A 144,179-nucleotide genomic window follows, 5' to 3' on the forward strand; every position below is an offset into this window, starting at 1 on the left:
AAAGGCTTATAGAATTGTTCTCTAGCTTCTCGAGCGTTCTGCTCAATTTCTTGGTCCCAATCGCGAAACCTCTGCTTTGTTTTTGCGATCAAACTGGCCATGTCCCTGGCTCGCTTTTCTTTATGCCTCTCGACGTTGGCCATGATGATCGCCAGCTGTTCCTCAATGCTTGCCCCCTCTGGGATGGGAATAGGCATAAACTCATCATTAATGGCAGTATCGCCAGTGGTGGCAACATTGACCATCTATTTACTTTAGGAATTTCTTTTGGTAAAGATTTTCCTCTGGCATCCCAATGATGGCGAACAAATGCAAAAAGACTCTAGTGTAGTCCCACTGGGCGTGCCAAAATGTTTGTTTTGAATTTTGCTGCAGCTGGTCAACAGTCTCTTTTCTGCGCGGGCGTGCCAGCACCGTTCGGGTGCGGTCGTCGGGGGTGTCCCTTGACCTGACTTCTTTCAAGCAATTGTGGACGAGGAGAGCACCAACCTCGTCGTGGGATTCTTTGTGCCTCATGGCGAGGACTTTTACTGAGCTTCTTGAAAATCACAATCGATACTCGATGTTGTAGATCGAGCAGAGCGAGAACCACTGGGAAGTGAGGAGAACTTGCTAAAGCGTGACTTTAGCTTGGCTGGGTTGCTAGGGCGTTACCCTTGCTTGGCTGGTTCTGTAACCGTTGTGGTCGCGGCACTACCGTCGGCTTCCGAGGAGACTAGGATCGAAGCACGTTGACAGAGGGTTTGGTGGCACTGAAAGTCGGCTTCTGAGAAGACTAGGACTAGGAGTGTGATCACCGGTAAGAGAAAGAGAAAGAGAGGGAGAGGAGTTGCTCTTAGAGAGGTTTGCTCTAGAGAGAACTTAGATCATCTTAGAGATGTTGTTGTTGAATGTGAATGTGTGTCTTAGAATGAGAGAAGAAGGTGTTTATATAGGGAAGAAAAAGAAGAGTGAAATGATGAGTGGAAGAAAAATAATGAAAGTAGATCTAAGTTCACTTGTAAAATATGGAAAAGATAGAGAAAAGATAAAATGAAAGCAAAGCATGAAGGTGCAGCAACATGGAAGTGGTGATGATCTATTAAAGATATTGTAGAAGAAAAATATATCCAAGGAAAAAGAGAAAAGCATCTAGCTTTCTTCATGTGGGTAGGAAACATGAACATGTGAATATTGAGCTGGTTTTAGGTCAGTTTTTGCCCCTTTATTCCTTCAATTATTTCTCTAACAAGAATTCATTATATGCCTTCGACTTTTTCATATGAAATGTTCCACTATGAGTGTAGATCATCCTGACAAATTTTCAGATTTTTATTCCATGTGGTTGGGCCGAAAATGCTGCTGGACCTCTTACAGGTCCAGTTTTCCAGTTTTGCTTCTGTAGAAAATTGGGCTGATTGTTTGAAGGCCTTCCACTCAAAAAAAGCTCTTTCACTCTTCATAAGAAATGATCCTTGGGCTGTCTATAATTGATCTGGAAAGTTTCAGCACATTTCGATTTCATTTGGTTAGTCTGCCGCCCCTCCTTCCTTGTTTAGCTCGGTTTCTCCTAGCCGAAGTAGGAAAATGTGCTAAAGTTAACTTTTCATGCTTCCATGCTTCCATAGTAGGCTTTATTTAGCCTCTAAATATATATTTCGAGCTTGTCGACAATATATAGCTTGAGCCACTGACATTGGCTCAATTTCTCCAACACATGCCTTGTCAGGCCAAAATGTTCATTTTGGGTCCAAACACTAGGTATCATCAAAAGCCCTCAATGAAGTGCTCAAACTCTTTCAATTCCGATTCTGACCCATATAACTACGACGCACTATTCCTCCAATTCAACTGCTTCGGCGACACCATCACCAGCAACAACGAAGGCTCAGAAAGCCAATTTGAAGATCAACAGCAAGATCAAAGAGCTATATATGCCAAAGTTCACGGGGAAGTTTCGTCGAATATGTGGTGTGGTAGACTTGCAACTCTCATCAATATAGTCCTGGTTCTATTATATAAACCCACCTCACATTTCCCCAATTTGTAGCTTCCTAAGTTTGTTGGTGTTCTTGTTTTACTGGATGGGGGCATTAAAGAAGCAAAGACGTCCATCTCAAAGAAGAGTCTTTCCTACTGAGGAAGAAGAGGCATAAAGACACCAACAACAAACAGGGCCCGACCCTGACTTTTGAGAGGCCTGAGGCGAACAATTGAAATGAGGCCTGCACATGAAACTTGAAATACAATTTTATATTCTTCTTCAAATATAACTACTTAAAAGTAAAACCAAAAATAAAAAAAAAATCATATAAAATAAAATTTAAAAAAGAAATTGGGAGTCAAATACCCAAAAATTAGGTAAAAAAGCATATCAATTAAAAGTATAAACAACTCCAAATACAAAAATTAAAAAATTAAATAAAAAACTCAAAAGAAAAAGTAAAAAGTGTTAAAAATTTATATGAATGACCAAATAAAAGAATAAAACTAAAAATCAAAAATCAAAAACGAAACAGGCCTAGGTGGGAATCGAACCTTGGTATTTTCTGGGCCACATTAGCCACTTACCACTACATCAAAATCATTCAAGACGTATATGTTGACACAAAATATTATATATACCTTTTTAAAAATATGAGGCGTCCTGAATTGGAGGCCCTAGGCCTAAGGCCGGCCCTAACAATGAATACCTTTTGCCTCTTCCCCTCATTATTGTCTCTTCAAAGATGCTTCCCCGCCACTACCTGCATTCTCTTAATATGCATGTTGAGCTCGAGTTTTCTCAAATCGCTATTTGGGTTTTGCATATTAATTTTTAATGCCACAGGCCACTATGTTTCTAAAGCAGTAAATGAAAATATCTTCAAAGCTATGATCTTTTAGTCCATGGTCCAAGCATTTCAATCTTTAACCACAAGAAACTTCATCTGGGGGTACCTCTAATCTCATCTAGGTTCTTATTTTCTGAATTACGAAGTCGATCCTCATTTTCTGTGGTATTCAAAGTGTTATTCGTTCAAGCAACTGACATCGGTATAACTTTGAGCATTTCAATTTTGAGATTCCACAATTTGTATTTGGTCACACATTTTCTTCTTCAGTAGTTAAAGAAGTTAAGTAGCAATTAGAAGTAAATCTACCTCTTTGGGCAATCAATTTCAGCGGGAAAGCTGTGGGAATTGATCAAATTCCAGAGGCTGACTAAGTTTCAGCTTCAGGACCATTCTTCCCAAGTGTTAGTCTTTCAGACTTTGTTGACCAACTTTTGATTCGGCCTTAATAGACGTGCACTTCTGTTCTGTGCACTATCGACATCATCACTTTCATATGATCGGCTTGATACCTTCCCCGCGAACATTGTACTTCGGATTGTTGTCTTTATTCTTCTTTAAAATCAAATTTTTTTTAATCCGATGTTAAAAAATTAACAACATCGGTTTTTAACATATCCGATACCTATGAAGTGGGGTGGTTGTTAATCCGATGTCTATCTATAGATTTGTACTAGTGATGAAATTTTTATAAGTGGGGTGGTTGTTACACCCTGTACTTCAATTTACCAGTTTACTAGTCATTTGGATGGTAAACGACAACTGTCGTTACTTTTTAACTTAGTTTCGAGCTTTCAATTCTAAAAGTTGACTTTTATTTCATTCACTTTTTTTTAGAAATATTTTTTCATGAAAGTTGTAGAGGACGTTAAACAGATTTTGTGGATACATGGCACGCTTAAATAAGAGTTCCTATGAAGAAGTTATAGTCTAAAAAATAAAAATTACTGTTTTGGGAAACTGACTATAAATAGCCAGTTACCGTTGGTATTTTTCCATTTCCGGAAAAATTACCCAAACCTTAGGTTAGTTTCTCTCTACGCCGACCCAGGCATGACTCGACCTGAGGGGGCCGATCTGACGGGTTCTCCGTCGTCAGACCGACCTAGGCCAATGGACCAGTAGCGTTGGAACCATCGTTCTATGCTGCACCATCCTAGCCCTTGGTTTACGCCAAATCGCACCTGGGAGGAAGAATCGAAGCGTTGAAGACATTTCGAGTCCACAAGCTCGACCGATCTAGAACTCTTAACTCCATCCATCTCCAGTGACGAAACAAGTTAGGTCTTGAAGCTCTTCCAACGTCTAGCAATCCTTCAAGTGGCATAGCACGAATCACAACGAGGAAGGAGAATCGAGTTTAGAAAGATTTCTGCAATTTTTCTTTTTCGAGGAAAATTTTGGCCAATCCATTTGTTATTTCGATTTGTGATAGTTAAAAAAGTTGTTTGGGTTGTAGAGAGGAAGATTTTGATATAAGTTTCATGGTCCAAATTGGTGGTCAGATTGGTGGTGTGTGCCACCTCTTCTGGCTTTCTTATTTAGCCCATTGGATAGGGCTTGAGATACGGACCTTGTGAATATAGTTTTGGTGAAGGTTTGTTATCGATAGGAGATTTCCAAAGTTTGGAGTTTCGGGTGTTAATTTATGGGAATCCGATCATTGGATTTCCTTCGTTATTCTAACTGATGAAACGATGATGTTGGTAAAATTTGGTTTGACTCTGAGGAGTTTTGGAACTTTTAGGTTCCGAGGGTCGATGAAATCTAAGTTTCCGGTGTAATTAACGTAATTTATTTCAGAATTCCATTCAATTATTTATGATGCACTGTTGTGTACAGGAAGACATACCGAGCCACTGTTCGACGAAGGAATCCTTATGCGTGATCGCGTAAGTTGTACTGTGAGTGGACTTTTGCTTTAAATAATATGCATGCAATTAATTTTCTAAATGAATGATTTTATTTGTCATTTTGAGCATTTTGGTTTGACTTTCAGAATAAAGAATTACCTTGATGAATTTCCTATGCTCGGATTTAAAAATGGCAACTTTAGTCATGACTTAAGGTTTTCGTTTTATATTTGGGATTTGGGCTCAGCCGTGACATGCATTTTATGAAAATATTTTTTGAGGAATATTTCTGGAATTAAGTACGATTTTTTATTTATGATAGTTTTCGGGAAATTGTTTTCCGAGGCTATTTCCGGAAATGAAATATATTTTTTTATTCGTTGATAATGAGCTTTTTGAAAGAATTTCGAAAATGATAGATTTTCGATGGAAACTATAATTGTCTAATATTTATTACCAGCTTTTGGTTTTGGCATTGGGAATGCTTTAGCGATGATATCCTTGAGTTCTGTCAGCAGTGGGATTTGGATATTGTTTATGACATATTTTTTATAATTTAAGCTCACAAGTTATTTTTGATTATGATTTTTCTTTAAGAGATTTAGTTAATCACATTTGCTTGATATACTTCTTGAGTGTGATTGAATTTTGAGATTTTTCAAGTGTGACGGGGAATCATACTTGCATTTATTTACCTTTGCAATTATGGATTTATGTGATATTTTTGGGGAAGAGTTTTATCTTAGTTTTTGAATTGCTTTCTGCACCATATTGGGGTTGTATTTATACTACAGGCTAGCTTATTGCTCCTCTTCACAATACCTTGCTTGTGGGTTACAGTCAAGCTATTAGTCTGGGAGGATATTACAAGAGTCTGGGAGGCTCCGACATGATCCTGGGAGGTTATCTTTATCATATGGTGACTTTTCCTTCCCCATGTTTTACGTTTATGCTTAACCAACAGGGCTGGTGTTATTTTTACGAGATTTCCTTTAAGAAATGCTTTATAAAAGTTTACATGCATAAATGATTTTAAAATATCAAAGCGGGAAAGTATTAAAGTTTCTTTAATTTCAGTTCATACGAATATTTATTTTTGTCTACTCACGCTGACGTGTTTTTGAAATACTTTCCCTACTTTTATATTCTTGCACCTTATTAATTAGATTGCTCTGATAGCCAACCTTTTTGTATAAATTTTGGAATTTGAGTAGATGTAGACTTATTGTACTGTTGTGGAGTTTCTTGTGGAATGGGGGAGGTATGCTCCAGGAGTTTAGGTTGGTTGTGAAATCTCTAGAAGTATGATTTTATTATTCACAGGTTTTTGGTAGTCCATTTTTAAGAGTAATTCTGCCAAATTTCGTTAGAGTTATTCCTAAAGTAGGCCCCGCAGGGCGACCTAGGATTTCATGGTGAAATCCGGGGCGGATCCTTTCAATTTTTTTGGCCGAACTTTAAAATTTTGAAAAGCTAAGATTTGCTAATATGTTTGTATGACTATTTTGGCAGTTTTAATTGCATTTAAACAAAGAAATGAGAAGTATGTGTTAGAAAGAAACTAATAATATAAAGGATTAAATACTGTTTACTCCCTATACTTATAGGGTTTCATCGTTTCAGTCCCTGACCTTCGAATTTCACCTAAAAAGTCCATGAACTCTCAATTTCTCCCAATTGGTCCCTGCCGTCAAAATTTTCTGCTAAAGTTGCCAAAAATGTCTATTATGCCCTCACTTACTTTGTTTTTTTTTTAAATTTATTTTCTCTCTCTCTTTTATTTCTTTTTTTCATTTCACCTCTAAAAGGTCTGTGGATTGGAACCATCTTGATGAAGAGATGAAACAGAAGGAGGCGAGAGAGCCGGAAGAAGAAGAAGAGGTAAAAAGAAAAAAAGAAAAAAAAGAGGAAGAGAAATATATATATATTTTTTAAGTAAATGAGGGTATAATAGACTTTTTAGGGGAAGATAACAGAGTTTTTGACGGATGCTTGACTGCAGGGACCAATTGGGAGGAAATTGGGAGTTCAGGGACTTTTTAGGTGAAATTCAAAGGTCAGGGACTGAAACGATGAAACCCTATAAGTATAGGGAGTAAGCAGTATTTAACCCTATAAACTAAAGTCAACATATTAAATTCATCTGGATTAGATCAAGAAACTAATAATATAAATTAAAGTCAACATATTAAATTTGCTAATTTTTCATTAACAAGTTTGCAATAATTTAGGATTACAATTAATATATTGATTTTTACTGTTTATTGTGTAAAATATACTAAATAAGGGTATGTTAGGTATGAAAAATTTAGGTGTTGAGTCAACAAGATAGAAAATGAAATAAATTCAATGTAGCAGCTGAGTCATAGGACCGCAATTAACAAAAAAAAATTCATCTGGATTAGATCCAATACAGGGTGTGAGTTTTGGACTTAGATCAAATTAACTTATATTATATTTATATATTGATGATGAAAAACTTGCATGCTGTTAATGGATACATACAGATTTTGAAAGAAGATCTCGAAAAGAAAAGGAAAAGGATCTGTGACCATATTAATTTTGCATCTCATATGTGTGTGTGTATAATTTTTTTTGGACGAATTATACATATACATTTAAAAAAAAAAAAAAAAAAACCTATGCCTCTCTCTCTCGAGAGAGAGAGTTTTCTCGCTGGCGGCGATGTACATTCGATCAGAAAAGAAGGGATCGCCCTTCTCTATGGTCCAAATCTTGGTGGTGATGGTGGGCTTCTCCTTGAATGCTCCATGCTTTCAGGCGTTTGTCTACCTTCTCCCCTTTGCGGTGATGGTCAATCTTGGTGGCGGTGTGAGTGATCTAAGATGTGACCGGATCTGGTTTTGTGGAGATGTAAAGGATCTTACTCTTGGTGGCGGCGTTGGGGTCAAGACTTTGGGATGGGCAGAGACGACAGCCAAGGCTTGGGACGAGGAAGGTTTTCATCTTCCCTGCAGATACGGTGGTGCCTTGTCTTACTGGATGGCCGCTAGCAGAGTCCATTCAATTTCGTGGTTTGGCGGGGAAGCTTCTCTGTTCAAAATCAGGCTGGATGGCGAGCGTCGGCGTCTGACATGGCAGGGAAGAAGACGTTGACCCGTCCGTGTTGGGCAGTAAAGACGTCGGCGGCGGCTGCGGGGTGTTCCCGTCGACTGCTAGGGTTTCAGGAAAGTTGCAATGTTGGGCTCCACTTCGGGCTTTGGGCTTAGGCTGGACTGGGTTGTTTTGGGCTTTGTTTATTTTATTTTACATTTTAATTTTAGTCTCTCATCTTTCTTTTTTGAAAGAAGTTATGACTACTTTTTTCTTCCTTTGAGTGAAGAGAGATCGCAAAAACCAGATACTCGGTTGGTCTCTTTATTTCATTTCATTACTTCTGAGTATCTAAGTTTTTGTTAGAATAATGATGCGTGGAATTCCTAAAAGTTGGGTGTACTCAGGATTGCGGAGTTCTATTTGTCAAAAATATGATTTTTGTAAGTCTTAAATGACATCTCTTTAAAGGTGTGGTTCGAGTTCGAATCTACTACAATTCAATCTATGTTGATGTTAATTAATTGTAATTGTAAACAAAAACTTCCTTTTCTGATATAATAGCGAGTACAAACCCTAAGCACAACCATAGAGTGCAGAGAATTAATTAATTTGTCTATAATTCAGATACTGCACGTAAAAACCGGAGAAACTTTTAAAGTTGAACTGAGGAACAAATTCGAGTTTGATAATGATTTACATACAATTTAGAAGTAGGGAACCTTGAGATGATTCGTAGGTTATTACTTAATTAAAAAGCACGTACTCAAAAACTGATGGAGGCAATAATTAATTAACTACGTACGTACAGAAAACTGAAAGATCAATCAAGCAACCCTACATACAGATATCCTCATACAACATGTCTTTTGACCTGGGTTCGTTTTCCTCATTATCTTGATAGTCTTCTTGAAAACATCCCGATCATCTCTACTGGTCTTAGCCTGTGGGCAAGCCCTCTTGCGAGTGTTCTTGACCTTAGACCCTTGAAACTGCCCAGTACTTAACAACTTGTCGTAAGCCTTCTTTTTGGCAGAGTCAGAGAGAAAGTCCAATGCCGCTTTGACATGCTTGAAAGCCCCTTCTGCAGCAGCAGAGCTATTCTTGTCTGGGTGCACAAAGCGCGCCAATTCTTTGTATTGTTTCTTGATGGTTACATAGTCAGTAACCTGTTGGAAGCCAAGAACATGATACCAATCTTTCTTCTCTGACACAGCTTTATGAATCTGGTATGCTAGGATGAAGTGATCGACGTCTTGCAAATCCGGGTCGAATTGTTTGGCTACCATAGCCTGCTTGATCGCCAACTCGAAGTATTGAAGCTTGAAAAACGCTTCTGCAGTATCTCGTGCCTTCACAGCAGCCATATTGGCGAGGTTAACGAGGGGATCATGAGGAAACGGGTAAGTGCTACTGCTGGCCATGATAGTACTACTCTTGATCGATGAATTTGGAAGAAGAGGATGGTAATGAAAATTAGTAACCGACAAGAAATTGGGGATTTGACGCTAGATATTGTGGACCACTAACCCTATTTATACTAACCCTTGACTGAAACTTGAGCAATACGTTACACATCTAATGAAGAAAAGAAAATGAAAACTTGCCCAAAACGTAATTGGATCAAGGACACATCTTTAATTTCTTTCTTCTTTTTTTTTAACCCAATTATTTTCCGCTGGTTAGAAATTTGAGTTGTGGAAGCTAAATTATTTTACTGTCCTGGAGCATAAACATGTGGTGGTCTCAATTAATCCCGGGTGAGTAAGTGTATAATATTTTGTACATTTAGCGAAAAAAATGAATAACTTAAATATTCTAGCTTCATATCCTTGCGATGCACGCATTATTATTCCTGAAATAACGTGGGAGTTTTCTTCTCATCTAATTCTTTTTATGTCTTTTATGTTTTTGAATTTTTGAATTTACCATAATAACTCTTTTAGATAATTTTATAATGAACTTTTATTTTTATTCTAAAGGTTATTATAAATATTTCAAAATTTGGTGAAGCATTTTACACAAAACTTTGGCTTCCCTTTATATTAGTAGAGATGTGGCACAATGAAAGTAAAATTGTAGACAAATGAGCCAATAAGATTGATCCGAACCACCACGTGTCTATTGTCTGGATGCATATAATAATATTTTAATTAAGAGAAAATATAAAACAGATCACCTTACAACATCGGCTTAGTAACAGTGCCGGCTCGAGCCAAGTCGGTGTTGAAAAGACGTTTTTGTCCTCCTTTCTTCTTTTAATTACTGCCTGTCATTCACTCTAGACATAAAAACCCATCATCAGCATGTGCTCGAATTTTTTCCTTTCCCTCGCTCTCAACTGCATGTAGCTCTGCCTCTGAGTCTACTCACTTCTAGGTATGATATACATGATCTATATCTTTTTGGATCTTTAATTTTGTTATGTTATTTGTTATTTGATTGCTAATTTGTTATGGTTAGGGCTTGATTCATTGTTGCATGCGCTTGGATTTTTTTGTAAATTGAGGGAGATAATCGATCTTCAGGGTGTTCTTTTGACAGAGAATGGTAGTCTAGTATTCGTGTAGATTTGGATTTGTTCAACTTTGTTGATTGAAATTCTTGCTAGGTTTTCTTTTGCATAGCTAATTCAAGGTCCAATGTTTCTAAGTAGTTGATTGAAATTAGGGTTAAATACTGTTTACTCCATGAACTTTTACTCAAAAAACACTTCAGTCCCTGTCCTTCTAATTTCACATGTTTACTCCCTGTACTCTCAATTTTGGACCAATAGGTCCATTCCGTTAGTCTCCGTCCAAAAATTCCGTTAAATTGCTGACGTGGCAATTCTTTTTCTTCAAAAAGTCTATTATACCCTCAGTTCATCTTTTTTCTTTTTCTTAATTAATTTTTTTTTTAATCTCTTCTTCTTCCACCTCTTCGGGCCACATTCCCACCTCCTCCAAGTTCGTCGGCCGCAGCTGATCTCCTTCACTATCTCATCCCACACGCTACCTTTATCCTTCATCATCTCCACCAAGCTGAAATCCTGATCAAAACCATACTCCTCAATCTCATACTGCTCCGCCAGCACCTTCCACATATGTTTCCACTTGAACACGTCCCTATTGTTGATGCTAAATGCTTCGTTCCACGCATACGGGTCAACCGCCGCCCAGATTTGCTGCTCTTCTATCAGATCCGTATCCGAAACGAATAAGATTCCCAACCCTCTCTCCTCCCTGAAAATCTCAATGGCAACCCCTCGGCGCCGTTGACCGAGCAACTCTCGGCCTTAGGGGATCGGCTGGTCTAGGTGACGTAGAAGATGTGGGTGACGTCAGTCAAAGAAGAAATCTTGGTCTTGACGTCTTCGGCGTCGGAGATGTCGCACCAGACGCACTAGACTGGGTGGTCGACGTCCTAGTTTGGACGGCGACGGCACGCGACGCCGTAGACCTTCCATGGACCGCCGAGTGTGTCTGAGACTGATAGGATTTCGGCGAGGCTATTGCCCACTTGGCCTATCACACCGGTCACTAACCCAACGCTCTTTGGTGTTTGTGGCACTTCAACTTCTTCGTACTTTTTCTGTAAATTTTTGAGTTAAAATTTGGTTAATTGGGTGTCTTGAGAGAATAGCTATAAGTAAATATAAATGAAAATTAATGTGACCTTACCAGCGCCAATAGCTCCAGCCCACCACCAGCTCATGATTTTTGGGTCTTCGCTGTTTTGCTGCTTCCTTTTTAACTTGCAGGTTTACGCCGCTGCGCGTCAGCCATGCTATTGTTGAAGAGAATATAAAATTGTTCATCGTTTTCATTTTATCTGGCAAAGTTATCTTTGTCTTCTTAATTAAGATGAAGCGGAAGTGATGAAGATTGAGCAGGTTAAGGAGAGTGATGAGGGATAAACTTGTATTCGAGAGAGAGAGAGATAGCTGGAAGAAGAGATTAAAAAATAATAATAATAATTAAGAAAACAAAAAAAGATGAACCGAGGGTATAATAGACTTTTTGAAGTGAAAGAATTGCCACGTCAACAATTTAACAGAGTTTTTGGACGAAGAGTAACAGAATGGTCCTATTGGTCTAAAATTGAGAGTACAATGAGTAAACATTATGTGAAATTAGAAGGACAGTGACGGAAGTGTTTTTTGGATAAAAGTTCAGGGAGTAAATAGTATTTAACCCTTGAAATTATTTCAGCTATGTATTGATCTGCATTTGATTTCAATTAGGCTAAAAGTTTTGTTTTGCAATCTGATGTTTTATTTGTTAAAATCATTTCATGTCAAAAATCATAGTCTTTCCATTTAACATTTTTTTAAAAGCCATTGACAATGCCACTCCAAGCACTGTCTTGAACTTTGTTCTACTGATCTTAAGGATCTGCTTTTTAGCAATAGTACATATGATTTTTAGAAATAATACAATTGCTAGGAACTCATTACCTTTTTGTTGCCATTATTACCAAGTAGTATCATTGGTCCAGATGAGATTGTTGAAAATTCAGGATAATAGCATTGAGAAACCTAAAACTGATGCTCTTTTTTCTTTTTCTATACTAAATTAGTGGCATTAAATCAGGGTAATGGCATTAAAAAATAAAAATAAAATCCCATAAGAAAGTAAACTATAGTCCTTTTTTTTCTCCAACGCGGTTCTTCTTTTTCTTCTTTAGAGTAGACGGTTGTCGACCTATTTCTTTTTGGGTTAATTACATATAAGTGCATATTTGAATGTTTTTTTAGCCATAAGGCCACCAACTAGTTTTTTTTCCCTCATAAGGCCACTAGATTAAAAAATGTGTTATATTTTGGATGTTAAAAACTAATATATTTACATAAATACCACTAGAGTACAAAATCAACAGTCATTCTCTCTCTCCTCTCCGGCGAGGTCTCCGGTCAACTCCGGTGGGTCTCCGGCCAACTTCCGGTCAACTCCGGCGACTACAAAAGCTACTGTCACTAACAGCAAAAGCTACTGTAGCTTGCAACAAAAGCTACTCTGATAAAATTTCCGGCAACCTCCGGCGAGGTCACAAAAGCTACTATCACTAGAAACAAAAGCTACTGTCACTAGCAACAAAAGCTACTCTGGTGAGATTTCCGGCAATCTCCGGCGAGGTCACAAAAGCTACTGTCACCAATAACAAAAGCTAATCCAGTGAGATTTCCGCAGCCTCCAGCATGGTAACAAAAACTACTGCCACAAGCACTAAAAGCTACTCTCATCAACAACAAAAACTACTCCTATAAGATTTCCAGTAGTCTTCGATGAGGTCACAAAAACTATTGTCATCAAAACTAAAAGTTACTATCACCAACAACAAAAGCTACTCCTACTAACACCAATAACTAATGTCACCAACAATGAAAGCTAATCCGGTGAGATATCAGCAGCCTCCAGCAAGGTCACAAAAACTACAATCACTAACAACAAAAGCTACTACCACCAACACTAAAAACTATTCACTAACAACAAAAGCTACTCCTGTAAGATTTCCGACAGCCTTCGGTGAGGTCACAAAAGCTACTGTTACCTACATTAAAAGCTACTGTCACCTACAACAACAGCTACTCCTACTAACACTTATAGCTACTCTCATCACCAACAACAAATGCTACTCTCACTAACAACAAATGCTTCTGTCATCAACACCGAAAATCTACTGTCACTAACACCAAAAGCTACTATCACCAAAACTAAAAGTTACTCATCAAAATGCCAAAAGTTGCTTTAACCAACACCGAAAACTACTCTCACCAACATTAAAAAGCTACTGTCACTAACAACGAAATCTACTCTCACTAACTAGACCTGTAAATGGACCGGATTTTGATCCGGACCCGCTCCATATCCGTGACTATTGGACGGGTTTGGATCGAAAGTTTTGATCCGTTGATCCGTTAATGATCCGAATCCGTTAACCCGTTTATTTAACAGATCAAATACGGATCTAGGTCGATCCGATCCGTTAATGATCTGGCCCGTTTTTGTAATAACAAAATATTATTTTTTTTATTAATATATTATTATTTTTTAAAAATATAAAATATAAAATGTGAAGAATTTCTAATACAATTTTTTTTTGCAGGAATCTAAGGGACAGTCTATCACCCAAGATTCCAAGAAGCATTTAGAATTTTGATAATGTAATTCTACTTTTGGTGATACTTTTCATGTTGTTTTAATATTTTATTAATATCTTATGAGGTATCATGATATAAATTTAATATTACTATTTAAAATTTTAAAATATTTGAAATTATAACGGGTCAGATTAGCGGATCGGGTATCCGTTAACCCGGCGGATACGGATTTGGATCGAGCTATCAACGATCCGCCGGGTTAACGGAGCGGGTTTGGATTGAATTTTTTTTTAAGTAAACGGATTTGGATTTAGGTCGATCCGATCCAAATCCGGTCCATTTACAGGTCTATCACTAACACTAAAACCTACTCTCAATGTACTAGCCTTTCTTCTTTCAAACCATCATTTATCAACCCAATAATGCTACTGATAAGATAATAATGATTTGGAAATGCTAATCAAAGCGAATGCATGCCTAATCTAATACTATGTCCTTTTCCTTTCCAAATCTACATTGAGAATCAATATAAATCAACCAAGTCAGAGAAAAGCTACTTAAGTAACACACAGGAAGCTGCTCCGTTTAAGTTGATACACATTTAGACATGGATAACTTGAATAGAATATAAACTATAAATGTCCATGAATAGCAAACAGTAAACACTAAAACAAAAAGAAAGGCAAATCATGAATAAAATGTAAACTACAAATGTTCAGTGGAAGAAGATAAGGCACATATAATATCTAAATGATTTCAAGGTCTATACAAAACAAAGCTCTGTAATTGCAATGCACCAAAAATCAAAGACAAAATCAGATTGGTGGCCATTTCACTCCGCCCGACTCCGATAATCAAATCAACCACATTTCGAACACTAATTCACTAATAAAATATTAAGAACAATTGAAATCGAAGATCGGTCCGTGGCCACATACATCAGGCTTCATTCGTTATCTCGTCGATTCAATTCCTTTGCTCTCCATTGGATCAATTAGGTTTTCAACTACTCAAACAGAGCAATCAGTCAATCAAATCCTTACAACAGTAGCAGTCTTGACCTAATTTAACTTATCGGTACATTAGCTAAGCGTAAAATGAAAACGTACCTTGAATCTCAGATAGGGCTCGTGAGGCCAAGCTTAACAGCCGACTCGAGGAGATGAAACACCCATGAACCTATCTTCGGCGACGAACTCCGGGAGCAACGAGAATACGTGTCTCGCCTCTTCTCCGTCTAATCACCGGGGCAAAGCATACTTGCAATCTGCAATTACAGCAATCACTTAGGAGTATGAAGACGACGGAGCCAAGCCTTGGAGATGACACTCAAGGCTTAGAGACGACGAAGCTGAGGCGAGCCGAGGAGGAGCGCGAGGCAGATAGTGTGGCTTCAAACCAGAACGACGGCCATCGTAATTTGACGGGCGAGGTCAATTCCATGGCTCAATTTTGGAATTGAACAAAGAGAGAGAGAGAGAGAGTGTGTGTGTGTGTGTGTGTGTGTGAGAGAGAGAGTGATTGATCTGTATTTGGCTCTGATGCGGTTAGTTTTCTTGGATAGAAGGGCAAAATCGTCAGTAATGGAAAATTTGTGGATGAAAGTGGCCTTATGTGTACAAGAAAAATTAGGTAGCTTTATGACTAATTAAATTTTCAAAGTGACACTTGTATGTAATTTTTTATTTCTTTTTCTTCATCTGTATTGTACTATCAACTCTCATACAGGTTTCTTCAAGAGGTACATTTTCTTTCTCTTTATACATCTAAGTTTAAAATTTTAATTGTAGAGTTTTAATTTGAATGTTTCTGAATTTGGGGTTGAGTCTTCGAAATTAGGGCTTACAAATACCAATTTCATTCATAGAAGCTAGGGAAATTTATAGAGATGGAAGTGTTTAATATTCTTAGTACGATCAGTGAATGCATACTAACTTATACTTTTTTTTTTGTTGGAAATATTGAATGCATTCTAAAATAATTGTAGAGTACAGCTTAAGATTAGGTAGTCAGATTGCATCTTAACTTAATCTATTTTGCATATTTAACTTTAGAGAGCTTCTATTCATACCTCCAAAATTAGCATTTGGACCTTCATCTTTTTCCAAGTTATAGTTGACTTTGTCAACTAATGTCAAATTACGAACAAGAACACAAAAGAGACCAAAAAAAAAAAAACCCTCTTCTTACCTCAACGAACAATATATAGTCTTCCTTTAGCGCAGGATGCTCTAGAGGAGCCTCCCTTTAGCTTGTTTTGTTAGTCTTTTCGTATCAAAAAAAAAAAAAAAAAACAATATATAGTCCTCAACTTGGAGAAAACATTATCCTCCAACATAAACCCGCAAATATACATCAAACTCTATGAAAGAAAGTGATGATTCAGTAATTGAGCAAAGCATCATTTTGGAGTCTTCGCACAAGTCATGGGTTTAGAAGTAAATGACTGTTATCTAGGGCAACAGTGTAGATGACTATTAGTTTTGAGTTGCCACGAATTGATTCCCGAAATAAATGTGTTAAGCAAGAAGACTAGTATGACACATGCATCTTCAGATTTTCCAAAATGATGTGCTTTTGCCAGAGTATTTACCAAAAGTCTGCACCAAATTAACATCAACCATTAAAAAGTCACATCAATGGCCCAAGGCAAAGTCTATATATACTTTGATATATGATGATACTTCGATATATCAGAATGCACATGTCAATTGATCAAAGAAATTGTTTCTCTTGTATCTTCTTTAGAAATGCATCTATCTGATCATAACAATACCACCAAGTTGTCTACGATCTAGCATTTGATGGAACCAGTATCAAATAAAATGGATATGGAATCTTACCCAACAAGGACTTCTTTACATATTTGCCTTTCCTTGCATAATGTCTACCCGTGTCCTTGTCTATATTCATATCCAAACCAGCAAGATCAACAAATCTCATTCTGCTTGTTTTTGAACAACCAAAACACTTGGGATGAGGTCTCCTGTGGAATCAAGTAATAAATCACTGAATGAAGCGACAGGCAAAAAAATTATATAACTATTAAACCACCTTCTATCCTAGAAAAATTAATATTCATGGAAAACATAACTATTTAAGACAACAATAAAAAAAAAAGAAAAAAAAGAGGAGGTCCAACGATCGATTTTGGAGGTATGAATGAAACTTAAAAAAAAAAAAGAAAAAAAAAAAAGAGGCTTTTATTGATTTGATTAAACTATGGGTATTGTGGGAAAATTAGGGAGGTGTAAATAGCAAATTGGTTATTCGTGAAAGTAAGTTGGAGGTCTATTAAGTGGGGAGGTTCAAATGCCAATTTTGAAGGTATGAATAGAAGCTCCCTTAACTTTATCAGTTTTATATGTAGCAGTGAAATCTACTTGTTCTAATTAATGAGTTGATTTTGTATTGTGAAAAACTTAATTTATGGCATAATTGCTAAAATACACCCTAGATTTGGCAATAATGATCAATTTACACTCCGAACTTGCAATTGCGAAAATTAATCCCTTAAACTTGGCGAAAACTGTTGATTTGCATGCCTCCGTCAAATTCAACGTTTTCCATCCAGATATGAGGGGTAATATGATCATTTTATATTTAATTCTTTGAATAATAAAAATAAATGAAAAAAAATCTTTAGAGGGAGATTCATGTCTTTCCATCTACTTATTTATTTATTTTGTTCAATTCCATCTTCTTATTTACTCATTCACTTCACGAATTTTTTTTTTTTTTTTTGCAAAATTATACCTACACTATCTCTATTATTTCAATAAGAAAAATTAAGTGGAGAAATAAAAATTTAGCTTGGTTATCTTTGCTTTGCTATTCTTAGCATATATAAGATAAATCCTCAATTTCTCAAGGTTTGGTAAGATAGGCTTATCTCTTGCGTCCAAAACTGCAGTATTGATTTTATTTCTCCAAGAAAGGGCATGAATCTTCCTCTAAGATTTATTTATTTATTTTTATTATTAAAAAAAAAGTATAAAATGATCATATTGCCCCTCATATTTGGATGGAAAACGTTGAATTTGACGGAGGGGATGCAAACCAGTAGTTTTCGCTAGGCCTAGGCAAATGTCGGGCTGGTTCAGTCCCAGGCCCAAACCGAATTTGAATCGCATAAAGCAGTTGGGCCAGATTTGAGACCCACAACCAAATTGAAATGGGCTGGGCTGAAATAATCGGTTAAACCGAAGTACCGGGTTGGGTCGGTTCAGTTTCGGTTATTGTTTGGGCCCAATTTTTTTATTTTTTGGCCCAAATTTTAATTCATTTTAAAGCCCAAATCTTCATTTACACTTTTCAGCCCAAAATGGCTGTTTTTTCAACCCAAAATTGTTGTTTTCAACTTTTCAACACCCTGCAAAGTGCAAACTGAATAAGGAACACAACTACCAGTTCAACACCCTCCAACTTGCAAACTGAAAATGGAACAAAACTACCAATTGTCCAGTTCAACACAACTATTAATCAAACTTTCAACAACCTGCAAAGTGCAAAGTGCAAATCTACGGTAATATTCAAACCTTCAAACATAACTATTAACCAAGTTCATGTCGTCATAATTCATCAACTACTACGAACTGCAACTTAAACATACAATGAAATACATCCAACTCAACACAGAAACATAACCACTGGTTCATCCTAGATTCCTATCACAGTTCAAATTCCATAACCATAACATCCAATCCAACAGTTGGTTCAAATTCGAAATTACCAAATTACAAACTAGCAGTTCAACTAAAAATAAAAATGATAAACATAAATGAAAAGTTGCAAACCCTTTTCACTCTTCGTCAACATCAGATCACAAACAGATCAGCAACATCTTCAGTTCTTCATAATTCCATCCTCAGAAAAAGAGACTGAAGTAACTCCAGACTCTAGTAAAAAAAAACATTGAAACAAGTATTAGAAAAAATTCATAAAGTTAATCATTCAAACCTGAAATAATTTAAAAAAAAAAAAAACAAAAAACAAAAAACAGAAATGCAAAATTCCAAAACCCGCTTCAAAGTTCAGCATATAGATCAAGCTCAGTTTTTATGAGCTTTTTGTACAAGGTAGACACACTGTTTGCTCTGAGCCAATCTGTGATGCCCCAGAAATTCGTATTTATTTTTCAAGGATTTTTCAGAAATTAATTAATGGTTATTGGACGATTACGTGGCTCGTTGATGGAGCGGAAGCGTTTCGGACGAATTGTTATTCGAAAAGTATGGTTTTAGGGGGGGCGCGAAAGTTGACTTTTTACACGTTGGGATTCTTCAAAAACTTCCTTCACAAAAGTTGTAGAGCGCGTCGATACGAGTTCGTGGACATGCGGTACGCGTCAATCGGAGTTCGTATGAGAAAGTTATGGTCTGCGGAAGTTTTGGGAAAGTTCTATAAATAGGAGTTTCCATTTTCGGAAACTTACTATTTTTATTTTTCACTTTTCCTTTTCCGGAAACCAGACGCTCTGTTCTCTCTCTTCCTTGCGACAGACCCGACCCGAACCTGGAAATCCGATCCGACTTTTCCGGCGATCTCCGACGTTGAAACTTTCCAGATCGACTCTCCTCCTTGCTCCGGTCGTCTCTGCGGCATCCTCTATCGGCGATATTCACCGTGTGCGGCACAGCAAAGCGGTGAAGTTTGGTGTTTTCTGACCCGGTCTGAAAACGCAGTTTTGGCGACGGCGTGGCTTCATGCTTTCTGTTGTGAGTTCGTAGGAGCCTCCCTGATCGATCTATGGTGGTTGTTTGGATCGATTCACGTGGAAATTGGTTCAACTCGGATTGAACATTGATTCACGGTTTGTGAGGTAGTTTTCGACCCTTTTTGCTTAGATTCTGACTTGAGGCTAGTTATGAAAGTTGATAAGCATACTGAGATGAAGATCTTTGATGTTGGGAGTTTTGTGAAATAGTGAGTTTTGGCCGGCGGCGGTGCGCCACCGCCTGTGGTGGCATTCTAGCGGCGTTCTGGCCATGTAAGGGATTGTTTCTGGTATTATATATCTTCTACTCGTCGATACGAGCATTTCGATATATAATACGCAATTTTTGGAGTTCGTATGAGTTTGTTATGATTTTTACAGTTTCAGACCGTTTGATTTATTCGATCCGTGAGGATTCGAGTGTCCGACCGACTTGTGGTTTGGTCATATCGATTGTGGAAGTATTCCGGAGACTTTGCAATTGGGAGGTCTCAGATGTGGTTTTGCCTCAATTGGCGTTACTTTGGGATTGTGGTTCGATTTGGGGATTCGAACTTTAATTATTTGTGATTTGTTGACTGAATCAAGGCTGTGATTTCCTTAGATGCTTGACAGAGTGCGTTCTGTAAGTAGTCTAGTGGTGCAAAGACGCAGCGGGAGTTTCGAGGTGAGTAAATCTCACGATATTTGTTATGAGCATAATTACCATATGGTCTTGGAGTCATTAGGTTAACTATGACAATAGTTGGTATTAGTGGCATTCCTGAGTGGATGACTACGTATATATATATATACGTGAAATATATATGTATTGGTGGCTTCGTGGTGATGGGAACAATATATGAAAATGAGTTCATTATTGCTCGAGAATGGTGAAATTGTGTATTGATCGAGTTGTGATTGTAGAATTTCATGTGTTGAGACACCATGAGTCTAGTATGACCATCTTAATTGAGATTTAAGATATGGTAGCTTGTGTAGGAATATCTGTGTGATGATTCGATGAATCTTTGTGATGATTGTAATGTAAAGCTTGTGTAGGAATATGTGTGATGATTTGATGACATCAGTGTGATGAATCTTTGTGATGATTTCTATCTGTGTGATGACCGGCGAAATCTGTGTGATGATCAGTTGGATGATTGCTATCTGTGTGATGACCGGTGAAATCTGTGTGATGATCGCTATCTGTGTGATGACTGCTCGGTAGCGAAGTTGAATTGTTATTAAGTTAACAAAAATCGAGAGGACTGCTGTAATGGTCGGAGCTACCTACGGATGTCAGAGTGTGAGGTTATGATGATTACTATGACTTGAATTGTTTGTCTTAATGTGACCTCCTGAACTAAAACTGTACGCAGGGGTTACTATGAATTGTTTTGCTTGTGTTTGAATTGTGATTGCCTTGTTTTCTTCTTGATTTTATTGATTTATGGTTTGATTGGTCTTAAAGGCCATAGTGGTGACGATTGTGCTCTGTGTGAGGATAAGAAGGTGATTCATTGTTTTTACCTTTGATGTCATGTTGATGACAAAGGCTTCCGGTGGGAAGGAAATGAGTGTGATCTTTGTGACTCGCCGTTGTGCGTCAAAGGATTTCCAAACATTACTTGAGGAGGTTTTGTTTGACTGGAATTTGTGTAATTAGATGCTAGGTTGAGAATCTGAGCATGTGGTTTTAGTCACGAGTTGACCTACGTAAGCATGTTATGGAAGGTTATGAAACAGATGGTTGTAGTTGTGAGTAATGTGTTTATCGTTGTTTAGGTTGAGGTGACTTAAGAATGTGTTTCTGCTATGTGGTTTTGAGTTTACTCATACGAGCTTTCATAAGCTTACCGGGTTTGTTGTGTGGCAACCCAGTGCACTATTCAATGGTGTAGGGGTTAACCCTACAAGTCAGGACAATCGTGGCTGAAGCTGAGATCGCGTGCTTACAGCTATACGGGAGGAAGCCAATTTTGTGACTTTACCGTTGGAAAGACTTCCGTTGTAGTAGCTCTGAGGAGAATTTACATTTTATTTTGTTGTGACAATTTAATTCGTAAGCTTATGTAATATATGACTCTGTGGAACGGGTCTGTATTGACATAGTGGGTTCAGGGCATCAGTATGTACTTGGTTTAAAAGGAAAAAGTTTTCCAGGTATTTTGTATTGATGGCTGAACTATCACACTTGTATAATTATGAGATTATATATCGATTTTTATTTGTGTTAAAAATCAGGAGAGTGACACAATCACTGCAGCAAACTAGGCATTCCACCATTTTTGGAGTTAAACTAGCTCTAAAAGGATCAATGACCCTTTTTCCAAGAGAGAATGCACTTTCAGATGCAATTGTGGATGCAGGAACAACAAACACGTCTCTAGCAATCTGCGATAAGATGGGGTACCTAGCTATATTTTGTTTCCCCTAGCCCAAAAGGTTGAAGTTCTGATTTTTAGGGTCTTTGACAGCTTCTAGAAGATACTTATCCACCTCTGATTTTATCTCCACCACATTCTTCTCTTGTCTCAGCTTCATGAAACTAGAAAGATTTTGAGCATGGTTGTCTTCCTCAACACTTAAAGCATTTGCAGAGTCCATTTTAGGCATTGTGGCCTCAATTGAAGCTCGACCACCTACAACATCAGCCTTAGAATACTCCATGTACAGCTACAAAAATACTACCTTGATCTCATCAACCATCGATTGCACTATTTACTTATCTTGCTGCAACTTGGGGAATAAGCATTGCAGATACAACAATTTGTATCTCGGATCCATCACAACAGCAATTAGGCAGATTTTGTTCATGTCTTCAAGCTTTCTCCAATACTTATCAAACTACTTCTTCATCGATGTCCCAGTGCCCACCAAGAGAGGGTCATCACTTGGGATACATTTCTTTAACTCCCCAACAATGGTGCATATCCAAAGAAGTGGCTGATTTGTTGTCACAACCTTGCTGCCACTAAACTGAATTGTTGCATCGTAAAAAATCTTCAAAAACTTCACTAATCTTGTTGCCTTATCCCAACCAACAGAATTAGGAGGCTCGTCCCCTTTCTTCCCACCAACTCTATCTTGAAAATAACCCTTAAACTAAGTGTCTTCATCCTCTAATCTCATAAAAGATTTCTTAAACTTCATGGCAATGTCAAGCTTGAAGTAAGTCGAGATCCAGTTGGTGCAGACATCCAAGGGAACAATCCCACCCTTATGCCCTATCTTTTCCTGAGCTGCACACTTTCTAAATTTCTCCAATCTTGAAAGAGAGGATCTGATGTATTTAACACAGTTTCTAATTGAGTCGATGGAACTGTCCAACTCCTCCATGCCATCCTTAACAATCAAGTTAAGGATATGGTAGCAGCACCTCATGTGCCAAAATGTGTTGTTTAACAGAAGCTCCTTCCAATTCCCTATATTTTCCAGCATATAATCAAGTGTAACTTGATTCGGGCTAGCATTGTCCACAACAATTGTAAACACCTTTTCTATTCCGCATCCTATCAAGCACGATTTTACAAGCTTCCCAATTGACTTTCCTTGATGATTAAGGATGACAACAAAATTAAGGATACGCTTATGCAAAACCCAGTTGTCATCAATAAAGTAGGCAGTTAAGACCATATAATTGATATTTTGGATCAAAGTCCAAGTGTCAGTGGTCAAGCTCACTCTCTGAGAATAGGTGGCTAAGATATTCTTAATCCTAGTTTTCTCACATTGAAATAGATCCTAGATATCTCTCCCTATACCCCTACGGGAAGGAGGCTTGAATAGCAGCTAAGTTACCTTAATGAAGTCTATAAACCCTTGTTCCTCCACAAAACTAAAAGAAAGTTAATCTCTAATAACTACGCCTCATCATTTGGCTCGCGAATCAAATAGACCGATGGAGTCCTGCAAGGCCCGACTGGTAAAAGTCAGGCCGAACCGGCATAAAAGCCCGAAAAATGCCCGGCCTGGTGGGTAGAGGTCTGAGCTTGGTTTAGGGGTTTGAAGCCCTGCACTACTAGAATTATGGCCCCAGACATCGGCAAAAAACCGATGAGAAACAAAAACCCGACCGATGTCTTTGTGGGTGATGAGAAAGATCCGGAAAATGCAGACATCGGTTTTTAGCCGATGTCTAGTATTCGTGTAGACATCGGTTTCTAATTATAAATCGATGTAAATAGGTTTAAATGATAACAAACTTACATGTTTTACTATTGTTAAACCCACATTTTATTGTATTTAATGCTTAAAGAAATATAGATTACATAACACAAGTTTGCGTTTTAACATCGTTATTGATTTAAGAACCGATGACTGATACTGTTACAGACATCAGTTCCCATTTTGGAACTGATGTCTGGTACTCAGTAACATATCGTTTTCGACAAACAATCGATGTCTGTATATTTTAGTAACATCGATTTCCATTTTGGAACTGATGTCTGGTACTCAGTAACATATCGTTTTCGACAAAAAATCGATGTATGTATATTTCAGTAACATCGATTTCCATTTTGGAACTGATGTCTGGTACTCAGTAACATATCGTTTTCGACAAAAAATCGATGTATGTATATTTCAGTAACATCGATTTCCATTTTGGAACTGATGTCTGGTACTCAGTAACATATCGTTTTCGACAAAAAATCGATGTCTGTATATTTCAGTATCGATTTTCATTTTGGAACTGATGTATCTGTATTACTAGACATCAGTTTTTATGGTTAAAACTGATTTCAACTTTATATCTAGACATCATCTTCTATAAAAAGGATGATGTCCACAAAATATGTAGCTGCTGTTATAAATTGCAATTTCAATAGTTGACAAGAGTGATTTGAATATTGGAGTATTATATCTGAAATCATCATCCTTAACAGTTTACAAAATGGGCAAAATAAAACCCCAATTCACCTATTGCAAGGCTAGCCTAGCAATTAGTATTCATGTTTGTTCATAATTGCTACAAAAAAGTTAATTAAAAGCTAGCCTAACTCAAAATCAAGAAACTGGTCAGAACCTACAGCAGAGTCTGTAAGTAGTCGGCTACTTCAATGCGGACCTCGTCAAGTTGTTGTTGGGTATACCCTTTCCGATCCTTCATCCACATTGGAACGACCCAGAACAAGATAAAACCCAGGTTTGTTATGAACCCAAGGTAGAAGTGATACAAACATAAAAGCCAGCACCATTCGGATTCGTGCTTGAATGTTTTGCAAACCTAAGTTCTCAGCATTAGATCCTCCATCTATCTGTCAACCAAAAACCACATTGATGAATCATGTATAGCATTATTGCTTGTGGTCAAATCCTGATCCCAATAGAGCCACACAAGGAGGAAAAGAGGTTGAAGGTAGATAACTTTTACCTTATATCGTGGTCGTTTTCCTGTCACTGCTTGAAACAGCATCAGAAGTGCAGAAATAACACCATCTATACTGATATCAAGATGCCATGCGGGAATTTCATCTGCTAGAACCTTTGCCCGTGATTTTGTCGAGTCAGAGCTGCAGTAAAACCAAGTTACTGAGTTACTTTATATCATATTATGAGAATTAATCTGCAGGATAATCCTTGTTAACTTTCCCAATACCTCTATGTTCACTATCCTAAACGTGAGACGCTTGTTTTAGACTATATGCAAAAAGCTTGCTCAGGTTTACTTGAAAATGGTATGGTTCTAATATGGAATATGTAAACCAAGAACCTGAGGAAAAGATAATTACTATTAGTCATGATTCTGCATCCTAAATCCTGATACATTTATCAATAGATTTCTGTGTACCTTGAAAAATAACATTGAAAAGAACTATAGCCATTCTCATCTCACTGCAGAAAAACACTATATTCCATAAAATTTGGCTAGTGCACCTTACCATGCCAAAGCAGCATTCTGTTTTTAAGATTTTTCCGGTAATATCCTCATAAAATATGAAGCAAGCAACTTCCAGGAGCACTAAAAAGGTGAAGACCAAGAACTTACAAGGCAGTGATGCGTGAATTGGTGCACTTAATACCTTCCCAGCCGTCACAAGGATCGGCACTCACCCAACTAGGAGGTTTTATATTCCACTCATCCATAAGAATCTGCATATAACCATCTGCATCCAAAATTCAAATCATGTTAAAGCTTCAATCCACAGTCAGTGACTTACAAGAAGCTTGTAAAGCAGAAACAGTTACATAAAGCTCTTTGTACAACTAGGGGATGCAAAAAGGTGCTTATTAACAAAGCTAAAGAAGAAAAACCAATGTTTGCTGCCATACCATCAAGGAAAACTGATTAGCTTCACTTTGAGAAAGAACATAACAATTGAAGAGAACTTACATTCCTGAGTGTTTGCCTCTGCTGCAATAACAAAGAACTGGACTAACACAAGCACCGGAAACGCACTAATGGCTCGAGCATTACCCATCACAGAAAACTGGAACCAAAGCCCTGCAAGTCCTTCGATGTGTAGTCCCCAGCCACCATCGTCATTCTGAAGTACCCGAAATATACACTAAAGATTAGATTCTTTAATCTTTATACAGTTGCAGATCGAAATGGAAAGAGGCAAACAGATGCCAGAAAACAAGAAAGCATATTAAAATAGGTAAAATCAAACCAAACTATCAATCATCACTCCTCATTCAACATAAGATGCCAGTTAGCCTCTCTTTCCTTTAATTTGTTTTAAAATTTCTGTTATCTCTTATCCACAATTTCTTTCTTTAAATCCCCAGGAAACTTATCCTATTAAACTTGTCTTGGTATTAGATGGATTAATTTCTCTTCTGAACAAAATCAACAGAAAACCCCCAAATTCTTATGCATACTTACACATCCACCTACTTTACTCTCACTTGTTCATATCAAGTAGTCAAATTTCGTGAAAGATTGAAACTGTAACAATGAACTCTTGCTTTCAACAATTCCTAAACGCTTGATTGAATGAGTTCACGATTCAGTCAAAAGAAACCACAAAATTAAATTTCCAGAACCTAATAAGCACAACCTAACTAATTTTCTGCTCTCAAACAAAGACACAGATACAGAGCAAGCATCCACATACAAATCGCAGTTGTAAATTTCAAGAAACAGTGCGAATCAGAGAAAACTAGATTGCAGACAAAGCAATTGAAACCCTAACAACTCCAATAGAGGTAATCGAACTAAAAGAAGAAAACCTAAATCCCTAATTTGGAAAGAAAATGGAATCCAGTACATAAACAGATCTGAGAAAAAGCGATAGAGAGAAGAGAAGAGGTATAGGGATAGGGAATCATACAGGGGCGTAGGCTGTGGCGGAGTCGAACCAGAGCTCGGCCTTGATCTTGTCATCGTTGGTCTCGTCCTTGATGAAATCGAAGAAGCGCGGGGCCGAGAACTCATAAATCTCGTCGATCATCATCGTCGTCGTCGTCGTCGAGGACGCCGTCGTGTTAGGTTCCTCCGTTGCCGGCGGCATTTGGTGTCTCAAAAATACTTCCGGTCTTAATGAGAGAGAGAGAGAGAAAAGCAGAGAGAAAGAGGCAAACAGATCGATCGATCGGACTGGGAGTGCAGATGATGATAGATCAAGCTCGAGGTCTAGAGGTCTGGAGAACGAGATCGGGGACTCGGGGTCAGAGAGCGAGGCAGGGGAACACGGGGTCAGAGACTGACGTCGGGGACTCGGGGTCAGGTCAGAGGCGGCTTGGAGAATGGTGAGGTCGACAAGGTGAGGTCGACGAGGTGAGCTGCTGAAGAAGGAGGTAGGGTTCGAAAGTTTTAGAGAATGACGAGGTCGACAAGGTGAGCTGCGGAGGTAGGGTTCGAAAGTTTTAGAGAAAGCGGAAAAAAATAGTAAGTGTGGGGGGAAATGAAATTATTAGTCCCCGCGTTCTCAAACTTTAAAACTTAGTCCCTCCGCGTTTTTTAAAATTTTTCGAACAAAACTTTTCTCATCGTTTTATTTGGTGACTGATGTCTATAATAACCATAGAAATCGGTTTCTTCACAAACTGATGTTAACATGTTTTTTAACATCAGGTGCAATCCTGACCGATTTAATAGTGGTGATGTCTAATGACATTATTCTAGTAGTGCTGCCTGACCCATAGACCCAGCCCGCCAAAGGCCCATAAATTAAATATTATACTATGTAGTTAATTATATATATATATATATATATATGTACAGATCCTATCCAGAGTGAGGCCTCACTCTGAAATTAACGTGTGAGGTTGGAGTTTAGGGTCACTTTTTTTTCTCATATCTACATCTCGACCGTTCAGTTTTTAGGTACTAATGTATAGATCATCTCTGCAAAGTTTCAGCCAAATTGATGATCTTTAAGGTATCTAACTCACTTAAATCAATGGACGAACTGAATTTGTCCACCCTGAACCGTACCAGCTTTAAGGCAGTTAACAATGCGTTAACGACCATCAATTTGGCTGAAATTTTGTAAAGATGATCTATACAGTAGTACCTAAAAACTGAACGGTCAAAATGTGGATATGAGACCGAAAAGTGACCCTAAACCCTAACCTCGCTCTGGATAGGATATGTATATATATATGCGCGCGCACACACACATACAAACATATATCTACACACACACATATAGCAATGCACACACTGACACACACACATACATGTGCATGTTCTTTCCCAAAATTAAATACTGTAGGTTATACTTTAAGAACTCTCATTGACTTACTTAGTTAAAAAGTTAAATGTAGATTAAGTTATTTATTATTTGGAACTAGAGAATATGGGCCCGTTCCGGATAAACGAGGGCTACCTGACTCGAAAAAAAACCCGCAAGGCCCGGTTTATATGGACGGGCTTGGATCTTGAAATTTATAATAAAGCCTAGCCCGTCATTATGTAAAAGAATTGTAAGGGCTATGAACCAGCCCAGCTCGGCCTGTTGACGACCCATACTAATAACCATCTTAGCACGTGCAATCCTAGCTACATCTTCATTATAACTAAAAGCTTTCATAGTTTCACCATTTTCAACGGAATCAAATGCTAGATGTCTCTGTTTTTTTGCCGGGATGTAGAGGGGACACTTCTTGCATTGATAGAGCATGTGATTCTTCATGCTTGTAGTCCCATTCGACTTCGAGTGCACAAAGTATGTCTGGGGACAGTAATTACACTTGGCTCGAGGCTTCTCCATCTTTAAACCATCAGGATTCAATAGATTGGTGAAGTGATCCCATGCTATGCTCTTGTTCTTTTTCTTGCTTTCAGTATCAGCAAGAGGAAGTTGACTGCTTGCTGCATCAGTAGGTTGAACCTGAGCAGAAACTTGGGTAGATTGAACTTGAGCAAACGGAGGTTTATCAGATGAAACAAGAGCCGATGATGTGCTTGTTGGTGTTGTTTCGATGCTGCTTCCAGTTGCAGCAGCCTCAGTGTTGACTTCCATCCTAAGATCAGTGAAATGGATAACATAAGTCAACTTGATTCTAACTATAATTGTAACAAAACACTAAACATAATAAACAATCTGATTTGAGTGATTTCAATGTTACAATCCGTATTTCTAATTAACAGAACACTAATTTTCACACAGTTCAATGAAGCATGTTCTAATAGAATTGCTTTGATTTTTACAGATTTTGCAAAAGCATTAACAGACCAAGCATGTTCTAATAAACTTATAAACCCATGAAGCATTTTTACACAATCTATAGTATAAACACAGTTATGCAAGAAGAACATGAACAAGCAATAACAGAAGAAGGCATCATGTAGTTCTTTTGGATACATGAACAAGCAAATCATAACACTAAGTCACTAAAATTGAAACCCTAAACTCGAAAGTTCAAAAAATCAGAAGAAAGAGACCATATTTCTCTATTAGACTAACAAACAAACCCAAATAACAAGAACATCATACCAAAACCCAGATTCAAGAATGAACAATTGAACATTACGGTGAGAGATCTTAACATTACGGTGAAAAATGAAACATACCTAAAACTGAGAGAGTGACAGAGAAAGATTGATGAGCGCGATTGATTGAGAAAGTGAGAGATTGAGAGGTGTGGGTTTTTCGTTTCAAAGAGAATGAGAGTTGAGAGAGAACTCTCGTTTTCATTTTTGTGAAAGAGAAAGAAATGAAATCAGCTGTGGGAATTAGGGTTTCGTGGTCATTCGCTCCGGTAGGGTGCACCAGATAGAAAATTTTAGCCTATCAATATTTGACACATATTAAATATATATATATATATATTTTATAAATATATTTGAAAATTGGTCAGGTCAATTTTTAATCGGTCAAAAATAAGCGCATGGAAGCGGTTTCGGTTCTAGTTTTTTTTGTTTTCTTCCTTCTCACTTTCGATTCGGTAACTAACCCGCATATTTCAGGGCTGTTCAGTCAGAAAATCGGATTAAATTCGGTTATGCCCAACCCTAGTTTTCGCTAAGTTCAAAGGGTTAATTTTCGCAATTGCAAGTTAGGGGTGTAACTTGACAATTATTTCCAAGTTTATGGTGTATTTTGACAATTAGCTTTAATTTATTTATATTCAAATATTTCAAAACTTTTGTATTTACCCCAGCCTACTTCGAAATCCTGGCTCCAGCCCTAACAGTTTGGGCCTCAAACAGTATCGAACCACGCCGTGCTTAGCCTAGCCCTATAGGCTCACTTGGAGGTTAATATAAAATGAGCTTTATTAAATGATTCTATGAATCTAGCACAAACTAGGCTTGGGCTCGGGTCGGGCCGAGCCCGGATTTTGCCAGAACCGAGACCGAGCCCGAAGTAATCGGTCTGGGCCAGTTCAGTCTATTTAAGATGTGAGAACCGACAGAAGCCCGACCCGTTATGTTTAGTGTCGGGTTTTCGGGCTTTTCGGTCCGAAACTACGGTGGGTGAGGTTGAAGACGACAGCAGTCCCAACAGCCAAGCCACTGCTTCAGCTTCTTCGTTCGAGCGAAAGGTCTCCAGATCCAGATTTGTTAGCTACGACAGCCGGAGCTTCTCCGATGACTTTCGACTGGTTTTGGCAATTGCAATCTCAGAAAGGTAGAGTCTCAAAGAGAAGGCAAGCCCAAACACTCGTCATCATCAGCAGCTCGTAACAACGTCGAGCGTGTCAAATGTGGTGGGATTTTCAGTGGTTTCATGATGACTTTATCTTCTTTATCCTTGTCTTCCTCGTATTGGGTCTCATCCTCGAATTGGAATGAATGGAATCGGAATCCGATTAAGAACTTGAACTTTGGGAAGAAATTTGTGTTGATGCCATTAAATTTGGGAAGAAATGAACTGGGTTTTAGGTTTTCAAATTGAATAATCGGGGATTTGGAGAAGAACTAGGGCCTGAGATGGTTGAGAGAGAGAGAGAGAGAGAGAGAGAGAGAGAGAGAGAGAGAGAGAGAGAGAGAGAGAGAGAGAGAGAGAGAGGCTGAGAACCTGAGAATCTGAGATGGTTTGATCGTGAAATGAAGCCCCTTCTTTAAGCCAATACTATAATAAGCCCTTTTTTTAAGCCAATACTATAATAAGCCTAGTGGGAAATAAGCCAATATTATAATAAGTCTATTCTTTAATATATTATATAATATATAATAAGGTACTGACATGTAGCATATCATGTCACATGTAACTTAAAAATCGGGTCAGTTCGGTGGACCGAACGCGGGAAATCCTAAGATCGAGACCGAACCGAGAGTTTGTGATCGGATCGGGCTTTGCACCGAACTGAAATATTTCTCATTAAAACCGAACTGATTCGGGCTTTTTGGGTCGGTCCGAGTTGGGTTCTCGGTCCTTCGGGTCCTGACGCCCAGGCCTAGCACAAACCTCCGGACCCCTTCCCCTTGGTGTAGTTCAATCAATGACAATTGTAATCTTGCGTTGTTTTTGAGTTTAATTCCATATTGCCCACAGAGTGATGGAGAAAATTTTTACCTCAATCTTCATAACCATTGCCCACAGAATCCGCGGACTCCTTCCATCACACAGTTTGGCGTGCGAGGAGTTGCGTTTAGTATAGGAGCGCCTTATACACAAAGCAAAAAAAAAATCTACAAAAAGTAGGGCCCGCATTTTGACCAATCAACCACGTGACTTTGACCACCATCACCGTCCGATCCGTTCTTAACGCTTTCTCTTTCTTTTGTGTTTTCTCTGTTCTCCCTTCTCTCTCTCTCTCTCCCGAACCCCTCATTTCTCCCTCTCTCTCTCTCTCTCTCTCTCTGTGCAAACCAAACCCTAATTTCGAACCGCACCCATTGGATAATGCGAGAGAACGCCGGTCGCCGCCGTGGAAGCCCAGAGAACCAGGGGTGGGCGAGTTATCCCGTGCGGGCGTGAGCATTGTGCGGTCAATGGCCCAGGAGAAGAAGGAGGAGAGGAATCTTTGAAAACATTATCGAAAAAAAAAGGAAGGAAGGAAGGAAGGAAGGGGGGTTTGTTGATCGGTTGGGGGCTTAGTATGTGTGATATAGTGGCCCGTACGGGTCGACATCAGCAACGCTACGAGGCCGGGTGTCGCCTTGTTGCCGGGTTCGTGAGTTTCTTTGTATCACTATATCTCTGTATCTATTTGATTATTGGTTAATGAAATTTATATTAATTAGATGATTGTTCTTGTGTCTTATTTGATTTTGATTGATGTTGATGTTGATGTTGATGTTGATGTGTATGGTGTTTGTTTATGTGGTGGTTAAGGGGGACCTATGTGTTTCCCATGCTTGCATGATTTTTGGTTACTTTTAGTTTGGATTTTTTTTTTTTTTTTGGGGACAATGGAGGCAAACTTTTAATTTGGATTTTGATTTTTTTTTTTTTTTTGAAGTAGTGGGGATTAATCTGTTTCTGTTGCATTATTGTGCTTGGACATATGTACAGATGTGTGTTTATGGCATGGTAGGTCGGGAATGATAGCTTATTAGGACAAACAACGACCTCTATATGTACTTGTGTGAGCTCTGTCTGTGATTTTTTTTTTTAAGAGAGGTTGGGTCGATCACATATGAGGGGGGGGGGGGGGGGGGGGGTTCTGTGGTGAGGTTGTGTTTTGTTTCATTTTGAGAGCTTTCCAACTTTTATGAAACTGTGTCATTACTTTTGTGTTGTTGGGGGAGCTAGAAATTTGGTAAAATATAATCTTTTAATGAATATGATTATGATAGGTTAGGTGATATGATTTGGGAGAATTTTAATTGGGGCAACTATTTTGGACGAGTTGTAGCTTTGCATGAAAAAGTGGTTTGTGTAAGGTGAATTCCTTAGGAGGGAAAGTTGAAGTCCTTATTTCCAAGCCAGCCAGTTTGGCTCTCCTTTGAGTATAATATTCTATTCGGGTATATCAGTAATGTGCGAAAAGTGGTCACTCCCTTGCTTTTTGGCGATCTCTCCAATTAGATGAATTGGAATCTCTTGTTTGTTTCCGTGTTGGAAATGAGATGCTTAGTTAATGATCATGTCATGCATAATCTTGCAGTAGTACAGAAGTTATGGGTAAGCATATGAGTAGCTTTATGTTTGATAGCTATATTCTTTGTGGGGCATGATGCTTTGTGGCTTTGAGAAAATGAATATTGTAATTATTCAAGCCTCCATCAGTGTGTGGCCCTCTTTGTTACGCTGTGCTTACAGAAAAGCCATGTCACACGGGGTTGTTGCTTTTGAAATTGATTCCTTTTTCTTGAAGGTGGTGGGGTGTTGCTTTTGAAATTGATTCCTTTTTCTTGAAGGTGGTTCAATATACATATGTAAATTTTTATTGGATGTCAAACCAGCATTTCAAATGGTTCACACAACTCTTTGTTGGGCATTTTGTTATAAATAAGTGTGGTGATTCTAGTTAGAACCAAATGGAAAGGGAGATGAAAAAGGTTCACTGAGGATACCGAGAAGCTATAGAAATTGGTTTCTTTAGGCTTCTTTGTTTCAAGAGTGAGTCTACTGGTGCTTTCTAAGAAGTAATTATTTGTAATCTGCTCTAACTTCGGAAGTAAGCTCTAAGGAATATGGACAAGTTGTGAATGCACAATACACCTTGTAATTTCCAATTTTTTGCTAAAGATCGATGAGAGAAGCTTTATTTTTATTATCAAGCTAGTGATTGAAATATTGGTTGTTGTAACTTATCTTAAAATAACTTCTTTCTTGTACATGGATTCTTTATATTCTGTGTTCCTGATATGAAGAAACTAACTCAGGTGATCTTTAACAGGTGTATTCCATTCAGGTACAGAAATTCTGATGAGAGTGGCGATGCTGATTCTGAGAAGATTGTTGAGGTCCTTATGATTAACTCATCCAGTGGACCAGGTCTTTTATTTCCTAAGGTAGTCATTGCAGTTTTAAAATGTTACATTCTTTTATTCCAAAATTTTATTATGTCTTTTATTCCAAAATTTTATTCAGTGTCTGCCTTTATTTTTTTATTTGTTTTTTTTTTTCTTTCTATTACCTTAACTGACAAATACAATGATAACAGAAGCTTAAAGTTGTGACATCTGTTATGCTTCAAAAAAAATTGGGTTAGAGGTAGGTCGCGGACCAGTAGTTGATATCAAGTTGGAGGTTCATAGGACTGCTATTTGGGAACACTTGGGTTATTAGAGTGATATTAATGCCTGTGCCATAATTGCCTATATTTAAGTGCCAATATCATGATCCTGGGGTTTGAAGACCTAAAAGCAGAAAATATTAGCAATTTTCTAGTGGTTATAAATGGCATATCCGCTGAGCTACTGATCAACAAATCAAATTATGGGTAACCTATGGTGTTGCTCAATACAATGCTTTTGGTTCCTTTTGTTGTTTACTCTTTTTTTGGAAGCTTGTCCCAATAATTATCAAAATTTCACTAGGGGTGGGCAATTTGATTAAGTTAAATTAGTATGGGATGACTATAGCATGGTATGATCAGAGGCAAACATAGGATAGGTGGTTCAAAGACAGTGAGTGATTAGGGGTTAAAGTTGTAGCCCATGGAAAGACATGTTAGGAGTGATTTCTGATGAAACAAATGCTTTTGAACTGGGTAAATTGTCCTCACTAGTTATAAAATTTTATACCAGTAAGACAGATTGAATGCAATGTAAGTGGAAGTCATCGGACGTTCTCTTTCAATTTCTGTGTTACATGGTCGTGTGATAATCCATTTCTTTCTTTGCTTCATCCCTATTCTTTATGGAGTATCAAACATGTTGCCCAAGGAAATACATGTTAGGAGTGGATTCTGATGAAACAAATGTTTATGAACTGGGTAAATTTTCCTCACTAGTTATAAGATGTTATATCAATAAGACAGATTGAATGCAGTGGAAGTGGAATCATCGGACGGTCACTTTCAATTCCCGTGTCACAGGGTTTTGTGATAATCCATTTCTTTGTTTGCTTCATTCCTATTCTTTATGGAGTTGTTTTCTATATCGGACCATCTTGAACATTGATAAAAACTTTATATAAGAAAATTGATAAATGGGTATTAGAATTTTATGTTTTGGAAGGAGGGTGGATTGAGAAAATGTCATAGAAGAGCCTCTTAACATATGTAGGAGCAAAGCAGTTTAGTGCTTACATTAGGAAGGTTGGAGATACTCTATTAGCAATCGCAGTATGTTGAAGACTTGTGTTAGGATTGGAATTCTATGCATCTGAAGTTTGATAAAAAGATAACCTTGGATTATGGGGGGATATGTTTTTTCTGGTGCTAATGTTGTACCCGTTTTTGTCCAATAGCTGCTTCATTAGCATTTTGCATTTCTAGTTGGTAAGAGTTATGACAAGTATTATGTGCTTTCTTTGCCATTTAGGAAATAGAGCGCTTATAATAAGTTGCTATTTGGATTTATGAATACATTACTCACTTACAGGGAGGCTGGGAGAATGATGAAACTGTGCAGGAAGCTGCCGTAAGAGAAGCTATTGAAGAAGCTGGGGTTCGAGGAGAACTAATGGTGAAATACATCTTCATAATTTTTTTGCTTTCCTAAACTTTTGCCCTTTGTACATTGGAGAGGTCCGATAGAGTGAAAGTATTTGTGTTTCAAACTGGGTTAGTGGCATGGAATATGCTTTTGGGTATCCATTAGTGCTACTTTTATGAAATCACCCTCTCCATGCAATTAGCTCATTTGTTGTTTTGTCTCATTAGATGGACTAAACTAGCACCTGTTGATATTTTTGACTTTCAGGATTTAGTGGGGTATTACCAATTTAAGAGTAAAACTCACCAGGATGAGTTGAACCCAGAAGGTATATGTAGAGCTGCTATGTTTGCATTGTTCGTCAAGGAGGAGCTTGAGTCATGGCCAGAACAGAGCACTCGAAACAGAACTTGGCTGACTGTTCAAGAGGCTACTGGTAGATGCCGGCATGCATGGATGAGTGAGGCCCTGGTGGAGGGCTTCTCAAAGTGGCATGCAGAAAAGATGATAGGTGCAGGGTAGGATTGGATGTGCCTGAAATGAACAAAGGCTTTTTTAGGTGCATTCTCAGAACATAAACACATATTTGCTGGAATTTTGTTGGAATTGTTTTCGGGGGGCACTTTTCTACTTCCAGTCGATGATCAACTGACGGTATATAACTACAAACTTGCATAGTTGCTGCCCCTCATGTTTCAGAGGGTTATTTTTCAGCTTTCTGTTACATGTGCCCTTATGTAGAACATTTTCTGTTCTAATATCCAAACATTTACTTACTTTCCAATTCTACAATAGTTACTGTAAAGTTGCGCACAATTTTCTGATCTTACATAATTTAATCATTAACATTTTCCTCAAAAAAAAAAATTTCGTATTATGCCTCTCAAGAAACGAGGGCTTTTTTGGCCCAAGGTAATTTGACCTGGTCTGGTAAAAGTGTAAAACTGAAAAGCATGCGCATTCCCATTAGACCTAGTCAAAGATTTTTGAGTCATGGGCCTAGTCAAAAATCAATGTGGCAATTTTGTTAGGAGGGTAAATTCTAGTATGCAGCTCTGCATACCATCCAGATCAACCATGTGTCTGCCACGTGCTGTCCTCTATCAGTTTATGTTTGTTAATCTGGAAAAATTTATCAAGTGGTAACTGGTTAACCTTCTCTTACTATTATCCTTTCATTACTCCAATTTTGATTTACTTTCAACAAAAATTTGACGGAGCATAGTGAGTCCATTCATATTCTTGAATTTGTTTATTTGACATATTGCAGTTATAGATCTATCCACTATACTCGAAGGTAAACAGTTAACTTTTATTATCCATAATTTGAATCCTTACTAAAACAGAATTGCTTACTATTTGCAAAGAAACTAGTCAAGAATTACTAGAAGAACAAAAAAAGTTGAAAAAAAAAAACTGAAGGATTTTAGATCAAGGCTTAGCAGAGACACTCCCGATTATTAGAAGATTATTTTTTGAGTTCAACAAAGAATATAGATTTGAAGAAGAAATTAAAATTATCAAAGAACCCTTGAAGAGGAACAAAAACCTCTTGATTATTTAAGCATCGGTTAGATCTACCCAAGTTGATGCTTTAAAGCTCAAAAGGAATCCCCCTATGAGAAAAAAGTCTGAAATAATAATAGAGAAATTGACTTCTCTATTAAAATTTTCTAATGAAAAAAATCACAACTTATTGAAAGAATTATCTAGATGTCAAGATCATCTAGAAAAACTACCATAAGAATTATCCCAACTAGAAAAATTGGAAAATAAACTAGATTATATCAAAAATCTTCCTTAAAAAAAGAAAGAAGAACAGCTAACAAGTGTTAGTAGAAAAATTGATGATCAAAATGAAATACTGGATTTTGTCAAAAAAATATTGAAAGAAAGAAAAAGCATTCCAGTACCGATCAGATCTAAAAGATCTAATGCCTTTAAACCATTAGAAAAACCTATGAAGAATCTTGTTCCAAAAATGATTTTTCCAGAGCAAACAACGAATTTGACTAGCATCAAATTTGAAAAACCTCCACCTAGTAGCCAGAGAAATTAAAATGATAAGTATCTTTGAAAAAAAGAAAGGAGTTCCGCTTTTAAATGCTGAAGAGTTCGAATTCAATGAAATTGAAAATGTGGTAAAAAGCTCTTCAATCCAAAGATTAGAATTCTAGAATTCAGAGGAAGTTTTGAAATGTTGGATTGTCACAATTTCAAATTAGTGGAGTTTACAACTTCCTGTACAACATGAGAAACAGATCTCCTGATGATAACTCCTCAAGAAGTTGCTAAAGCAAGAGCAAAAAATTACCAATTTCATGCATATTAGAGCAGTCCAAGTAGGAATAAAACTTCTAGCCAAAAAAGGCATAAACTATTTAGTCTTATTTGCATCTTTGTTATAAACAACAAATTAATCCCTACATTTTGCAAGCTTTATCAGAAGAAAGATCTTTGGATCTAAATGATGATTGTAAGGGTTATATATTAAATAAAAGGACTAAATACTGTTTAGTCCTTGAACTTTTGCCCTAAAAACACTTCAGTCCCTGGCCTTTTAATTTCACACGTTTAGTCCTTGTACTTCAAAATTTCAAACCAATAGGTCCTTGCCGTGACTTTCCCGCCAAAAATTCCGTTAAAGCGCTGACGTGGCAGTCTCTCCGCGATATAATGACTATTATACCCTCACATCATTTTTTTTAATTAATTAATTATTTATTTTCTCTCTTTTTTCTGTTTTTGTTTTTTTTTTATTTAAATTTATTCTTTCTTTATTTTTTTAATTTTTACGGTCGACATTATAGCACCCTCTTCCTTCTCTTCCTCCTCTCTCTCTTCCTCCATCACTCGTCACCATGCTGCCGCGCCGGAATCACTTACCAAACCCTTCTCTCCTCTACTCAATCACCACAGTCCCCTGACCTACCTAGAGACCCAGAGCCACCAAACCAACCCGACCCGCGGGACTCACCCACTGGTGCACCCATCACAACCAATCGTCGATCCCATCGATTCGCGCAGCTCCGACGGCGACTTCTTCTCAGATGCCGCCTCCGATTCCGACGATGACGTCAGCTGATTCGATTTGTAGATCGAGATGGAGAGGCTGGGGCGCTTGGAGGCTAGGGTTTCTAATTTGGTGGTGAGGTTGAAGCAGGAGTTGAGGGAGTGGGAGCGGGCGGCGTCGTGGGTTGTGCTGGTCTGAGCGGCGGCGGCAGCGTCGTGGTCGATGATGAGAGGGACGGCGGAGAACTGGTGGGGGAAGTTGGTGAGCTTGATTTTCCAGAAGCAAGGTGAGGGGGTTTTGAGTTTTCCAAATTTGGGGATTTGGAGAGAGAGAGAGAGAGAAACAGAGAGATAGAGAGAGAGAGCTGGCCACGAGGCTCGGGCCAAGGGAGGGCGAGCACTGCCGAGGGCTGAGCGAAGGTGATGGCGCCGCAGAAGAGGAACCCAACTTGGGGTAATTTTGGTTGTAGAGAACAGTGTGTGTGAGAGAGAGAGGCCCTTGGTGAAGATCAGGAAGAAGAGAGAGAAATTTGCCAATTTCCCTGAAAAAAAAAAAAAGAAAAAAAGAAGAAGAGATAAACAAAAGGAAAAAAAAATTAAATTAAAAAAATGTGAGGGTATGATAGTCATTTTATAGCGGAGAGACTGCCACGTCAGCATTTCAACGGAATTTTTAGACCGAGAGTAACGGCAAGGACCTATTGGTTCGAAATTTTGAAGTACAAGGACTAAACATGTGAAATTAGAAGGCCATGGACTGAAGTGTTTTTAAGGCAAAAGTTCAAGGACTAAACAGTATTTAATCCTAAATAAAACTACTGTAAATATTAAATAAGACTTGTCATTAAATAGAAATAGCACAAATCCAATGACTATTCTGACCTGGCTAAAGTCCTGTCAGAGTAACCTACGGTTCCAGCAATACTTCCAATGAGGATCATGCCTAGACGCGCCCTCATGCAAACACACAACATCCTTTCAAAAGGTGGTCTCTAGAACCAATCTAAGCACAACAAGTCGCATCGAATAACACCAATAAGGAATAGCCCCAGTGTCTCTATAGAAAGCATCTTCTTTCCTCATTAAGGATAGGCATTCATTACTCAAATACCATTCATCTGTCAACACTAATACAATGACTGACTCAAGCATCGAAGGAGTGAAGACATTTGACAGATGATCGTCATTTACCTCACCTAAGAGCATCTCCTATAGTCGGCCAAAAGCCAAATAGTTTTAGCCTACCAAAAACAGAATATTCTCTCCAATATGCCTATTTGGCCATCCATATCAACAAAAAACAGTGCTGCTACCGTATGTCAAATTCCATAAGCTAAAAATCAAACATCATCATGTCCCAAGGCTATAATTTGAAAACTATATCTCGGAATATATCTCCCAGCTCGGAATATATCTCTGAGTATTGTTTTGATGAGGCTATCAATAAAACTAGTCAATTTACTTAAATAGAAATAAGTATATCATAAAAATTAATGATTACACATTTATTTTAAAAATTCTAAACATATCAAATATTAGGCTCGAAGATCTCAACAAGATATATTTAGTAACATTATAAATAACACATGTATATAGGAAAATTGATTTTCTTAAATGTATAATACATATTCTTAAAGAAACAGGAAAACACGGAAACAAAAAATTCAGTGTGACCCACCAAATGGCTACCAAAACCAAGCCCAAATCTGACTTACAATATTTGAGGCCAAATGTTTTTCTTGATCCTTGGGAAATTGCTTACCTTGGGAGAGAGTGATAAGCTAAAAATCATAGGAAATGCTCTAAGTAACGGCAAACCTGACCCCGGCAACAGATTTAACGAAAATGACTAAAATGAAATGCAAAATTAAGTTTGAGTGACTAATGATATTTTTAAAAAATCAGTGATCAAAATGTCAAATGGATTATAATTTAATGACCATTTGTATAGTTCTCTTTTAGTAGAAATACATGAAAACAACAAAATCGAGACTCTCCGTAACAAATGCAACCTAATAAATATTAATAGAAAGTGTCCCCTTTTTACTTTGGAAGACCTAAGAAAAAATGTATTAACAATATCAAAGGTTCGATTTGTACAGCAATATAAATAACCATATATTTATATATACCTCTAAAGCTTGTCAACTGCACAACAACCTATGAAACACAAATGGCAAAATGCCACTTTTCTCTTCGCCTCCTGTAATTAATCTCTCATGACTCCTATCTATCCATCTCTTGTACTCTCCTGTATTAACAACAAATAAATCGTCCCTCAGAGCCTCATTACAACAAAGGTATAGTTTCCAAGCCAGATCGGATTACACGGTGGAGCAACAATGGCTCTCACTTGTCTGCACATGCCGCGAGGGTCAAAAGCCAAGAATGCAGAGAAGCCGGTTAAAAGGAACACGAGTTGGAGAAGTTGGGTCATGAGTTTTCATCAAGAGTGACATCAGCAGGATCTCCAATCCATGGTCTCCCTTCTCTCCACCGGAACTTAATTCTTAACTTTCCATTTGCATCCACCCCAACCACCTCTCCTTTGCTGGCATGCGTCTCCATTCCCCAACCCCACCGTGGGGACACCAACCCTTCTCTAATCCTCACTTTGTTCCCCACTCTAAAGGGCCTGACCCGTTCCATTTCCGATGCCTTGCAAAGCCACAACCTCTCTGTGAAGCAAAAAGCCACCCAAAGCTCCTCATTTTCCATCCGATGCACCACCCCAACGCTCGAACGATTCACCTCTCCCCATTGGTGGGTTGGGGTTGATATTGATGTTTTAACCCTAACCCAGTCTCCAATATGAAGCTCCTCTTCCTCCACAAGTTGCACTTCTGATGGATCCAACATCCACGCTTTTGAACCAGTTGGAGTGTATATTCTCAGCTTTCCATCAGCATCAATCCCGGCTATAGTTCCAACACTTGCATGGCTGTGGCCTGACCATCCAAATCGGGGCTGCTTGACAGATAATTTAACCATAACCTTCTGGCCAACCAAGAGCCTGTTTGCCCTTGCAAGATCAGAAGTAGGCCCAATCCATCTCTCTTGCTCCCCGCAGAATCCTACAAAAGTGGTTCCATCCCATTTATCTCCCTCATATCCTAATCCTTGCACCACGCCAACACTCCCTGGCCCAACAGATTTCCACATATTTGCATGATCTTCTAATCTCACCCACTCTCCAACTTCATAAATCTGCTCTATCTCAAAATCAGCAGGATCTCCTCTCCACAACCCTGGCAAACCAGGGAAAGCCACTCTCACTTCCCCATCAGCATGAATACTAGTTATAATACCTCGAGAATCAGGTTGAGCCCCTCTCCATCCCCATCTTGGTTCAACTAAACCAGTACGAAACCGAACATATTGGCCAACTTTGAAGCATGGAACCTTTTCAACGTCTGTGTAATGAGTTATCCACCTGCCTTTACGGAAACAGCAAGCCAACTCAAGATAACCTGTGTCTTGTACACTGTGAACAACAGCTAAACTTTCTTTTCCAATACTGTTCCAATCATAACTTGGTCGAGTTCCCAGGCTTGGTTTTGATCGTACCCAGTCACCAACTTCAAATCCAGAGAGTCGTTCAGCATCTCCTGGAGAAACTTTCCACAAGCTCTGTCTGCCAGGCACCCTTACCTACATCAAATAACCAAGATCTGTTGTCATCTACAGTAATATATAATTGGGGCAAAAAAGTTCAGTTGACATATTCTTAGAGGGTGAGGACTCCATGAAGACTTTTAAATCACTGGTTTGATGACTTGTGTGTTGAAAAAAATAATATTTCAACTAAAAACTTGGACCATTCATCTTACCGTTGATTTGAAAGTCCTCACAAGAGACTTTCCCTATTATTAGATATGAGCACCAAAATTTATGCTTTTAGCCATGACAGAAGTGGTCAATCATATGCCCCAACAGAAAAAAAAAAAAAACAAATAGTTTCATAATCAGTTTGACAAAAAAGATAAAGCACTAGTTAAAGAGAGAAGGGGAAACAGGTGAGGAAGAGATGAGAGAAAACAGAGAGTTCCAAAATTAAAAATTAAAAGTACTTAAATTTCTTTTTAGGTTCACTTTGAATTCATACACATCACATAGGCCTAAAGCAAATGAGTGTTAAATAATATTAGTGAAATTGTCCCAGCCGGTACAATAATCTGAACATTATATGTTGGAAAGCAGTAGTGCAAAATATTGTGTGTGTGTGTTTATGTGTGTGTGTGTGTGTGTAAGATAAGCCTTCTTACATTTAAAGCTCCATCCATGTCAATTCTATCTATTTTTCCAACAGTCGCGGGACTTTCATTTGACCATCCAAGTCGTGGCAGACTGACAGATGACAGAATATGAATTTCTTGTCCCACCTCAAAAGGAGGTAGCTTTTCCACATCTGTGACAGAACAAGAAAAAGGCTTGCTCCTGAAGCAAAAAGCAACACCCATATCACCATCTTCCTCTAAGCTATGGATTATCCCAATACTATTCCTTGAGATATCCTCCCATCCGTATTTGGGCGAGGGTACTGAAGCTTTGACTCTAACCCAATCTCCTACCTGCTCATCATGGAAATTATAATATGTAGATACAAAAAAGATTATCAACAAGCCACCCTCAATATTCTAAGATCATCAATATAGTAAGAATGAACAGTCAAATATTACCTTGAAATCTTCCAACTTCTCCATGTCAGAAGGATCAGCCTGCCATGATATTGGTCGGTTTGGAATTTCAATAACCAGGAGGCCATCATTCTCTATCTCACTTATTCTTCCAACACTATGGTGGGTCTCACCACCCCATGCATACCTAGGTTCTGCAACTGATCGCTTCACACATACCCTGTCACCAATCTATAAAGCCAACAATGTATTAGGGTTTAGGGAAAACAAAAGGCAAGCAAAATTATCAGTTATATCTATAGAACATAATAACCAACACAATTCACTTACCCTGAAGGGAATTACAGGCTCAACCTCCTCTGGTTCACAATGCCATGGATTTGGAAGATAACTTAATTCTAACAACAGACTACTATCTGGTCGTATACAATACACAATACCAATGCTCCCAGGTGTAACAGATCCTAATCCATGCTTTGCTGTTGTAAGAGTCGGGCGAATACGAACCCAGTCCCCAACCTTGAATTCTTCAACTCTCTCCATTTCTGCAGGATCAGCTTTCCATCCTCTGGAGGCTCCAGGAAACCCAACACGTAGGATACCATCATCATCAACACATAATACAGTACCAATGCTATCACGTGATTGCCCACGCCACCCAAACCTGATAACAAAGCAAGGTCAGTCATCAAATTTGCCGCCACAAAACCAATGTTTGTTTTATGTTTCTCCACTGTTGCTTTTGCATGTTCTTGTACTTAAACCCTTTTTTGGCCCTCAAATCTAACCGTGTCTATTTCTAAAATGCTTGGTATATTCAGACTGAATTTATATCAATGACTAATCATTTGGCCTTATATATGAATACAAATCTACATTTAGGTCACTTTCTCTTTTCACGTTTCAGAAAATGTAGATTGATGAGCTCTGAATGAGATAACATTTTGGCAGATTATATTCAGGAACGAGTTAGATAGATGATTTAGGAATAGGCAAAATTTAGGACAATCTTTGAATATGTTTGGTACCTACAAATAGTGAATCCAACTATTTAGAAATGAATCAGTATTACTCTGCTATTAAGAGAAATTACAGTGTCTTGTAAACGGTCAGGTAGTACTCTTTATTGGGTATACAGTATGAAGCAAGTCTGGTCTCTTGAATGCATAAATACAGACTACACTCAGACCAGCATATTATCTGGGATGCCTAAATACAGACTGCAACAATAGAAATTTATCATAAACAACGAAGTTGGTACCACTAATGAATATTATCTATAGTAAAGCTTTCATAGAGGTGATCTGCTTGGTAAGTAATATATGCATCAGCATGTACAGCAATTGCGTTAAAAAAATCCAAATTAAATAACTAAGGGTTCATTTAGGATTGCTTCTAAAATTGGCAAAGGCGCACACTATCAAAGGCCCTTTTGGGCAGTGTCTGGCAAAAAGATTTAAAAGTGTTTGCTCTATTATAGGGCATTTTGGTGGTTTTTGGAGAAGCACTTGCCATGTGGTTCCTAAAAGCAGCTTTTGGGCGCTTTTACAAAACACACTTAAAAAATTTGCATAGAAAACCCTGTGCTTCTAATGAAACTGCTTCTACTGGAAGTGCTACGTAACAAAAACACTCTTACAGAAGCAATCCCAAACAAGCCCTAATAAGCATGTCAAAAAGCACACGATATACTTAACCAAAAGGGAAAAATGACACCACTACATTAGTACAATAATTCTAATTGTGTCTGTATATATTGGAAACTGGTTAGAATTAAACCTTGGCTCTTTAACATCGGGTTTAAGCTGGACATGCTGCCCCCTGTCTAACGGAATAACTTTTATAACTTCATTTGCTAAGACACGAGCCTCATGAGCCTCTCCAGAACAAAATGATACTATCAAATTGTCCTTATCTGGGACACTTTGCACGAAGCCTACACTTCTATGCTTTGCACCTTGCCATCCATATGTCGGATTTGTGATACTTCTTTTAAATTTGATCCAATCCCCCACTTCAAATCTAGACCAAAGAGAAAGCAATAACTATGAAATCCACCAGACATATGCTAGTGTAAAAGTCAAGACATGGCAAAAATATCAAAACAGCAAATGATAAATGATATAATCTCACATTGTAGGAGACAGATAAACTCCCCTATTAATAAGTGCCTCCATCAGGTCTTCAGATACCCATTCCCGGGGAAGGGCTTCCAGAAAGTCACGCAATGTCTTGCCACTATCATCAAAGTAAAATGTATAAATTAGTAATGTATACTTGACCCTGTGCCTCGACACATTTTTGGAATTCACACCAACAGGTTAGAGGTGAACATTCAAGACCGAATATTCATTAATAACCTGTCCATAACTTTGCACAAATCATTAACAGATTTGTTTTTAACCAAAAACAAACAAACAAACAAACAAAAAATCTGTGGAACTTCAAAGATATAGTAGTAGGTAAAGTTGAATATAATCTATCATCAATGATGATCAAGCCACATAAAAGCGCAGTTCCTTAACTGCTACTTGCCTGTGATTTCTGGCTTCAACAGAAGCATCAGGATTTCTAAGCATGACAATAAGCCATTCAAGATTTTCACGTATCATTTTTGCTGCATCTGCTGCTATATGGAAAGCATTGTCACCTTCATCATCCTGATAACCATGACCAGAAGATAAATAGATAGTCGCTAAAGCAGTGAAAAGATCAGAACAAAGGCCCAAGCATCATCAAGACATAAAAGTGCACCCATACACGTGTGCGAACGTGTTTGCGTGCGTGCGTGTGTGTGCTTGCAGACCTAATTGAGCACTTGAACATCAGCCATTTGCTCAGATATTGACACTTAAATTTCACAGTAAGAGAAACCTCAATCATCCACATATGCTAATATATGAATCCTTGTAAGATACTACATAAAATGGCTGGATATGATGACATATAAATGGTGCAATAGAAATGATGAAAAAACCTGCAAATTATAATTTGCTCCAGCAGATAGAAGCAGCCCAACACATGACTTCGCCCCTCTGGCCAGTGCTACATGAAGTGGAATTGTATTTTGTGCATTTCGGATGTCCACATCAACTCCCGCATCAAGTATAATCTAGTCAATAATTACAAGAACAAAAATTTTAAATAACAATATTATTTAAATAAAACCAAACGTTTCTAAATGTTAATAAAGAATACTGCATAAACAACCAAAAATTTAACAATGGGGTTCATTTTCTGATAGCATGTAGTAGGAAGCGATCCTGAATACCTTCACCAACTCAACATCATTGGCCATTGAAGCTGTATGCAAAGCTGTACGTCCATGCTGGGCATCTTGAGCGGTTGGATCTGCTCCAGAAGCAAGCAAAATACGCACCAACTCTCTTCCTTCTACAACCAGTGCCAAGTCCAAAAAACAAAAAAAAAAACAAATTAATACTAGTAGTATCAAACTAAGGATGGAAATAATATTGAAATCATATTGGAAAAAGATACTACACGTGTTTATCAAACAGAGGAAAAATCAAGAAAAGATGACGGAATTGAAAGAATACAAAATTAAAGAGCATAGACCGACAGAGGTTTAAATACGCCAGCATTTATTTGCTGACAACACATTTAGGATTGAGGTTTTAAGTTCCAATCCATACTTCAGCATGATCTTATACAACTTTGCCCTAAGGGAAAGCTCTAAAATAGACACAGCTAAGGATTAGAAGGTTGTTATCTCCACCTATAGGTGAGTTATTCAGCATTTTATATACGATGCCATACCCTAACAGACAAATAAAACTAAATTATGGACTTTGAGTAGATATTTTATCCATCAATTATATTTTATGCCATACTTACAGATTAACCGAAATCCCAGACTAATCAATATTTAAACAAGTGATTATGTAATTTGGAACCAACTACGTATCCACTATTTCATACCCAGAACACCTCCAACCCCGCATTAAGGACCCATGCTCAAATCTAGGGACTCCTGCCAAACCACACAAATCTATAGGAGACAGGGAAGATCTAGCAAGTAGCTAGGTAGGTACAGTATCCAAGCCCCAGACCACACAGGAACAAACCATGGGCTTGACCATTCCTACTCTCCTCTTTTTGGTCAAAGTTTGTTTTTTTTTTTTTCTTTTTCTTTTTTTCCTTTTAACTAACAAAATTCTGTTTCTCTTGAGAAAGAAAAAACAAATTAAGCAGAGCTAAACTTGGCTGTCAACAAAGAATAACTAAGCAACTACATTGTTTCAGCTAAAGGAATTTTAAGGACCTAAGATTACCAATTTCATGATCTTTCTTTAGAGCAGCGGCCATACACAGTGCAGTGCCAACTGGACTTGGTATATCAATTGCATCGGCAATCTCTTCTGGTGTGGCAACTTCCACCCATCTTCTCACAACAGCAACATTCCATGTTTGCACACACAAGTGCAATGGCCTACGATACCATAAGAGTAACAGGCCAATTAAAAATTGAGGCCAAAATGTACTGTAGTTTAATCAAAAACCCACTACTTTCAATAACTAAAATTTTTACAGATTTCCCAAGCAAATACTATTGGACTGTAAGTAACTGAGAAACAGATCAGGTCTGCCAAGCATGTACTCTGAATCAAGGAAAGTAATGGGACTCCAAACAAGCTGTTTGAAACAAAAATTAGAAGACTTAACCAGCAATATGCCACATATAGAATTCAAACAATTTAACACATGACCAGCCTCGCAATTCATGTAAACCCTAACTATCACGTAAGGAAAGCAAAATATATAATTAGTTCATTAGCCTTTGATACCTATTCAGAATTTGCTTCTTTCCGTTTTTATTGGCTGACAGATTTTGTTGCTTTCTGACATTGTCACTGTAAGTGTTGAAGTATAAATATTCTTAATCCTACATTCTTTGAACTTTAAAATTCAATTAACTTTTATAATACCCGTCTGTTTTCAGAACTGTTCCACCCATGATAATTATACAATTATTTAACAAACAAGTGAGACTAATGTATATGTAAACAGATACATACAGCTGAAGCTTAGCATCCCCCCTTAGGTTACCAGCTTTCTAGTGTGCCTCCTAAACTAAACATTTATCTTGGATACCCCATTAAATTTCAATTATTTCCAATGTCCCTGCTACTGTTGTTCCAAGCACATTGCCTGTCTAAATAAATTAAAGACTATTTATTAAAATCTGAATACAACTTGGTGGATTGTGTGCATTTTACAAAAGCACAAGCAGTAGATATAACACCACACATCATCGATGAACTTCAGCATCCGAGTTCCAAATGTATGCCCATTATTGTTTAAAGAAAAAAAAAAGACAGAGAGACCCAGAAAATAAGCAAAGAAGAAATAAATTATGTACTTACGTCATTTTTTCCGAATTTAGAACAGTCATTGACCTACAGCCCCCATTTTCCAAAACCACAAGTGCACAATCTGTATACTTCTTGGTAATAGCTCTATGTAGTACAGATTCCCCTTCCTCATCCACCGCATTAGGATCAGCTCCAGCCATTAGTAACTCCTGATATTTTGCAAGTATTATATGAGTACAGCTTTCAACAGCGATATGAAGCAAAACATAGGTAACTGAGACCTACACGCATACAATCAGGCTGGCCGTGATAAGCACAAACATGAGCAACAGAGGGACCAAAGCCCTCCCGCAACCGAGATCTCACATTAGCACCTCTTTTAATGAGAACATGAACACACTCTGGGGATCCAGCTACTAGAGCAAAAACAAGTGGAGGATCCCCATCTTTGTCCAACACATCTACATTTGCCTCTCTATACTCCAAAATAGCATCGACAAGTTCTGCACTACCACGTCTACAGGCCAAATGAAGAGCAGTTTGGCCATCAGCATTTTGAGCTTCTAATAAAGACGATATTACACTGTTGTCACTTCCCGCTGCAGCCTTTCCAAGCAGATCTCTGTATAATCTCAGAAGTGCAACATAAGGAGAATCAGACAAAATCTAGGTTCTAAAAACTAGCTCAAATAATTTTGTGCTAAACTGCACTGACCTAACACCATATACATCCCCTTCGGACACAAGTCTATGCAGAAGGGCGGGATTACCCTGAAACACTTTTGAATAGGATACTGGCGATGGTTCCTTCACATTGGATCCCAAGCTTTTAGCTACGTCACTGAAAATTAAATGCAAGTTATTAGCAATTATAACTTCCAATACAATGATTTTGGTCTCAGTGAAGTGGGGCCCCAAGCATCCATAGTGCCCAGTATCACTGGATTATACACGCACACACACACATATATATATATATATGCGTGTGATTTATTCTTCAGCATAAGCGAGAACTTAATCAGATGCCACTAACAAAAAATCAAACACTTCACTTACTTATCAGGACTAGCAGGAGGGCTCCGCGGTATCTCCTGCAAATGGCGGAGGAAAGTTGCTAGCATTAAATTAAAGGATGGTCTTTTTGATGCCTTGTACAGCAGGCACTCCCCAATCATTTTCCACAATTCCCTAGGTATTCCAACACCTACTACACTTGCATATTGTGGAGGCAGTTTTCGAGCCTTGACCACCGCCTTGTAAATTTCCTCTGTGCTCAAACCAGCCCATCTGCAGATTGAATTTCACCATGTACTAAAAATCAATCCATACAGGGAAAAAGAATGAAAACTTTCAAATATGGAGTGTTGCTCAACATACGGGATGGAACCGGTGCACATTTCTACCAATGTACAACCAAAACTCCATGCATCTGACTCTGCAGAGATACCAATAGCTTCATCCCAGAATGGATTCAGTGACTTCTTCACCGGCTCCCATGCCTCTGGTGCTGCATAGTGAGGACTTAGCATTGTACACTCCATACACGAATGGATCCTTGAGGTGTCACATTCTGATCGAGTTTTGCGACAGGAAGGTTTCTTAAGAATAGCAGCAACTCCATAATCAGAAACCACGGCATGACCATTTGCATCCAAAAGTAAATTGGATGGTTTTAGATTCATACAAACAACACCTGCGGCATGGAGTTCAGCTACTCCTCGTGCAATGTCAGCACCATATCTACAATTTGCAAGGACTCAAATGTCAAGAAAGAGCTAATGCCAGCCAATACTAACAAGCTTGGAATTGTAAATGTCTAACTCATTTATAAATTTAAGTATTAACCCTCAACCAAATGAATTCAACATGTATAAAATGAAAGTACAAACTTGTTTTTCTTAATCTTTTTGTAAAGAGAGAAGTACAAACTTGTTTCAACAAGTAATTTTAATAATCTATCCTTGGCGCTGATAGGAAAGGCAATGGATATTTTGTATTTTTCCACTAAATACATAACTCTGCGTTCTATATTTGTTCAGCTTCAGACTCGAGAATGAATTTCAACAATCAGAATACAAATTCATGATCACTTTTTATTGGTGATAGTATTCTCCACTTTTACCTCCTAAATATCAAATTAAAGTCCACGGAAAGAAACACATTTCTACAAATACATTTAAATTGTGCAAATGAAAGAAACAAATTTCCGCCATCATGAAGACTGAAGATTTTTCACAACAAATGACAATTCCCATCATCAGTTGGGATGTTTCAACAGTTTGTTTTCTACTTCTTTGCAATCAAATTAATCAAAATGCAGTAACAGAAAATAAATTAATTAATTAAAACTTGAGCCTATTCAGACAACAAAAAATGGAGCCTTAGCATCCTCATCAAATATTTATGGCACAATTGGTGGTTAGGAAAAGAAACAGTATAACTAAAAGCAGATGTTTATTGACTTCCTATTGAAGGGGAAAATAATATAAGATCAATTTATTACCAAGTCCCTTCGACTTGAACATTAAAAAGGCTATTTATAATTTTAAATCTAATTGACGGTAGTTATTTCCAGCTTCTTCTAGGTAAGGCTGTAAAGCTCTTACAAGCCTAATCTTAAGCATGACATAGATCAATCCAACTACAAAAATGTAATGGATTCACGAAAGTCTAGGACCATTAATTTCTTCTTCTTTTTTGTTACTTTGAACTGGACTGATATCCACATTGGCAGCAGTCTTGTTATACCAAAAGGATATCAATAAACCTCCATTCAACAAAGGGTTCCCACCTAGCATTTATACCTGTTACATAATGCCCATCCATTACTATCAACTTAAAATACTAAATTCTCTTAATTCCACATTGTCCCTTGTGAGTGTATCAACACTCTCAGAAAATTATAAAGTAACATTGCAAGTCCAACAACTGGGAGGTAAATATTGGAGCAAAGTAAAATTGACTCGGTAAGAAAGGTAATAACTTGTTTTTTCTTAATGCTTTTAAGTGAGGACAACTTTTCTGGAAACCATCCGAATTCGGTGATAGCATTCAAACGTGTATCTTCACTAGCTTTAACAGTAGCGTTGAAACACCAACAACATTGAGAAAAACGGGTTTTTGTAGTGTGTTTTTTTTTTTTTTTTTTTGGTCTGAAGGGTTTTTGTAGTGTTAGAATCTCACAGAACAATATTTTATATATACTAAACAAAATATCACCCACTTGCATAGTAAAACACTGATAACAGGACTTACTGTATTTTATTTGTAACATTTCTTCAAAACACTCAACACAATGTACTTTTAACTAGTTCTTAATTCAGATCATCTTCAAAAGTCATGGTAACATGATTACAAACAATGCACATTCTGAATCACATACCACCAAAATCACCAGGATAGATATTTGCAATCAGGAAGCCGATAAAAAAGAATGAAAGTTGGAGGAACATAAGGCAAGAAGCGGACAAAGTTTTCCATATGACAAAATACTCCCCTTAAGTGACTCGGTCGCACCCTACTTACACAGCATTATGCAAGGAAACTTTACCACAAAGCTATTAGTTAGAAGACCTAAAATGAAATTTATTTGTGAAACAGATTAGGATCACTGTTTGTTTCCAATCATGGAACTGTTATACCTTAAATCTGAAAACTCAACCATCCACAATTGACCATGTGCTACCCTAATTTAATCAGAAGCATGAAACACAAGAAAGAAAAATTGATAACAGCAGGAAAAGACGAAGTTACAAAACCTTAAGATTTGCTCCAGAGTGAGTCTGCCCTCATTGCGCTCCATCTCGGATTGAACAGACCCATAACACTTATCCATAACAAGACACAAAGTCCCTTCATTCTTCATCGCCCCATGAAATGTGCACACATTCCTACACCACATGGACGCCCGCCGCAAGTTCTCTAGCTGCCCCATCACCCAATCCATACTCGTCTCCTCCGCCACCACTGCCACCTTCTTCACCGCCACACGGTGCCGGCACCGCCACCCACTCCCGCCGATCACTGCCGTCCACATTTGAACCCCAGCCTGCCCGCCCTCCCCTATCCGCCTCACAAACCTCAACTCGGGGTGCACCGCCACCTCAATGACCGGCCCACACCCGCCGGAGCTGGACGCGTTTGATCCGCGGCTACATCGGCGCCGCGACAGCGAGGCCTCGTCGTTATCATCATCCTCATCCTCATCGCCGCCCTCGTCGTCCGTATAATCGCAATCGAAATTTGCGGCGGCGGCGGCGGCGGAGGATACGCCATTGGAGGCGGTGCTGGAGTGAATCAGCGCCAGAACGGCGTAGTTTTTCCGGAGGGCTTGGACGGAGTTGCCGACGACGGAGACGTGGCGGCACCTAGGGCAGACGAGCGTGGTGTCGGGACAGGCGGAGAACATTTTGGACAAGCAGTCCTTGCAGAAGCCATGGCCGCACTGCAGCAACAGCGGCACTCTCTCTTCCTCATCGTAGCGCGTCTGGCACACCGAACAGCACGGCACCTTCATCTTCTTCTTCTTCTTCTTCTTCGTCTTCAGCTCTCAAATCTCGATTCGAATTCCGGCGATTTAGCAAAGCTTCGGAGCCATGGGAAATGGTAGATCCATAAAGGAGAGAGATGATAGAGTTTGGCAAACAAGGAAAGAAAATCTAGCAGAGACGAAGAAAAAGGGTTTTAGTCTTTTTAGAGAGAGAAAGTTAGAGAGAGAGAGAAGGGTAACTATTTGGTTATTTCTTGCTGCTTTTTTTTTTTTTTTTCACCGAGTCATCAACCCGGTTCTTCCGCCTTTACAGATATACGCTGTTTTCTTTACTCGTCGTCTTCCTGGTAGCGAGGGTAGAAATGGGAATTCAAGATTGAGTTCCGACTGTGGGAAAGGATTTTTGGGAAAGCAAAGTCAAAGACTCAAAAGTGTTCTGCATTTGGTCTCACCTTCCGACGTCGACTAATGTTCCACGCGCCATAGTCCATCGCCATCCAGGGTCGTACGAAATAAAGGGTGGAATGAATGATTGCTCATTTACATAGTGGGTTTTGGAAGCGAGACTTTTTGGGTTAATGTGGATAGGGTTATGAATTATACATTAGTGTCTCGAGCATGATTTGATATCCTCTTACTGATATTCTGAATTTTGAAGATTTATGTTTGTATTCTTGTCTGCTAATATTGGGAAAGTATCACAAATGGTCACCCAACTTTTACCTGTTTGATACTTTGGTCACTCACTTTTTAAATATATCACTTTGGTCACTCAACTTTAACTCTACTATTCACTTCGTTAATTATTTTTTTTCATTAAAAAAAAAATATTTGCCACAATATCAATGATATTTTCAATCAACCAATTATGAAAAATTGAGAAATCTGAATTGAAATGAGTGGTAGAAGTTATTAAAGTGAGACAAAATGTCTCTTCGATGACTAAAGTGATTGACAGAATAATAGTTGAGTGACCAAAGTGATATATTTGAAAATTGAGTGACCAAAGTGTCGAATGAGTCATAGTATGTTTTTTTTTTTTTTTTGGTCTGAAGGGTTTTTGTAGTGTTAGAATCTCACGAACAATATTTTATATATACTAAACAAAATATCACCCACTTGCATAGTAAAACACTGATAATAGGACTTACTGTATTTTATTTGTAACATTTCTTCAAAACACTCAACACAATGTACTTTTAACTAGTTCTTAATTCAGATCATCTTCAAAATTCATGGTAACATGATTACAAACAATGCACATTCTGAATCACATACCACCAAAATCACCAGGATAGATATTTGCGATCAGGAAGCCGATAAAAAAGAATGAAAGTTGGAGGAACATAAGGCAAGAAGCGGACAAAGTTTTCCATATGACAAAATACTCCCCTTAAGTGACAAAGTTTTCCATATTTGAAAATTGAGTGACCAAAATGTCGAATGAGTCATAGTTGAGTGACCATTTGTGAAATTCTCCCTTCTGATAAATTGTTTGAGTAGTGATTTACGCGGTTCTTTCTGAAAATACTGAATTTACGAGATTTATCTTTTCTTTTTGCGAGATCAAAATTGATGGTTAAGTTCTTATTAAGATGTTTGATATATGATTTTTAGGAAGAATATATTTTCATACTGTTTATGGTTTATAGTTCCACAAATCAGTGTATAGAACATGCATGCGTTACTTCGTTGGCAATTGCCTCTCGGTTATATTATCCAATCGGTAATACCCTATAATGAGTTATATGGTCGGCAGTCTACTTTATGCATCCCCTACTCTTGTTACTAATCACCTAGGTAATGCCCTTTAAGTGATATGAGATGTCTGTTGTCAAACCCCTCAAGGCATCGTAGTCTCGCCTATGGGCGAGAAGATATGTGTTTATGGCAAGATGATATGTCTTTGTGGTAATAAGATAATATGGTGTGATTCCTCCCAGATATTTCAAATGATTACTTAATTGTTATATTTCTAATTAATGCTCATTTTATTTGAGATTATTATCAGTAGGCATGTATGTTTGAACCTAAGAGACTAACTTGAACCAGACGGGGACGAACGATGCTGTCTGAATTTTATACTTAAATAATGTGGTTTAGTTTTAAACCTGAATCGATATATAATACAAATTAATAAAAGGATTACTTTTAGTTTACCCCCCAAAGGTTTGGTGCTACATCATGTTAGTCCTTGTCGTTTCAATTTAATCAGTAACACCCTCATACTTTTCAATTTCATCAGCCGTGTCTAATTTCTTGAGCTTCGTCCAAATTGGACGTTAAATCCTACGTTGGGGGCCCACTGTAAGGGCTAAAATTGTCATTTCAAGCCAAAAAAATATATAACAAAAAAATACCCACTTTAAGGGTTTATCTGACGTCGTTTGGCCTCTTGGCCTCTGCTCCACCATCCCCATCCTCCTTTTCTTAGCCCCTGATCCACAAGAAATGGAAATTACACAAACGCAGTCCGAAACGCAATAAGAAGTTCCAATTCTAAAGCAAATTCACATAAACAAACATAAAATCGAAGCATTCAACTCAAGAATTACATCTATGGTGGCTCAAACTCCAGTTTCCAGACCATAAATACACATACAAACATACATATCCAACCATTTTAATACACACAAGGAGCAGAAGACGAGATTAATTACCTGAAGAATGAGAAAGAACACCAGCGACAAGACTAACGGTAGGACCAACTTGAAATTTTCACTGTTTCAAATCCAACACCAGCACATTTAATTACTCAGCAATTAGATCAAAGAACATCACAATATCTGAAAAATTCTAGAGTAACTCCACAATAGCTATGGCCTCTCATCCCCAACCTTTCCTTCCTCCCAACGTCTCTATCTTGAAATTCCTATTGTTCACACAAAAAATGAACCCAGAAAAATGCAAGTGAACATGAAGATTTCATTTATCTATTCCTTCACTTAGCCACCAATCAAACAGAGCTCCTGACCAACTCCTACTCTGCGAACCACGACCGGCATTCCCATTGCAATCTTGCGGTTCTTGGCCACGAAACCCGGTGGCACCGGTGAAAGCATCATGTCGTCATCTTCGAGCGATCTGAGGGAAAAGGCCAAGATCTGAGCAGTCTGAGAACCGAATCGAAAATCAGGTTTATTTCACAGGGAAGAAGATTGGAACTAGGATTTTGGTGAATCAGTGACTATGTCAACGATGAAGACTAATTTATAGGCGGAGGGATTTGACCGGAGTACCGTGTGGGAATTGGCGATCTGTGATTTTAGGTTTTGTGACTGGGACGTGCTTTGAGAGAGAGAGAGAGAGAGAGAGAGAGAGAGAGAGAGAGAGAGAGAGAGAGAGAGAGAGAGAGAGAGAGGAAATGACCACTTTAGCCCTTAAAGTGGGGCCGGTGGTCGGATTCAACGTCCAAATTAGACGGAGCTCACAAAATTGGACAAGGTTGATGAAATCAAAAAGTATAAAGGTGTTACTGATTAAATTGAAACCACATGGACTAACATGATGTCGACCCCAAACCTCAGGGAGGTAAACTGAAATTAATTCTTAATAAAAAAAATACACATGACATTGTATTATTGGTTGTCTATACCAATATAGAGTTGACCACATCCAACCTAACTTTAAATTCTCATTCTTGACTTCCCCAATTCAATCAAAGACATCATATCCAAATCTACTTGTTTTTCCCAAATTTTCGATTTCAGTTTCACCATATTCTCTCGACACTAACCCGCGGAGCGACCCGACCCGAATCAGTTACCGTCGGGTTATCTGTTGTCCGGCCACCAAACGCGCGCCACCAGTCTCGTTTGAACCGTATCTTCTTCCCCTTGAGCTCTGTCGAGATGATTTGGATCAACTTACACTGAGGAAGGAGAATCGAAGTGAAAACCTTCTAGGCGGGCCGCACGACAAGACCTCGTCAGAACTCTATTTTCCGGCCACCATTTGCAACTAGACCGGTTAGGATTTGGAGCTCTCCCGACGTACATCAAACCCTACAAAAACGGCATAGCTAGATTCGATTAGAGACGGGGAATCGAGGGTTCAAAGATTTCGGTTCCCCAAGCTTTGAGGTAAAATTCTGGCTTATCCACTCGTTTTTTATCACTGTTGTAGTTGAAGGAAGTGTTGAACTTGTTGTGAAGAACATTTTGGCATAAATTTTGCTATCCGAATCGAGGGTTGAGATGGGGGCGCGTGGGGGAGCTTAGTGTTCAGGACACATTGATATAACTTTTGTTACACTTGGTGAATGTTTGATTGATAGGACTCGCCCCAAATTTCACCCTGAAATCCTCGGTGGCCCTGTGGGGCCCACCTTAGGAATAACTCTACCGAAAATTCAGCAGAGTCACCCCTAAAAATGGACTACCCAAAACCTATAGAAACACATTCACACTTCTAACAAACCAATCTTATATCCCTGGAGCCACCCTGCTCCCAAAACTATATCATCTCTAATTTCACAAATACAAGTCTCAACTCAACACCAATAATTCTGTAGGTTATCAGAGCAATTCTAATCCAAGGAAAACATAAATAAAAAGAAAACGCGGAAGCTATGCTGATGACTATGCCTCGATTCCATGTACGTCCGACCTCAACTAATCTAACCTACACACTGGGCAAAAGAAACTGAAGGGCCCAAGGGGAAAGTACATAAAAACGTTAGCGTGAGTGGACAAAAATAAATAAACAAGATAATTTAAATAAAGCAAAGCTTTAATACTTTCCCACAATTTGATGTAGTCAAAAACCTCGATACATGCAACGTTTATAAAACATATTTCTTTAAACTCTGAACTCTCGTGAAAACATATCAGCCTCGCTGGTTAAGAGAAATCGGACTAGCCCCGCTAGTCAAGTAACAACAGAGTATGGGGAAGAAGTCATCACCATACGAGTAAGGGAGCCTCCCAGGCTCGGGTCGGAGTGTCCCACACTCTTGAGCATTCCATGCTCTGCTCAACTCACCCACGAACACAGAGTAAGCGGGGAGGAGTACTAATAGGCTAGCTAGCAATAAAATAATACGACCCAGGTATGGTGGGTTAAAATCATATGAAAACCGAAAAACCAATAAGGCTTCTCCAATATGTCACGAGAAAAAAATACATATTCCAACGACGTGGCCCCGCATGCCAAAATATTCTCGAATTCATAAACCAATATGCGAGGTTAAAAGTAGGATTAAATTTAGTTTACCCTCCTGAGGTTTGGGGGAAATTTCATGTTAGTCCCTGTCCTTTCAATTTAATCAGTTTACCCCCCAAGCTTGTCAATTCTCCTTAACCGTGTCCATTCCATCCAATTTAGACGTCAAGTCTGATTTTTTAGGGCTAAAATGGTCATTTCAAGACAAAAAAAAAAGGAATTTTTATTTATTTTTATTTTTTCTTTCTGTTTTTATTTTTTATTTTTTTCTGTTTTTTAATTTTTTTTCTTCTGTTTTTTCGTTTTTTTTTTTTGATTTTTTTGATTTTGTCTTCAACCTATACACCACAAGTTATAATAGGTTTATAAGAACAAAAAGATAATCTAGGTGGTTGAAAGCCGCTCATTGATCTACGATATTTGTGATATATCTCCGATAAAGTGAAGAATTTTAGGAGATATCCCCAATAAAGTGAAGAAATATCAGTAAAAAACGATTTTACACTTTATCTATAAATATCTGTAAAAAATGATTTTACACAGATATTTCTTCATGATTTTACACTTTATCTGTAAATATCTGTAAAAAATAATTTTACACAGACATTTCTTCACTTTATTGGGGATATATCCTAAAATTCTTCTTTTTATCGGAGATATATCATAAATATCGTAGATCAGCGAGCGACTTTCAACCACCTAGAGTATCTTTTTGTTTTTATAAACCTATTATAACTTGTGGTGTATATGTTGAAGACAAAATTTATATATAAAAAAAAAGATGGAAAAAAAAAATTTAAATGAAAAAAAAAAAACAGAAAAAATAAATAAATAAATAAATGAAAAAAATAAAAAAAAATTCCTTTTTTTTTTTTAGTTTTTTTTTGTCTTGAAATGACCATTTTAGCCCTCAAAAGTCAGACTTAACGGTCCAAATTGGACGGAATAGTAGAAATTGGACACGACTGATTGAAATTGGAAAGCTTGGGGGGTAAACTGATTAAATTGAAATGACAGGGACCAACATGAAATTACCCCCAAACCTTAGGGGGGTAAACTGAATTTAATCCTTAAAAGTAAATCCATGAATCCCAACGAAAATCCAATTTTCAAAGATCCTTTGGGAAACTCAAAATCGACGAATGAAAACAATATTTAATTCCGGAAACCACCTCGGAAAATAATTCGTCGAAAATCATTAATAAATCGCAAATCATATTTTATTTCGAAATTCGCAATATCCTTTTAAAACTTAAAGCCAAAATCATTCTGAAATTATAACCGAGATAAATCATGATCAAATTCAAAATCCGAAATACAAATCAATAAACCAATTTATATTCTTAAATAAATAAATGTAATAATTAATTACGAAACAATATTGCATGCATCACTTAAAATCAAAAGTCCACTCACAGTATACGGCTAACGCGGCACCCAAGCGTAAGGATCTTTGTCGAGCGATGGGTCGGTACCTCGTCCTGTACAAAATTATATTTCGTAAACAATAATTCGACACTTAAATACGATTCTAAACCGAAACCCGAAACCCCACGTAAACCAACATCTCTAATACTTCTCGACTTCAACCCAAACTTCACCACTAATATCAATCCGTCGATTACAGTATTCCATAGCGGAAACAAAGGAAATCCGAAGGTCAGATTCTCACAAATCGACATCCGAAACTCCAAACTTTGGAAATTCACAATCAATGTCAAACTTCTCCCAAAATTCACCAAAATCACATATCCAACCTCTACAACAAATATAAGATTTAATGGGCTAAAAATTGAAGTCAGAAAATAGCTCTACGCACCTCCATGCGCCAACAACAGTGGTGGCACGTGGGCCCCACCCGCCGCCGCCCACCACCTCCGATGGCCACCAAATTTTGGCAGCAGCTTCGTCTCGACTATCCAAACATTTTTCTTAACTATCACAAGTCCAGAAAACAACTAGAACTAAGTCAACAATTAAGGAAACAGTAACCCGTTTTGAGTTCCAAAGTTCAAACCTTCGATCCGTCGTTTTCGTTGTGTTTTGTGAAGAAAGCTTGGAAGGAAGTCGTCCACGGCTCGAGACTTGCAGGTTAAGCCCAGAAAAACTGCTTCGGTTGGCCGGAATCTGGAAAAATTTCCAGAAAACTCAAGCTGCTACAGTGAACTTCACGAGCTCGATTCCTAGTTTCCCGGCCAAGGCGCGACGATCGACCACCACTAGCGTGTTGAGGAAGATGAGACGCGTTGGTGAAGCTCAGTTAGACGTCGTCTGGTGGTCGGAGCAGAGAGAGAGCCGGAGTTGCAGAGGTGAGAGAGAGCGAGCGAGAGCTCAGGGAAGAGAGAGAGAACACGCGGGGGAGGAGAGAGAGAGAGAAAAAAAGAAAAAGTTACCAGCCACAGTGAAAAATTCAAATATATACTATCTATCATAAACAGTAACTTCCATTTTTCGCTTATAACTTTCGCATACGAGCTCTGATTTTTACGTACCACATATGCACGCGCTCAGTTTAACGTCCCCTACAACTTTTATGAAGGAAATTTCCTCAAATTTTGGCCCGAACAAAAAGTCAACTTTTAGGGCCACTAAAAGTATCGAAACAAAGTAAAAAGTGAAAGTAGTTGTCGTTTACCGTCCAAATGACTAGTAAACGGGTAAATTGAGATACGGGACGTTACATTGATAATCGATCAAAAATTCTGTAGTTCGATTTTTTGGGTTTTGATTTGGGAAAATCCCTATGTTAGATCATAATCGTTTTTCTTTAGGATTTTAGAATAATTGAGTTGATGAAGCCCTTGAAGTTTGAGTCAATTTCGATATGATTTTAGATATTCGACGAATTATTTTGCTAGGGGCTTCTAGGTTTCGTTCTAGAATTCATATTTAACTTTTGAATCTTCGAATTATTGTTTATGAATTATCATTATGTATTGGATGATCTGCTTAGCCATCACTCGACGAAGATCCCTACGCACGGCTGACTTTGCCGTATACTGTGAGTGGACCTTTATTTTAAATAAAATGCATGCAATCCTTTTTCTATATAAATGCTCTTATCATTTTTTTTTCTTTTTTTTTTTGTATAAAAGGCTGGTGCGGCTGCCCTTAAGCCTTGATTAATGAAATTGCCAAATACAAGGGGGGACATAGAGTCTAAACCCTTGACTACAATAAACATGTAGATGCATATCCTGAAATGATATAAGGAGTCTCTACAAAATAAATGTATTCTAATAGGCACCAACTAGCAAAGAGTGTTCTACTGGCTATTCCATTTGCTTTGACAGAGTAGTGACATAACGGAAAGATAACTCAATAATAACGAAGAATAATTACCAATAACATAGCTTTTCTACTATGATGTCGTCAGAGAATAAATCCGACGACGCTTAGTTTCATCATGATCTCTAGAAAGTTGCGACCATTTAACAAGAATGGAACGTTGCCTCTGTTTCAGTTGTCTCGAGAGAGGTCTGATCCAGCTGAACATGGGGTGTATCGGCATGTTACTATCACTATCGGTCTGGCTTATCTGCAAAACAGACCAAGGTCAGAAGGAAGACCGGGTGTGCCGGCCTTCAACGCTCCGATGCCTAAGTCAGTATCGTATGAGATAATGATAATGGAAAGTGATAGTAAACAGTTACCTCTTTGGGTTGTTGGGGATGACCTTAATGTAGTAGATTTGGGGGAGCTTGGTTCCGTTTCTTTCGGTGTGGGACGCCTGGGGTTCTTGATATTGCCCCGAGAGGTATCAAAACCCCTGGCTGGGAGCTTACCTCACTTGTATATTGGCGATACGAGTCTTGTGCTTCCGATACTTGTGCCTAGGAGGTATGTGCATACCAACAAGTCCCCCAAGTCCCCGGTCAAGAGTTCTCTTGGGTGGGGAGTTTGTCGTTGGTAAAAGTATCGGAAGTTCAAGGCGAGTTTATGCCACCTGGCTTCCGTACAACCATTACCCCCAGTCCCCCAAGTCCCCACTTGAGAGGAGTCTTGGCTGGGGTGAGCAGATCGTGTTGGCATTTGGCGTTTGTGTTGCTATCGCGAATTAGTGGTGGGGTTGCATGCATCTTTTGGCGCATACGTTATGCCCTTGTGACACGTGTGGTGATGTTATTTGCTTTTCGTGTGCGGGAAGATCTGTGTACTGGAGTCCGTAACGTGTAATAATGGCGTAGTGGTGAGGAGCCGAGGCGACGACGCTAGACCTCTGTAACGCTCAGGGATGTCGGACACGTGGTGAAATCTGGGGTCGTCGTCCTTGCACGTCCAACGGTCCTTGTATTCTCGAGGTCCCTATATAAGGACAGAGGAGAGATATGGAGATGGTTACTGTTCCTGCGTTTGTGTTGGAGATTGAGATAAGGACTGGGTGAAGTTGGAGCCTCTGGTGTGCAAAAGCTTGGTACTTTGGTGCGGTGGTCGGATTTTTCGTGTTATAGGCGTCGTTGGCTCTGTGTTCCCATCGGAGGAGTGAACAGGTACGCTGTCTCTTGACCTTTCTGGGTTCATCTGGGGGCATTGGTGTGCGTGGGTCTTGTTAAGGGGTCCTTCCGGGAGTGAAATTTACCGGCAAGTTTTGGGTTAGGTTAGGTCCGACAAAGTTTCTGATAGGTTGAATTTTGGGTTGAGCTAGGTTTGCTGATGTTGCGCTGGGTAGGTCGAGGAAGACGATAGATTGGTTGTTTGTATCACTCGCAGCATGGCGCGGGAGAATCGTAGTCGCGGTAGGAGAGAGGGTTCCTCTCGTGGAGGGGAAGGAGCTTCCCGTGGTGGTGCCGGCGCCTCTCGCGGAGGTGGTGAAGGTGTTTCTCGCGGTCATGGCGAAGGTGCTCCCCGTTGGGGTGCTGTAGGCGGTTCCCGAGGAGTGGTTGAGGGTGTTCCTCGTGGGGTCGCCGAGGGCAGTTCTCGAGGAGGCGATGAGGGTACTTCCCGTAGGTGTGGCGAGGGTTCGTCCCGTGGAGTTCCGAGTAGGGTTGGGCGACCCATGGATCCCGAGACACATGATGTGGAGGATATCGAAGTGTTGGAGATATCGCGTTCGCCACGGGGGCGGTTGCTCCTTGGTGATATGCCCATTGACCAGCCCGGTCCGAGTATGACAGAGGAGCAGATCGCCGAGATGAGGACCACGTGGGCGATTCCGGACAATATCTTGTTGCGCCCTTTAAGGGATGGTGAGAATTTTAGCCACCCCGAGGTGGGGTGGGCATGTTTTTACCAATATCAGCTCAAGTGTGGGTTGACATTCCCGATACTGGAGGAGCTGCAGTATCTGTTGTCTTGCCTGAATATATCGGTAGGGCAGCTATCGCCGAACGAGCTGAGGCAAATAATGGGGGTGTTGTTGTTATGGAAGCTTAGCAGGTTGTTGTGTCCCATTATTGGCGAGTTTAATTCTATGTTCAAGATGTAGTACTCGACCAAAACTAGCGATAGCGGATGTGTAAATTTTAGGGCACGCGGCCGCGCTATTATCGAGGACTTGCCGTCAAATATTTACGCTCACTTGTGGGGAAGGCCTTGCTTGGTAGGAGGCCGGTGGCAGAATCCGGATATGGCGCACCGGGCTCCAACCCGTTTCCAGCCCATCTGTGAGTATCGTGATTGCATTTTTGGTGGGTTTTGCCTTTGGTGTATACTAATAGCGTGTCTTTGTATCGTAGTGAGGCAGGAGGTTAATTTGACCATGCTGGAGCAGAAGCGTGTGGCGAGGGCGATGGGGTTCTATCTCCTGCGCAGGCTCCCGATTTACGAGAGGTTTGGTTTAGGGAGGCGTCCGGGTGAGGGGTTGCTGTATTTGTTTGGTGTTTGATCGTATGTTGTGTTGTGTCCTCGCTAACGTTGTGCGTGTATTTTACAGTGAATATGCCAAGCGAGGCCCCTAGCAAGAGTGACGCTCCGTACGCCGATGTCGATCCCGATACTATTATTCAGGGGTTGTTACTAGAATCGGAGACGGCGAGGCGAGTTAATGTTGAGCTGCCGGACAAGGTACGCTTAACTGATCATCGGGTGAACATGCTGTTGCCCGACGAGATGTATCTGAGGTTTCCCGATACTGTTCTGGAGTATCTCAACTAGTGAGCTGAGAAAGAGGCCGGTGCCGAGGGTTATGAGATTGAACATACTCAGGAACCGGCGCAAAATCCCCAGGGGCCGCCAATGCAGGTGGGTGAAGCGGGCGAGCGCCTCCGAGTACATGTTGGCGAGCACCAGTCTCCCGAGACGCTGGAGGTGGCGAGACAGTCCCCCAGGGTCTCGGCAGGAGGGGTGGATCTTGGTGATGTGGCTCAGGCCCCGGAGCCGACAGCTGAAGTGGAGATTCCGTTGAGGAGTTGCTGGAAGAAGTGGAGCGGTGTCAAAGTGATACCAGCGCCCGTGCTCGGCTGGTGTAAGATGCAGTGTTGGCCTGGAACAGCTAGATGCTGTCTTTGGCGAGGACGTTGGCGCTCCGGTCTCGCGGGAGGTCATCACTGTTGATAGTGGGGAGGCGGAGGTGACCAGCCAGGCCGTTGGCTAGACAGGTCCATCGGTCGAAGCTCCTGAGTTGCAACCTGAGTTTCGAGAGGGTGTGGTTGAGGTTGGCCAAGTTACCGAGAAGGGAACCCATGGCCAGGATGGAGAGGGGGATGGAATTTGAGTGTCGGACATGTGCGCCCGTACGGATGGGGTCGGGTCTAAGAAAAGGAGTGCCTCGCAGCTACGTCTCGGGAGTCCCCCAATCGATGTTGGCATCGATACCCGTGGTAGCAAGAGGTCTCGGGTTGATAATGTATCGCGCTCGAGATCTACGAGTGGGGGCTCGCGAGGTTGCCAGGGGCCTTGCGCGCACCCTAGGCGAGATTGGAATTACTGATGGCGCCATCCTTCATATGGTTGCCGACCAGCGGAACTGTCATCGCGACCACAGCCGCGTGTGTGCCGAAGATCTGCGCTTGGGGTATCAGGAGGCTCAGGAGAGGTTGATGAGGGTATGTAACGTTATGGTTTGTTCGTTTGTTCCTTATGTCCTAATGTAGGTATACTGACATTGGTGTGCGACGCAGGCTATGAACATGAATTACCATGCCTCGGGCGAGTTGGTAGCTAATTTTGATCGGGAGATAGCCCGGCTGCAGGGGGAGCTGAATGCCGAGAGGGAGCGGGCGCGCGAGCTTCAGAGTGTAGTGGACCAAGGCCAGGTGGAACGCGAGGATATGAGGCGAGTAATTGATGAGGGGATCGCGAGGTGGATGGATTTGGAGCGGTCGCTCGGCGCCAAGAGGCCGAGGATGCTATTGCTCCGCTGAGGGAGTCCAATCTAGATCTGTCCGGGAGGCTTCAACGGGTGGAGGATGCCCTGAGGTTGGTGGATCAAGTTAGGGCCCGGGTTAGCGAAGTGGAAGAGCGCTTGCAAGATTTGGAAAGGCAAGTCCTAGAACGCGATACTGAGTTGGAGCTTCGCGCCGCAACTTTGGAGAGTTTGGCTCCTTATCCCGATCGCGTGGTGGACTTGGAAGGGCAAGTCGGTACTCTACAAAGGGAGGTGGACCGTTTGCGAGACATTGAGCTCGAGGCAGGTGAGAGGGAGGCAGAGATGGAGCGGCTCAAGAAGGAGTTAGATGAGCAACAGACTCGAGCCAGTAACTTTGCCGAGGATTGCATTCGCCTACGCGCCGCTGCCGAGACACATTTTGACAAGCTTCAGAAGGCTAAGCGGGATGGCGCGGACAAGGCAGTTGATCTCTATCTCCGGTCGGCCCGCTTTCAAGAGAAAATGAACAAAGCCTTCTCGGATGGGACCTTGCACTCGATTCGAGATGGTATCGCTGCCGGTTGGATTGACCAGGAGAAGATGGTGCGGGATATGCAAGCCAAGAAAGCAGCGAGATCGCAAGCCAGTGCGTCAAGTGGTGGTTGAGGTACTCAGATCGTGATCCTGGAGCAGGCTGTGCCGGGGCAAGTGTCGGACCAAGCTGGCTATCGCGAGATGGAGAGTGCTGCTGGCGAGTGGGGTGCCCCCGTGGATACCGAGGGCGAGGTGCAAGGCGAAAATGTGGGAGAGTGAGATGGGGTGGAGGAGCGAGATCGAGTAGAGGAGCAGACACGTAGTGCCGAGGGCGAGACTTAGCTTCTGTATTTTTTCGTTTTGTGCTAGCGATATGTTTTTCTTAGTAAATGCTTTGGATTTTGTTGAGACATTTGACCGAGTGGTCTGGTTTTTGAAATGTTCGCTTGGTATAGGGACGCGAAAAGTTTATGGGGAACATACATTGTTGGGCGATAGCCCCATGTGCGTTGAACTTATTTATTGCCTTATCGATTGGTTGCTTTGTCATTACTGCAGGTCATTAAAGTGACGCGACGATTGGTCGTCTGGAGGCAGTTAATGGGGGTGGTTGCCACTATAAATAGGCAGAGGAGAGGAGGTATGTTGATCATATTTTCAACATGGCGTTTTCTTTGTTTGTCATTGTGCTCCTGCTTCTGAAATCGTTTCTTCCTTTGGGCGGTGTGTGTTTCCAGATTTCCGGGCTTTATAGCTTAATCTCACCTTGGGTTATAGGCTTTATAGCCTAATCTCACGAGGATTCGGCTTCATCACCCGTTTGGGGATTGAGTAATCTGTGCCCCTGCGGAACTGAAAACTGAACCAAGTGAGAAACCCAAGGACTAAGATCACTGGAGGTGCAGTAGGCTACAATGATGGAGATCGGGTGGCGATATGGCGGAGAGTGGTGCGGTGCAACTGCCCCCAGTCTTTCTCACCAGAGCCCGGCCAGCCTATCAATCCTCCAATTCAGTGATCTTCCGGAGCTCCTCATTTTCCAAAGAATCAGACTTGGTTGGAGGCAGCTTGCACCGGAGTTGGGAGGACGAGCGAGGATAGTTGCATGTGTATCGCATTTTTATGAATATGTAATATGTTGTCGTTGTGTGTCGCATTTGTATGGAGTATCAATTGGTGTACCGCTATTGGCCTCAAAGCCATTATAATAAACATTCCTTCTGGAGTATGTATCGTTTTTCTTTGTGCTATCGCCTTTTATTTCTGTATGAGCTTTTCATTGTGTATCGCTTGTGACTGCGGTGAAGTGCGAATGTGGGCCATGTATTTTAGGGCAAGATAGTGGTATGATATTGACATTGTGGCGATAGCGAGTAGCAAACCTTTGACATTGAGCGATTTCATTTGGCGTGGCCTCTCGCTGGCGTTAGCCGTCGCTGTCTTACATGTAAGGGGCCCATGAATCGCGATATGTTGCGTGGTGATAACTTTGTTCGTGGCGATGCATTGTGCACCACTTATCTAGTTGCTTCATGGCGAAGTACTGCGTAGCATTCTTGTTCATTCGTGGAGACGTATCGCATATCGTTCATTTATTCATTCGTTCGTGGAGATGTATCACGGATCGTTTATGTAATTCGAGTATGGGAGCATTCATTCATGGCGCAGTATCGCATATCGTTAACATTCATTCATTCATTCATTTTATCGCGACCGGTAGCGCAAGGGTTCACTAGGGACAACATTGTGCTGTATCGGCGGAACCGGCCGTGAGCAATATCGCATTGACATTAACATTCAGTCATGGATAGGAGCACGTTGATGGCGGAGTATCGCATATCGTTAACATTCATTCATTCATTTGATCGCGACCGGTAGCGCAAGGGTTCGCGAGGGACAGCATTGTGCTGTATCGACTGAACCGGCCGTGAGCGATATCGTATTGACATTAACATTCATTCATTCATTTGATCGCGACCGGCAACGCAAGGGTTCCCGAGGGACAACATTGTGTTGTATCGACGGAACCAGCCGTGAGCGATATCGTATTGACATTAACATTCATTCATGGATAGGAGCACGTTGATGGCGGAGTATCGCATATCGTTAACATTCATTCATTCATTTGATCGCGACCGGCAGCGCAAGGGTTCGGGAGGGACAGCATTGTGTTGTATCGATGGAACCGGCCGTGAGAGATATCGCATTGACATTATAAAGCGCGTAGGCAATAAGTTGGGATTGCTATACAGCGTGCCCTTGCGTATTGCGTGTTACGATGGCCAGCGTAAGGCCTATGGCGATAATAACGAGAGAAAAATGTTTGACCGATCATAGGTCGTAAGGCGATAATCATTAGCATTTGTTTAATGCAGTGGGTGGGTGCGAGTAGGAGTGTTGTATTCGTTGCGATAGCATTCAGTGCATAGGTAAGATCATATCATTCAATATTGCGCGAAGGCAGCTACAAAATACATTTGACTAAGAGGTAAAAGGAGATAGGATTGATGCTTACGAGCATGGGGGGGGGGAGGCGATAATATTGCGGAGACTAGTCTGGATTTCTTGCCCTACTTGGGGTAGTAGCGGAGGTGCTGCGTGTTCCACGGATGTGGGAGGGTGATGCCATCTGCTCCCCTCAAGTAGAAGGTAGCGGGTCCGACAGCCTCGGTGATTTCATACGGCCCTTCCCAGGTGGCTTTGAGTCCTGTTGGGGTCGGCATTTTCTCCTTCATCACTCAATCCCCAACAGAGAGGGGGTGAGGCCTGACTCTGGCATCATAGTAGAGGAAGATACGCTGCTTGTTGTTGATATTCCGGAGATTGGCTCGCTCGCGGCGCTCTTCCAAGAGGTCCGAGTTGAGGTTCAACCCTTCCGAGTTGGTGAGTGGGTCGAAGCATGCGACCCGCTCGCTATGAACCTCCTGCTCGACAGGGATTACGGCCTCGGTTCCAAATGACAAGCAGAAGGGTGACTCACCATTGGACTCTGTTGGGGTCGTTCTAATTGCCCATAGCACCTCGGGGAGTTTTTCTGCCCATAAGACCTTGGCATCGTCGAGCCGCTTCTTCAAGTTCTGCTTGATTATCTTATTGACAGCTTCAACTTGGCCATTTGTTTGTGGGTGTGCGGGGGAGGCATATCGGATCTGCGTGCCGTACTGGCCGACGAAATCCCGGAGCGTATAGTTATCAAACTGGGCACCGTTATAGGTGATGATTGTCTCGGGGATTCCGAAGCGGCAGTAGATGTTCTTCCACAGGAAGTGGATCACCTTGGCTGCCGTGATCGTGGCCAAGGCCTCAGTCTCGACCCACTTGGTGTTGTAGTCCACTGCGATAATGGCGAATTTGAGCTGTCCTGGTGCTGTTGGGAATTTGCCGATGAAGTCTAGCCCCCATTGGCAGTATGCCCAAGGGGCGATGATGAAAGAGAGCGGTACCGAGGGTGCAAGAGGGGAGTTGGCGAAATGGTGGCACTTAAGGCAGGCGTTAGCGATACGTTTCGTGTCTTGTTCGATTGTGGGCCAGTAGTACCCTGTACGCAGTGCCTTAAACGCCAGGTTTCTTGCGCCCGCGTGATTGCCGCAAACTCCACTATGCAGTAATAACAGGACTCGATGCCCCTCCTCGAGTGAGATGCACTTCAACAGGGGGAAAGACCTTCCCTTCCTGTATAGTTTGCCCTCTCGGACAGTGTACAACGTTGCTCTTCGTCGGAGCCTTGTGGCGATGGTCTTGTCCTGGGGCTCGATACCCTTGGAGAGGTAGTCGATAAATTGGTCCATCCATGAAGGCGGACGCTCGCTCTCGGTCAAGAATATTTCTGAGAATGGCTTATCGATACTCGGCTTGTCCAGGATTTCTAGCTTGAGATCTCCCATATTGGTGTTTGGGGGCGATGTTGCCAACCTGGCGACAACGTCAGCCTTGCTGTTCTGTGCCCGGGGGATCAGAGCGATTGTATGGTTGGTGAGACATCGCTGGAGTAAAGCCTTGGCGAGGGATTGGTAGTGGGATAGATGTGGCTCCTTGGCTTGGAAATCGTCGCCGACTTGGTTGACGACGAGTTGGGAATCACTAAAGATTGCCAGTCTCGTGACTCCTAACTCTTTGGCCAACTGGATGTCAGCGATCAGTGCTTCATACTCGGCTGCGTTGTTTGAGGCCTTCAACTTGAATTGTAGTGCATACTCATATGTGTTCCCTTCTGGGTCAGTCAAGACTACCCCGGCGCCGCTGAGCTTACTGTTGGAGGATCCGTCGACGTGAAGAGTCCATGCGGAGGTGGTGTTAGGTTCCGAGACAGGCTAGCCCAAGGATTCGGCATCCTCTCGGGGTATGAATTCAGCGATGAAGTCTGCGGCGGCTTGCCCTTTGATGGTCGTACGTGGTGTGTAATGAATGTCGAACTCCCCGATTTTGATGGACCATTTTACCAACCTTCCCAAAGATTTTGGTTTCTGGAGAACTTGTTTCAAGGGCTGGTTGGTCAAAACATGTATGGTGTGTGCCTGGAAATATTGCTGTAATCGTCGAGCGACTGTGAGGAGTGCGAGGGCGAATTTCTCGATATCAAAGTACCTGGATTTGGCATCGTTGAACCCCTTGCCGGTGTAATAGACTGGCAGTTCATTGTTGTCCTCTCTTCTGACCAGGGGAGCGCTGATCGCGGTAACTGATACTGTGAGGTAAATGTACAGGACCTCTCCTGGGATGGGTTTGGAAAGAGTAGGTACTAATGCCAGATAGTCTCGGAGGCCCCGGAAAGCCTTGTCATGCTCGGGTCCCCAATTTATCGCTTTGGTATGGTGAGTTTTGAAGAGCTTGAAGAATGGGGCGCACTTGTCGGTTATGCGTGATATGAATTGGGCGAGAGAGACAACCTTCCCAGTGAGGGACTGGACCTCATTCCTCGTCTTTGGTGGTGCCATATTGAGGATTGCCTGCACCTTCTCAGGATTGGCCTCGATGCCCCTCTCGCTGACTACAAAACCCAAGAATTTTCCGCCAAGTACGCCAAAGACGCACTTGTCTGGGTTGAGTCACATGCTGTATTGGAGTAGGATGTCGAAAACGATGCCCAGGTTTTTGATGTGATCTTCAATGGTGACGCTTTTGAAGAGCATGTCGTCCACATATACCTCCACTATTTTACCGATATGATCTGCGAACATGGCGTTAACTAGTCTCTGGTACGTGGCCCCGGCGTTCTTTAGGCCAAATGGCATTACCTTATAACAGTACAAACCCTTATCGGTAGTGAAAGATGTGTGTTCCTGATCGGAGGGTTCCATGGCGATTTGGTTGTAACCCAAGAAGGCGTCCATGAAGCTGAGGAGCTTGTGGCCGACAGTGGAGTTGACCAACTGGTCGATTTGCGGCAGGGGAAAGTTGTCCTTTGGGCAAGCCTTGTTGAGGTTGGTGTAATCGACACACATGCGCCATTTTCTGTTGGGCTTCTTCACCATTACAACATTGGAGAGCCATGTCGGGTAGGAGACTTCCCTGACAAACCCGATGTCTTGGAGCTTCTTGACCTCGGCCTGGATGGCTTTGTATTTTTCTTCTGTGAACGCCCTTCTCTTCTGTCGGACCGGGAAACATCTGGTGAGATGGTGAGTTTGTGGGTCAGCAGGTTTGGCGATATTCCTGGCATATCGGCGTATGACCATGCGAACACTTCATGTCGCATATCAATGAATGGCTATTCCATTTGCTTTGACATAGTAGTGACATAATGGAAAGATAACTCAATAATAACGAAGAATAATTACCAATAACATAGCTTTTCTACTATGATGTCGTCAAAGAATAAATCTGACGACGCTTAGTTTCATCATGTCTCTATAAAGTTGCGACCATTTAACCAGAATGGAACGTTGCCTCATTAGGCCAGACAAGACACTAAGAGTGCACATACAAGCATTTAGCCTTACTAGCCCTGCAAGATACATGCAGAGACTTATTACATGCCTAAGACGTGACAATACTAAACAATAAAGTAAATAAAGCGAACCAAAATAAATAAATAAATCCCAAAAAATGCCCCAAAGAAGGGCCCAAGCCCAATCATCCAAGAAAAAGGAAGAACAAATGTCACCAACCAAGCCTAACCTAACCCCACCACTGATGGACCATCCATTGCGTCACTCCTCTACTATTGCCCGACCACTGCCATCATGATTCCACCATCCCCGCCACGCCAAGATACGCGTCGCCTCTTTCAAATAAACATATCCCCATATCGGATCCACGAAGCGCAACCCAGATCAGATGAGTCTGATCTGATCCAATCTGCGTTTCCACAGACTCGACACTGCTAGTCAACCTCTGAACCTGCAACGCCAAACCATTATGCCAACTAGCCTAGTTAGACAACAACTAATACCCAACTACCGACTTGATCTTTCCCTTCCACCCAGCCACTCTGATCTCTCTGATCTGAACGAATGTTCTTATTATCTTTATGGCTTATTGGATTTGCAATTTTAAAAATGATTTGTGACTTTTGCTTTGGTTAGATGTCCAATAATAATTCCGGATTTGAATGATATTTATGACTTATGATATTTGCTAGATATTTTGAAGTTGAATTCTTTGTTGATTTTTTATTTTAGATGAAAATCTCGCTTTTGAGTTCGGTCATGATTTGAGTTATGAGAAATTAATAAATGCTTTGAGATGTTGAGATTTATGTTGATGGGTTTGTTGATAGGTGCAAGATTTTTTGGGAAATGTGTTTTTACTTAATTTCATGTTTTATTCTCACCATACTATGTGTATGTTATGGTAATATGATTCTTTACAAGATGGCTTTCCCTGTTGCCATGTTATCCGCCTCTATGGCAAGGTGAACCCTTTCCTTAATTAGTGGCAAGGACACCATAGCTCATCCGCCAATGTGGTGAGGTGAATAGCTTGGCCTAGTGGAAAGTTCACCACAACTCGTATTCTGTCACAACCTAGTCCGCATTGTATGATATTGTCCACTTTGGGCCCCTCCCTCACAGTTTTGTTTTTGGGTTCCCTAAAATGCGTCTTACTATGGGGAGGTGAGTCTGCACAGATAAAGCACATCACCTCCTCTCCTCCAGCCGATGTGAGATCTCACAATCCACCTCCACCCCCCCCCCCCTCGCGTAGGGGCTCGCTGCCCTCGTCAACACTCTTCCGGCTGGGGAGTGGCTCTGATACCATTCTGTCACAGGCCAGTCTGCATATCAAAATATTTTCCACTTTGGGCCCCGCCCTCATAGTTTTGTTTTTGGGTTACCACCTAAAACACGTACTTACTATGGGGAGGTGAGTCTACACATATAAAGCACATCACCTCCTCTCTCCCGACCGATGTAGGATCTCACAATCCATTTCCACTCGCCCCCCTCCCCGCGTAGGGGCTCGATGCCCTCGTCAGCACTCTTCCTGTTAGGGAGTGTCTTTCCATCCATATAAGCCTTGCACCATATTATTCACCGTACATGATCAATCAAATAAAAGAACGTGCAACCCTTTTCCGACATATTTTTCAAATTCATGCCATCTCCGACCAAATTGGGCGTTGAGACTAACTGGGCTTTGTTCATCTTGCGATGCTCTACAAATCCACCAAGTTTCACATCTTAATTCAACCCAAGGAAATTGAATTTCATAATTGAACAATTCCAGCCACCAAAGCTTTTGAGGTAAATTCTGGCTCCCTCGATTGAAATTGGACATTGTGGTAGTTGTAAAAGTTGTTGGATGTTGTAAGCAAGATTTTGATAGATGCCTTGAACCACGATTTGATGGTCGGTGGTAGCGGCGCGTGGGGGCGCATCTGGCCACTTTAGGCCTTCTGTTTTGGTCGATTATGGGAAACTCATCGTTACGAGCATGTGGATATAGTTCGGTAGCCATATGATGAACTTTGGGATCGATAAGAATTTCTGAAGTTTCAGAAAATTGGGTTTCGATTCAGGAAGATCCAACCTTTGAATCGACCCCATTTTTGGGTAGGTTGTTAGAATTATCAAGGTAACGTAACCTATGAAATTCGAGCTCGTTACGATATGATTTGAGATTTCGACCAATTACCGTTTAGGGGTTTCAATTTTGTTATCATTAATTTAATTTTGATTCTCGAAATCCGTTATTCATAATATCAATTTGTTCAGGACAAAGTATAGATCAAACTTGAGGAGGAAATTTGTCGGATGGTCGTCATAGTCGAAATTCAGTGAGTGGACATTTGCTTTTAAATTAAATTGCAGGCAATATATATTTTTGAGTATTTAATTAACGTATTAATTTTTATAATTACATTTGAGTATGAATAATTTATCATGATTTATGTTTTCTACGTTTTAATTGCACGCAATATATATTTTTGAGTATTTAATTAACGTATTAATTTTTATAATTATATTTGAGTATGAATAATTTATCATGATTTATGTTTTTTCTACGTTTTATTGACGATTTACGAAGTTGATGAAATTGAGATTGAGTTTTACTTTCTGAAATATTTTATTAATTATCGAGTTAATTGAATTTCGAGTTATTAAGATTTTCTTTCGGAAAGTTAATGAACTATTGAGATTTTTTATGATGATTTTTATCGAGTTATTGAGAATTTTCTTTTCGTAAAATGGAGATTTAAATATTCTAAGTTGATGAGTTAACTTATGAAATGAGAAATTTATGAGTTTATGAGTTCAGTTTATGAATTGAGGAGGTAATTATGATAGATGAGTATGATAGCGCATACATGCATTACCCGGTCAGCAATATCCTCCAGGTAATAGTACGTCTGATCGGCAGTACCCTCCAGACAATATTCTAGTTGGCAGTACCCTCCAGAATATATATTCCGGTCGGCAGTACCTTCCATTGCGTTATCTAGCTAGTAGTTTCTTCCAGACGGCATGAGATAGTTTGTCTGCAGTACCCTCTAACTATCTATTCTGGTCGGCAGTACCCCCTAGATGACATGAGATGGTTAGTCGGCAGTACCCTCTAGCCATCACCTCCTCACATTCCTGTCGGCAGTACCCTCCGATGCGCCAGGTGGCATGAGATGACTAGTCGACAGTTTCCTCTAGTCATCGCCTATTTTATTAAGAGATGATTTGCAACAGGTTTTTTTAGATATCTTTATTAGAGGATTTGAAACAGATTTTTGCGTTGATTTACAGTATATTCGAGATTTTTCAGATTTCTAGAATGATTTTGATATAATTCATTATGTGAGGTTTTGAAATGATTTTGAGGCGAGATATCAGTATATTTTGAGATTTCAATGTAAGAGAATGATTAGAAATATTTTTATGAAATTATAGTGAGACCTACTGTTGTTGAGTGGCATCAAATGAGAAAGAACGAAAGATTTTCCATTGAAGTAAGAGTTCGGAATTTCTTACCAATGATATGTGCCTATAATGCATTCTAGATCTCTACTCTAGAAAGCTATACAGGCAACAACAAATGCGGTTTGACCGGGGGCTTCACTTTCATAAATTCTATTTTATCGGAAATTAAATTGAGGAAAGCATTAAATTCTATTTTTAATTTATCGAAATTATTTATTTTTCGTCCACTCACTCTTAACAGTTTTCAAATGTTTTTCCCTGGCCTTTTCGATTTTATGTGCTCAGTCTGCAGATATGTTGAGGTCGAGCGTATGTAGGAGTCGAGGCATAGTGTTTACCACTCCCGTCATTGATGTAGGTTATATGTTTAACCTACTTGCATTCTATTCAGTTTATTGTCTAGTTTCTCTGGTTACCAGTATTTGTATAACTTTATAGTTTGAGTAAATTTAAATTTATTGAAATTGTTGGGGAGTTGGTGATGAATTGTGGGGAGTAGGTAGGCTCAGGAGATGAGGATGAATATGATTATTGAGGAGTGTTAGATTGTTTTTACATGTTTTGGGTAATCTACTTTTAGGGGAAGTTCCGCCAAATTTTTTATAGAATTTTCTTCTAAGGTGGGCCCTTCGCAAGGCCTGATTTCAGAATAAAATCCGGAGCAGGTCCTATCAAATAAGCCTTAAGAATGTATGACAGAAACTCACAATTTTGTTGAGTAGCTCTGATGAAAACAACGTGTCATTTGCGAAAAGGAAGATAAACAGGGACAAGGGGTCTCCCTAGTGTAATCCACTAGTAGGAGTGAAATCTTAGAAAGTTTTTCATTGTTCATAATTGAAAGAGTAGACCAAACAAAATTCCTGATCAAAGTGGTCCAATGTTGAGAGAATCCCATCTTATGTAGAACAGCTTAGAGGAAATCCCATTTAAGGTTGTCATCACTAGGCCATCTTATCGGAGCGTTGTCTGTTGAAAAATGGCACAACGGTGATTCACTGTTGTATGACATACAAACACTCGACATTTTTTGTTATAAGCGTTGTGCCTTCCCTCGACAAATGCTAGGCACATTTGCGGCGCATGGCAGGTGCATGCTTCAGACAACAAAACTTGTTTCCAAGCTGTTGTTGGAAATCATTTTCACACAACATTTTTTGAATTTCACTGTCTTCTGATTTGCTGTCACACTTCAGTTGTAGACTATGGTTGTTGTGTAGCTTAGTTTTGGACAACGTAGTTCTGTTTTTACAGTTGTGTAAGTGTAATTGAGAAGACACATTTTTTGTAAAACCATTGTGTGATATATAAGAATACATTGTGTGAGTACCCATATTTTGTATATTGAGACAACGTAGCATTGACATTATATAAAATCTGTTGTATGACAATTTTCATTTCTTGCATTTTGTGCATTACTAATGGTGCTCTATTTTGACCTAATAAACAGTGATCAATTGTAAAGAAAACATCAAATGAGAAATCAAACCCATACTATAAACCTCAAATGTTAAAGGGGAGCATTTCCCAATTATCCAAGCCAGTATTAAAACAAGAAAATCATTCTACTGTACAAGCCCTATCTACTTAGGAACTCAAAAGTTGATGCGTATATTGTTCCAAAACATGCCTCTTGTGAAGTCCTCATTGATGGTTAGCAAATTCTTTAGCATATCTTAGCTAGCTATCCTGGCCCTTGTAACTTGTAATCCTTCTTCTACAATCCTTCCTTGGCCCTTGTAATTTGCAACCTGAACAAATGAACTCTTAATACGCACATGTCCAGAATTTCATTTTCATGTTTCATTTTCATGCAGACAATCTAATAGTTCAATGCAGTGAGCTTTAGGCCCCACATATGCATGCTACTAAGTTCATTGTAAGGTCTAATAAACTAAAGCTAAAAAAGATGGCCATATCTCTCTCTCATCACCAAGCTTCCTTTTGCCCTCAGAAAATCAAGTTGGAAGAAAAATTTCATCAGAAGTATTAATTACCACCTGAATGAGATTATATTGACTACGATGTAGGAAAGTTCAATATGGCCAATGGATGGAGAAGGAAAAATCGAAAGTTTCAAACAATATTAAGCCTCTCCTACCCTACAATGGAACTAGGCCTGTTTCGAAATCTAGACTCTAGTTTAACCTTTGAACTTTGAGAATTCTGGAAGTGTATAAATGCTAAACCAAGTGAACTAAATGGTTTGAAATAGAGCAAGCAATGCAATAATAATTGAGGACAACGAAGAGGAAAAAGTAACTACCACATCATGAATAGCAAGCCTGAGAAAAGCAGGCTTCTGCCGGTTGTCAACATCAGTAATAGCATTTATAAATTCCTAATGTGATTTATGCCTTGAATGAAGAGAGAGGACAGGTTTTGAGACCCTCATTACTTCATGATACCTCTCAGGGGAAATTCCAACCTCTCAAGTAATTAGGTTCCAGCACAATCATGTCCAAAAACATAAGTGCAGCCTCTGATTCTGACATTACATTAGCACTATAAACATTCTATTTAGTAGATAAAAAATTACCAGTTGCGGTTCCTATTTCCATCAATGAAGAACCCGCATTCGCCATTACAGCTCAGGAATCTGCAATTAAGGTGATGACTATCAACTAGGGTAACAAAATAAGACCCTTAGGAAATAGGACATGAAACTACAAAATGATCAACTAAGCAATTATAAAACTCCATTTACTCCATTGATGTAAAGATGACGCTCCAAGCATATATCAATGCAATGCTTCTAAATTCAGCTTATCGATATAAGAAGTTTGAACTATATCATCACACTACATATATCATCACACTATCACTATATTCAAAACTAGGCTCCAGTTTTAGAATAATAATATTAACCCATGAAAAGAGTAATAAGTATTCATATAGAACTACTGGTGCCCTAAACTAGGTGCATGTTACTACATATTTCTTATTACAATTACTATCGAGGGACTCATATCAACCACTATTCTACTGTGAAAAAAAAATGTCAGTAACCTAGCTTAGGGACTTGTGGGCAAGAAAGCTTACTGACTCAAGGCCAAGTGAGACATGAGTAAAGCTTGGTAGTGTCATGGAATGTATGCTGTAATAGGTGAAAATAAAAATCACCAGTTAGTTTCTCTTCTACACATTTGAAGCCAAATTAGTAAAACTAATACGTAAGCAAATACAAACCTTGATGAGTTTGTTTCTTGCAGCTCAACCAACCTCCAAATGTTTTTTTTCACTTAAACCACACTCATACTTGTTGCCTCAGCTAGTTCACCCTTATTTGGTTCTCTCCACAAATCTTTCTGCAAAGTCTCTTTCACTTGAAGAAGACCCTGAATCACTACAACATAACATAAGTCAGCAACAATACCACACACACAAACACATGGACAAGCCAAATTCCAGAATCAAAGCTGCCACAAATTAACGTACATGCCAATGAAAATGTGCCAATTTAGTATTAGTTTTTATGGTACTGATATAGTCACTGGAAGTATTCCTAGAGAACATGCAGATATACAAGTATCATTACCACTCCTATTTCATCTGGATATATTCCACGGTTGGAAAAAAAACTCAGTGCACTCAGTAAAAGGAGATTCCATTAGCTCAAAAAGAAGAGTGTAAAGGTCAAATATTAATGCTACCATTATCATACAAAATCATCAAATGCATTCAATAAAAAGTTTCAACTACGAGCAGCTCAGCAGACCATAAACACCAAAGCATTAAGTTTGAAATTGACGTATGGAGGGTGAAATATACACAATATAGTACTGGTCAGGGAATTTGATTAAAGCTCCAAACTTTTCTAGCAAGTATAGAGTAGACATCTTGAACTGGAAACAACTTTCCATACAATTGAAGAAGCCTGCAATCCAAATGGGTGATAAAGAGCATCATATTGGTTACAGAGGGGTCAATCTTTCTCTTTACAAACATCCATAGAATTTAAGTATCAAGAAGTCCCTAATTTCAATTGTCAAAAGCAAAATAGCTGAAGAAATTTAAACCCAAATTCCTTAAACCACAAATCTTCATGTTAAACATTAAGGAAACTTAACAGCCACCAGACCAATAAACCCTTGGAAATCAGGAACACATAAAACTCAGAACCAATTAATAGCCATAATCAGTACAACCATGACAACTAACACAATCTTCTTCAAGTCTCCATATACAAAGTTCATAACAAACATACAGTATAGTTTACAGTTCATGAAATAACAAAGAATCAAGAAAACCCTAAATTCAATATACAATACAAAGCTGGTTCATAAAACAAGCATTCGATACCGAAACAAAATCCAAGGAATCAAGAAATCCCCAATTTCAATGCTTGAAATACAAAAATTGAAGCCATTTCAGAATCTGAGGTCTACCTCAATGACACCTGGTGCACACAACCTCGATGACAGTGACAGTGGCGAACCGGGCGACGGCGCAGGCGGTGGCATTTTTCCACTGCCACTGTCGCTAATAACCTTCTTTAAACCAGAGAATAACCCACAGATTTGAAGATTCGAAAATGAACAGATCGAAAAGAGAGGTTACCAATGAGGCCGAGAGAGAACTTGGTGATCGAAAAAAGAGGTTCCGCTACCAAGAGCTCTACCCATACCCAGCATCGTTAGCAATGGAGGAGAAAGAAATCCGAGATCTATTTTCTCTCTCCTCGAATTCTTTATCATATGCGTGCTTTCTCTCTCCTCCATGGTAGTTGTAGTGGTGAAGAAGGTGAGAGAGGAGGTGAGAGACAATGATTGTTATAGAGAAGATGACAAGTTGTTGGTGTCGCGCAGGAGAATACGAGTGAGAAAGAGAGAGTGACTTAACCGGGTTTCCAATTGAAGAACCCTAACCTACTAATCCAAACTAAACACTCGGATTCCCAATCGAAGATTTCCCTTTTAGTACTGGGTGATTCAAATAGACTGATTGCACGTTTACTTACTTGGAATGGGAGGGAATGATTACAGAGTAAAAACACTCATGTGTTTACTAACACATAAAGAATCGGAATGATTCCGGGTAAAAGAATTGTTGTGTTTACTAACACATGAATGAATCAGAATGGGTGTAGGTCCCACCTATTTATCAGGAATCGATTCCTGAATATTCAGGAATTTGATTACGAATGGGGGAGATGGGTTTAGGAATAAGGGATTGATTACTGATTCATTTCTTCTCTCATTCCACTTGTCTCCGATTCATGATTATTTTCCATTCCAAGTAAGTAAGTAAACGTGCCATGATTTTAGTATTGGGTGAGTGATGGCTGTTTGGCTCGAAGAAAATTCTGAAGAGGGAGAGTTTGGGTGCTGGCTCGAAGAAAAGGGAGAGTTTTTGTCAAAGTGTTGAAAACTTGAAACAGCCTGAAGCCCTTAAGTGGGAGTGAGATAATACTCAGAATAGAGATGGTACGGTAGCTAGCTAGCCCTAATTAATTTGTCAAATGCGCGCATTTGATTCTTTTATTTTGTGTCTCTGACTCAGATAACACATAAATCAAGTTATGTTGTCTGATTATTTACATATTTAATTTGAGCTGAGGGAGCAAAGAAGGAAAATTCCCGCTTATGTGCAATCAAAGTATCACTTTTGGCACTAGGGATATGCGTTTTTCATTCAAACAACACAAATAAGTAATTTCGTTGTAGGAATACATGTATGTAACCTACATTTCAATCAAAATTTGTTCACTTTGGGGGGTATGAATGACATTCTGGGGCACATCTAAACCTTCCCAATATATCTTCCTCATTTGGACAACACAAAGTAAAAAACTGTTGGATGACATTTTGCAAGCTACACTCATACAACAGATACAAATAGACTGTTGTACTATATAGGAGGGAAGTTTGAGCAGAAGTAGGAGGGAAATGTGCTGCTTATTTTTTTTCCATTCACACAACAAACCTTTTTTCTAAGTGTTGTGCAATGAATTTCTAGTTATTAAAAATTTTTGAATTTTAACAGCCTTATACGACGAAAGTTTCTTAAACATGTTGTATGATTCACTTTCCTTCATCACACAACATAAAAAAAAAATTCGTTGTGTAAAAAGTGTTGTATATTGACGTTATTAGCCTAGTGCATAAGGCTTATTCATGTCGAACTTGATTCCCAATTCACAGTCAGAACCCGTTCGTAGTAATTTGAGATGGTGATAAACTTCAAGAAGAACAACAACATTATCATGAATTTGTCTGCCAAAAACAAAGGCAGTTTGTTCTTCAGAATTGATGTTTGGCATGAATGGTTTTTGACGACTAGTGAGGACCTTAGCTGAAATCTAGTAAGAGAAGTTTCATAGTCCAATAGGTCTAAAGTGATACTGGATTGCAAAACAAAAACAGAGAAATAAACAATAAGTTTTTAAGATCAAAATATGTGTTCGATAGAAGTATTTGAAATATCAAAAACATGTCTGGCTCAGTTTATAAACAATCTAAAACTCCATTTTGTTTCATCGAAGAGAAAATATCATTTGTCAGTATTCCTCAATAATCATGAATTTGTTTAAATATTGATTATGAATCCTCTATGCTATAAGAAAAGAAACATAGTATTATGAAGGAGATTGAACAAGAAGAACCAAATTCGTCAATTTTGTTTATAAAATTTATCTTTTGAAATTGCAAGCTCTTGACTCTTTGGGTCAAGAAGATAATTCAATCATATCTCCCAACCTTAGGTGTTAATTCCTTTAGCTCATATATAAGATAATGCAATTATATTGAAGCAAAAAATACTAAGTAATCATCCATACAAATTAGTCTAACACATGAAAAAGGGATTTTCTAAATCCTTCATTCTTCTCTACTTCATGATTCTTCAAATTTCAATTGATTGAAAGAGATGGGAAAGAAGAAAGTTAAAACAATGGCATGAACAAAGGTGTTATCGTGACTTGTAAGCTCCAATAGATAAAGTAGAGGAGAAGAGAGGAGAAATCCCAATGGAAGTTGTGGGGGAGAGAGAGAATGACCGAAAGAAAGAGGAGAAGAGTCTTGAGGATCTATGTGCATAAAAGTAAAAAAATAAATCAATTTCTTCATTTGCAGGGTGGGTTATTCTCCCAATGAAAATGACAAAAAGTCGTTTCCATATTTATTCATAGTCCATGAGTTGTGTCCTAAAATTTGTTTTCCCTTTTTTTTTTTTAATTCAAATTGAATGCACCAACGTGAATTACATAAGTCTTTGAATTTGTAAAACAAAAAATGGTATCGTAAAATGATACCGAACGAACCCTTACTCATCTGACGAACAATTTTTGACGGACTATAAGCTACAATGCACTGATAAGAAAAATTGTCTTCAATCCTGTACCGATACGGGATACGAGTGTGATATGTCATGGATACGCAAGGACATGCGGATCCTGATTTGGGTACGGTATGGATACGTCTGTATCCTATGCAGATACGTAATTGCGTAAATAAATTGGATACGCGGGGGTAATACTGACCTATTGTCCTAAAAAAAAAAAGACTTAGGAGATCGAGACCTAATCTGAGCGAGTGATTGTCTCGAATTCACTGGGGATTTTGATAAGTTTAGTATTGACAGTGATAAGTTTAGTATCCACAGAACTGGTTAGTGGGAAGAGGATTAAAGGAAGTTCGGGGAGGGATTGGTGGTGGAAGTAGGAGAATGGAGGAGGTGGGTCTGAGTCTGGGAATTGGGAGTGAGATCAAGAAAGAAAGGCAAAAAAGCTAATAGTTTGCTTCTCTGAGCACTAATAGTGAGCCAAGAAGTGCGGCAAAAAATTGGAATGATGGGTGTCTTTGGATGAAGACAAGGTTAAGAAGGAGAAGGCTAGGAAGTCGAGGGACTGATGGAAGGAGGAGTTCTGTAATAGCTTGGTAAGAAAAAGAAGAAGGAAAAGAGGGGTTTCGATTTACCGTGGGGGAAAATGTGGTTTATGTTTTACATGTTTTCTTTCTATATATATATATATATATAATTGCCGCATCCTTCCCGTACCAGTATCCTAAAATATTTAAGATTAACCGTACCCACGTATTGCACCGCACCGTTTCGGCGTACCCATATTCGTATTAGTACTTTTTAGACTATAAGGGATTGATGATTTTGATGGCTAAAAATAAATACACAACTTTGCACTGATGACTTATTGTCAATTTTTGATGGCATTTCCAAGGTTGTTAGCCATAAGATGAATTTCGGCATCAAGAACCCAGCTCAAATAGTTATTGCCAGAAATTTCAAGAGGATCAAAGTCAATTTTGTTAGATGCGTCATCTTTCTACAAAGAGAAAAGACGAGATATATCAGGATCCATAAGTATTAGACCTATATATTCTATGAACAATGATAGAAAATTCATATACTAAATATGAACAACGGATCCCATATGGAAACACGAGAAAAATATTCGTGTGATGTCTTGTTACGTCCCGTATCTCAATTTACAGGTTTACTAGTCATTTGGACGGTAAACGACAATTACTTTCACATTTTACTTTATTTTGATATTTTTAGTGGCCCTAAAAGTTGCTTTTTGTTCGGATCAGCTTTTGAGAAAATTTTCTTCATGAAAGTCGTCGGGGACGTTAAACTGAGTCCGTGCATATATGATACATAAAAATCGGAGTTCGTATGCAAAACTTATAAGCGAAATACTAAAGTTAATGTTTGGGGGTAAATTCTATAAATTTGAAAAATTACTGTGGTAGGTTCTGACCTACCACTCGGTTAACTCTCTCTCTCTCTCTCCTTCTCACTGTTCACCATCGCAACTCCTTCGTCCGGCCACCTGGGAGAGTGCCACCGGCACCGTTTGACTTGTCTCCTCCCCCTCGAAACACCTGTTGTGGTGACCAGATAGAGGGGGTCCAACTGCGCCGCGACCCCGAGCCAATGAGAAACCGACATGTCACGAATGACATCCCGATAACCCATCAACCCGAAATCGCAAGGCCTTTTGGGTTTAGGTTGTTGGTTTACAAAACATCTTCTTGGACAAATCATTCTATCAACCGTACAACATATTTTCAAAAGCAGAATTTAAAGTGGGATAAAGGATTTGGGCTTACAATAGGAGCCCAATTTGGAAAATAACAAATCACTAAGTAAATACAAATATGAGAGACGCGCCCCAGGGTTACGGGTCTCCCGAAATTTTGTAAATAAGCGAGTAGAAAACAAATAATTTAAATAAAAAGTAAATAAATGAGTTACTTCAAAATCCGATAAGGGACCAAAACCTTCTTTTAATAAAGTCAAAGAGAAATGCGCCAAGCCGGGCCATGTGCCTCCATTGTAAGCTCCTCGACCACATACTCGAAACCTGCACACTATTGTAGGGGTGAGCTTTCGTCCTCGCATGCCCAGTAAGGGCCGACCCAACCATGCTAGGTTTGAAAAATAATATACTTGAAAATATTTACTACATAATATTGTGCACATTTATTGAAAATACTTTAAAAGAGGCAACCACAAACATTTGTTCTCTTTTATAAAACATATGCAGCATGCTTCACACAACTTGGAGCTCCGAGATACTTACCTGCCGGCTAAACTAAAACAAATCGGTGACCGACCCGGTTCGTCATCCTTTGAGAACCGGCCAACTACTCTGTAGCCTTTGTGACTACAAGTAGCGAAAGTGTCCATTTCCTGGCCCTTAGTCTCCTATGACTGGTTCACTGTGGGTACTCACCCTTCCTCGACAAACATAGGAGCACAGCCCCCTCCGGAGGTTCACGGTTATCGACACCGTGGGATCCCTAGGAATCAACGCGTCTAGGTCCCATTCACTTTCAGGTCACAAGTACAAACATACAATGGGTACAGTATCTCAACATGCAAGTCTAGCCTCGGTTTTCGCAATCAGCAATTATCAGTTATGGAAACACGGATATCACGAGGCATCGACTAATGAACAACCCAAAAAAGTACTTGCAGGCAACATATTATTATACTAGAGCATTCCACATATAGAAAAGCCTCTAACAAGGAAGGGACAGCTCACCCTACCTGGATATGGAGTGTTCACCCAAACTTAGCTTTGTTTCCGACGTTCAGTACTTCGTCCAATCCCATGTGCATACGCTCGAGTCCTTTGAAATAAATTCAAACTAATGAGTAACTTCACTTTATTATAACGTACCAACTGAACAACCAAAGAGTTGATTTAGTTTCTTTGAAGTCCTACGAATTGTCCTATAATAGATAAAATCTTTATCCATTCCCAAACAACCCAAATGCCACAATATTTGAATCATTTCGGAGATGGTGATCACACTTCTTTCCATGTTAAAATTTCGGTCAACCGGTTTGTCCTCATTTTATTTAGCTTTTAAACCTTAAGCAATTAAATAATTACCATTCCCGAATGATTCGCCTTTCAAACTCCTTTCGGGATATGGTGATTATACTTATTTCCTTAATGTATTCCAAGTCAACCAGTTTGACCCTTTTTACTTAATAATTAAATACTAGCAAATAAATAGTAATTACCATTCCCGAATGATCACATTCTCACCATAACTTCGGGATATGGTGACACCAGAATATTCCGATTTTTAACCTTATTTCAAGAACGTTAATCCAATATCCTAATTTAGCTCAATCAAATAAAATCCACCATTTTCATAATCAATTTCTCAAACAATTGTGATTACTTAATCTCCTTGACTTCACTCAACACATTGAGTTTTAATTCTCAATTACCACCAAAATAAACTCTTCGGCAAAAAGACATTTCCAAAATTGATATCAGATACACCTTCTTAATTGACAGAACTAACTCTGTCACATTCAACCAGTTTCAATCTCAAATACCAAACTGTTTAAGCATTTGACTCAAAATGTCATCTTAAATTAACTTCATTTAATCCATTTTCCAACCCATTCAATAACATGCTCAAATCATCCAACTCAACCACAACAATTGCAAGATCACCAAACCAAGCCCTTACCATTTCTTCTTTTCCAGGTTAGAAGCTAATTCAACGTATCTGCATTCCACCACTGTTAACCATCCACATTCCTAGCAAGAAAAACACAAGTTAACAGACAACCCTCATTCAGTTTCATATTCAACAGAGTCTATGATCCTCACCTTGATCGATTTAAATCGAAACTGTCTGAGTAGCTCCTTTCTTCCCCAAAGCTTCAATTCCTTTCTTTTCCAGATTCCACAAACCTCAATTCCAAATTACATGGCAGTAGGTTAGGGTTTCTAATCCAAACTGAAATTGGATGTTTCAACTAAAGGAGGGTACGACAATTACCTAATCGTGACGACCTGGGAGTATGGCAACACGAGCGGCGGAGCTGCAGTGGCTCACGCGCCAACGACGGCGAGTGCGGTGGTTCTGGCCAGAGCTAGAGGTCGGGATTTTTGGGGCTATTGTAAATCGTGAGACGCTGATTCGAACTATGGAGGTGGTTTAGCTCGATTTGGACTGGAGGTTGGAGAACGAAGGCATGCAGATTCGATGCCATCGGCGGTGGTGTGTAACGCGATTTTTCGGCGTCGGTTGGGGTAGCTGCCTTTGGGTTTTGTCCTCCGTAGTCCACTGAGTTGAGCGGTGGTGGTGGTGTGGCAGGGCGGTAGCCGGAATCCGAAGGGAGGTAGCGATAGTGGCGTCGTGGTTTGGAGGATCGCAGGTGGAGGCAGGAGTCGATGCATGGCTTCGATTTCTCTTGGGTTTGGGTCGGATTTAGGTACTGAGTTGATTGGTGGTGACGGTGACAAGAGGTGGTGGCCGGAGATGGGATTTCCTGGCGGTGCAGAGAGCGAAGACGAGAAAGAGAGGTCGGGGAGAGAGAGAGAGAGAGAGAGAGTTTAGGTTTTTGGGTTTCCAATTTCCTATTTATACTTATGTGCGCGAAATACCCATTTTGCCCTTGCGACAAATTACAAAACTCCTCTAGCTAATTGCTTTCGGTTTTGGGGCTAGTAACTTTTCTTTTGTTTGTTTTTCGTCGGAAACTTCCTAACTTAATTCTTGACTTCGTCCTAGGCCCAAAACTCGATCTCATAATAATCCAAAATCCAAAACTTTGTTACAACACAATTTTTCGTCTTCGAAACTTCAACAAACGGTCGCCTCACTAAACTTCTGTAACCTTCTAGGCCCAAATGAAAGAATCTCGGCCCAAACTTAAATCATAAGGCCCAATAGGTGGTCTTGACGCAAAAACAATTTCCGAAATCGATTTCTTCACTTAAATCACCTTGCGAAAATCTTTTTGGCGAAAATTACCTTCAATAAATTAAACAAAATTTTCAGGGGCTTACACCTGCTGTGGTGGATCATCGCATTGTGGCCGGAAAAGAGAGATACAAGTCGTGGAAGTTCACTGTAGCAGTTGGAGGTCAACGCCGTTTTCTCCCAACTCCGGCCACCTCCGGTGACGAAACTTGGACTGGTAGAAGCGCCTTGGCAAGCACTTGAAGCCTTCCAAGCCTTTTGCAGCAAATCGAAGCGTGGAGGGAGAAATCACGACGGGAATTTTTGTCTACACTATCCACATTGGGTTTTCGGGTTTGCTTGATTTTCCTGTAGTTGAAGGTAGTTTTGGTTTTTGTTGTAGTTGAGAGAAGTGTTAGGGAGGTTGAGGCGAGACTGCTGCCAAAATTTGGTGGCCTGAGGAGGTGGTGGTCGGCGGCGAGTGAACCCCACGTGCCGCCACTGTGGGTAGCGCGTGGAGGCGCGTAGGGCAGGATTTTGGCTTATGTTTTTAGCCAGATAAATTATTTATGAGTTATAGATTTTGTAGATGTGATTTTGGTGGAAATTGGTAGATGTTTGTTATTGTTTAGGAATTCCCAAAGTTGGGAGTTTCGGATGTCGATTTATGGGAATCCGACCTTCGGATTTTCCATTTTTCCACTATGGAATTCTTTAATCGACGGATTGATGTTAGTGGTGAAGTTTGGGTTGAATCCTAGAAGAAATGGAGATATTGGTTTACGAGGGGTTTTCAGGATTCATTTTAGAATCGTATTTATTTGTCAAATTATTGTTTACGGAATATAATTGTGTACAGGACGAGGTACCGACCTATCGCTTGACGAGGATCCTTACGCTTGGGTGCCACGTTAGCTGTATACATTGAGTGGACATTTATTTTAAATTGAATTGCATGCGATTCTAAGTATTCGAATTAAATATTTGTGAAATGGTTCTTGGAAATTTTGGAAAATGATTTTTGATCTAATATTATAATTTGAGCATATGATGATTTCGGAGAATTAATTGTGATTTGTTTTGTTGTTAGTTATTGTATGACTTGATATATTTGTTTGTTTGTTGAATTGTGACTTATGTTGTTTGAGCCACTAGGAGAGAGGGGATGGACTAGTGGTCTCATAGGAGTGTAGCACCACGAGAGAGGGGATGTACTGGTAGCTACATAGTTGAGTCGAAGACACTAGGAGAGAGGGGATGGACTAGTGGTCTTCAAATGGAGGTTCCAGGAGAAAGGGGATGTATTGGTGGCTCTAGAAATAGTGGTGGCTCCACGAGAGAGGGAATGCACTGGAGGCCTAGATAATGATTGTCATTTTCAGAGATTTATGTAATGATGTATGCAGATATGTTTGAGGACTCCTTGAGCTATTGTTGTACACTTGGGTAAATATATGTGTGAGCCTTGAATTGTTGGCTTCTCTCTCCAATAAACATGATTTCATAAAGGGTGATGTAAAGTTCTTTTCTTTTTATTGGTGAATCGCATGCTTGGTTTTTAAAAGCGTTTTGAAGCGGGAAAAGTAGGAAACTATTCAATTCATTTATTTCGATTTAGTTTTTTTTGTCCACTCACTCTAACGTGTTTTTAAATTACTTTCTCCTGGACCGTTTGGTTTCAAATATGCCCAGTTCACAGTGTTGTTGTTCGGCATATTAGGAGTTGAGTCATAGTATCCGCATCCGCTATCATCGTCTCGTTGTAGGTTATTTGTTTAACCTACCAGTTATCATTTCAGTTTTATTACCTTAGATTGCTCTGATCACCTTAGGGTTATTGTATAAATTTGTGGTATTCTTTACTTAGGGTTTATGAACCAACTACGAGGATTTGCTGTACTTAATTTGAGGTTCCTTCGTTGAAATTCTAGTACTTGAGTTGTATTTTTGTTTTGTTGAATGTAGAGTAGTTTGGTTTATGGGAGCAGGGTGGCTCCAAGAGGGTAAGGTGGATTGTTAGAAGTGTAAATGTGTTCACACAGGTTTTGGGTTGCCTACTTTTAGGAGAGGTTCTACCGAATTCTCGGTAAAATCTCCTTTACGAGTGGGCTCTGCAAGGCCACCTCGGATTTCAGGGTGAAATTTTAGGGCGGATCCTGTCATGTCTGTAGAGCCATAGGTCTAAGACTACTCGGTCAGCAGACTCGAGTAGTGACTATTGGAACAATGGTTCTCAAAGTCGAATATGAAAGATAAATCTCAACAATTACATTATATAAAAGATACATACAAATATATGTAAATGATCACATAAAAAAAAATTGATGTTATATATGAAGCAATTCGTTGAGAATGAGAGAAAAACTCATAGATCATTAGCCTTGGTCATAGGCAATTATGTTGCACCATAGGCTTGCGGATCATCATGGAGTTCAAAGAAGAAGAAGAAGAAGAAGAAAAAAAATAAGAGCAAATGTGTATGATAACGTGTTATAAACTAAAGAATAAGAGAGATAGAATAGAGAAACATAATATAGGAGGAGGTAGAAGTGTGCGTTTCATTCTCATTAGACCCATTTATATAGGAGTAGTGTTTACATCATAAGGACATAACTAATGAGTATTTACAGTGGACAGCCACACACACACACACACAGATATATATATATATATATATATATATATATATATATATATATATATATATATATAAAATATTTACAAGACTATTGTTATAATTTCATAAATTCTACAATGTGTTAACGTATGACATGCATACAAGTGTCTTAAAGTGGTAAAATGAGTTCTCAAAATAGTAATATTAGTCCTCAAAGTGGTAATATGAGTCCTTAAAGTGGTAAATTTTCTTAGTTATCACATGAGTCCTGAAGTGGTAAAATGAGTCCTTAAAGTGGTAAAATGAGTCATCAAAGTGGTAAAAATAGTTGATGTATGAGAAATGTTAACATACCATAGCCTTACTAAACTTTATACATATGATCGAGATCTATATGTCTCTCACAGTCCTGTAAAATTATTTCTTAAAAATGAGAAATTAAGGTTTAACCTTCTACTATAGGGTTACAGTTTACAAAGCAAGAATATATCAACCAATGAGATAGTACATAATAATTATATGAACAGCCATACAGATAATATTATTTACAACACGTACAAAATCATAGGATATCATTTTAATTTTTTTTTTGTTTTTGGATAAGAGTGTACATAGAAAATATCTTTGTTCATTCTTCACAAGCCAAATCAAACAAAGCAAATGATACCTCAAAAGGTGTCTGAGTTACCTAAGATAAATACATAGACTTATAAACTGATATAGAATTAACAAGGGCTGAGATCACCTAATAGATGCTATGTCACTTGCACGTATTGTCGGTGCATAGAAGAATTTTAGTTACAGTTTGAAAGTTATTTCTGGTTGTCCTGCCTTCCTTCTCAACCTAAATTTATAAACCATCTTACCAAATTGCCCCCTTTCTTTTGAAAGATGCTCTACGATGTATAGACCATAGTAAACATAACATGAACTCTTTGAAAGTTTAAAGGTGCGGATTACCCTTACAGGAGTTTGTGCTTCTTTGCTATTCTTCAATGCAAGGTTTCCACGCTCAAGTGTCTGATCTGTTGGTTTCAATTTATTAAACGGAGAATTTCCACCTTCACCAGAATAGATCAATACATCGGAACATTGCATATTGTTGGCATAACGACCAGAATCAACAATACTTGTGACTAGCATTTTCCCATCTTTGCTCTTTACATAATCAATTCCATTGGTGAAATGTTGATGAAGCCCAACGATATTTAGTTGAGCTCTATATCGAAACTTGTCACCAACTTTTACTCCTCGAATGGCTCCTAATTGTTTCCTCATGTAGACCCATTTTCCTTCATTCCTTAAACGAATTGCTGCTAAAATGTAAGTTGAGCAATTTCGTTTGTTGAACTTGGTCAGTATCTCCTTAAATGCATTAAGCGTCTTCTTCACCTTGCAACGATCTTTGGACTCCACATCAGGATCAATCAACCGGTAACTAGCAACAGAAACCTTCTCATTATGGCATTGGCGATCCGGTGGTAAACTTTTGCTCTCCAGTCTCTGACAATTATTTGAGGCAATAGAACTTGGTGCAACCTTGCTAAATATTGTGTGGCTTGTATACTGATTTTCCTTGCTCGATATAGAAAAATCTCTTAGCAACCTAAAGTTGATAGTAAAATTTTTCTAGGTATAGGATTAACATTAAAACGTACATACACTAAAAGATCGATGGTACCTTATCAATCCTTTCACGAGGCGCACACACCTTATCAATCTTCGCAGCAGGTTCATTATCTTTATTAGTAGGTTCAACGATATAATCAAGATCTTCGCATTCACCCTTTTTCCGCCTAACATTTGATCCGCGCCCTCTAGGAAGGTGTCGAATAACATCAACTCTTGCCCTCTTCAGGGGAATAAAGCAACCATGGTGTATTGTTCCATGTACTTTCACTATGGCCATAATGGCTTCTGATCTTTGTTTTTGTGAGGACTCAAGAACACCTGTGAAGAGATCAGTGGAGGATGAAGTTGAGATGAACTCAGAAATTTGATCCTACTTCCAAGCAGTGGCGGAGGGAGAAATGTTTTTGTATGGGGGCCAAAAAAATAGAGTTCCACACTTCGAGAGTTCCAGACAAAAAGAAAAGAGGATAAAATCATAAAAACACCACTGCAATTTTAAAGAATCAAATTATACCATTATAGAACATCATAGATTCATAGATTCATAATCTAAATGATCTAATCATCCTACCAGAGTACCAGTAGAACAAATTAATAGATTCCCAAATCAAGAATTCAATAATCAATACACAGCTTTCTCAATTGGAAATATACGAGCTAGAACAGAGGAGAATAGATAACCTGAACTCCTGAAGAATGAAGAACCGAGCTGGCGAGCTTATTGCACTATCAGTTGGGTACTTGTGTTTGTGTTTGACTGTCATTTGTGGAATTGTGCGCTGTGCGCGTGCTGTAGTGCTGATATGTTTAATCCAGCCACCAATTAAAAGGTTTGTAGTGCTGATATGTTCTTGACCAAAAGCACCAAAATGAGCCAAAATTATCCCACTTACCCCAGCAACTGATTTTTATTCCCACTAACCCAATTTAAAGAGAAATGACTATTCTGCCCTCAACTTAATTAATGAATTACATACTGCCACTCACTAATCTCTCTCCCATCCCGATCTCTCTCTCTCCTCTCTCTCTTTCTTCCCCCCTACTGACCTCCGGCTCCGGCAACGTTTCAGACCCTCCGGCGCTCACCCAGCCTTTCCGGCGTAGTTTTTGACCCTCCGGCAACGTTTCAGACCCTCTCATTCCTCTCCGATCTGCTCTCTCTCCGTCTCTCTCTCTCTCTCTCATCGCTCCCGGATCTCCAACTCCGGCGAGGTTCGACCTCTCGCCCAGGTTCTGCTGCAACTCGCAGGTGAGCTCGACAGCGTCCAACCGCTGTCGCTCTGACAACGACCGCGTCCAACTGCTGCAACGCCCAGATTCCGTGCAACTCGCCGGTGAGCTCGACCGCGTCCAACTGCCTCGCTGGTGCTGGTCGACTTTTGCTCGGATTCTGCTGCAGCTCGCCCAAGCTCGGCCGGCGCTGACAACGACGACCACACGACTTCTTCGATGGCCTCCTGGACGCCGCCGGTGCTCGACCCAGGTGTGGCAGAGGAGAAAGGTGATTGGGTGCCCAGAGCTTTTCTCTGGGTGTGCCCAAATCAATTTCTAGTTTTTTTTTTTTTTTTTTTTTTTTTTTTTTTTTTTTTAAGTAACAGGACAGAATGAAAGGAAAAAGGAAAAAAAAAATTTTGAATGTCTATTGCTCTCTAATTGACGTCTATTACCCCTCTATTGGAGGGCAATAGACGGCTATTGGGGGGCAATAGACGTTTTGAATTTATGTAATCTCCTTGTTTTTTTCTGTAATCAAAGTTTTATTTGTCTAAATTTAGGGAGATTAGTTCTCATTTTGGCAACTGAAAGTCCTATTGGGGGGTAATAGACGTCTATTGGGGGGCAATACATGGCTGATGGTCGTCTATTGGGGGGCAATACATGGCTGATAGTCGTCTATTGGGGGCAATACATGGCTGATAGTCATCTATTGGGGGGCAATAGATGTCTATTGGGGGCAAAAAAACTTTCCGGTGAGATTTTCAGCAAATTCCGGTGGGCGGCAGCCGGTGACCGGAATCCGGCGGCCGGTGACCGGAATCCGGCGACCGGATTCCGGCGAAAGTTGACCGGATTCCGGCGACCGGCGACCGGTGACCGGATTCCGGCGCCCGGTGACGGGCTCCGGCGAAGTCTCCTATGGTTTCTCTCTCTTCCATTTTCTCTATTTCTCTCTCTAAGTAACAAAGGGGTGAGGGGTAAAATGGTATTAAAAAAAAATTAAAAACAAAAAAAAAATCTTAATGGGGTATTAGGGAAGACTCCCTTAGAGTGTATTGGGTAAGAGAGAATTAAAAAAACTTAATGGGGTAAGTGGGAAAAAAATCCCTAGAAATGGGGTAAATGGACAAAACCCCTATAATATATATGTTTACGGCTTATGGGCTATGGAATGTGGGAACATAAATATATTGTAAACATATTTTTCTGGTGGGGGCATATTATTCAAAATCTCCCTCCCAGTTAACAAATGTCATGATCTCAATGGGGGCAATGGCCCCACTCGCCCTTAACTGGCTCCGCCACTACTTCCAAGCATAATTGAAATAAAATAAAAACAAAAAATAAGAACCTCTTTTTGCCAAACAAAAAGAGAGGAAAGAGCCTATCACTATGTCGTTATACTTTACCTCTCCCAGGTAATTGTTAAGGAGTGATAGACGAGTTATGCCTATCACTCAGTGTACCAGTATAGCACCATTACAGACTACCCTGTTTATAAAAAGATGGTACCCTCTGTAACAGACTATAGACTACCCTCTAGCCAAACTTCGTCAAGATATCAAAAGAAAATGATACCTAACTACTAATGGAACTGTTAAGGTTTTCAGAGATCCAAGTTTCATTACCTAATTAACTAATATTCTGAACTTGCATGCATGCTCTACCTTTATAAAGTTAAATACAAGAATCACTGTTCTAGGTAAATTTTTCACAAAAATATGAAAGAAAAAACATCATATATCATGAAAAGCAAATTACCAGGCAAGAAACTTGAAGGCGCAGTCTTCCTCTCCCTCTTTCGCTCACCCTTGAGATCCCTAAACAGAGAAGAAAGCACTTTATATAGCAGTTGTTTGGTGGGAGTATAATTAGTGTAGTAAAAGAAAATAGAATACATACTAGAATTCACACCCTTTCGAATTCGACTTTCGAAATTTTTTTTTTTTTTGAAATAACTTTTGAAATTTATAACCGATAAGAACTCGAAGGGTCGTGACTCGTGAGCGGTAGAACTCGAAGGGTCGTGAGCAGTTTTACTCTCATCCAAACAGTCGCAAATAACTGTTTGTAATCGAACTACACGGTTATGCAGGTTATACTTTCGTTTTAAACTGTATTTATTTTTTGGGGTAAGAGATACACTTGTGCAGGTTATTTGCTATTTCAATTTATGCTTGTAAATTCTTTAAAACCCTAGCCTTTTTATGGTTTAAGAGAGGCGGCAGAGAAATGAGATCATCTTTATCTGCAGAACCAAGTTTGGCTGCTTCGTGTGAGTTGGGAGCGGCTTGTTCTTGTGTGTTCGACACCTCCACTTATCATGCTAATCAACACCTGCAGCTAGCAGCTATATTCAATCGCCTCTTTATCATTAGACTTTAGACATGCCATCTGCAACTAGTGATTTTAATTACACTAGAAATACCAGTAATCTAAGTTATGAGGTAAATGCCCAACACACATATATCCATTAATTAAATCACAGACTAACCTCTTAAAATATGCTTTGCGTGTGTCAAATGACACTTTCCTTGCGAACCAAATACAGATTGTTTGGTTATAAATTCGATCGTTCTTCCCAGTAGAACGGAATGAAAAGGAGATGTGAAAGAAAAATGTGGAAAAGCTTTGGCCTTTTGCGGTCTAGTTCTATGGCTTCCGTGCTAGTGCGGTTTTGAAATGAAAATATTGTTGCTGTTATTAATAGTTTTCTTGTAGGAGAAGTCTACTTGTAAGAGAAGTTTACTTGTAGGAGAAGAATACTTGTGCTTTACTACACGTAGTACTTGTGTTGTATATAACCCTTGACACATCATTGAATAATACATCGAATTATTCACTCTCTGTTCAAATATATCCAGAATATGTGTCTGGCCAAAACTCTAGATTACTTATGCAAGTTGTAATAGGGTTAATGTTAGAGATATTCTCGGAGATATTCGTAGATATCCAATCATTGTACGATTATGTTTCCATATACAACTCTGATTCTATGCTTGTAATCCTCTATATAAAGAGGCCCCTATTATCAATGAAAGCACAACAAATTCTCTCCCAAATATCGATTTCCTTAAACACGTTATCAGCACGAAGCCTTAACCCTGAAACCCTAATATTGTAGCCTTCAAACCCTAGCAACCTCCGCCACACACCTCGAAGGCTAATATCTCAGGAACCCAGGACCGGCAGCGGAGTCACCGGAACAGGCCAGAAAAGTATCGAACCGGCTCCCAGAAGAGAAAAAAGATCCTTTCCCGGTTCGCAACCTTCTAGACTGCCTTCTACCGTCAAATTTGGTCACAAACGGCGCCTTGACTCCAGAATCCGGGAACCGAAAACATAACACCTAGAACCGGCTGTAAAGTTACCAAACCGGCCTGCGGAAGTACTGCACATTCTTGAACCGGTCAGCCTCCCAGAACCAGTTCGCTGCACCTGCACCAGTCCCCAGTTCAACCCAGCCCAGCCCAGCGCAAACAACAGCCTCACTTGCGCTCCCTTGACACCAACGCAGCAGCACTGCTGTCAAAGAAAAAAAAAGGAAGATAGAAGAAGAAGAATCTCAAAGTCAGAAAGAAAGAGAAAAAAAAAGAGGACAAAATACTGTTTACTCCCTATACTTATATGGGGTCGACGTTTCAGTCCTTGACATTTCAATTTCACCTCATTGGTCCTTGCCGTCACTTCTCTGTCAAATTCTCCGTTAAATTGCTGACGTGGCACCATTTTCACACTAAAATGTCTATTTTACCCTCACTAACTCTTTTTTTATTTTATTTTTTTTCCTCCTTTTTCTTTTCTCTTTTTTTTCTTTTTACCCATTCTTCTTCCAGCTCTCTCTCCTCCTCTGTTTATCTCCCTCTTCTTCTTCCAAAAGCAAACCCAGTAAATGAACTAACAATCATCTCAAATCTGCAATCGAAAAGCCATCACCACACAAGAACAACAAAGCCAAACTCAACAAAATCACACGGCCCAACCAGATTCTATTAAGTAAATTTAAAACAATCATAGAGTTTCAGCAAACATTCATAAATCAAACATTCATAGCAAACATTTAGTGCTTATAGCTAGATAACAGCCGGTACAGTTCGTGACAGGACCCGCCCCAGATTTCACCCTGAAATCCGAAGTGGCCCTGCGGGGCCCACTTTAGAAGAAATTCTACCAAAAATTTGGCGGAACTTCCCCTAAAAGTAGGCTACCCAAAACCTGTAGGAAAACATTTACACTTCTAAATCATCCATCCTTATTCTCCTGGAGCCATCTGCTCCCCAAATCACAACTCCAATTTCACAAATATCAGTCTCAACCCAAAAACAATATTAATCTCATAGGTTATCAGAGCAATACTAATCCACTAGGTAACAAAGAAAACAGAAATAGAATGAATACGCGGAAGCAATGCTGTTGGCTATGCCTCGACTCCATGTACGCCCGACCTCAACTAATTTCGCCTGCAAAATGGGCATTTGAAACCGAAGGGCCCAGGGGAAAGTACATAAAAACGTTAGCGTGAGTGGACAAAAATAAACAATTTAAACAGAAAAAGATTTCATACTTACCCACATTTATCTCTTTAAAAACCCGATGCATGCAACAATTTAAAGAAACACAACAATTTTAGTTCAGCTCAAGAAAACCGACTAGCCCCGCTAGCCACAACAAAGCAAAGAGGAAAGAACTCTGATACTCATGAAAATAAGACCAGCCCCGCTGGTTAAGGGAATCGGACTAGACCCCGCTAGCCCAGCAATAATATAATGAGTAGGGGAAGATGATAGCCATACGAATAAGTCACTCAGGCTCGGGTGATAGCCTCCCAGGCTAAAGTACTCCCATATACTCCCGTTATATACCCACACGGCACTATGTGTAGCGATTAGGATACTGGGCTTCAGCATTACTGTCACAAAGACAGTAACCAGCGCCACAAAGGCGGACGGGCTTCGGTGATCCCATCACCTCGCCACAAAGGCGGAAGATCAATGCTAGCAATGATAATAGTCACCCACAGTATGGCAAAAGGGAAATCCGATAACCAAAAAATCCATAAATACATAAGGCTTCCCCAACTCTCGCAAATGAATTTCCAATGACGTGTCCCACACGCCAAGATAATCTCAAGTTCAAAACAAAACCAATTCCAAAATCATCATCGAGGCATTCCCAATGCCAAAAGTGAAAGTCAATAAATAAACCAGAAATAATTCCATCGAAATCCCATTTCGAAAATCTTTAAGAAATCTCAAATCGACGAATGAAAATAAATAAGGAATTCCGGAAATCACCTCGGAAAAGAATTCATTGAAAATCACAATATCAGAATTTCAAATAATAATTATAATAAATTTCTGAAAAATCAATTCATATTCTCAAAAACAACTCATAAATCTAAATCCGAGCATAATAAGTTCATATCCGAAACTCATGAAAAATCAATGTCAAATTATAATCCAAGACAAAATATCATGCTCGATAATTAAAACGATAATTAAATAAATCAATAATTTCAAAATAATTGCATGCATCATTATTTAAAACAAAAGTCCACTCACAGTACTATTCCGACGATCACGCATACGAGTTCCTTCATCGAGCAATAGCTCGGTACGTCGCCCTGTACACAATTATATTCCGTGAATAACTATTCTAATTAAATACGATTTTCAAAATCGAATCCTCATATAACATCTCTCTAATTCTTCTCGGATTCAACCCAAATTATACCACTAATACCAATTCGTTAATTTAAAGGTTCTAAGGCAGAACCGAGAGATATCCGATGGTCGGATTCTCGTAATTCGATAATCGAAACCCTAAACTTCAAAAATTCATAATTAATTCCAAGTTTCTCCAAAAATCACCAAACTTCACATATAAGCTCTACAACATTTATAGAATTTAATAGGCTAAAAACTGGAATTAAAACACTGCCCTACACGCCTCCACGCGCCACCCACAGTGGCGGCGCGTGGGGCTCACGCGCCGGTGGCCACCACCTCCAATGGCCACCAAATTTTGGCAGCACCACCTACTCATCAGACCCAACGATTTTCATAACTACAACATGTTCCAATTTCACCTTTAAGTGATCGAATTTGGCCGGTGAAGAAAACCCAGAAATTCCAAGAACCCTAGGATCGGGTTTCGATCAATTCTCCCTCTACACTGCAAATCGTGGCTCAAGTCTAGGGGCAAAATGATCCTTGGCAAAAACCGCACCTTCGAAGGTGGTTTGGTGGCCGGAAACGGCCGGAATCGACTGAAATCGACGAAACCTCCGTTTTGCTACAGTAAACTTCGCGGCTCAATTCCGAGCTCCTCCAGCCGAGCCACCGAAAAACACCACCCTAGGCATGACAAGGAGGAGGAGGCGAGCCTGCTGGTGCCCGGATTCCGTCGTGGGGTGGCCGGAAACGGAAGAATTCTCCGGTGGAAGAAAACGGCAGAAGGGGAAGGAAAGTCGGGGAAGAAGAGAGAGAAAATTCGGTAGATTTCCGAAAATGGAAATCTACCACAGTAACTCGGCTATTTATAGAAAGTTATCCTGAACAGTAACTTTAATCTTTCGCATACGAACTCCGATTTTTACGAACCACATATACACGCCCTTGGTTTAACGTCCTCTACAACTTTCACGAAGGAAGTTTTCTCAAATTTTGACCCGATCAAAAAGTCAACTTTTAGGGCCACTAAAGTTACCGAAAAAGAGTAAAAGTAAATCAAATTGTCGTTTACTGTCCAAATGACTAGTAAACCGGTGAATTATGATACGGGATGTTACAGTTCGAAGATTGAAGTTGCAAGCATAAATCACATTTTAAACTCGGTTTAGCAATTCAAGTGAGTATAACAGATGCCTCAGATCACAAATTGCCAAAGCAAAACCAGTCCGGCACTATAAAGAACAAAGCTTTAATGAATTCAAATTCAAGAAACTGACCGGAGAACCCATTTCACGAAGTTCTCGTAACTCCAATAGAAGAGTATCATCAACATCGAAATCCACACATCTTTGCCATCACCACTCAATTCAACACTCAACATAAACCCCAACATCATTGGAAACCCTCTCCAGATCAACACCATATTCCCGGCCGGTGATGTAGTTCTTCACATACCCTACCCATTCCTCTGGGATTGTCTTCCATGGATTCACATTGTTAGCCTCCACCGAAAACCTCTAGCTGGTACAGTATAGCTTAAGCTCTTCATCAAGCTCCTTGAAATGGGGCTCGGCATGCTTATGATCAACGACCACGGTAGGAGGTGGGAGTAGAAGAAGACGGGGAAGAAAGCTAGGGTTTGTAGCAGAAATAGAAGGAGAAATTTCCAGAAAATCATGGTTCATTATTGTGAAATTAGGGGAAATTGAATTTCTGGGTTTTGGATATGAAGTGAATCTGAGTAAAACCCCCCAAAAAAGGTTTGGAGATGGAGAACGAACCCGTTCAAGTCCAAATCGTCTCAATCGAAGAAGCTGAACCAGATTCTCGCCGACGCCTCACTCGCAACCCGGATTTCGGCTCCTTTTTGTTGAAGTTGGCCCGGGACACCATCGCCTCCGGCGAAGGCCTGAACAACGGGTTGGAGTACGCCGTCCGGGCGGCCAAGTTGTTCGACCAGTGCGCCGTCGACGATGAGATGGTGTCAGGAGATTTGTGCATCTGGATTGTGGGATTTAGTTAAGAAAGTGGGTCGGGTATTGCGATGTAGATGTTGTTGGTTTTGGTGTTGAGCTTGAAGAGGTCGAATTAGAGAGAGAAGATATCAGAGAGGAGGAAGAGAAGGCAGAAGAGCAGGGGCGAGCTGGAAGAAGAATGGGTAAAAAGAAAAAAAAAATAAAAAGAAAAGAAAAGAGAGGAAAAAAATAAAATAAAAAAAGAGTTAGTGAGGGTAAAATAGACATTTTAGCTTGAAAATGGTGCCCCGTCAGCAATTTAACAAAGAATTTGACAGAGAAGTGACGGCAAGGACCAATGGGGTGAAATTGGAGAGTTTAGGGACTTTTCAGGTGAAATTGAAATGTCAGGGACTGAAACGTCGACCCCCTATAAGTATAGGGAGTAAACAGTATTTTGTCCAAAAAAAAAAAAACTAGAAGACGCAAGACGCTCAAAGGCAGAAAGAGAAAGAAAGAAAAAAAGCTAGCGGCCCACGTTTTCAGTCAAAGGCAGCAAAGAAAGAAAAAAAGGAAGCGGCCCACGTTGGCGGAAGAAAAAAAAGGAAGAGGAAGTGACCTACACTTTCAGTCAAAGTCAAAGAAATTTTTTTTTTTTTCCTAAACGTTTCTGCTTTCCGTACTTTCAATTTCTTTTCTTTTTCTCGAGGACTTGCAACTTCCTTTCTTCTACCCCTTTCTTCTTTATAGGGGAGACCAAAAGCTGAACTGTGGGGGTTCGTGCTCATTCCAAACTTGGAGCTTGTAGAGTTCTCCAAACCTAGAGTTTGTTGAGAAGTTATGATCGACCACAAACACATTATTGTTTCGATCTAATCCAATACCTCTTGGAATTGAATTTCTTGGGAGCGACTACGCTCAGAAATTCCTAATTTCTTAGAAGCGATTACGCTCGGAAATTTTTATTGTTTTCGTGGGAGCCTTTTTCGCTCAGAAACTAACCATCTTTTTTTGTTGTTTTTTCAGGATGAGTAACCTGAACGAGTTGGGCTTTGCTCCACTGGAGACAATAGGAGCAGGATACCACAAATGGGTCCGTGATGTGCGCCAGCATCTTAAGGCTAAAGGAATTCTGGATACGGTCCTAGAGCCAAGTCAGAACATGCTTACTCCTCAACAAGCTGCCGCTTTGGAAGCGAATAGAGCTACTATGGAGGTAAACCAAGCTAAAGCCATCATTCTCATGACAAGGCACATGAATGACGCACTCTAGAATGAGTACTTCAATGAAGAGGACCCTAGAAAGCTATGGGTAGAACTCGAGCAACGATTTGGCAACGTTCGTGACTCCCTACTTCCTAATTTAGAAGTGAGATGGTATAGCCTCCGCTTTTGTGATTTCAAGTTTGTACTTGACTACAACTCGAAAGCCCTTTGTATCAAGTTTTTGATGGAATTCAGTGGAAAGAACATCACTGATACGATGTTGATCGAGAAGACTCTCTTTACCTTCCCTGTCTCTGCATTGATGATTTTCAACAATTATCGGATTGATGTAAATGCAGGACGCATCACAAGGTTTCATGAGCTAATTGGAGTCATGAATGTAGCTGAAAAGCACGACAATATCCTTGTGAAGAACTATAACTCTAGACCCATGGGAACCAAGCCTATTCCGGAGTCTAACTATAGTCGCGTCCCTAAGGGAGGGTGCAAGGAGCGAAACCCTAGGACTAGGGATAATTTTGAATGTTTTGGTCCATATTCTCGCCCCAAGAATGAAGGAAACCGCCAAGATAGGCATGCACAGAACCGTGGAGGTCAACGTGTGAAGAGAGAAGGAGGCCGAGCCTCCGGCTATGGTGGTGATGCCACCAAGGGTAATAACTGTCCTAATCGAGCCCCTAAAGCACCCCGATCAAGGGAGACTGACCATAATGATGCTTGTCTTCAGTGTGGAGCGTTCGGACATTAGGCCAAAGCTTGTAAAACATCTCATAATGTTGCAAACACGTACAAGATGTATCGTGAAGCAAGGGAAGCAAATTACATGGAGTAAGAAGATCAAGATGGCGATCTCGATATGAGGGTGGAAGACTTCAAAGGCCAAGATCAAGAAACTGACGATTTGGTTTAAGTCTTTTATATTTTCCAAGAGATGTAGGCGATTGCCATATTATTTTTCTAGTAAATGCCCATGGTTTAGTCTTTCTTCAAACTAGGCTCATCCAAAGTAAGTGTGATGTCTAGGAAGGTTTTGATATAAGTGGTACTTAAGCGAGCCTTGCTACACTGATATCTCTCTACTCACCTGGTCACATTTATTTTGGAGTTACCGAAAGAAGTTAGACGACTACTATTGTTTTGCATTAGCTAGTTCATTGGATTAGATTTTCTTTGGTTAAAGAGACAATGATGTAATTCCGTTTGGCTTATTAATAAAAGTTGAGTTCTTTTCATTATGACTCCTTTTTAATTACGAGCTTTTTCTTCTAGGAATTGATTCTGGAGAACTGCAATGTCTTGCGGATAGTGCAACTACGCACACCATTCCCCGCCATAGGCAATTATTCTTGGAGATGTTGCCTACATATTCCTCTATGACTAAGATGGCTGGGCCATCAGGATTGGTTCAAGGACATGGAATAGCCCAATTCCTCTTGCGAAATGGCACCTTAATAAATGTCGATGAAGCTCTCTACGCTTCTAAGGAAAATCGAACCTTATTGAGCTTTAAAGACATCAGAGCCAACAGATTCCATGCGGAAACGCATACGGAGAACGAAAAAGAGTTCCTTTGCATTACCTCTAATGATTGCAGACGAAAACGCATTTTAGAGAAACTTATGTGTCAATCTAGTGGAATTTATGTCACTAAAATTCGACCTATTGAATCCAATACTGTGATAAGAAAAGATCTCTTGGATTCTGACACACATTGGTTTTGGCATGACCGACTAGGACATCCTGGTCGTGATATGATATACTAAAGACTTCACATGGACATCCATTCTTTTGAGTGAAACGAAACAAGAATCAAAGATTGATTTCCGGACTGAGTGTGACCGCCGCCGTAGCCACCTCTGGCGCCCCCGCCGTCCACCGCCAGCTTAGGGCTGCTACAGTCCCCCTTGATAACGCCATAGATGGCATCACCCATGGCCATAATGCCATGGATGCCAATCCCCATGGCCATGGCTCCATGGATTCCAGTTTCCATGGTCCCAACGCCATGACGGGTGATATAGTCACCAATTTTGCTTCGAATAGCGCTACAGACTTTCAGGCCCAACCAAAATCCTTATTGGTTGCTTCTAAGGCCCCTCGCTCATTTTGCAAAGCCTATTCCTTAGGGAAATTAGGACCAAGATCGTCCTACACAAAGGACCCCAAAATACTCATTCCGTTCTTACAGAGAATCCAAGGGGATATTTATTTACCAATTCAACCACCTTGTGGACCTTTTAAATACTTTATGGTATTGGTTGATGCATCGACACGCTAGTCACATGTCACGCTATTGTCCACTCGAAATGTTGCTTATGCTAAACTCCTAGCCCAGATTATCCGTTTATGGGCTCATTACCCGGACCACCCAATTAAGTCAATTCGACTTGATAATGCTGGGGAGTTTACATCGAAAATATTCGATGACTATTGCTTGTCACTAGGGATTGATGTAGAGCATCCGGTTCCTCATGTTCATACCCAAAATGGTCTCGCAGAAGCCACCATTAAGCTACTACAAATGATAGCTCGGACATTGGTTATGTGCACCAATCTCCCTGTTTCCGCTTAGGGATATGTAACACTGCATGCAGCGATGCTAATTAGTCTACAACCCACTGCCACCCAACCTTATTCTGCGTTACAGCTAGTGACTAGATACGAGCCTGATATCTCGCACTTACGCATTTTTGGATGTGCCATTTATGTGTCTATTACGCCGCCACAACGTACTAAGATTGGTCCACAGAGACAAATGGGCATAGATGTTGGATATGAGGCACCAACTATCGTCCGCTACCTGGAACCCTTGACAGGCGATCTCTTTACCACTAGATTTGTGGATTGTCACTTTGATGAGACAGCCTTCCCGTTGTTAGGGGGAGATAAGAACACAAATGTTCAGTAGGAACAACAAGAATTGTCGTGGTCTGTCCCCACTATGTCTCATCTTGATCCCCGTACCGCACAGTCCGAACTTGAAGTGCGAAGAATTATCGAGCTTCAGAACGTAGCAGATACTCTGCCTGAAGTGTTTTCTGATACTGCCAAAGTGACCAGATCACATATACCTTCTGTAAATGTGCCTGCAAGGATTGACGTCCCTAATACTGGACGTAATGCCGCTCTTGAGATACCAGGAGATGGCCCCACTACCCAAATTGGCAGTGATGTGGCATCTATGGCCGCAGGTCCCGCGAGGAAGTGCTGTAGACCGGTTGGTTAAAAGGATTCTTGCCCTAGAAAGAGAGCGAATGAGGCACAAACAAATCATTTGATCATCGATACTAAAAATCCGTCCCATGCATGAGAATGTTCCGGATTTTGGTTATGTCCAAGAGACATCATTGTGGTACGCCTCAATGTAGAACATATCCCTGAGAACGTAGAGATCTCTGTAAATTACATTAGTGTACATGGGACGTGGGAAAGAATCTCCATCATCGTTGATGATGTATTCGTGTATTCTGTAGCATGTGAGATTATTGAGACCGATGACATCAAACCACGCTCAGTTGATGAATTTCAACGTAGAGCTGATTGGCCAAAATGGAAAGAAGCAATTCAGGCAGAACTTGATTCTCTAGCGAAAAGAAAGGTATTTGGGCAAGTTGTGCCAATACCGCCCAACACCAAACCAGTTGGTCACAAATGGGTATTCGTTAGAAAGCGTAACGAGAGAAACAAGATTGTAAGGTACAAAGCTCGACTTGTGGTGCAAGGCTTCTCACAATGCCTTGGAATCAACTACGAGGAGACCTATTCTCCCGTAATGGACGTCATTATGTTCCGCTACCTTGTCAGTTTGGTAGTTTCTGAAAAACTGAACATGCAGCTCATGGATGTGGTTACTGCATATCTATATAGGGATCTAGATACAGAGATATACATGAAGGTCCCCGATGGACTTCAGTTACCAAAGTCGAGTGGCTCTAAACCACAGAGCACATTTGCAATAAGGTTGAAACGCTCACTATATGGATTGAAGCAATCCGGACGGATGTGGTATAACCGTCTAACTGACTACTTGATTGGGAAGGGATATGTTAACAATGAACTATGCCCATGTGTGTTCATAAAAAGAACAAGTTCCTGATTTGCAATAGTAACAGTTTATGTTGTTGACATGAATATAATTGGCACCCTTAAAGAGTTAAGGGAAACTGCTGAATACTTGAGATCCAAGTTTGAGATGAAAGATCTTGGGAGAACACGATTTTGCCTCAGTTTGGAACTTGAGCACCGTGAAGATGGTATCTTGATTCATCAATAAGCTTATATCCAAAAGATGCTTAGTCTTTTCATACTGACAAAGTTAAGCCTTCATGCACCCCAATGGTCGTTTGTAGTCTTAATCCAAAGAATGATGCATTCCGTCCAAAAGATGACGATGAAGATGTGCTAGAGGCAGAAGTGCCCTATCTAAGTGTAATAGGCGCATTATTATACTTAGCTCAATGCACAAGACCGGACATCTCATTTGCTGTGAACTTGTTAGCGAGACATAGTTCTGCCCCAACATGGCGCCATTGGACTGGTGTTAAAGATATTCTTCGATACCTAAGTGGTACAGTAGATATGAGCTTGTTCTATCCCTACAGAGAGACGATAGATTCGGAACCATCACATGTCAGGGACGCCACCAACAGTGGTCTGACATAAGTGTTTTGGAAGGTTTTGCTGATGCTGGGTACCTCTTTGACCCACACAAATGTCGTTCCCAAACTGGTTATGTGTTCACCATGAGTGAGACCGCGATATTTTGGAGGTCTACTAAACAGACCCTAGTCGCTACTTCTTCGAACCATGCAAAGATTATTGCTCTTTACGAAGTGGTTCGTGAATGTAAATGGCTTAGATCCATAATTACGTATGTTCAAAGCAATTGTGGTTTGAAGTTTACCACAGATGAGTCTACCAGCATTTATGAGGATAATGCTGCTTGCATTGAACAAATGAAGAAAGGCTACATCAAGGGCGACAACACCAAACATATATCGCCCAAATTCTTCTACAATCAGCAACAACAGAAGCTCCTCAAGATCAAAGTGAACCAGGTTCGATCTGAGGACAATGTGGCAGACTTATTTACTAAGTCATTGCCTAAATCCACGTTCGAGAAACATGTTGCAAGCATTGGCTTACGGAAGTTATCCGAACTCCCCTGATCGTAGTCATTAGGGGGAGACGTAGACATCAGGGGGAGATGTCTACATGTTGATCTCGAAACGAGAAGGGTGTGTTGTGCTATTTTTCCCCTTTGACCGAGGTTATTTTTGTCCCACATGGTTTTCTTACTCTTCAAGGTTTTTAATGAGGCAATGAGAGGAGCAACACGTTTGGGCGACACAAGGGGGAGTGTTCAAGTATATCCAAAATATGTGTCTGACCCAAACTCTAGGTTACTTGTGCAAGTTGTAATATATAGGGTTAATGTTAGAGATATTCTCGGAGATATTCGTAGATATTCAATCATTGTACGATTATGTTTCCATATACAACTCTGATTCTATGCTTGTAATCATCTATATAAAGAGACCCCTAGTATCAATGAAAGCACAGCAAATTCTCTCACAAATATCGATTTCCTTAACACTCTCAATATATATATATATATCTCTTCTTATATAATTAAGTCAATTCTTGAATGAATGGTTACATTTTTGAAGTACCATATATGCCCTCACATAATATAAATATTAATAAATAAATTATTTCTATATGAGGATAAGACAGTCAATAGAGTATATCATATTTGAAAAAATTGCAATACCTCCTATAAAAAAGGAGAAGCTTCTAAAAAAATTTACTGTAACATTTTTCATTTAAAAAAATAAAAAATAAAAGCCAATTGACATGTGCGGAGCACGTGTTAAAGGGCTAGTGTGTGTGTATATATATATATACATATTTATATTTATATTTTTTTAAAATTGGGGTTTGGTACCCAACCTAACTGGAAGGCTCAGCCTGACGACCGATATTATTTAGCATAGCATTAAGACTCGGGCGAGACATAAAACCTAAACCCCGAGCCGCAGAGTACAAATTACAAATATCTTTGTAGAAGACATCCTGAATAATAAATATTTTGGGACATTGACCTAATGCACAAATTTCATGGCCAGAGGCCGGACGAGATGACGGCTGTGCCGCAAAGTTCCAGCATCGGAAAAAAAAAATTGTGTTTAGAACTGATTTTTTCAATTTTTAAAATTACAAAACTGCCACTGACTTGAATCTTTTATAACTTCAAAATAAAAAGAACCAATAAAAAAGGGGAGTGAAATTTGCACTCCCCAAATTACATTATGCACGCCCCTTATATTTGTTTAATATTTTTTACTTGCATTTCTACCTTTTCATTATACTATTCCACATTTGCTCTTATTCTCAGCTTCCAAAACACTCTCTCTATCTCTCTGGCCTTTTCACCTACTCGATCTCATCTCTTTTTCTTATAGTTTTCTCTCATCTCTCTTCTAAAAATGAAATGAAAAAATTTCAAGAAGCAAAACCAAATTGACAATATCTTCAATATCTTTTATATCAATTATTGGTTTAGATATATGAAGCTGCTATATCAAGTTGTTATCGATCATCATCCTCTCCAAAACAGAAAAAATTATTAAACTGCCCAGATTCATTGCCCAATGAATACAATGAAGTAGGACTGATACCAAAATTGATGCCCAATTTTAAGACACAAATCTTCTAAAATTATATCAAAATTCAACCCCTATTTGAAACACAAATCTTTCACAAAATCAAAACCCGGAAAGATTTTGTGACTGATTTGATTTTGAGAAAGCAAAACCTAGAAAACTAAACCCAGAAAGATTTCTTGATTGGATTTGTGATGATCGTGAAATCCCATGACTTGATCAGCTGACCCAATTAAACCTTCTCAATCAATCATTCACCACCAACACTACTCTAATATTTCTTCAATGGTCGCTGCCGCCGATCACTCCGACGTCTAACACGAGTTCCTCTTCTTCCGCATCCACAAAGATGGCACCACCCACCGACCTAGCTATCTCAGCCAACATATTCCTACCCAAATCCGCCGATCCGACCCTGAAGCTCCCCCAACTCCTCTACCTCCACTGCGGCGGCTTCTGCTTCGAGTCGCCCTGCTCCTCCAGTCCTCCACCTGCCATAACTAAGTCTCCATCTCGTAAACTCTATTGCTTTTCGGCAAGTAGTATAAATTCATATCTCCAGCTTCATTACCATTCTTTGCTCTGAAAGCAATAGAGTATACAAGAGGGAAGAGAAAGAAAGAGGAATGAGAGACTGAAGAAAAGTATTGTAATATTAAGGGGAATATCGGAAAGATATATGAAGAGAACATATAAAAATATTAAAATTGATAGTGGAAGTGCAGAATGTAATTTGGGGAGTGTAAATTTCACTCCCCATAAAAAAAAAAAAAAAACATATTCATATAACTTTGGAGTAATTAAGATGGAACCAAGAGAATTAAAAAAAAAAGAAAAAAAAAGATGGAACCCAGAGAATTAATTGCAGAAATCTGCCACTAGGCTTGGTTATATTCTCTTGATGTAAGCTTGAGCATTTTTTTTAAGGTGGTTCTAGTTGAACCTCCAAATTTGATATTTGGACCTCTCCTACTTATTAAACTTCTTATTTAAATACTTAAAAGGCGAGTCTCAGGCATGAGCTGTGGCGGCGTGAGGCGCGGGGGTTTGGGCCGAAGCGGGGAGTGGTCGCGGCGGCGTAGATCGGCGTGGCACGAGTCGTAGCAGAGCGGGTCGGGTAGTGCTGCTGGGTTTGTGACGTGCGGCATGGCGTCAGGCACGCTGGGATTGTGGCAAACGACATGTCGTTGAGGATATGGGCTGGGGCCGGACCAGCTTGATGGGCTCTGGAGTTGGACTTTTCTTTTGGATGCTGTTGGGCCTGCTATTTTGGGCTAGGGTTATTGCCCTAGGCCTTTACTATGTTTTAGTTTTGTCTAACTTAAAATAATTCCTTGTATTAGGAACCTATGCTTGTTAGTTTTCTTTCGAGCACTAATGAGTATAGTTTTACTTGGTCTATTACTACGTCCTAGGTTATCGCAGTAATAGGCTTGCTTTCATAAGTGAGCACTGGTTGTCTAATGAGTGGTCTAGTACTATGTACCGTGTGTTACCTCCACAACCTCTTGTCTATCTTTGAATGATAGCGGAGGGGTATGTAATGGCCATTCTGGCTTGAGTAATGCAATCATTGATGGATTGATTCAAAAAAAAAAAAAAAAGCTAAGTACACCTCCTTAATTTTACCAAAACACCCATGAACAATTAAATTTGTATCTTCAACAATTTTTGTTCTTTTTTTATCTCTATCAGTTCAACCACGGAGAATTTTGTAAGGGAGTTGCCTACATTATTGGTATATGATACCGCAAAAAAAAGCAAGCGCGCAATTTAACCTTGCAAAATGTAGTTGTCAGTATAGAATAAGTAGGGATTGTTCTAGCCGGGGATTGAGGGTACACTTGTAATTGCAAAAACAAATAAATAATTAATACAAGTACAAGGTATTATTTACAAAAAGAACATATACAAATAACGAAATAAAAGGGGGGTTTAAGAATTAGAGTTTTGAAAATTAAAATAAATAAAAGAACGAAAATATAAAAACACATGTACAAGAATGAAACGTAAGAAACAAAGATAAAAACCAATTCAAACCCTATGATTGTTCATCTAAGTCATGAGAAAGAAGTTGATCATGTGAAACATTCGACGCAAATGATTTTCCATATTTTACTTTCCTTTACTAATTAACCTAAGTGAAAGCACCTAGATCAATCCTATTAAACATGCAATCAAAGTCTAGAAAGCTAGCTAATCAAAACATGTTCAACGCAAGAAGCATAGAGAAAGGTTATCAACTTAAGTGCACAACCTAGTATGAATAAGTTCACCTATTTGCAATCCTCTTCAATTGAATTCGACCTTTGTCCAAAGCCTTTACTACTTGTGATTTAGGTTCACAAAACTATTAGGTGAATCGTTTACCTAAATCTAGCACCAATTACATGCAAATCCTATAAGTGTCGACCCAAATAAGATAAACATATAAAAGTTTTCTATCAAGCAAATTCAATCGAACAAACTCACATAAGCAACTTAGAATCACAATCATAGAATGCGAAAACTTTATTTAAACATAGAAATTGGGCTTAAACTTTTCCCTAAATGTTATTGTTAACTAGAAATAAATTCATACGAAATCAAACAAGGAAACCAAAAAGGTTACAAGGAAAAAGAACGAATTACACCGTGAGTGGAGATGGAGAGGGAGAGCTTGAACATTGGAATCTTGAATCTTGGAAGCAAGTCTTCAAGGTGGATGATGGAGGTAGATCTTCACGGCTCCTTCTTCTTCTTCTTCCTCTCCTTGCTTGAAAACGCAGAACTTGAAACTAGAGAATGGAAAGAGAGGGAGAGTTTATGACGTTATGGAGAATTTCTGAATGAGAATGTGTGTTTGTTGTGTTAAGAATGCTCCTATTTATAGTGAAATCCTCCTCTCTTGTGATGCAATCATGGCCAATCATCTAGAGGTGATTTCTCCTCCAAATTTCCTTGATTTTCTCATGACAAAGTCTTGAATTTTCTAATCTCTTTTCCCCTTAATGACTCATGGTATATTCCTTGAATAATGAATAGTGACCAGATATGTTCCCTTATTCCTCTCATTTGAATTGCACTAATGTCTTTTTGCAAGATTTGTGCTCACAACGAACTCCTATAATAAAGAAAAATCAGAAATTAATTGGAGTCTATAATCAATAAGAAATAAGATAATTAGGAATAAATATTGACTATGAACACTCCCCTTTTATCTCTACGAAATAAGAAGAATTTATGTGAATGAAAACTCCTTGATTTCCTCCTTATTTTTGTGCTTCATCTTATCCTTCATCTTTCCTTGATTTCATCACTCAAGAGTTCTCAATGGGATGGACTCCTAAATTCCCTCTTTAAAACAAGAAAATCAGAAATAGGAAAATTCCAAGGAAGAAAGTTCCCTAAAACAAAATAGGAAATATTTCCTAAAATGAAAGAGGAAAGTTTCTAAAATGACTTATCCTTCATTTACGCTCATTTCTGCTCTTTTTTACCACTTTTCTCCGATGTACCTATAAAATAGGAACAAAATTAAAAATGATTAAGTAAAGGAAAGAACAAAGCAAAATATGAGGAGTTAAATATTAAAACGTCGCATAAAGGGAGAATTTTTCGAACAGTTAATGAACTAAAGGTCACTGTGAATTAAGGTTCCTCACTTTACACTAATTACATTTCGGTACCTGGATTAAGAATCCCGACACACTTTTGGTACCTACTGTTAATAACATCGTTAACCTCATGTCATTATTCATTTTCCAAAGGGTAATTTGGTCAAATCTTAGCTCCAATCTTCTTTCTCTGCTTTCTGCAATCCAAGCAGAAATAGCTTATGCTCATCCGATCTCCTAATTCAAGAGTCTTACTTAATGATCTGATCTCCTCTGCTCTGCCTTCACCTACTACCCAGAAGCCCAGACAAACCGTAGCTTCCATTCCTCCAAGCCAGGTCGCCGCCAGCCGCCGTAGCCTCTCCAGGCCGAGCCCTGTGTCGCAACCACACTCCAACCGGGCTAATCCAATTTTTCTCTCTCTTCGTCCTTCATTCCTCTTCTTCTCCCTCTCTCCCTCTTCTCTCTCTCAAAGTTTTGATCTTCGATCCATGGTTTTCTTACCCAGAAAACTAGATTGATAGCTTGGCTGAATTGGAGATAAACAAATGAAGAAAAGCTTGAGTCTTTGAATCTCCAAATTGATAGCTCGGCCCCTTCGATTCCCCGACTCGGTATTCCGAGTTATGAGTGGTGGTCAGAGGCTCTTCACGGCGTCGCTGATGTCAGCAAAGGTATCTGTCTCTATGGTACCGTCTCCAGCGCTACCAGCTTCCCTCAAGTCATATTAACAGCTGCTTCGTTCAATGAGCATCTTTGGTATCAAATCGGTCAGGTAGTGAGTCCCGGCCACCGAGTCAAAAACGCAACTAAGTCATGGTCTTTACTCTTTTGGTCGAAGCAGTCACACCCAACTTGTTTTTTCAGTTCCTGATGAGAACCCCTATTGTCGTTTTTGTGTTATTGATCTATTTGGAAAAAAAAAAAAAAAAACACTTTCTAAAGGTGGATCTACGGTCAAGATCGCACCACCAATTTTCTTTTCCATTTTATTAAAAAAAATTGACTTTCTAAAGGTGAATAGTCAAGAGGCAACTTTACCATTAAAAATATGCCAGGTGGCATGCTGACTAACAGAGTTATTGACGGCAGGTATTAAAAGTGTGTCGGGTTTTATAGTCCAGGTACCGAAATGTAATTAGTGTAAAGTGAGGAACCTTAATTCACAGTGACCTTTAGTTCATGTACTGTTTGAAAAATTCGCCCTCGCATAAAAATGCTCCTATAAGTATACTTTCATCCAGTGACCGAACTAAAAATTGATTCTTAGAGGGGCCGAACAAGTAGACAATTATAAAGACTTTTTGCATCGTTAATCCAAATCATAGATTTTTTTTCTTTTGGCAATATAAACGGTTCTAGAAAAAGGCTTTGGTTCTCAAATATATAATATATATTGATTAAATCTAATTAAAAAGAGTTGATCATGGATCTTAACTAGTGATAATTACACCAAAATATTCAATGAATTTAGTTGAAGGAAATTCCAAATCAGATGGTTTTGAATTTACTTTTGTATCAAATGAGCGGTCATGTATTGAAATTAATTATTTTTCCTTGATTGTTTTAGACAACTTATATTAATGGAGGAGGTAAGTAGATGTTTAAGGAAAAGAGAATTGTAGAGAGAATTTGGAGAATAGTTGTGTGTATTCATTGATAATAGGAGCCCTATATATAGGGATTACAAAGTACATAATCTTGGAGTACAAGGATTTCTATTCTAACTCGGAGTATGAAATCTCTCCTATTACAACTATAGAACTAATCCTAGTTTGACAAGACACACTAAATGTCAACATTGTTCAACACTCCCCTTGTGCCGCTCAAACTTGGTGGTGACGCTTTGATCGTTGCCTCGTTAAAAACCTTGCTCGAGTAATAAAAACCCTGTGGGACAAAAACAACCTCGAGGAAGAGAAAAAGAGTACAACACATCCTTCACTCTTCGAGATCGAACATGTAGACATCATACCTCCCCCTGATGTCGACATCTCCCCCAGATTACTGCAATCATGGGAGTTCGGATAACTTTCTCAATCCGATACTCTTCACATGTTTCTCGAAAGTGGATTTAGGTAACGACTTAGTGAATAAGTCCACTACATTATCCTCTTATCGGATTTGATTCACTTCAATCTTTAGAAGTGATTGTTGTTGCTGATTGTAAAAGAACTTAAGCGATATATGCTTAGTGTTGTCGCCCTTGATGAAACCTAACTTCATTTGTTCAATACAAGCTGTATTATCCTCATAAATGCATGTAGGTTCATTTGTGATAGATTTCAAACCACAAGTTCCTCGAATGTGTCTAATTATAGACCTTAGCCATATGCATTCATGTACAGCTTCATGTAGAGCAATAATCTCTGCATGATTTGAGGAAGTAGCAACAAGGGTCTGTTTTTTAGACCTCCAAGATATCGCGGTGCTTCCCATGATAAAGACATAACCCATTTGGGAGCGATCTTTGTGAGGGTCAGAGAGATACCCTACATCAGCAAAACCTATCAAAACATCATTATCGTTTTGATGTAAGGGAGGTGGCTGAGGCCGACCACCCTTGGTAGCGGCGGCAGTGCCGGCAGCGACATGGCTGGCCACGGTCGTGTAGACGGTGGCGCTTCGCCGTATGGGGTCCAATCCCATAATGCCGTCATTCTTCTTCTCTCTGTAGGGATAAAACAAACCCATATCTATCGTACCCTTTAAGTATCGAAAGATTATCTTTACTGATAGGAGCATTTTAATGCGACGTTTTAATTGTTATTTCCTCATATTTACTTAGTTATTTCCTTAAATAAATCCTTTTAGTTTAGGAAAGTGTTTATTTGTAGAAAGTTTCCATTTTGCAGTTTCTATTTCTCATTTTTAGAAAGTTTCCATTTTAGTTTAGGAAAGTTTTCATTTCTTATTTTAGAAAGTTTCTATTTTCAGGTCCTTGGAATGAATGAGCTGAAATGAGCTCAGAAATGGAAAGAAGAGCTAGCCAACGTTGGAGGGAGCTCAAGGACTGCATAAATGAGCTGAAACGAAAAATGAAGTTTTCCTGGTCCAACCAGGAAATCCTGTTTCAACCAGGAAACCTTGTCCAGAAAAGGAAACTTTGTCATAACAAGACCCTTGAAGCAACCAAGAAAGGAAAACGGAAAAAATGAAGTGTCATGGCATTGAGAAAAGCTTCTTGAAGACATTAGAAGATGACATAGCTTGAAGGTGATGCATAAAGGCCCAATAAATCTCAAGAGAAGTTGGATTTTCGGCAAAATGGATGAAGGCCCATGGAAATTAGGGTTTGTGACGCATGAGAGATATTTTTGGAGGATTTATATGTGTTTGCCGTCAAATACAAAGAGGAAAAGGAGATAACGTTGAAAATCAGAAATATAATTGAAGATATGCCTTGGAGATTTTCTAGGGAGAGTTTTAAGGGAGGAAATATTCTTGGAGGAGTTAATTGTGGTGATTGCCGTGAAAAGGGAGGGAGAATGTGTGATGCCAACGTGAAAATCAGAAAATATCAAGGAGATTGACGTTGGAGACTTTCAAGGGAGAAGTTTAAGGAAAGAAGAAGTGTGGACAACAAGAAAAAGCTCAAAAGGTGTCTAGATACATTCCCTACTTTCTCTAAAGAGTTTTGGCCGAAATTGAAGTATAAAATCAGAAAATATCTTGTATATTTCAGCAACTAAATATTAGGGGATTATTCTAGAGAATTTTGATTGGTTGGATGACACACTAAGGCTTACTTGGCAAATTATCATTGGTGGAAGCTATGTGGAATTATTAAATTAATTCCGTGGAAAATAAAGGAGGAATAAACGGCTTGGAGACCAAGTTTGCCGTTCCCTATATATTCTCCTCTATTCTTGACGCCTAGGGTTACACTCCACACTCCCATAATTCAGAAAATACACATAGAAGCCGTGAAGTTCTCTCTCTCTCTCTCTCCATCCTCTAGTGCACCCCACGGATTTCAAGCAAGGCCGAAGAAGAGAAGAAGAAGCCGTGAGCAATTCACCCATCATCCACCATTGAAGACTTGCTTTCAAGCTTCAAGGATCCAAACGTCAAGCATCCATATCCATCTTCCATCCACGGTGTAATTCAACCTCTTTCTTTGTAACCTTGTTTGATTTCCGTTGGATTTGTTTCTAGTTGACATTGATGTTTGAACAAAGTTTAATTCTGAAATTTTTATGATTGAATGAGATTTTTGATTCCTATATTGTGATTCCAAAGTTGCTTTTGTGAGATTGTTCAATTAAATTTGTTTGATTGAAATCCTTTATGTGTTAATCTTATGTGGTTCGAAACATATAGGGTTTATATATAATTGTTGCTAGATTTAAGAACATGATTCACCTAATCGTTTTGTGAACTTGAATCAAAAGTAGTAAAGGTATTGGACAAGAACCGAATTTAATTGAAAAGGATTGCAATTAGATGAACTTTTTCATACTAAGTTGTACACTTGAGTTGATATCCTTTCTTATGTTCTTCATGCGTTAAACACGTGTTGATGATCTAGCTTTCTAGAATTTGATTGCATGTTTGATAGGATTAATCTTTGTGCTTTCACTTAGGTTAATTAGTGATGGAAAGTAAAAAAATGGGAAATCATTTGCTTTGAATGTTTCACATGATCAATTCTTTCTCATGACTTAGATGAACAATATTAGGGTTGGATCGAATTTGATTATGACTTTGGTTTTGATCTTTGTTTCTTTCATTTCATTCTTGTACTTATGTTTTTGTGTTTTCTTTACTTTGTTTAATTTCGAAAACCTAAATCCAAAAACCCCTCCTTAATTCGTAAATATGTGTATACTTTAAATTATTTTTGTAAATAATTTATTTTGTGTCTTAATTAATTGTTTAATTTTTTTAAAATGACAGGTGTACCCTCAATCCCCGGATTAGATCGATCCCTACTTGCTTATACTATTAATGATATTTTTAGGGTTAAATTATATGCTTGCTTAAAGCGTATCATTTACACCAATTCAATGGCATCATGTTGGCGCAGGGCTACATCTAGCCAACAAGTTCATAACAAATGAAGTGTCCAGTCTTGTATTGTGTTAAGTACAATAATGCGCCTATTGCACTTAGGTAAGGCACTTTTGCCAATTAACACGTCTTTGTCATCATCCCTGGGACGAAACATATCCTTGTTAGGGTCAAGACTACGGATGGTCATGGGGGTGTATCTTGACTTTATCAAAATGCCAAAGCATTCATTGACAAGGTGTACAAGTTCTAAATCTAGACAAAACCGTGTTCTCCTAAGGTTCTTCATCTCAAACTCGGATTTTAGGTGTTCAGCGGTTTCCCTTATCTCTCAAGGGTTCCAATTATGTTTATCAACATAAACCGCGACAATTGCAAATTCAGAACTTGTCATGGAAACGTGCGGGCATAGTTCATCATATCCCTTCCCAATCAAGTAGTCACTTTAGTGAGCGTTTCAACCTCATTGTAAACGCGCTCCGTGGTCTAGAGCCACTTGACTTGGATAAATGAAGTTAACAAGAACCTTCATTATATTCCGTATCTAGATCCCCATAAAGGTACGTAGTGACCACATTCGTAAACTGCATGTTCAGTTATTTGGAAACTACCAAACTGACAAGGTAGTGGAGTGCAATGACATCCATTACGAGAGAATATGTCTTCTCGTAGTTGATTTCAGGGCGTTTTGTGAGAAACCTTGTGCCATAAGGCGAGATTACCATCTCTTTTTCTCATCATGCTATCTAACGAAGACCTATTAATGTCAATAGGTTTTATGTTAGGAGGTGTTGGCCTCTCAGGCCCGAAATCCTTCCTCTTCGTTAGTGAATCCAATTCAACCTGGATCACATCTTTCCATTTAGGCCAATTTTATCTACGTTGTCATTCTTCAACGGAGCAAGGTTTGATGTCATTGGTCTCAATAATCCCACGTCCTCATGTACACTAGTGTAGTTTGTAGAGATCTCTATATTCACAGGAATTAGTTCTAACATTGAGGCGTCCCTCAACGATGTCTCTTGGACATAACCACAATCCAGAATATTCTCATGAGATGGATTTTGAGTATCAATGATCAATGGATCAAGTTGTGTCAAACTCGTTCTCTTCCGAAGGCGAGAATCCATCGAACCTATGGGTCTCCTACGCTCTCTAGCTGAACCCATGGCCTATGACGCCATTATGCCACCTTGTGGCGTCATCATACCACTATCCATGGTGGTGGTGCCGTGCCCATCACTTCTGGGTGGCGCCATGTCCTCTTGTGGGGACATCAATCCTTGCAGGCATGTTTGCAGCAGGTATATGTGATCTTGTCACTTTTAGGAGATGAAGATGAGACATAGTGGGGACAGACCACGACAATTCATGTCGTTCCTTGATTGTTTTTAGACAACTTATATTAATGGAGGAGGTAAGTAGATGTTTAAGGAAAAGAGAATTGTAGAGAGAATTTGGAGAATAGTTGTGTGTATTCATTGATAATAGGAGCCCAATATATAGGGATTACAAAGTACATAATCTTGGATTACAAAGATTCCTATTCTAACTCGTAGTAGGAAATCTCTCCTATTACAACTATAGAACTAATCCTAGTTTGACAAGGCACACTAAATGACAACATTCTTCAACAGTATAGTATTTGTTTTTTTTTTCCCTCTCCTTGTCCTTATTTGTCATATCATATGAGTTGACAAAATCTAATAGCAATTGAAAAAAACATGGGGGTCTACGTATTAGATTTGGAGATCCAACTAGAACCACCTAAAAAAAATTTGGGATGTCAGAAGAAACATCCACAAAGTTAGAATGTTGTGTCTTCTTATTGTAGATAATGGACCCAAACTCGAAGAGCTTCCACCAAACTAATTGAACCATCAAAGCCTGATGTAGTTCGCCACTTGCAACACTAATACCACCTTGCCATCGTGTCCAAAATGAGTTATATATGATGACCATGAAGGGTGAACTCACTGCTGAACCAAAGCAAGAAGCAACAACCACCAAGGCCATAACCCCGACATTTTGCCAGCGGCACATACACACTTAAACCAAACTCTAGCTTGAATCTTTCTGTTTGAAAACAAAAGTGCCACATTATTTGGTATTCAATTTTAGTCAAACAAAAAACATCCTCAAGTGGTATCTGGAAAGTAAAGGAGCACTACTATAGATATTGACTTCGAAGCACCGAGGCCGCGTGATAATAAGAAGAATCTAACAATTAGAGAGAGTAGTGTAATCCACTCTTCTCTCATTATTTTTCAACCTCTTGGATTTGCATTTTCGAGTCTTATTATATTCAGGTTATTATGATTTTAGTACCATTGTTTTAGATGAATAGTTCCAACCATTAATGGCAACACATTTTTCTAGGTTTGTACGAACTTTTGTTTTTGATTAATGACTACATTTTTTTTCTTAATCAGAAGTGAGTTGCAATTTATGCAAAATAAACAGTGTCCCAATTGCAAGTTTGAGGTGTAAATTCAAAATTATGACCAAGTATTAGAGTAAATTCAGACGATTGCACAAGTGGGCAAAGGCCGTGCAAGCTAGAATATACACATACATCATCATGCCTCCTGATGCCAAAAACTTGAGTATTAAGAAAACTCTCCAATAGTAACTTAGACTAGACTTTGTCACTGTTGTTTTTTAGGGGGGGGGGGGGAGGATCTCCACGCGCTAACCCTAACCTAGACTTTATTCTTTATTGCTGCTGTTTCCGTCTGTTCTCATCTGGACAAGATGTTTGTGTAGGTGATTGGGGATTGGGGATAGGAGAGTAATTTTGCATTGTTTTCTCGATGGAGGTGGCTGCATACGAGTTGGATGAGTGGAAGATGTTGGTAGTTGGTCTTATAGCTTGGGTGCGCACCCTATCTGGGTTTCGGGTCTGTGGTTGGATCCGATCGGATCTCGATGAGAATAGATCCAAGTTTGGGTGTATCTTGGCTTTGGATTGCGAAGTAGAAAGAGGCGGAGGGTGTAACGTCCTGAACCTGAACTTACCGGTCTACTAGTCATTTGGACAGTAAACGACCTTTACTTTCACTTTTACTGTCGTTTCGGTACTTTTAGTAGCCCTAAAAGTCGACTTTTTTATCGGGTCAAAATTTGAGGAAAATTTCTTCATGAAAATAGTAGAGGACGTTAAACCGAGCGCGTGCATATGTGGTACGTAAAAATTGAAGTTCGTATGCAAAAGTTATGAGCGAAATACTAAAGTTACTGTTCATAGTAAGTTTCTATAAAAGGTGGGAACTACTGTGGTAAGTTTCCATTTTCGGAAACTTATCGAGCTCTTCTTTCTCCTCTCCCCCGTTCTCTCTCTCCTTCCTTTCGGCCTTCTCCTTTGTTTCCGTCGATTCTCCGCCGTCCGACTACCAAATGACGAGCCACCAGTCGTCATCGATGCCCCTCCTCCTCCCGCACACGCTAGTAGTCGTGGTTCACGACGATTTGGCCGGAGAAGAGAGATACAAGCTGTGGAAGATCACTGTAGCAATTTGTCAATTTCCGGCAATTCTCCCAATTCTGGCCATCTTCGTCAATGAAACCGGGCCTAATCAGAGCGCCGTGAGCTGTGGATCATTTCCCTCCAAGCCCCTTGCCTCGATTTGCAGTGTGGAGACAGAATCGAAGAAATTTCGAAACTAGGGTTTTGAAATTTCTGGGCTTGTGTTCACCGGCCAAATTGGAGGTCTTCAAGGTAAAATTGGAATTTATTGTAGTTGGGAAAAATGTTGGGTTTGTTGAGTAGGTGGTGTTGCCAAAATTTGGTGGCCATCGAAGGTGGTGGCCAGCGGCGCGTGGGACTGTAGATGGCGCGTTGGACAAGTTTTTAATTCCTGTTTTAGCCCATTTAAGTCCTATAATTGTTGTAGGATTTGTAGATGTGAATTTGGTTGAAAATTTGAAGAAGTTTTGTGTTGATTATCAATTTCCGGAATTTAGAATTCAATTATCGACTTACGAGAATCCGACCATCGGATATCTCTCAGTTCTGCCTTGGAACTTTTAAATTAACGAATTGGCATTTGTGGTAAAATGTGGGTTGAATCCGAGAAGAAGTGGAGAGAGGATTTATGAGGATTTGATTTTGGGAATCGTATTTAATTGTTGAATAGTTATTCACATAATATAATTGTGTACAGGGCGACGTACCGAGCTATTGCTCGACGAAGGAACTCGTATGCGTGATCGCCTAAATAGTACTGTGAGTGGACTTTTGTTTTAAAATAATGATGCATGCAATTATTTTCCCGAAATGATGATTCATTGATTTATTGATTTATCATTTTATTTATCGAGCATAATATTTTGCTTTGGATTATAATTTTGGCATTGTTTTTCCATATGAATTTTGGATACGAATTTATTATGCTCGGATTTGGAGTTATGATTTATTTTCGGGAATATGATTTAATTTTCGGAGATTAATTATGATTTATTTCAATTATGTTTCGAAAATGGATTTTGAGCCTTCGATAGTTTATCTCCGATATATGATTTTAATTGAAATCATGATTTATGTGATTCTCGACGAATTATTTTCCGAGGTGATTTCCGGAATTTAGTAATATATTTTATTCGTCGATTTTGAGATTTCTGCCATATTATCGGACTTGAGGTTTTTGGAGGGATTGTTATATTTATTATTTCTCGCCTATTTGTTTATGAATTTAAGAATATTTTGACGTACGGGACCACGTCATTGGAATATACTTATTTTTTTCTCATGAGATATTGAGGAAGCTTTATGGATTTACTGGTTTTCGATTATTTTCTTCACCATACTGGGGTCGTTCTATAGTGTCTCCTCCTCACTTACATTGTGTTTGTGAGTGGCAGTTGGGGGATTTATTCTCCTCCTCACGTGAGTGGTAGTCGAGGTTATTAGTTCTCCTCCTCACATAATCTATGTGTGAGTGGCAGTCGAGGGTAGGTAGAGCCTAAGGAGCTCCTTTACCCGTATGGTGATATTTCTTCCCATGTCCTATTATTACTTGACTAGCGGGGCTAGTCCGATTTTCTCTTAACCAGCGGGGCTGGTATGTTTTCACGAGATTTTGAGTTTAAAGAAATATGTTTTATAAACGTTGCATGCATAGAGGTTTTGTAAATTTAAATAAGTGGGAAAGTATTCAAGGTTGCTTCATTTAAATTATCTTGACTATTTATTTTTGTCCACTCACACTAACGTATTTTCAATACTTTTCCCCTGGGCCCTTCGGTTTCAAATGCCCAGTTTGCAGGCTAGGTTAGTTGAGGTCGGGCGTACATGGAGTTGAGGCATAGTCAACAACACAACTTCCGCGTATCCATTTTATCCATGTTTTTTACCTTTCATTCTAGAATTGCTCTGATAATCTGTGAGATGAATGTTATTAAGTTGAGATTTGTACTTGTGAAATGGGAGATGTTGAGATTTGGGGAGCATGGTGGCTCCAGGAGAATAAGGATGGATGGTTTAGAAGTGTAAAATGTCTTTCTACAGGTTTTGGGTAGTCCATTTTTAGGGGAAGTTCCGCCAAATTTTTGGAAGAATTTATTCTAAGGTGGGCCCCGCAGGGCCACTTCGGATTTCAGGGTGAAATCTGGGGCGGGTCTTGTCAGAGGGAGTCATAATGTTGGGTTGGTTCTTCTATTTTGGTTCTTGAGGAGTGGGTTTGTGGTGGTGGGGGTGATCTGCTACTGCTTTGTCGACAACGTCTATTCGAAGGCGATAGGGATCCGAAAGCGGCAGTGCGACGCACTTGGTGGCGCGATGGTGGTGGCTGGGCTACCTGTGCAACAACTGTCTGGGGTTGGGTTTAATGCTTGGACTCTCCTGTCCTTGGTCCAACTATGGGCCTGTTCCGGGCCTGGCAACTCTTGGGCTTGGGGTATCATCCATTACAGTTTATATTTTTCTTTAATGTTATTTTTTTATTTATATTATTTAGTTTGGATGCGCTTTTTGTGAGGAATAAGTCCTACATTTGTTGTGTAGGGTTTGTCAGGCTATATGTCTGTGTGTGCACTCAAAGTGTCTTATCTGCTCTAGGTAGGCGGCGAGCTTCTTGGTTCATCAATGGTCGCTACCGCCTAATGGCAAAGTGAAGCTAAGTGTTATCGGATTTATCCTTCGGCGGCAAAATAGTAAAAAAGTTGTGCTATTGGTATTATGCTATGTTGTAACCGTGTTACAAATCGAGTTATTTTTCCATTATGTTACCGCCATATAAAAGCAAATAAAGTACGTAGCCAATATAACACTCTTTGTTAGTTAGTGTCTGGTTGAATACATTTATTTGGTAGAAACTTTTAATATCATTTCAGAACGTTCTCTACATGCTTATTGAAATATTAGTCTCTATGTCCTCATCTTTTATTTGACAGTTTCATTAATCAAGGTTTCAGGGCAGCCGCATCAGCCTTTAATTAAAATAAAAAAAATAAAAAAGCCTCTCTAGTACTTTTCATATGGACTCTAAAGTTAGGAGGTCGTCAAGTTAGGTAAATTGCTTTTTTATGTAATCCAATGGTTAAAAAACAGTTGCATCATCTGCCACTGCTTTTCGTTTTTTCACCCCTACTTCTTGGAGACTCCATTAGAAAGAAATAATAATAATAATACTTTTTCGCCTCCCAAAATGAGATAGGTCTGGCCATTTGGGTGTAGAATTAGGAAGAAGAAGGCTAAAGTAGTTCAGGTACTTGCAACCTGATGAAAAACGACAAACTCGATTTTACCTTCATTAATTCAACATAGAAAAGACAACTATTATTCAGGCATCTCATGTCAGTATCAGAGTATAATTCTCATGTCCTTCAAGATTCAAATATGAAAACAACCAAAATTTATTTATGAGAAAAATAGAAAGAAAGATCGAGAGTTTAGCATTTGTTTATTTTTATTCTTTAGATCACAAATGTCAATTCTCTATTTTAGCCAGTAGAGCACTATTTGTTAGTTGGTGCATGTTAGAATACATAGATTTTTTAGAGACTCCTGATATTATTTCGGGACGTTCTCTTGATGTTTATTGTACTATGGGGTTAAGGCTCTATGTCCCCCCCTTGTATTCGACAGTTTCATTAATTAAGGCCTAAGGGCAGCCGCACTGACCCTTCTTCAAAAAAAAAAAAAACTCATAAGTTCATAAAGTCCTTTAAAAGGGCAAGACAATTTTTTATATATAATTAATTGCCAATCGTAACGTCTAGTTGTGGTGTTTGAGAAGGAAAACACTAAATGTTAGAATAAATTAATGTCGCTCTTTATTAGCATGGTTAGATTATACGAAAGATGGAGATTTTAAGAAATTCGCTAGCTTTTTTTTTAATTTTTTATTATGGGCTATTAGCCTATTATCCCACGTCCTCTTGTGGGGAAATTCGCTAACTTCACAGTCACCTAATTTTAAAGAATCAGAATCCGTTTGAAATATAAAAAACCTAACAAACATTCTGATCCCAAAAAGAGACAAATTAAAAGGAAGGATGAAACATATCCTTTGTGGTCGTTACGCCTACCACTTAGCCAGACTTGATGAGAACCAGATCGACCTTGGACGAGAACCATAACAGGCGACAATAGAAAGCAACTTTTTATATTTTTTTATGACACAATAGAAATTAACTTAATTAACATATAATGCATGGTTTTTGGTTCGCACGGCTATTATTGGTGGTTAGATTAGACCGAATATCAATTTTTTTGCCGATTACTAGTGGACCACGTGAATCCATGCTTCTGCAGACCAACATAGTCTATGTATATGAAAGCTGGACACATCAAGTTTTGTAGAATTGTAGAAAGAGTCTTATTCATGGCGACTCTACAATGGATAAGCTAGATAGGTTCTGCTACAAATCTCCATCAAAGTGGTTATTTATGAATTTAGGCACACACAGTTACAGACTTCAATAGACTATTAAAGAAGTTATAGTTACTGAGCATGTCGACTATTTGAATTTTGCTCACCATTTTTATTTTGTGGTGATATTACCCCATATTAAAACTTGCTACGTTATGTAGAATTAATTTAATATTTTTAATTTATTTTTTAATAAAATATCATGATTAACTATAATTATGTTTTATAACACATGACAGTTTTATATTGAGTGGTACCAAAATATTAGTGGTGAGTAAATTTGAATCCCTAAGATCGAGGAAGAGGACCATGAACGCCATGCACAATTCTCTTTTAACTATTTCATTTATCCAATCACTAGAGAACAGAATGAAGAAGAGAAAACTCTGATGGTATCTCTCAGGAGCTAAAACTTTAGTGCTGCCCTTCAGAGCCAACTGTAGAGCTAAAACTGATCATAACTTCTGTTTGATAATCCATCTCTTCCGGCTACCAAAACTGCTTCTTATAATTTTCGTTAGAAAGTAGCGACATTCCCACTTTTCTCTTCAAGTTCTAAAGTTTTAATATAATAATTTTTTATTAATTAAGCTCGGCCACATAAATATGTATCAAAGGAACGTACTAGCTAGTATATTTATGAAACCATAAGCTAGTATTGCTCTGGGGAATTAAATGAAAAAAAAAGTGTATATATAGTTACCGCTAATTACAAAGGGAATACTAGCTATAAGACTTATAGTTGATCAAAGCTTCTGAGCACATCGAGCTCAAAATGCCCAGTAAACGGTTCAAACAAAGAGTCGGAGAAATTCGGAAACTCATAAATCGAATTCGAGAAAGGAATCTGATGGTGAGGGAATACATGATGGTCAACATCAGCGGCCTTGAGTTGCTGCTCATGAGAAAACTCAGGAATATTCTGATGACGGTGACCACCACCACCGTTGGTCTCCATGAACCGCTCGGCGTCGGAGTCTCGGCCGGTGAGCTCCTGCACAAGCGCCCTGAACTTAGAGGCACTGGTTTGAACCTTCATGGGGCTCGATATGTACACCACCTTCACCCCCTTTGACGATCTGCTTCTCTTGCTCTGCTTCGGGCTCCGGTTGTTCACCCCCATCATATCCATTTGAGACAAATTATCAAACACTTATTAACGGCGGCGGACGCAAAAACAGTGCACGAACAAACGTTTGAGAAAAGAGTGAATCTTTGAGCAGACTGAGCACGAACGTGGGTGTATATATAACCAACTTTGCTGATATATATAAGGTACGGAAATAGACTTTTGGGGGGGGGGGGGGGAGAGATCATGCAAGAGTTTCTAGGAAGGAGAGAATTGAAAGAAAAAGATGAATGTTACAGGAAATTCCGAAATTGCAGACGTAGAAGATATTTTCATATTTTGTGTCACCATAATTTCTATAAGCATATTCTAAATTAAGGTTCAATGTAACCAAGCAAGTAATGATAAACGGTCATGTGCGCAGCCTCCTATGACTGAAAATGAAAGGGTTTCGTGGAGTCTGGAATCTCAGACGTGGTTGGTGCTGATTGGTGGGGTGACTTAGGGAGTAGGGTAGGGTTGTGGAAATGTGGGATGGTGGGTTAAAATCTGACCAACTTGGGTTTGGTCTCTTTGTTTTTTAGATAGTTTATCAGTCACATGTTTTTAGAAAACTGATGATGGGGATCCTAATCCTTTACTTTAATACAAGAATGTGATCCATTAATTTATTGCAAGTATTAGTACATCAATATCTTGATTTTGATGTGTACGCAAACTGATAATTGCAGACAAATCTTTTTTTATTTTTCTAGAGAAAGATATTAGTAATTGAAAATTAGTATCCATTTCAATGGTTGCGTCTGCAATTCGAATATTCGATGACACACATTCTTATTTGATATATAATTACGTGTTTATCACTATTAATGACTTGCATTAGGTAACTCCCCATTAAATTGCTAGTTTTGATCCGTTTTGGGTTCAAGTTCAGTGGATGCTTAACTTTATTTTTGTTGTTAGTGAGCTATTTAACTAAAAACAGGTCGTGTCGTGTTGGACAAAATGACCAATTTAAGGGTTAACACTGCGACCTATTTAACTAAAAACATGCATAAATTGATTAAATTCATTAAAAATTTCATAAGACGAAGAATATAAATAATTGTATATAATTCATAAATAATTAAATCTAATAATGATGAAGCAAAATATTTCAAATTGTCCAATTCTATGATCAAATACTCCCAACGTCCAAAATTTTAATAAGAAATATAGCATAATCGGGTTATACGGGTTCACTTCGTGTTGGCGGGTTGACCCGTGGCCGACCCGTTTATTAAATGGGTCATGACTGGTTGACCCGCTGCCGACCCGTTTTTTAATCGTGCGGATTCAACCCGCTTTATTTCGTTCGAGTTTCGAGTCGTGTCGAAATTGACAGCCCTAGTACGTATATGACCAGACTCCCAAACCTTGACAAAGATAAAAAAATAATAATAATAAATTTTAAAAAGTCGATAATTGTATTGGAATTTGGCACTATCTTTCTTGTGACCCACATCCCACCTTTCTTTTGTCATGCACATGGCCATTGTAAAAACACTCGTGCAAATGGGAAGACGAGGCCAAAAGGTTGCTTATTCATGCCTTCTTGTTTTTTGTAGAATGGTTTTAGAAATTTACCAACCTATGAACAATATCATTTTTTGATCACTAATCGATCAAGGAAACCCCGGCGAATCATGTTTCTGTGAGGGTGGAGAACAAATTAAATTAGACATAGAAATATTTTTTTACACCTTTAAATTTAGATACATATGTGATTGACTGACCAGTAAAACGCTAATAATGTTCATATCATCTTCAGTGGAGGAAGCAAGCCCCAAACAACTTGTAGCCATTTGTAGGGAACTAGCATCGTGCATCACTCATTCGTAACAACTCATTACACATCAGTTCAGAATGTTTTTGGGGTTTGATTCATTGCATAGATAGATGGTGAACATTTTACATGTTGTCAGTGCCATTATATGAAATTGGGACTATTTTGAAGTAAATTGAAAACTACGATAAGCGTAACACACACAAACCGTGGTGAAATTGACATCCTATTTCTTTGACAAACCACATCATTCTCTTTTGACATCCTATTTCTTTGACAAACCACACCATTCTCTTTCTTTTGCATTAGTCTTTGTGTTTACAATTTACAATGAACATGTACATGACAAAAAGAAAAAATGGGGTATGGTTTGAAAAAAAAAGTGCCAAGCCTTATCTGAGTACACACAAGTAGGAGATAAAATCTAAGCCAAACCGCTTTTGGTTTTTCATTAATATAGTTTTCTGTACCCAGGCATATTTTTGGCCCGTGAGCAACACACACGCTGAATATATGTTCCTTAGACTAGATGAATATATATTCCTTAGAGAGCGAGACTATTCTTGCTTAGTTTAGGCTTGTTGTTCAGCGAGCGTCCCTTTAGACTTTAATGAGTTTAGTTGTGGCTTAACTAGGGTTTATCCGGTTTGTTCCGGGTAGGGGTCGTCAATGGGCAGGGTAGGGCCGGCCCTGCCCAAAATTAATGGGCTCGGGCCGGGACGGGCAGGGCCAAAACATATTTTTTTTATTTTTCGGGCCGGGCAGGGCCGGGCTTCTCTTAAAAATCAGGGCAGGGCCGCCCATGGGCCCAGGGCCTTACGGGCTTTTTAGGGCCGGGCCGGGCCGGGCTTTTTTGGGTGGGCAGGGCCGAGCCCATTATATTTATATGTCATAATATTTTGTTAAAAAAAATACAAAAAGCTATGAAAAAATTATGATATGTTAATGATTGACCAAAATAAAATACAAAATTAAAAAAACATATGACCTAATGCAATAATTAGTTCAATATAACTACATAAAAAGATATTAATACAAGAATTGAATGGGTTTTTGGGTGGGCTTATAAGGCCGGGCCGGGCGGGCTTTAATGGGCATATAACGGGCCGGGCCACGGGCCGGGCCTGGGCTTTGAACCCTCCGCCCTAGCCCTGCCTCGTGCCCAATGGGCAGGGCCGAGATGGGCTTTGCTGCGGGCCGGGCCGGGCGGGCGCCCATGGGCTTTTAGGCCCACGGGCCAAATGATGACCCCTAGTTCCGGCTTATCTTATGTAAGTTCTGTTAGACTCTGGCCTGTTTTCATGGCTTGATTACTAATGAAATCAATTCCTATTCAAAAAAAAACACACACGCTGCCAATAGAATTTTTGAGTTTTTTTTTTTTTTTTTTTTTTTTTTCTGGTGATTACATAGTTTGGCTGAGCTCTTTGGCTGACTTTAAGGAATCAGACTCATTCGCATTAAGAAATCATTTCCACTTTTGTTTTTTTGCTTGGATCATTTCCAATTTTGTTTTTTTGCTTGGATCATTTCCACTTTTGTTTTTTTTTGCTTGGATCATTTCCACGTTACCAACATGATCCATCTAGAAGTCTGTTTTATCTCTTTGTTCCATTATAAGAAATTTGATACGATGGTTTTGTAGATCTCTGAATGGATTTTTGTTCAACATTTTTATTATCTGTGTATTTTTTTTTTTTTGATAATACAAGAAAGAAAATTATAAAGAGAAGTTTTTTGACCAGCCTACACTAAGCAAATCAAAACTAAAAACATTTAAGACATTAAGAGCAAGGCATCAAGTTTACGTCTGATTTCTATCCACCAAGCATTTTATTTTAGTCAAATAATCCACTATAAAGTTAGCTTCTGAGACGATTACTATACAAAAGTATACGTTCACACTTGTACATATGCTGCAAATTTTTCAAGTCTTTGCATGGTATAGTCATCCCACTTGCCAATCATATTGATTACGTGGTGACAGCATAACCATCCAATGTTCTTGTATTGGATTTCTTGTTTTATTCAGAGCTATTATGTTCACTATTTTGTATAAGAAAATTTGGATTCTTGATTGTACATTTTGTATTATATACACGGTGCTCCCCTTTGGAAAAAGAAGTCGTGTTGGATGATCGTCATCTTGACTTGACCTTCGAGAAAGTCATCACCATGTGCAAATTATATCCAGAAGTTCGGTGTTATTGTCTACCATATGTATTCATTCAATCGCAGTCACACTCGCACCCACCCATATATTCAACATGGTCAACTTGACAAGAAATTCTTTACTTATTATTCGTTTAATTAATAGTATTTCTTTAATATCGATGTATAACACAATTTTTTTTTTTTTATTGGAGGAGGTTAGCGTTAATTAGTTAGCTACACACGCATCCTTAAAGGGTATAACACAAGATTTTAATATTATTTTTTTGATGACTGGATTTAAATATTTATTTGGGGCATTATTTTTGTTAATCCAAAACTCTTTTAGTTGTGTTGTGTAATTTATAAAGGCACTTGAGCTATCTTTTCTTACTAAAGTGGGGGTTTTTTTAGTCAGAATTCAATTGATATGCAGCCATAGTTAGCTAGTTATTTAGGTGTTTAACTAGTTACTCATTGTCAGAATATTTGAGCTTGCCCACCTATGTGAGGAGGTCCAAGATAAACACTTTCACTTATCTAAAAGACACTTATCTTAAAGAAGCTTTCTTGTTGGAAGGGTAAAATTCTGAGTGCAGCTGGTAAGGATCTATTGGTTAAGGTGGTAGCCCATGCTCTTCTTGCGTATGCTGTGAGTTATTTTATACATCCCTGATTGCTCTGGTATGACTTGCAGCAATTGTGTGTTAATATCTCCTTGGGGATTCGGATCGTAACAGGAACATCAATTAGAAGTCCTTGAAAGCTATGTGTAATGCTAAGGATGATGGAGGTTTGGATTTTTGCTATCTCTATGCATTTAATCAAGCTATGCTAGCAAAATCTGTTATAAAAAACGACAAAAGTGGTCTGTGGCCCACCATTATACAGATATTATTCCAACTTAATTTGTGTCAGGTGTTAGTTTTTAATCACAAAAAGTCTCGATATAATTGGTTGTGATTCACTCACTTATAAGTTATATTATCGTTTGTCACTTTTCTAATGTGAGATATTTCATCTCCAACACGCTCCCTCGCGTGCAACCTAACACTAGGTCTGCACGTGAAATCAATTAACAAATCTAGGGGTCATCATGGGCCGGGCTAGGGCCGGCCCTACCCTAAATTTTAGGGCTTAGGGTAGGGTCGGGCCGAGCTTAGTCAAAGTCAACAAAATTTAGGGCCGGGTAGTGTAGAGCCGAGGCTTAAATATACTAACCCTTACTCGCCCGAAAAGCCCGAGTCACTAGGGCCAAAAGGGCCGGGTCGGGCCGGCCTTCCAGATAGGGCCGAAATGGGCCTAAAAGGGCTTTAATTTGTTTAACAAAAAGAAATACATTATTCTTTTTTCCTTAAAATGTGGCTCCATGGTCATACTCATTGTTTTTTGTTGATCATATTTAATATATATATATATATTGAAATTAACTTATAAGTTATAACATTTATAAATATTAGTTAATGTGGTTATATTTAATTAACTATCTTTCTAAAACTCTAAATTAATTTTTAGGATTAAATTATGTTTAGTCCCTGTACTATGACTCCAAAATCGTTTCAATCCCTGATATTCTCATTTAATCTAAAAAGTCCCTAACGTCACAATTTCCGTCCGATCAGTCCTTGCCGTTAGCATTCTGTCAATTTGGGCCGTTAACTTGCTGACGTGGCACTCGAAGCCATGCCAACTCAGCAGTTTGCATGCCACATAAGCTGTAAATTGTCCAATATAACCCCCCCCCTCCCCCCCGGGATTTTCCCTCATTCATTCTTTTATTCTTTTTTTTTTCTTTTCTTTTCTTCACACCAAAATCCACCGCCACTACCACCATAACCACCGGCCACCAATCTATCCACCACCACCACCACTAAGCTTACCATCCAAAAACCTCCTCGGATTTGCCATTCAATGATCCTCCAACTTCTTTGATATTGAAGGACTCGCCGAGAGCAGTTTCAAGGTCACCACCACCAAAACCACCTTCTCACCACCACCACTTGCTGCTGCACCACCTCCTACTCCACCTGTCACAACACCCAATCCCACCACCTACCCTCCACCACAACCCCCAGACCCACTTCTCCAAGCCACTGCCTCTCAACTCCTCATTTCTAATCCCCCAGCATTGTAGTCAAGCTCAAAACCATAATCCAAGCTCCCAATTCATCAACATTAGGTTCTTCCCCCAAATTGGTGCTCTTATTATACACATTCCAATACGGTTCAAAGCCCAGAAACATGTAATCCACCAATATCATAAGCCCCCAATTGCAACAAAACTACAATGAATCCGAAATTATCACAGATGATAAAGGGAGCTAAATTCACATACCCAATAAGCCAATTAACAATACATAACAAAAAAATCAAACAAGGCACAAGGAAATCATATATGAGGAACCCAGAAGAGAAAGATGAAACATTTTCAACAGGGAGAGTGAAACAGACAGTGGCAATAGCGGCGAGGAGGAGGAGAAGGAGTGTGATCCTTAGCGCGGAGCTCCATGTGAGAGCCATAAAAATCCTGCGACGCCAAGGCCTACACTCCTCGCTCGGAGCTCCATTTGTGATCCTTTCCTGGTCCTCCGCCGCCCAACCCGAAGATCTGGAGCACAAATCATGTCCCTCACCGCCGTCCAAGACACCCCTCAATTCGAATCAGAAGACGCGGCCAATTCAGATCAGGCCAAGCCCAACGCCGCTTGGCCCAGCAGCTCATTCCATTTCCAGTCTGGGACTCAGAGGAGCCGCCACGATTTGACCGGAATCAGAAAACCTCGCAGGAAACGCGCTATGCTTTCGGGCTTCGCTCGGCCACTATCGCCGCTCGTTCGGAGCAAGGAAGAGCAGGCTCAGGTTCGGGCCGCCAAGAAAAGTCGAACGACACCGATCCGACGTCAAGTGGTAGCCGGAAGGTGGAGAGAGGGCTGGGTCACCGTCGCTCGATCTGATGCTCCTCAAGAAAAGGACGGAGAAGGGGCCTAAACACCCATAATAGAGGGCAGGGATAGTATGAACATTTCGCAATTGGAAAGGCTTACGTGGCGTTGACTTTGATGCCACGTCAGCCTACAAACGGAGCAATTGGACGGAGTGTACCGATCAGAAGGAAATTGTGACGTTAGGGACTTTTTAGATTAAATGAGAATGTCAGGGACTGAAACGAGAAAAATGTCAGAGTACAGGGACTAAACAAACTTTAATCCTAATTTTTATTTAACAAAGGAAACAAGAATTAAAGAAAATAAAGCTGAGGAAATCAATTACCAAAAAAGAGATAAGTTGTATGCTATAGAAAAAAAGACATTTATTTTTAAAATAGAAAAAATAGAAAATTATTAGGGCTTAAACGGGTAGGGCCTAGAGGGCCGGGCCGGGCTTGGCCCTAACGGGCTCAAAAGGGTAGGGCCGAAGGGTCGGGCCGGGTTTCAATTGCATGACCCTTACCCTACCCTATTTGAGAAAGGGTCGGGCCGGCCCGCCCTAATGCAAGGGCTGGGTAGGGCTTCGGCCCTATGGGCCGGGCGGGCTTAGGGTCGAAGGGCCAAATGATGACCCCTAAACAAATCCAATACCCACATTTGAAATTGGGGCACAATTTCCACATTGGAGTCTTGGTCAATCGTAACAATTCAAAACCCACATCAGACACTTGGTAATAATCCAATCAGAATCTTTCGGATGACCAAGTTAATGAACCCAACTCGGATCCATGACAATTGTAGACATGATTAGAGAGGGATCCGCTCTGATACTATATTAAGCAACGACAAGTGGTCTGTGGCCCGCCATTGTACTAATATTGTCCTAACTTAACCATTCGTTAAGTGTTGGGTTTTAATCACAAAATGCCTCAGTACAATTGGGTGTGATCCACCCACTTATAAGTCATATTATCTTTTGTCACTTTTTGAATGTAGGATCTTTCCTCTCCAACAAAACATATTCATCGTTGTAGCTCAACTGGAGGTCAAGAGAGTGATTCGCGAAAAAACCATGTTAGAAATCAAGTCACTAAACTAAGGACGTTTTGTTGGAGAGGAAAGATCCCACATTGGAAAAGTGACAAATAAAATATAACTTATAAGTGGGTGGATCTCACCGAATTGTACCGAGGCCTTTTGTGATTAAAACCCAACACCTAACGGGTGGTTAAGTTGGGACAGTATCGGTACAATGGTGGGCCACGGACCACGCTTGTCGCTGTTTAACATGGTATTAGAGCGGGTCCTTCTCCAATTGCGTCTCCACGTAGGCATGTATCATGAGCCCAAATTGGGGTTCCTTGTATTGCCATCGAAATTTACCAAGTGTCCAATGTGGGCCTTGGATTGTATTGAACAAGTCTCCGATATGAGACTTGTGTGTCCCAATTTCCAATGTTGGAATTGGATTAATTAATTTCACGTGCAGACCTAGAGTTAGGTTGCACGTGAGGGGGCGTGTTGGAGAGGAAAGATCCCACATTGGAAAAGTGACAAATAAAATATAACTTATAAGTGGGTGGATCTCACCCAATTGTACCGAGACCTTTTGTGATTAAAACCCAACACCTAACGGGTGGATAAGTTGGGACAGTATCGGTACAATGGTGGGCCACGGACCACGCTTGTCGCTGTTTAACAAGTAGAAAAGAATACTTCAATTCAGGGTTAATTCGATGATTCTATTCATCCCACAATGAGGGTATATATACAAGTACAAAGGAGTAGTCTAACTCTAATAGGAAACAATCTTTCCATAATTACAGGATATCCTAATTAAATAAAAACCTAATTACATACAGATTTACAGCGATTCTACACTCCTCCTCAAGTTGGTGCATAGATATCTATCATGCCCAACTTGTCAACTGAGCTGTCAAATACCTTCCTGGACACTCCTTTAGTAAGAACATCAGCTAATTGCTCCTCTGAGTTTACAAATGGAAAGCGAATAACCTTTCTGTCAAGATTTTCTTTAATAAAATGACGGTCAACCTCCACATGCTTTGTTCTATCATGCTGAACTGGATTATGTGCAATCTCAATGGCAGCTGTATTATCACAATGCAAATCCATAGGCTTTTTAAGCTTGTATCCCAGGTCTTTCAAGACATTACGAATCCACAACATTTCACAGACTCCGTGTGCCATACCTCGGAACTCAGCTTCTGCACTTGATCTGGCAACAACTTTCTGCTTTTTGCTACGCCAAGTGACAAGGTTCCCTCCAACAAAAGTGAAGTACCCAGATGTAGAACGTCTGTCGGTTTTATCACCAGCCCAATCCGCATCTGTGTACCCAACAACTTCCAATTCATCTTTTTTTTTAAACAGTAACCCTTTACCTGGTGCCATCTTCAAGTACTTCAAAATACGAAAGACTGGATCTATATGCTCTTCACTAGGACAATGCATAAATTGACTAACAACACTTACAACATAAGCAATATCAAGTCTAGTATGTGAAAGATAAATCAACCTTCCTACAAGACGTTGATACCTCCCTTTATCAGTTGGAACTTGATCAGGATAGATAGCAAGTCCAGCATCCCCGTTTCAGCAAGTAAATCAAGAACATATTTCCTCTGTGAAAGTGAAATCCCCTTCTTAGACCTTGCAACTTCAATACCCAAAAAATACTTCAGTTGTCCCAGATCCTTCATTTCAAACTCCTTTGACAAATACTTTTGCAATTCATTTATCTCTTTCGGATCATCCCCTGTAACAATCATGTCATCAACATACACAATAAGAGCTGTAATCTTACCACTCCCTGCGCTTGATGAACAAGGTATGGTCAGAATTGCTCTGTCTATATCCAAAGGCTTTCATGGACTTTGAAAATCTTCCAAACCAAGCTCTTGGAGACTGCTTCAGGCCATACAAAGACTTCTTCAATTTACACACCTTGCCAACGTCACTTGGGTAATTCTTAACACCTGGGGGCACATCCATGTACACTTCTTCTTCCAAATTTCCATTAAGAAACGCATTCTTCACATCAAACTGGTGCAAGGGCCAATCTTTGTTTGCTGCAAGTGAGATTAGAATCCGGACAGTATTAATCTTTGCCACAGGTGCAAAAGTCTCCTCATAATCAATCCCATAGCGTTGTGTATATCCTTTGGCAACCAACCTCGCCTTGTATCTATTAATAGTTCCATCTGCATTAAGCTTCACAGTAAATACCCAACGACATCCTACAGTCTTCTTTCCAACCGGCATAGGTACTAGCTCCCATGTTGCATTCTTTTGAAGAGCTTCCAATTCTTCATTCATCGCCTTTGTCCATTTTGGATCCGTCAATGCATCATGCACGTTACTAGGAATAGATACAGTAGATAATTGATCAACAACAAGTGCATGTGACCCAGAAATCCTATGGTTAGACATAAAATTAGCTATAGGGTATTTAGTTTTGGCTTTGATATCTGGTTCATATTGTTTCTTAGGAATTTCCTTGGTAACCCTTTGTGATTTCCTAGGTTCGACACTTTCTAACCCAGAAGACTCATTACAGTTTAGGGGTACCTGAGGTGGATCATTCTGACCGGGATCTTCAGTTGGTGATGCAGAAGGGGAAATATCTTGTGTGTGAGCTTCAGATATGTCTTGATTTCGATTCAAACTATCTAGAAAAGTTGTCTCTTCTGTCTCGGAATTCACAACACTCTGTTCGGCAGTTACATTTTCTATTTCGGAATTCGCGACACTTCGTTCGGCAGTCGCATTCTGTTCGGCAGTCGCATTTTCTGTTTCGGAAATCACAACACTTCGTTCGGCAGTCGCATTGTCTATTTCGGAATTTACAATGCTCTGTTCGGCAACTGCATTTTCTGTTTCCGAATTTCTACCTTGAAATCTATCCTCCAAATTTTCCAAGTCTTCAAAGACATCAAAATCAATAATAGAACGAGGATTCCCTTCACAACCTCTCTCCCCCTGAAGGGAAGACTGAGAAGCTCCCCCTGAGTAATAAGGCTCGGATTCACGAAAAGCAACATCAAGAGAGACATGTATAGTGCCAGTAAGAGGATCATAACATCGATAACCCTTCTGGAAGTCAGCATAACCAACAAAGATACACTTACGGGCACGGGGATCAAGCTTGCTGCGTTGAGGCTTGGGAATATGAACATAGGTTGTGCACCCAAACACCCGGGGCTCCAAATTAGGCATAGAAGGGATAGTCAAAAGTGTATGAAGCTTCTGATGAGGATTCTGAAACTCAATCACCCGTGAAGGAGTACGGTTGATAAGATATGCTGCTGATTTTTCTGCTTCTCCCCAATAGGACCGAGGTACATTCATGCCAAACAAGGAAGCACGAACAACTTCCATCAATTGCCTGTTCTTCCGTTCTGCTAAACCATTCTATTGAGGAGTATAAGAATTGGAGGTTTGATGACGAATTCCATGTGACCGGCAAAACTCAATCATAGGGCCATTCACAAACTCTCCACCTTTGTCAGACTGAAACACTCTAATGGATTTTTGATACTGAGTTGCCACCATTTTGTGAAATTCGGTAAACATCCCAAATACATCACTCTTATTCTTCAGTAATGATACCCATGTCATGCGAATACAATCATCAATAAACGTTACATAATATCGAGATCCAGAAAGAGAAGGAATTTTCGCAGGACCCCAGACATCAGAGTGAATTTTCATAAAAGGAACAGGACTTTTATTAAGACTTGGTGAATATGAAACACGGTGGCTCTTGGCTAGTTCACAAATGTCACAATGGAAATCCAAATCACTGACAACAGAAAACAAATGAGGTTGCAGCTTCTTAAGATAACTAAAAGATAGATGACCTAAAAGGCGATGCCATAACCATACAGCTTCCTTCGCATTCTCTACCCCATTGATCTGATTAGCTTCCCCCAAAAGATGCTTCTGGTTCTCTTCAGTCTCTGTCAGATCCAGGTAGTACAATTTCCCCCTTCTAACACCATAACCAAGGATCCGCTGAGTCAGAATGTCCTGAAACAGACAGAAAGACGGATAGAAGGTCACAATACATGCAAGAGCTAAAATAATTTGACCAACAGACAGGAGATTATAAGCTAGTGATGGCACAACTAAGACAGATTCAAGGGTTAATGTATCAGATAAAACAATAGAACCTTCTCCGGTGACCGGAGTTGGAGTACCATCAGCAGTAGAGACAACAACTTGAGGGGAATGTCTAAGGTTTTTCACAAGATTAGGGTCATTGATCATATATATGATCAGATGCACCTGTATCAATTATCCATGTATTATTCAAAGTAACCTTACCCTTCATACCTGATTGCGCTACATTAGCGGAGGCATTGTCTAGACGCTCTTCCTCTGTAGTAGCAATGGCGGCCTTGCCCAGATTCTTTCGTGGTTTCTTGGTGAAGTCCCACCAATCAGGGTAACCAATCACTTCATAGCACCGCTCTTTGCTATGACCTAGTTCCCCACACACAATGCACTTTCTATTTGCATATGGATTTGGTTTACCTAAAGGACGATGTGAGAAGCCTGGAGGAGGACCTGGTTTGCGTTGGACAGCCATAACAGAGGATTCGGTAGGTATCGAATGCCCCATAGCCTGTTTCTCTGATTGCACCTTGCGAATGTAAGCATAGCTCTGCTCCAAAGAGAATTTAGGTTCCTTGTGCAGGATTTCTCCACGCACCTGATCATACTCTAGGTCAAGTCCACTCAAAAACATGTGAACACGCATCCGGGACATCGCTGAGGTCTCTTGAACTACAGCTGCAACATTATCATTCTGAGAGGCCACCCTTTGATCAATCTCCTGGAACATCGCCACTAACTCATTATAGTAGGTAGGAATAGGCCGTCCATTTTGCTTTGCTTCAAAACACTTCTTGTTCAATTCAAAGATCCGGGTTTCATCAGAATCATCATAAAAAGTTTTCTCTATAGCTTCCCAAATATCTTTTGCAATAGGGAGACGAATATACCGGTTCATAAGAGAGGACTCCATGGAGTCAATGAGCCAACTTTTCACCTTTTCATTGTCCGTGGCCTAAGCTTCATACTCTGCAGAATTTATGGCGGGTTCAGCCTTCACTCCGGTCAGATAACCAACCTTCCCTCGTGCTCCAATGCGCATCCGCATGAGAGGAGCCCATATGGTGTAGTTGGATTCATTCAAGACAACACTTGTTGGGAACGCAGAGTTGTCTTGTTGGGTGGTGTAGTGGTGATGGATGACTTGTGAGGATGGCACCATTGCCTTCTCGGGATTTGACTGTTCGCCTTCAATTACAAGTCCGGCCATTGAGGAATTCGGGATTTTTGCAGGATTAGGTTTTCTAGGGTTTCAAGATGGATCTGAATTTTTTTTTCGAAAAAAGGTAGGGTGATGGTGGTTTGGAATTCAGTGGTGGTGGTACGCAGCAGTTTGTGGTGTTCTTCAGGATTCAAGATTCAGGATTCAAAGGATGCAGCGCAAGTTCAAAGGATTGAACCTGCTCTGATACCAAGTAGAAAAGAATACTTCAATTCAGGGTTAATTCGATGATTCTATTCATCCCACAATGAGGGTATATATACAAGTACAAAGGAGTAGTCTAACTCTAATAGGAAACAATCTTTCCATAATTACAGGATATCCTAATTAAATAAAAACCTAATTACATACAGATTTACAGCGATTCTACACGTTTCTCACCTCTTACGAGTCGTCCAAACAAAAGGACTTTCTGAATGGGGTAAAAAAAAACTTGTTCTCCAAATGGCCGAGCTCTAAACATTCTCCTTTTATAGTTGCGCTATTTCATCCTTCTCCTTTTAGTCGACTAAGTTAACTAGCTTTGTAAAGCGGATTTATGTCTAAACATTCTCCTTTTATAGTTGAGCTATTTCATCCTTCTCCTTTTAGTCGACTAAGTTAACTTCGTAAAGCGGATTTATGATAATAGAAAGAAGGCCAAGCGAGTTGCTGAATGTACTCCTTTCGGAAAAATAGGTAGCCCCGAAGCTCCTTGTGTGAGAGTGGTTTAGAAACCTTCCTCTTTGGTGCGACAGCTTTATAGAGCTTGTTATTTTCCTCTCTCTTTTTTTGGAATGCTGGTTTTGGGTCATATTGATCTTACTTATGTAGGAGCATTCTTGCTGCACTTGAGGTACTAGAATTGGGGTCCCGAAGGATAGTTAACAATGAGAAGGACATTGCTATTTGGAAGGTTCGTTGGATTCCGCATCCACACAGGTTCCAGCCTTTCTTTCCACTGAGGTCTCATACTATTCTTCAATTTGTTTCTCAGTTGTTCTAACCTAGTTCTAGGGATTGGATTTTGACGTCCTTTCGACTTTATTTTCACATGATGATGTACAAATGATTCTTTCTAACCGTCATAGTCACAGTGACAAACAGTAGAATCATTTGGTATTACAAACCTTGGGGTGATTTTAGCGTGGAACTGCTTATGTCCTGACCTGAGGTAGGCTTGTTCATGCCATAAATGGGTTCCGCGCGCATCTTCTTCCACATCTATTGGTACCTATGTGTCCTCCAAAAGTCTTTTTTGTCTGGAAGGTCTACAATGACATATTCCTTACTTAACCTAACCTCATTAAGAGGCGTGTACAAGTTAATCCCAGTTATCTCTTTTGTACCTCTATTGAGAGAGTTACTCACATTTGTAGAGATTGCCCCTTCATTATATCTGTTATGGATTCAAGATCGCTTTAGGGTGAAGGTTTGTGCTCTCCTACTCCTTGTAATTCCTATTACATTCTTGTGGTGATAGTTACTCTCCTAAGAGCAAGTCCACCGGTGGGTCACCAAGTTACCTACTATTCACTGCTTTTTATGTGTATTTTCACTCTCTTGGTCACGGGCACAGTGTATTTCATGCCCTGGATTACCCTGGATCACTTTTTGGGTCACCCTGGTGACCTACAAGCTGATCTGGTGACACAGGTTTTATTGGAAACTGTGCCCGTGGCCCAGAAAGTGGAAATAAACACTTAAAAGCAGTGAATAGTATGTGACCTAGTGACCCAACGGGTGAACTTGCTCTAATCAATTTAAAGTTTGATGGTGCTCACATGGGTTATTTGGAAAGCACAAGACAAGCTTTTCTGGGAGGAGAAACAATCTAATCCAGTAAAAGTTGCTTCAATTCCCACGTTTCTGCATGATTAGACATTTATTATTGGGCCAATGAGTGATCTTCAAGAAGGGCCATGACCGGTACCCCATCTGTCCTCATGTGGGATAATGTAGCATTACATTAGATGATGCATTGATGAGGTAACACCTGCGTTTGCACCGTTCTTGAAAGTTTCAACCCTAAGAACCAAGCTTCTTATTGAGGTCTGTGATCTAGTCCAAATTTTTCTCTTTATCTCTGCCACCATTCAAATTCGAGGAATTCCCTTCATTTAGACAATTAGTCATTAATCCATTGCAATTGAGTTTTAAAAAAAATCATACTCCCATTGAACTAGTTCATACCCAAATCATGAATTAAATATGTAAACTTGGATTCTTGGAATATATGTCCTTCCTCCAAACGATTAAACAATAGGCTATAAGGATGTAGCTAAGGCAGCAGATGTAATCGCAGGATATAGCCACAACCCTGAGAAGTGGTGTGGAGGTCGACAAGAATAAAATTAAAAAAAAAGGGACAAAACTGGAAGATTAAGGGAGAAATATTGAAGAGGACGTCCAAATAGTAAATGGAGAGGTCTAACTAGAACCACCCTAAATTTTAAAGTAGTCTTGCTAAAAATATATATAATTGGTTGCATATCTAAAACCAATCGGCAACGTTCAAAGAGTTCAAAATCATTATTTTATAGGCAAGGTTCTGAATGATATATTTCACATTCTCAATACACTCACACGTGTGGAAAATTTAAGCCATACTCATGGATAACATAATTTGGGGTTTTCAATCAAAATCAATTATTGGAGAGACTCAAATCCTTATAAACATTTGCAATATCTCATTTTTTTAATGTGGGCCAAACACTCTACATTCTCACATATAAGCAGATATGCCCAACACATACATTAATTAGAGCACCAGAAACTTTACAAATGAAAAATAATGAATTAAATGCTTGAATACAGCTGTTACCTCTTTACTCATCAAAAACTGTCGAGGTCATTGGCTCAACAGGCATCTTCCATGGATTCGTTATTAGGCCTTGTTCTTTGCACCAAATAATAGGAATTATTAGGTGTTCCCGGAGTACCACATGGGGAGTACTACGTGGCACTGCCATACGGTGGTTCTAACCAATAATATCACTCGAATGTGGTGATCGAAGACCATGCAGGAGGGTGAAAAAAAAAAAGAAAAATTAATTTTAGAAACCAATTCCGAGACCATGTAATAATTCGCTGCCTCAAAAATAAAGATTAATGCTTGTACCTTCTTAAATTAGAGTCTCCTCCAATGACAAAGATTGATGCCGGTACCTTAAGCTCAAAGTCATAGTTTTCTTACAATGAAGGATTGATGCCGACATAAACTCAAATTTAACGTCTTCTCCTAGGACAAGGAGGCGCCAATGGTTTAAGGGTCAGAACCCTAGCCGCCGCCACCATCAAATCAATCATTGATACCATCAACAAAGGACCTCAGCTAGGTTGCTTCATAGTCAAATTTTTCTAGCAACTTATAAACCTTGTCCTTCAAAATCCGTGGAGCCTGGATAATTATCAAGAGAGTCCTTCAGCCTAGAACCACTTAAAATGTCACCATACCGAACGATCCCCTACTGCCAAAGTCAATAAAATTTCCCAAGTCAAGCTTAGACCACTAAGACTATGAAGCCATCGAAAAAGAAAAACAAACGATCGTTCCTCCCATCTGCAATAACCACTATCTCTATCGCCACCAACATGAACCAATTCGATAAATAGAACAATGAAATCGACGATTGATGGACTCAAGAGGGTTGAAGACAAACCCCAAGAGAAGCCCCTAAAAAAGAAAAAGAAAAATTAAGAAATAAACAAAACATCGAAAGAAGAGAGAAACAAGGCTCTATATGCCGATTAGGCACCTACAATCTAAGCAAAAATTCTTAGATTCTTGTTTTTTTGAACTTTTTACGGTTTCTGGAACTCATACATCTATTTTTTATATTACGTACAGTTACCGAAATAAATAGGTGAGGTTTACCATGTCAGTGGCTATTATTGTCCCACCCTTAAAGAATAGAGATAATTCATTATTGAGAGAGTATTCAGTACACCGACATGCGACATGCACTTGTACCAACATGAATGAATGCTTGGACAATATTGGTACATTTTTTTATTATTAAAAAAAGATTGTCTATAAATATCAACATCGAGAATTACTGAATCTACTGGTTCACTTGTATCGCCGGTGTGTAGAAGAATTTTTCTTCATTATTTATAACTTCAATTACGATACAAACGATCACCTACCAGTTCATCCCAAAAACAGAACAAATCACAAGTCACAAACACGATTAAACACCACAAGTCGCCAGATCAAACAAATGAGTATAAGAGACTCAGGTACCACAAGAAAAATTAACGGAAAAATAGGAATCTGGATAGTAAACAAGTCCTTTCGGCTACAGTTGAGAGAGATGTAGGAACTTTTTCTATATACGTGTATGGAAAGTAGTACAGCACCTAGATGCCAGCCGTGACTGGCTCCCTTTGATTACCCATCTAAAAACAAAAACAAAAAGTTAGAACAGAACGTTTGATTTAGACCTAAAGAACAGCCAAACAAATATGCACAACATCACCAGAAACCACACATTAATTGATAAGGTGGGTTTGTCACCTAGGAGTTGTAAGAAATTGTGGAACAGAAAGCATGCACCTAGGAATCATGGTACATAATCCTCTATTCATCTTTTGGGTAGACTTTAAGACTTTCTTGTGGAGCAGAGAAGTGAAGTGCCAAACACTTAAAAGGTGTTTAATTGATATCAAACTTCGCTAAATAGAAAAAACCCTAAGACCCTCAGTTTGCCATCTCGTTCTCGTCCGGCGGCGGCTGGATGTCGGGGCTGGCCTCCTGCCACACCGTCGTCATGGTTTTGCTGCCGGACGGGAGATCTAATGCCATGGGATTGTCGGAAGGTTTTGGCTCGGTTTCCGTCAGAAAGTTCGGCTGGGATGGTGCGATGGGTGAGCGTGCTTCACTGGTCCGGTCATCGATTCATACTGCTGGCTTCTGGGATCGACGTTGGCCATGGATCCCGATCGATGGCGCGTGCGGTTGCAGGGCCTGCAGGGATGGGTCTTCTGTGCTGATCCAAGTCGCGGAAGCGTTGGCACTGCTCGGCTTGGATCGCCGGGACGAGATGGTGTGGCTAGGCGAGCGTGGC

At 39.6% G+C, this 144,179-nt stretch overlaps 8 protein-coding genes and 2 long non-coding RNA genes across 11 annotated transcripts; 2 read left to right on the top strand and 8 right to left on the bottom strand.

The window, feature by feature from the left end:
• Positions 1–8,547: 8,547 nt before the first annotated feature.
• On the bottom strand, positions 8,548–9,144 carry LOC133716184 (dnaJ protein P58IPK homolog B-like). The gene has a single exon (XM_062142904.1). It carries the CDS (start codon positions 9,142–9,144, stop codon positions 8,548–8,550), a length of 597 nt encoding a protein of 198 aa, XP_061998888.1.
• A 5,324-nt stretch (positions 9,145–14,468) lies between these two features.
• Positions 14,469–15,327, bottom strand: LOC133713540 (uncharacterized). The gene is made up of 2 exons (XR_009848075.1): positions 14,912–15,327; positions 14,469–14,808 (listed from the first exon to the last, which is right to left on the bottom strand). It is a non-coding gene; the product is annotated as an uncharacterized LOC133713540 (long non-coding RNA).
• A 12,911-nt stretch (positions 15,328–28,238) lies between these two features.
• Positions 28,239–29,587, bottom strand: LOC133716185 (uncharacterized). Its single transcript, XM_062142905.1, has 2 exons — positions 29,465–29,587; positions 28,239–28,914 (listed from the first exon to the last, which is right to left on the bottom strand). Exon 2 carries the CDS (start codon positions 28,911–28,913, stop codon positions 28,239–28,241), a length of 675 nt encoding a protein of 224 aa, XP_061998889.1. The 5' UTR covers position 28,914; positions 29,465–29,587.
• A 2,052-nt stretch (positions 29,588–31,639) lies between these two features.
• On the top strand, positions 31,640–36,165 carry LOC133713536 (nudix hydrolase 16, mitochondrial). Its single transcript, XM_062139580.1, has 4 exons — positions 31,640–32,009; positions 33,685–33,799; positions 35,336–35,419; positions 35,657–36,165. The coding sequence occupies exons 1-4, from the start codon at positions 31,939–31,941 to the stop codon at positions 35,909–35,911; spliced, it is 525 nt and encodes a 174-aa protein (XP_061995564.1). The 5' UTR covers positions 31,640–31,938; the 3' UTR covers positions 35,912–36,165.
• A 4,235-nt stretch (positions 36,166–40,400) lies between these two features.
• LOC133715846 (E3 ubiquitin-protein ligase KEG) lies at positions 40,401–53,124 on the bottom strand. Its single transcript, XM_062142510.1, has 16 exons — positions 52,130–53,124; positions 49,749–50,111; positions 49,428–49,658; positions 49,087–49,212; positions 48,657–48,993; positions 48,423–48,580; positions 47,331–47,488; positions 46,310–46,431; positions 46,016–46,150; positions 45,574–45,698; positions 45,172–45,276; positions 44,818–45,060; positions 43,369–43,702; positions 43,081–43,269; positions 42,667–42,972; positions 40,401–42,052 (listed from the first exon to the last, which is right to left on the bottom strand). The coding sequence occupies exons 1-16, from the start codon at positions 52,885–52,887 to the stop codon at positions 40,835–40,837; spliced, it is 4,908 nt and encodes a 1,635-aa protein (XP_061998494.1). The 5' UTR covers positions 52,888–53,124; the 3' UTR covers positions 40,401–40,834.
• Positions 53,125–62,734: 9,610 nt separating this feature from the next.
• LOC133716186 (uncharacterized) lies at positions 62,735–64,116 on the top strand. Its single transcript, XM_062142907.1, has 2 exons — positions 62,735–63,209; positions 63,896–64,116. Exons 1-2 carry the CDS (start codon positions 62,735–62,737, stop codon positions 64,114–64,116), a joined length of 696 nt encoding a protein of 231 aa, XP_061998891.1.
• Positions 64,117–68,541: 4,425 nt separating this feature from the next.
• Positions 68,542–70,737, bottom strand: LOC133716187 (uncharacterized). Its single transcript, XM_062142908.1, has 2 exons — positions 70,243–70,737; positions 68,542–70,113 (listed from the first exon to the last, which is right to left on the bottom strand). The coding sequence occupies exons 1-2, from the start codon at positions 70,735–70,737 to the stop codon at positions 68,542–68,544; spliced, it is 2,067 nt and encodes a 688-aa protein (XP_061998892.1).
• Positions 70,738–76,645: 5,908 nt separating this feature from the next.
• On the bottom strand, positions 76,646–80,050 carry LOC133718637 (uncharacterized). Of its 2 annotated transcripts, none has more exons than XR_009850434.1 (5): positions 79,542–80,050; positions 78,343–78,499; positions 78,196–78,250; positions 77,420–77,752; positions 76,646–76,904 (listed from the first exon to the last, which is right to left on the bottom strand). It is a non-coding gene; the product is annotated as an uncharacterized LOC133718637 (long non-coding RNA). The 2 variants fall into 2 exon arrangements; XR_009850433.1 differs by having other exon boundaries at positions 77,693–77,752; positions 79,542–80,048.
• Positions 80,051–90,521: 10,471 nt separating this feature from the next.
• LOC133716018 (histone-lysine N-methyltransferase, H3 lysine-9 specific SUVH5-like) lies at positions 90,522–95,440 on the bottom strand. Its single transcript, XM_062142746.1, has 4 exons — positions 95,294–95,440; positions 94,561–94,619; positions 91,631–91,899; positions 90,522–91,524 (listed from the first exon to the last, which is right to left on the bottom strand). The coding sequence occupies exons 3-4, from the start codon at positions 91,856–91,858 to the stop codon at positions 90,748–90,750; spliced, it is 1,005 nt and encodes a 334-aa protein (XP_061998730.1). The 5' UTR covers positions 91,859–91,899; positions 94,561–94,619; positions 95,294–95,440; the 3' UTR covers positions 90,522–90,747.
• A 30,029-nt stretch (positions 95,441–125,469) lies between these two features.
• On the bottom strand, positions 125,470–126,111 carry LOC133715488 (sigma factor binding protein 2, chloroplastic-like). The gene has a single exon (XM_062142001.1). It carries the CDS (start codon positions 125,928–125,930, stop codon positions 125,535–125,537), a length of 396 nt encoding a protein of 131 aa, XP_061997985.1. The 5' UTR covers positions 125,931–126,111; the 3' UTR covers positions 125,470–125,534.
• Positions 126,112–144,179: the final 18,068 nt, after the last annotated feature.

The sequence above is a fragment of the Rosa rugosa genome, chromosome 6 (assembly GCF_958449725.1).
Source record: "Rosa rugosa chromosome 6, drRosRugo1.1, whole genome shotgun sequence".
In the NCBI taxonomy this organism is placed as follows: domain Eukaryota; kingdom Viridiplantae; phylum Streptophyta; class Magnoliopsida; order Rosales; family Rosaceae; genus Rosa; species Rosa rugosa.

Bases quoted from the DNA above. Each gene is read 5' to 3' on its own strand.
- LOC133716184 (XM_062142904.1), bottom strand. From the start codon at position 9,144: ATGGCCAGCAGTAGCACTTACCCGTTTCCTCATGATCCCCTCGTTAAC.
- LOC133716185 (XM_062142905.1), bottom strand. From the start codon at position 28,913: ATGGAAGTCAACACTGAGGCTGCTGCAACTGGAAGCAGCATCGAAACA.
- LOC133713536 (XM_062139580.1), top strand. From the start codon at position 31,939: ATGTGTGATATAGTGGCCCGTACGGGTCGACATCAGCAACGCTACGAG. The intron at 33,800-35,335 runs GTAGTCATTGCA...ACTCACTTACAG, and splicing joins CAGGTCTTTTATTTCCTAAG to GGAGGCTGGGAGAATGATGA. The intron at 35,420-35,656 runs GTGAAATACATC...TTTGACTTTCAG, and splicing joins GGGTTCGAGGAGAACTAATG to GATTTAGTGGGGTATTACCA.
- LOC133715846 (XM_062142510.1), bottom strand. From the start codon at position 52,887: ATGAAGGTGCCGTGCTGTTCGGTGTGCCAGACGCGCTACGATGAGGAA. The intron at 47,489-48,422 runs GTAAGTACATAA...ATGGTATCGTAG, and splicing joins CTAAATTCGGAAAAAATGAC to GCCATTGCACTTGTGTGTGC. The intron at 45,061-45,171 runs GTGAGATTATAT...TCTTTGGTCTAG, and splicing joins GTTTATCTGTCTCCTACAAT to ATTTGAAGTGGGGGATTGGA.
- LOC133716186 (XM_062142907.1), top strand. From the start codon at position 62,735: ATGGCGCGGGAGAATCGTAGTCGCGGTAGGAGAGAGGGTTCCTCTCGT. The intron at 63,210-63,895 runs GTGAGAATTTTA...TGTATTTTACAG, and splicing joins GTTGCGCCCTTTAAGGGATG to TGAATATGCCAAGCGAGGCC.
- LOC133716187 (XM_062142908.1), bottom strand. From the start codon at position 70,737: ATGGCACCACCAAAGACGAGGAATGAGGTCCAGTCCCTCACTGGGAAG. The intron at 70,114-70,242 runs GTAAAATGGTCC...TCCTTGGGCTAG, and splicing joins CAAAATCTTTGGGAAGGTTG to CCTGTCTCGGAACCTAACAC.
- LOC133716018 (XM_062142746.1), bottom strand. From the start codon at position 91,858: ATGGCCATAGTGAAAGTACATGGAACAATACACCATGGTTGCTTTATT. The intron at 91,525-91,630 runs GTACCATCGATC...ATATCGAGCAAG, and splicing joins CTCGTGAAAGGATTGATAAG to GAAAATCAGTATACAAGCCA.
- LOC133715488 (XM_062142001.1), bottom strand. From the start codon at position 125,930: ATGGATATGATGGGGGTGAACAACCGGAGCCCGAAGCAGAGCAAGAGA.